The following is a 144,179-nucleotide window of genomic DNA, read 5'->3' as shown; positions in this document are numbered from 1 at the left end:
GGGGATTAAGTGGCTTTCCCAGGGTCACAAGGAGAAGCATGGGATTTGAACCCACAACCTCAGGGTGCTAAGGCTGTAGCTCTAATCACTGTGCCACCCACTCCCCCAGTGCCTTCGCCCAGTCTCTCTCTCTCTTAATCATCTGTAACATTGCCTTCATCCAGTCTCACTCATTCCTCACGCCCTGTTTTCACCCAGCTTCCCTCTCATTCTTCCACACCCTCCACTCACCCAGTCTCTCTCTCTCTCTCTTAATCTCCTTTACCCTGCCTTCATCCGGTCTCATTCATTCCTTACGCCCTGTTTTCATTCAGTTTCTCTCTCATTCCTTCACATCCTCTTGTCACCCAGTCTCTCTCTCTCTCTTATCCACTTGTACCCTGCCTTCAGCCAGGTTCTCTCATTCCTCAGACCCTATTTTCACCCAGCTTTCCTCTCATTCTTCTGGGTGACGGGGCAAAAGCGCACATGACTTCGGCGTGCCGACATTGCAGCGCAGACAATTTGGGCACAAGACCCCAGCGCGCTGCATAAAAACTTACTTTTAAAGAGTTCAAACGGGGTGGGGGGGACCACTTTACTTCATACTCTTCGTGCTGCCATTGGGGGGGGGTGCAACCCCCCACATTATAGAGAAAACTTAACTTTTTCCTAAAAAATCAGGAAAAAGCTATGTTTACTCTATAATGGAGGGTTCCAACCTCCCAACTCACCCCCCCAACAGCAGCGCGAAGAGTATGAAGTAAAATGGGGGGGGTTCCCCACTTACACCCCATGTCAGAGCTCTTTAAAAGTAACTTTTTAGGCGGCACGCTGGGGCCTTGCGCCGATTTGTCTGCGCTGCAATGTCGGCGCGCCGAAGTCCCGTGCGCGAATGACTATGAACCTTCTTCTGTACTATCCTATCATTCAGTCTCTCCTTCTCTTTCCCAAGCTACTACCAGCACACCTTCCATTCCTCAACCTCTCTGCACCTCCCAAATATTCTTTAGCTAACCAGTAACCTGTCACTCCCGTCTTCCTGGTATTCCCTCAGCCAGTTCCGAAATTATTAGCTTGACATACATTCCCTTTCTACTGCCATTGCCGTCACCAGGGCCGCCGAGAGAAAATCCGTGCCCCGGTACAAAGAAGGTGTGTGAGACCTTAGACAAAATTCTACACACATGTATGTGTCTATATTATTATGTATTTCTAACAATCGTGATGTTTCCTGGGTTTCATTGGGACCCCTTGAGCTTCATAGGCCCTGGAGCGATGTACCGGCTGCACCCCCCTCCTCAGGCCTGGCTGTCACCACTGCAGAAGAATCAAGTGCTCAGTTTAAGCCACTCAGTATAGGAAATTGAGTGCAGGTCTCAAGGCCTCATGACAAGTGCCCAGGTTACCCATTCCAGTAGAGACTTTTTTTTTTTTTTTGGCTAGACCTGGTTTTAGGATTACCTCCCAAAGCAGTGTAATATTTGTAGTCCATGAGTCTATCCATTGAAATCAGTGCTGCGGGTCCCATAATACACCAGGATGAGGTTGGCAGAAATCCAGGACTGGCACAAGGTTTCCCTTCTGGAATGGGTAACCTGGTCACCCTAACAAGAGTTCCGGTATCTCATTGCTTAAATCTAATGCGAGCAAGTGCGGAGTGAGCGTTTGCTTCTTCGGCAGTAGGTGATGGTCAAGTTAGGGGCACGAAATCTCAGGCACCAAAGTTTGGTTCTTAGGCATCATGACAGTCTAGCAGATTCTTGTAGGTTAAAACGGAAAGTCATAGGGTGGTTAGAGGACAGGCGATAAAGACTGCAAGGCAGTGGCGTGCGGTCAGAGCCTTCAGGGGATTCAGCCCACCCCCTAAAGGCCCTTAGGGCACTGTTCTGGATTGGATTGGTCGAGCAGGCAACAGGCAGATGCTGCTCAGCCAATCAAATTCAGATCAGTACTGTCAGGGCCCTCAGTGTGTTTGGAGAATCCCCAGGCCAGGAACCCTGCTTTTTATGGGGTACTTTTTGTTTGATGCAGTTTGGTTGAGCAGGCTGCCTACTCAACAAATCAAGCTGCATTTAAGCAAAAATAAAAAAGCAGGGCTGTAGAGTTGGGGGTTCACTGATTCCCCTGAAAGCTTTCACCGCACGCCACTGCTGGAAGGGCTCGCCTAGTCTGCTCAGTATGTCGAACAGAGCTGAGGCTAAGGTAACAGAAATCAGCTTTCTGCAAGAATCAATTAGACTACAGCAGGGGTGTCAAAGTCCCTCCTTGAGGGCCGCAATCCAGTCGGGTTTTCAGGATTTCCCCAATGAATATGCATGAGATCTATTGGCATACAATGAAAGCAGTGCATGCAAATAGAACTCATGCATATTCATTGGGGAAATCCTGTAAACCCGACTGGATTGTGGCCCTCGAGGAGGGACTTTGACACCCCTGGACTAGAGGGAGAGTAAAAGCAAAGAAATGCATCCATCTCAGAATTTCAGTTGCTCAGCACTTCTAAGCCACCTGCACCTTCTAAAGCCCTTTTAATACTCATAAACCCCTTGGAGGAGTGGGCAGAAGATAGTTTTCATGTTTCAGCAAAAATGCATAACTAGCCACAACAATGTGTAACACTGAACTAATAGCTAGGGTTATAGTTTGTCAGGTCAATCCTAACAGCCTGATCCAGTTCTGGTTTTGTCCTTTTGCAACTATGGGCCTAGAATTCAAGTTTCTCTAGGAAAGAAAGGATCAACGTCTGACTTAATTCTTGTTGTTTTTTCCCCATACAAAGCACAGCGGTTAAACTCATTCACAACGGTAAAAAAATATGATCATGTCACCCCCCCCCCCTACTGATTAAATCCCAGTGGCTTCCGATAAGCCATCGTATTACTTTTAAAATATTACTTTTAACTTTCAAAACCTTAATTTTCAAAGAACCACAATTTATCAACCGATTGCTTATTCCTCATAACACTTGTCGCTCTCTTCGATCGACGACGACTCAAAAGCTCCTTACAGTCCCTTCACTAAAAATCATTGGCACTAGAAGACACGATATGTTCTCAGTAATGGCTCCCCAATTGTGGAATGCTCTTCCTCATTACATCAGAGAAGAAAAAGACCTCAGTCAATTTAAGAAACTTCAAAAAAGTTGTCTTTTTAAAGACGCATTTAATCTTTAACCTCCCTCTTTAGATACAAATATTAGGGCTCGGATTTTTTTACCCCTTTCCCATTGTTTCATCCCTTATTTTCTCTCTTTTCTTAAACCGTGAAGATGTAACTTTACCCCTTATCCTTACGTTTCATGTACGTCTTAAAATTGTTAGTTCTAAGACTTGTGTTTGTTGTTTATTTACTGTAACCCGCTTTTATGAAGTTGTAAATCGCTTAGTAATTTGAATAAGCGATCCATCAAATATTAATAAAAACCTGAAACCTTCACCCCCATCTCTTCCCTGTTTCTTAATCTAGGTAAATTTAGCTCCTGCTTGATCCTTCCCACAGGAAACAGGACTTATTACTGCCTATTCCCTCCTCCCTCCTCCCTCCCTTGTCAAAGACGCTCTGGAATGTATGTACTCCTCTCTCTATCTTGGAGAAACACACTGGGCTATATTCAGCACATAAAGGTCAGCTTTGCAAGCCCACTACATTTTGTAGCAATAAACGGTAACTTTGCCTGTTTCCAAAAGCCTGCAAAATAGCCAGCTGGCTAGGTGTGTACAGATTTGTGTCTGATTAGCAGATAGCCTATATAGGGTTACCAATGTCTGGATTTCCCCGAGCATGCCCTCCTTTTGAGGACATGTCCGGGGGTCCAGACAGCTTTTGCAAAACCCGGAACTTTGTCCGAGTTTTGAAAAGCCTCCTCAAATCACGTCGGGCCGGGAGGAAGTCGGCGCATGCGCATATGCCACGCAATGACATCACGCATGTGCGTGCATGTGATGTCATCACGTGGCATCCACGCACGCGCGGACTTCCTCCCTGTCCAAAAGAGCAAGCAGTGGGGGACAGGGCTAGGGTAGGACTGGGGGCGAGATTAGGGCATTACAGGGAGAGGATGGGCAGAACTGGCGGGCCTGGGGGCAGGGGTGTCTGGATTTTCCGATTGGAAAATGTGGCAACCCTAAGCCTATATATAGGGTAACCAGATTTCTTTCTTTTTTTTTTAATAGATATTTTATTAATTTTCTGAAAAACTGAACAGTACATTATACATATTATCAATCAATCTGCCGCAATCCACCCGGGCGGAAACAGGAAGTTGCGTCATTGGCAGATGCGGAAAGCAGGAAGGGGAGCCACGGGTGACGTAGCTGAATCGCTGCCAAGGCCGGCAGTTTTTTTCAGCTTCACGGAAGGAAAAGGGCCATCGGACCGGACAGGCGAGAAGACTGGGAACTTGCTGGGCCACGGGGACTACCCAGAGCCTTGGGACCGGGCCGTGAGAAGGGAAGTTCCCGGACCATGACTCCAAGCCGGGAACACCTCCATCATGGCTTGCACCCGGGGCGCACTGCCCTCCCCCCACTCCCCTCTTGGTACGCCACTGCATGGAGTGATACAGAGGCGCTATAATATTCTTGATCTTATTTGCCATCCCTTTCCTAGCATCTTCTTTGCTTTTATGACCACTGCCATACGCTGTCTGGAAGGTTTCAGGGTATTGTCTATGATAGTATCGATATCTTTTTCTTGGGTGCTAACCCCTAAGGTGGGCCCTATCATCTGGTGACTATGATTTGGATTATTCTTCCCAATGTGGACACTCTGGAAACCAGACTCACTAAAATGTTGTCCCGAGGACTCGGATAAGAACAAGTACTCTAAGCAGTGGCGTAGTAAAGTGGAGAGGAGGCGGTCTGGCCTAGGTGCTGTCACGGCGAGGGCGCAGTCACCCATCCTCCTTTACGCCCTCCCACCTTCCCTGCCCCCAACACACATTGCTGCGTGTGAACACCCCCTCCCTTCCCCCGTACCTCTGTAACGTTCCTGGCACCAGCAGCAACCCCCCCCAACCTGCTGTCACTCCAGCATCGCCTTTTCCCCCAATGTCACTTCCTGGACCCGCGCCTAGGTTGGGGGGGGGTTGCTGCTCACGGCAGGAATGTTAGAGGTGCGGGGGAAGGGAAGTGCCGCATGTGGAGCAGGAGGGGGGGCGGGAAAGGAGCGTGTGGAGATCGGGGGTGGAGAAGAGGGCAGGGGAGGGGGCGCCTCTCACCCTTGCTACGCCACTGGCGGTTCAGAGATGAAAGCGCGTGGGACAAATGAGCTGCGACAAATGTGCGCAGGACATCAGCGCGCCGGATTAAAAGTTAAATTTAAAGCACTCGGGGGGGGGGGGTCGGGGAAATCCTCAATTTACTTGGAAGTGTTGGTGCTGCCGTGGGGGGGGGGTTTCAAGGGTAACCCCCCATTACAGAGGAAAGTGTAATTTTCCCGTTTCCTCTGTAAGTGGGGGGTTCCACCCCTCCCAAAGGCAGCACCAACACTTCCAAGAAAAAGTGGGGGGTTCCCCCAACCCCCCCCCCCCAGAGCGCTGTAAATTTAACTTTTAATCCGGCGCGCTGACGTCCTGCGTGCATTTGTCACAGCTTATTTGTCCGCGTGCGATTGTCTGGCGCGCTTTAGTCCCGTCACCCCGCCAGCTCTAAGCCATGCTCAGACATTCCTTGGAGCGGTCATGCTCAACCACATTTAGACGGCAAAGGGGGAAGGGAAGAAAGAAAAGTGTTTAGGGAGGAATGGGGATTGTTCCTTTGACCCAAACACTACATCCTCAACCCACGGAAAGCCTCCATTTATCCCCGGGGATAAATATCATTGAATCTAATTGCAGTTTGGGACTCAGCCAGGTACTTGCTACCTGTACTGGCCACTTTTACAATCAGGATATTAGACTACATGTACAACAATTCTTATGCTCTCAGTTAAAATATGTGAACTTAGTGCCCCGGCAAACTGGCTTAGACATCTGTATTTGTTCTAATCAGTGGATATATTAATAATGCTGATAGGACGCTTCGGAAAATGTCTTGAAGGCAATTCTTAGAACTTAACAATTGACCCCACAGTACATAGCTCATTTGCTACATTTGCTGAACTTCTCTGAAATAAATCTTTCACCAAAAGGTTTTGAAATGTGATCTCTTAATTATATACGTGGAGGTTTGTACAGTGGAACATAGCTTCTTCACAATTTTAACCAGCGGACTCTGAGGATACAATCTATAATAATAAAATGCTAGCCGCGCATGCGCACTTTCGCCTCGTGTTCCCTGAGATCTGATCTGTCACGCTAGGCGAGAGTGCACATGCGCAGAGTATGTCACCAGCCGACGATCGCCTCCACAAGCCGGGACTGGGGCACAAAGAGCGCCTCCTGCCCCCCCCTCCCCCGGGACGAACCGAAAAACGGAGCCGAGAGGAGTCCAGCAACTTTCCGAACCGGCTCTTGCGATGACCCCACCGCCCGGGACCCGAGTCCTTTGCCGCCCCACCCTTCCCTTCCCGCGGACCCGACTACGAACCTGGCGATTCCAGCGTGTGCAGCAGTCTTCACATGCTGCTTCGGGCCCTTCTACTGCCCTGATTTGCTCTGCCGCATCTCTGATGATGTCATCAGGGACGTGCCAGAGTAAATCAGGGCAGTAGAAGGATCCGAAGCAGCGTGTGAAGACTGCTGCACACGCTGGAATCGCCAGGTTCGTAGTCGGGTCTGCGGGAAGGGAAAGGGGGGGGGTAGAGGAAACGCTAATGCTGCTGCACAGGGAAGTGGTGTGGGGGGGAGGGAAATGGAGGGGGAAGGAATGCTGCTTTGGACAGACAGACAGACAGAGGGAGGAAGGGAGACAGAAAGAAAAGAAGAAAGACACAGGGGCAGGGAGATACACAGAAAGACAGACAGACAAGGGGGGCCAGGGACAGAGATAGACACAAAGAAAGACAGCGGGAGGAAGAGACAGACAGACAGACATATATTCTAGCACCCGTTAATGTAACGGGCTAAAATACTAGTTATAAAATAAAACAATAATAAAAATGAATTCTTGACCGCCTACTCTCTTCGTCAATCACTTTATGAGAAGCCTCCTTTTTTCTAGAGAGTCAAGAGTTTTTAGAATCAGTAAGGGTTTAGACTGGAAAATACAGCCAAGAGGAAGTCAGTTAGTAATTAAATACTATCATTTGATTGCTAGAGCATGTGAAACTCCAAAGTACTAGAGAAGAAAATGAAAGATGTTACCTTGCGAATAGTTGACGATGCCTTAACAAAGTGTCCATATCATAAGCATCCATATTGGTGCTATAAGCAACCGCTTCGTTTCACTAGTTGAGCCAGTTCTTGTCCTTTCCATTCAGCATCATAAATTGCCTCTCAGCTGGTAACAGACAAGTTTCTATAATTACTAAGGTGTGTTTGATATTTATTTATATCTCAAAAGAACTCAAGCCTCCTGCCAGCCCTCTTAAAGGGTGTTAGTGCCATTTAGCTAAATGTCGACACGTTATAGTTGTTTGGAAAGATCCACCTTGATATGAACAGCCTAGCTCCTATTTACATTTTAAATTAGAGAATCACACGGTGACAAAATTCATCGCCGTTCCCGTCCCTGCGGATAACCGCGGGAAACCATCTTCATGTCATTCTATAAGGAGAGAGGGAAGAATCAGAGTATGAATGGCCACAACCACTGACCCGCAAGCTTTGCTCTGAAGAATGCTGGTGTAGAAGGACTGAGGTTGAAACAGACACTACAGAATGACAGTCTCTGGTATCCAGAGCAGATATTGTGATGTCATAATGCCTCATTCCACCAGTGCCTAAGAGCCAATCACATCAGTGATGTCACAATGGCTTCATTATCCTTGGCTCCCATAAGAATCAGAGTATGAATGGCCACAACCACTGACCCGCAAGCTTTGCTTTGAAGAATGCTGGTGTAGAAGGACCGAGGTTGTAATAGACACTAGAAAATGACATGGGATTGTTTCCCGCGGTTATCCGTGGGGATGGAAACGGTGATGAATTTTGTCACCGTATCATTCTCTATTTTAAATATCTTCTAAATACTAATATTTCATAACAAGCAGGGAAAAAGAAAGTGTCCTTTGGGTATACTCATATAACATATTACGGTGCACAACTTAAGGCGATCAATCGATCTTCAGAAATCGTCAGAATACCAGCCAGGTAATAAAACCTCTGCTGGAGCAATCGTCATTTTTGTGAATTTTAAAAAATACATTTTGTACCATTTTCTAAGCAGCTAAACGGATGCGTATCGAACAGTTTTTCTTCTTAGCGTTAAAGATGACTTATCTTTGCCACTGCACCTCCTCCTTAGACATGCACCATGCATCAGATACTTTCTTCGGGGAATGAGGCGAACACCCCCCCCCCCTCGCTGCTTAGAAAATAGTACATAATTTATGAAAAAAAATTCACATAAATGAAGCAGAATCAATGACGATTGTCCCAGCAAACGTTTTAGAACCTGGCTGGTATTCTGACGATTCCTGAAGATCGATTCATTGCCTTGTGCACAATATGCTGTATGACTAATATATGATAGCCAGAAAATAAGAACATAAGAATAGCCTTACTGGGTCAGACCAATTGTCCATCAAGCCCAGTAGCCCGTTCTCACGGTGGCCAATCCAAGTCAGCAGGGCCAGCGCTACAAACCACGCTGCGGTTTTGTAAAAGGCAGGGTAGGGTAGGCAGTGGTAGGGCGCCTATCTTCTGGCACCACTTCCAGAATCAGGGCTTCAGGGCCTACATTTTAGTCGCCTCATATAGGCTCAGGGCCTATGTGCTATTCTACAAAGTCTGCGCACCTTCTGTAGAATGATTCTTAGCGCCAATTCCCACGCCTTACATTAGGTGCCAGACTTGGACCTACTGGAACCTGATGCAAACCTGGTGCCAGACTTGGACCTACTGGAACCTGATGCAAACCTGGTGCCAGACTTGGACCTACTGGAACCTGGCACCCACGTTAGGTGCACTTAGGGCTGTCAGATCTTACGATTGTAAAATCCTTACACCCTAGACCCGCCCATGTCCGCCCCAGTCCTGCCCTAGCTCCGCCCCCCCCCCCCCACCGCTATGGTCGGGCAGGAGGCAATCCGCGCATGATTGAGAGGAGGCTTCTCAAAACCCGGCCAAAGTGCAGGGTTTTGAAAAGCCGTCCGGACCCCTGGCCACACCCTCATTTGAGTGACATGCTGGTGCCATGCCTTACAGAATAGACCACAGCCATATGCGCATGCAACTTTTAATGCGTGCCAATGAGCCTCAATAATTGGTTGTTGGTACCTAATTATTGATGGTTAAGAGCTCTTTAGTTAATTTGTATGCAAATCTCAGCAGCACAATCAAAGTTAGGCTCCATATATAATGTCCAAGAGACGTATTATATGCACATGTACACAGAACAGCTTGGGAGCTAATATACGTGGACACAGTTTCATTGTGGCTCAAGGGACTATTGCAGCCCAGCCCCAGCCCTGTCCCTTGGTCATGCCCCCGCCCCCACCTTGCTACCAACCACTCCCCTTCTCCCTCTTTTATTAACGCGTAGCGCGGGTTTTAGCGCTGGCAGCGGCGGTAACTGCTCCGATGCTCATGGGAATTCCATGAGCATCGGAGTAGTTACCGCCGCCGGCGGCGCTATGCTTTGGTAAAGCAGGGGGTAAGTTATTCTATCCAATTGTTACAACTTTCTCTTTTGTAAACCGCATAGAGCTTCACAGTCCAGCGGTATATAAGCAGAATATTATGTTATATTATATTACTTGGATATGCTCCTTTTTGCATCTATTACACTTTGATTACTGCAGGTATAACAACAAGCAGTAATCTACAATGTATTAGCAGACACCATCTTGTCCAAGGTATCATATATCACAGGCATTATATATCAGTTCTCAAGAGCTGCAACCTAGTTAGGTCCTCAGGATTTCTCCAGTGAGTATGCATGAGTTCCATCTGCTGTATGTAAATAATCTCATGCATATTTATTGGGGAAATCCTGATAACCTGACTGTGTCGTGTCCCTCGAGGATCAAGGCTGCTCACCCCCCGATCTATCAGCTGTTAGTACTCTGATTTAATACTAAAGCAGGGCTTCTCAATTCCGGTCCTCGAGGTCCACAGGCAGGCCAGGTTTTCCAGGATATCCACAATAAATATGCATGAGAGAGATTTGCATACCAAAGAGGCTGTGTATACAAATCTCTCATATACATATTCTTTGTGAAACCCTGGCCTGCCTGTAGACCTCGAGGACCGGAATGGAGTAGCCCTTTACTACAGTATATGTGCTCTCTCATTTTAGGGTTTTTCAAAATAAATTCTTATAGAATAGTACACAAGGTGAGATAGTGTAAGACAGGGGTGTCAAAGTCCCTCCTCGAGGGCCGCAATCCAGTCAGGTTTTCAGGATTTCCCCAATCTAGCATGAGATCTAGTAGCATACAATGAAAGCAGTGCATGCAAATAGATCTCATGCATATTCATTGGGCAAATCCTGAAAACCTGACTGGATTGCGGCCCTCGAGGAGGGACTCTGACACCGCTGGTGTAAGACATGAATTTCACGCATGCAACAGCACTGCTGAATGGAAGTTTATCATGTCATTCTACATCAGGGGTGTCTAACCTCGATCCTTGGCGACTGCAATCCAGTTGTATTTTCTGGATTCCCCCAATGAATATGCATGAGATCTATTTGCAGGATATGCAAATAGATCTCACGCCTATGTATGCATTGAGGGAAATCTTTGCTTTGGCGAGGGCCAAGGTTGGACAACTCTGTTTTACCTACTGTCTTATAAATAGATACTGACACATAGAGAATAAAATCAAGAGGGATGCACAGCTATTGTAATTCAGCATATTCTGAAACTGAAAAAACAAAAGGCGAGAGAAAGAAACCCATGCAGAAAACACGAGAAAGCAAGAAACAGTGATACAAACCCGTGAATGGAATCCCTCAGCTGCTTGAACTGCCCTCGCCGCGACTAACCAGACTCCAGAGCGAATGTGACACTTTTACATGGCCGAGGTATCAGAGACATTTTTGTACAGGCTGCCCTCAGCTTGAACTTTATCAGTAAAGATGTCACAGAGTAACTTTGTACACTTGTACTTTGCTTATCCACTGTGTCAGTGATGATGTCACAAGCTATTATTTGAGTTATGCCAACATGGGAAATCAAAGTGTTTCACTTATTAAAAAAAAAAAAATTATATATATATATATACACAGCAGTTTCCTGAGAGGCTTGCATTTCTTGCAGCTGTTGTCCTTGCATCCTTGCATTTATTGCATTCAGTTTCATGTCATGGCCGTAACAGAAATGTTTGCAAACTACAAAAAGTCACTCTCCTATAAAAAAATTTTAAGCTCCTTAAAATGCTAAGAATATCTTCATATATAATAATAAAAATAATAATATAATAGTTTATTCTTATATACCGCCATACCCAGCGAGTTCAAGGCGGTTTACATCAAATTAGATTAAGATCTGCATAGACAGGCAGATTTACAATTATTTATCAGAATTACAGCTTTAATCGAACTAGACAGAGGATGTGGAAAAAAGGGAAGGCCTCATGAGGGAGGCGGAGTGGGGAGGCGGGGAGTTATTGTCGGGGGGACGGGACAATTCGGGTCTTGTTTGCTGAATAGGTAGGTTTTAAGTAATTTTCTAAAGCCGAGGTAAGTGGGGGCCTCGAGTATCATTTGTGCTAGCCATGGGTTCAGCTTAGCTGCTTGGAAGGCGAACGTTTTGTCCAGGAATCTTTTGAGGTGACAAAGTTTGAGCGAAGGGAAGGCGAACAACTGAATACGACGGGATTTCTTGTTGGTGCGATAGAGGTTGAAGTGGGGGGTTGATGTAACTTGGTGAGGAACCATTTACAGCCTTGTAGCAGAAGCATGCGAATTTAAAAAGGACTCTAGACTCGAATGGCAGCCAGTAAAGTCAAAAAAATATGCTCAGAGACATAGAGGCAAAAAAACAAGGGGCGAACCCCGAGAATATCGCCTCACCTCCCAATCATTGCATATATTTGAACAAACAAACTTCAAAAAAACGTACTTTCTTCGCGGCTCGTGCAGTCTAAATGGTGATATAGTTAATTAGTTGAATTATAGCAAAAGAACTTACTTTATCTTTTGCTACAATTCAACTAATTAAATATATCACCATTTAGACTGCACGAGCCGCGAAGAAAGTACGTTTTTTTTGAATTTTTTTGCAATGATTGGGTGGTGAGGCGATATTCTTGGGGTTCGCCCCTTGGTTTTTTTTTGGGAAATCATGTTTATTGAGGCTCCTTTTACTAAGCTGCGATAGGGTTTTTTAGCACACGGATAATTGCCGCGTGCGCTAAACCCACTCAATGCTGGCGTTAGCGTCTAGCATGCGCGACAATTTAGCGCATGCTAAGTGTGCACTATAACCGCTATAGCAGCTTAGTATAAGGAGCCCTATGTCTCTGAGCATATATATATATATTTTTTTTTTTTTTTTTACTCTATATGAAGATATTCTTAGCATTGTAAGGAGTTTAAAAATTTTTTTATAGGATAGTGATTTTTTGATACCTTTCTCTAATCACTCCCAGTGATATTTGACCAGAGGTTTTTGGTTTCCCCAGTATTGTTTTGACTTAGTCCGTAACAGAAATGTTGTCATAAAAATACAACATAAAAACCAAAACAAATAAAATCAAATTATAAATCTAGGGTAACCTGAGAGGACAGCTGTATGTATGAAAGATTGAATTAAAAAAAACAAAGTTTGGTAATGCACACCAGTTTCTGCCATCTGTAGGGCCTTTAGAATTCTCCGATAACCGAGGCCTGCTAAGAAACCAAAAGTCCCTCCATTTCTCATGCTTTATTCATTATAACTAGGCTTGTTTTGTATTATTCTGTATTTATTGACAGTTTATCCAAAAACTTCCTTGTGACAATTCAGCCAGAGGTGGACTAACTGTTGAGACAACAGGGCCTACATGAATAAGGGGCACATTAGCTTCCATCTAGTTTAAGGTGGTTAGGGGCCCAGATCACTGTTAGTTCAACCCTGTGTCCAGCTCTGTGTGGGAAGGGCAGTTTTCAAAGCCATTTACTCCAATAAATAGCTATTTATGTAGGTAAATTGGGCATACTGAAAACTGCCTTTCCCGAATGGCTAAAAGCTTGAACAATCCTTGTACTTTTATTCAGACCTGGGGTTAGGTGGGTGCAACCAAGGAAGTTGCTCTGAATTCCAGAGCAATAGGAGATCCCAAGCTGCCAGAAGCTGATTGAACTATGCATAACCTGCTGCCAGCCTTTGAGACTACTTCCCAAATGTTTGCCTTGGGCTCGGTGCAGGGTAGGGCCTAAGAGGCCCTGATTGGCCAAGGCACCTAAGGCCCCTCCCATAGGAGGAGTCCTAAGTGCCTGGGCCAATCAGAGCTTTAGGCCCCTCCCCGGTGCATCCCAGGATGCACTGAGAAGAGGAAGGCCCTGCCATTAGGCTGCTGGGGGGAGGGAGTGGGCATCCTTCTATGCAGATTGTCTTTGAAGATATGGGGTTGTAGGGGGGTGCTGGGGTAGGGTGCCAGGGGTTCGAGCGATGCCGGAGTGGGGAGCCAGGTGTTAAGGGGGGTGCTGCAGTTTAGTGTTAGAGGTTCAGGGGGTGTTGCGGCTTGGGGTAGAGTTCAATGGAGCCCGGCAGCAGGAAGGAGTAGGCATCCCTCCTGCCAATGTCAGGGACTGTCGAGTGATGTTGGGAGCAGGGTGTAGGGTAGGGGTCTCTGTGTAGGGGGCTGGGGGATAGGTGAATGTGAGGGAGGGAGGAGGGAGAGAGGAATCATATTTCCCTGCCAGTTCAGTTCCCAGAGAGCCAATGAAGGGTTGGGAGAAGATCGGAAGACTATGGAGTCCAGGGAGGACCCAGAGAAGACCCGGAGGGCAAGTGAGGGTCAGGGAGGACTCAGAGGAGACCTGATCAAATGTTTCAGTGTTTAAATAACAGTGTTTGTTGTGTTTTAGCAGAATCTAGAGAAGACTAGAAGGACTGGGGATGGTGTGAGAAGGGTGTTGATTGCTCAGCCTGATCACATGATCACACAAATCCCACCATCTTAGAAACAACACCATCAAATACCTTAATCCTTACTGCTCCACAGTCCCTCCTCTCCATCCCACCCTTAAGTCACCAATGCCTCCAATTACTTCCTACTTATTTTTTTCCTTAAATCCCAAACCCATCCTGCCATTTTATCGCCCCCCCCTTTTTTTTTCTCAACTTCCCCCTCCCCCCAATAATCCAAGGTCCCGCTCAGTATGGGCAAGCTTGACCACACTATATGCCCTCGGGTTTAACCCGAGGGACCCTTTATCTAGAATTGCTTGGTTCAAACAGGGTTCCGAGTTCAATTTAATTCTCTTCATCTATTTATCACTTTACTCATTTGTTGCCAGAGGCACACCATGGAAAACAGTTCTCACCCTGTTTCACCTTCTGCTTCTATTCCCCTAGCTAGAACCATGTCTGGTATGCCACTGGAAGGGCCGCCTGATCTATTTAAGGAACACTCCCATCAGCTGCTTGAGTAACGTCACGCTAAAGCAGGGAAATGAATACATTAAACAGCTGGTGAGCAAAGCCATAGCTCATTATATATTGCTGTTACACCCTTTCAGTGTTCAGAACAGGTCGGAGCAATTTTGATCTACATTTATACTTGCAAGGATCTGTGAGCTTTTGATAAATGATGCTGACGACGCAAACATAGAAATTGTTGATCCTTATCAAGATAATCTTCTAATCTAATCTAATCTAATCCTTAGGTTTGTATACCGCATCATCTCCACGTTTGTAGAGCTCGGCGCGGTTTACAGTGGAAGAAATAGGAAGGAACTACAACAGAGGGTTAGAGGTAGAAGTGCTATCTCCTCCTCTCCCTATTGGCTAAGGCTCTTAACATTTGCATCTCCTCTTCCTATAGGCTAAGGCTCTTTCCACCTGCATTGTGATGTCATAGAGCTTTATGGTTATAGAAAAAGAGAAACATGATGGCAGATAAAGGACAAATGGCCTATCCAGTCTGCCCATCCGCAGCATCCGCTATCTAATCTAATCTAATCTAATCCTTAGGTTTGTATACCGCATCATCTCCACGTTCGTAGAGCTCGACGCGGTTTACAGTAGGAGAAATAGGAAGGAACTACAACAGAGGGTTAGAGGTGGAAGTGTGAAGAAAATTTAGAGGACTTGGGATGCCAAGATATAAGAGTTTCCTTGATTCCTAAGTTGGAGGGAGACTTACATTTTTTTGAGAAAAGCCAGGTTTTCAGATGTTTGCGGAAAACTTGGAGGGAGCTCAAGTTCCGAAGAGGGGGAGGTAAAGTTGTTCCAGAGCTCAGTGATTTTGAAGTGGAGGGAGGTCCCTAGCTTTCCTGTGTGGGAAATGCCTTTTAGCGAGGGGAAGGATAGTTTTAATTTGTGGGAGGATCTGGTGGTATTAGGGTAACTTACAGTAATATAGGTAGCTACTGTATCTATCCTGTGGCCTCTGTATCCTAACCTGAAAACATCAAGTTAACGTGTGTAACATCAGTAGTGCCACAAACTATGTGGAACCAATTCCTGGACTTCCAAGAGTTAAAATGGTGTAGTTTATTGATATAAGATACAAATACCAAAAAAAAAGCACAATATAATAAATGCCACACACTCTGCTAAGAAATAAAGTCCTTGCTGTAGTCAGATGACCAGACTTTACACGGGCCGTGTTTTGGCAATATTTGCCTTCTTCAGGGGTCCTTCAGCCTTTAAAGAGCCCCTCACACCGCCTCATTCATGCAACGCCGCCATGACAATAAAAAATCACGCTTCTGCACAATAACCTCACTAAAATGACAAACGCTGAAGCTTTATTTACTCAGTGTATCCCACTGCATATTCTCAGACCATTGTTAGGCATCCACCTGCCCTTGGATCAGCTAAACTGCCTCCATAGTCTACCGCTTCACTCAACATGTAACCGTTCAACATACATGTACCATGTAGCTTCCCAGAATCATCCAGTGCTGTGCAACAAACCAATTGGGGGGAAAAAAAGGACTGGCACCACCCATCTCACTGTATTGTCTTTCTAGGAGGAGGGACTTCCTTTCTCCCAGGCCAGAAACTTTGTGAGGTGACCTCCTGTTTGTTGCCTATATCCACCTATCATAACACTGCTGGCTCGGGTCCTCTTGCTGCAGAACTGAGATGGTTGGATTTTCCCTAGACCCAAGTTTCCAGGTTTATTAAGTGTGTGCTATCCCACACATCAAATAGGTTATTTGAGTGGTTTACAATTCTAAAAGAAGGGGGCAAGGGGGAAAAGACAGAGTGAAGGGAAAGCAGATTATATCTTTATAGTGAAAGATACTGACACAATAAATGGGGGAAAAAGGCTGGAGACCCCTTTAATGGATTTCCAATAGTGTACAAGCACTTATTGATTTCTTTTTCTCCAGCCAGTTTTAAATACTATTCTCCAGGAGTGGACTGACCGTTCGGGCAACCGGGCAGTGCCCGAGGGCCCAGAGCAGCAGGGGGCCCAATGCCTCCCACTCTTTTCCTCACTTTCCATGATCCAGCATAAATGGTGTCTTCTATGAGGTGACCAGTAGCAAAATCAGCAATTTAGAGATGCTGCCAGAGGCCTGCTTGGAGCCTCTATTCCAACGCAAATCGCCCCCACATAATCCGGACGTTATGTCAGAGGGGAGGTTCATATCAGAAGAGATGCTCCAAGCAGGCCTCTGGCAGCATCTCTGAACTGCTTCCACTGGCAGACATCTTGTGAAAGACACCAATTAAGGGGGTGGAGGGAGAGAAAGAAGGAAAAATGATGGCCAGGGGGTGAAGAAAGAGAGAAGTTATGCACCTTGGAGCGAGGAAGGGGGAGGAAAGAGAGTGAAATGATGGACTGGGGGACTAGAGGTGAGGGATGAAAGAGAAAAGCCTTATTGGACGGACCCAGGAGCCTCTGAGGTGAGGGTGGAGTCCAGGAGCCTCATTGCCTAGAGGCCCATATTCCTCTCAGTCTGTCCCTGCTATTCTCTGAGTGGAGTCCTCCAACTGCATTGCTGTCAGTGGGGAGTGGTTTCAATGCTGTGTTTTCAGTCATTGAGGACAGGCAGGTTGCCTGGAGTCCTGCAGAGCTGGTCTGTCTTTCCCTATTGAAAGTGAGATAGTGAAATGGTGCCCCCCAGTGGTAGGACTTAGGTGGATGATTCCTGATCAGCTTAGAGCAAAGTCTCAAACTCAAACCCTTTCCAGGGCCACATTTTGGATTTGTAGGTACTTGGAGGGCCTCAGAAAAAAATAGTTAAAGTTTTATCAAAGAAATGACAATTTTGCATGAGGTAAAACTCTTTATAGTTTATAAGTCTTTCCTTTTGGCTAAGTCTTAATAATAATATTGTCATTTATAGAAATTTTTATTTTACTTTTGTGATTATGATAAACATACCAAGAGCCCCCAGGCCACAAGTTTGAGACCACTGGCTTAGAGGGCACCGTGATTTAAAACAGTTGACTTCCCTAATACTTACTTGCCATTTCTGTAGATAAATGCAGAGCTCTACAGATACATATGCAACGGAATCTTCGCCGTGGAACTTACAATCTGGTCAAGACACAGAGACAGAAAAATATGAGATTTTAGGAAATGCATTTAATAGGGCAAATCAATAAGACTATAATCAAGGACAACCAGAGTTCTAGATTTAAGAATAACTTCGATGGACAAGATTTCATTATAGCCAAAGAATGCACATTTATGTTCGGGAATGCTATTCCAGGCCCATGGTGCCCGCAAAGACAGAGTGTGGATTTCGAGGGAGAGAAGAACATGCATAAGAATGGCTTGTGAATTAACAAAAAGCCTCTAAAGAATGTTAGAGGAGGTCAGGAATCAATTGTCTACTAGCAGAGACCTGCTCGTTAATTTCGATATTGCTGTAAGCACCGCTATAGTTTCCAAATTTATATGAACCCAATGCAGGTAAATTATCAGTTTCTGGGGAACCTCCTATTAGGTGTTCACCTGGGTATGTCCCGCAGAGAACGTGCATCACAGAGCGCCACTGCGAGTACTATCCAAAATCATCGTGCACGTTCACCATCATTTTTTTGTATATTTTAAAATTATGAAAATTTTTATCAAAGTGCTAAGTGACGGCAGATAAAGACCCGAATGGTCCATCCAGTCTGCCCAACCTGATTCAATTTAAATTTTTTTAATTTTTTCTTCTTAGCTATTTCTGGGCAAGAATCCAAAGCTTTAAATAAATAATTTATATCATTCAATGTGTGTGTCACTTCATTCCCCCGTGAAAGGAGAAAAAAAAAATCAATTTTCAAAAAAGCAGCAACCACAAATTTAAAGGTGCTTAAACTTATGTTGGAATTGACCGCAGCTGTCCATATCTTGCAAAAAGAAGGGTGCCTTAACTGGATACCCTACAGAGACCCCTGTTTTGCGTTCTTCCTCAGGGGCATGCTCAGAAGTTCAACCTGCTGCCATCCGAACCACCAACTCCAATAGTGTGACAGAGGAACTAGTATAAAAAGATCGTTAACTAACCAGGAAGCTTCCCTGGTCATGCCCTCTCCAATGTATGGCGTAATGACGTCACGAAGGTGGCATATTGCCATGCTGCAGATGACGTAAAATATAACCTTTGTATCTTCATCGCTTATTTCTCCCTGCTATTAACCATTCCACTAAGTCGTTCATACCTTATGGTTTGTATGACTCCAAAGAGTAGATCCAGTATTGTTCTCTGGACAATAAAAGGTTTTTTTTTTGTCTCCATCAAAGTTAGGAGATATCTGGTCTATAATACACCAACGCATGTGATCAAAGGTATGTCCTTTTTCTTTGCTATGAGCCTCCATAGGCACATTTTATTTCTGTGTTTTTAGACAGCTACGATGTTCCGTCATCCTCACTCTTGCTGTCCGTACTACTTGCTGCCCACATACAGTAGACCACAGGGACAATATATTGTATATACCACAAACCCTTTGCAGGAAGCACAGGTGGTGGATCTCCTCAAGGTGTACTTGCATTTAGTTTGAGGATGGGTCCAAATATTCTCTTCTATGGTGGTATTACAACAAGAACAATGACCAATGGCGACAAGAGGACATACATGGAAAATCAGGGGCGGGAAATTGCACGGTGACACCAGGAAATACTTTTTCACCGAAAGAGTGGTTGATCGCTGGAATGGACTTCCACTTCAGGTGATCGAGGCGAGCAGCGTGCCTGATTTTAAGAAGAAATGGGATCGTCACGTGGGATCTCTGCACAGAGATAAATAGGGGAGGGTCATTGGGGTGGGCAGACTAGATGGGCCGCGGCCCTTATCTGCCGTCTTTTTCTATGTTTCTATGTTTCTATGTCCTCCCAGTCCTTCACTGTGTATAAGGTTCTCACTTGTTCTAGATCTCACATGTCTATCGGCCAGATTTTTTTTCCCTCTTGTGTAAGCAATACAAGAATGTTCCTTGAAAATAGGATGTAATTGTAACACTTCCCAGTGTTTCTGTATGCTCTTCGCTATTGTTTGAGCTTGTGAAGTGAATGACAGAACACGGACCTGTTTGTCTCTGTTCTCTTTGGTGGCTTTTTGTAACAGCAAATCTCTGTTTGCAAACTTTGCCCTCAAAAAGGCTTTTGTGAATAATTCTGTTAGGGTAATCCCTAGCTTGTAGTTTCAAGGTGAGTAATCTTGATTCCCTATAGAAATCCTCCATAGATGTACATATATGTCTGATTCTTAGAAACTTCCCTATAGGTAAGGCTTTTTTCAGACCAGACGGATGACAACTGGTGTATTGTAAATAATTGTTCTTTTCCGTGTCTTTATGGTGGACTTTTATGATAAGACTTTGCTCGTGTTTTACTGCTGTGTCCCCACGAAAGGGATCTTTTCAAAATCCCAGGAGTACGTGAATTGTATATGCTTGTCCAGAGTATTTAACCAGACTAGAAAAATCCTGAAGATCATCCAAAGTGCCAGCCCAAATCAAGAAAACATCAATGAAACGGGTCCATATTTTAACTTGATGGTAAAACGAAGAGGAATACAAAAACTGTTCCTCAAACTGGCTCATATACAAGTGGGCAATGCTGGGGGCCGCCACCGTACCCATGGCGACCCCCTAGCTCTGTTGGTAAAATTTTCCGTTAAACTGAATATAGTTGTTGCATAAAACTAAAATGGTGAGGGTCATGATACACTCTGTAGGGACTCTCGCTGTATCACTCCTCCGACGTAAGGTTTGTTCCACTATCTGTATTGCACGAGCCTGCGGTATACTGATGTATTAAGCAACCACATTCCATAAAAGGAGGCCACAAAGATGATCGTAGAAGGAAATAAGAGAAGAGAGCTAATAAGGACTTTATGGGCAAAATTGAGGGTAGATACTGGAAGGGGTTTAAGTGGGCAGGAGAGGTGGGTCAGTGATTTTGGTTACTCTGGCATGTCGGTTGGACCGAGCTTTGTTTTATCCCAGACCTGTCATCTGTGAACACGTACGCCACAGTGACCCCTGATGCAGGCGTTCCTCAGACGCCGAAACACAGTGCTATGTCGGGTCCACAGCTTCTGCTTGTCTCCTTTTCTGAAATAAACAAGTTGGTTTTACATCAGTGATCTTCAGTGGGGTGTTCATTGTCCGTTCCCACTTCCTTTTGTACTGTTTTATACCTGTGGGTTCTCTGTCCTGTTGGACTTTTTGGTGTTTACTTGGAATTGGGGTGAAGCCAGCAGTTACAGTTTGTGGGCTCTTGCAAATTCAGTGTTAGTGCCTGAATAGGACTACAAAAAAAAGGCTATGTAGATGCTAGCTCCTACTTGACGTATGGGTCTGTGGCTGACCTGGATACTCAATGCTGGTGCCTGGATGTAGCCTGGCATTGAGTATCAGGGTTAGATTCAGCCCACAGAAACTTTAAAACTACTGACTGCCATGGATTGAATATTGGTGGTGGTGGTGGTCAGTTTGGGTTTTGTCCAGGCTACGGTATTGAGATCATATTATCTTCTCAGTGAAATCCATAGATTCATGGATGCTGACAAGAAAGCCGTGATAGTTTCTTGGGATCTCATGCCAGCTTCTGCCGGCCTGGCTCAATAAGACTGGTCTCAGGAGCTGAGTTCTAGATTGGTTGAATTCTTTCTATGCGTTCACTGGCTTCTTCGTCGCTCCTGCCAGTCTGCTGTCTTTAGTGTACCCCAGGTCTTGGTTCTATCACCCTCTCTGTTTAATATCTTTCTTTCCACGCTGGTCAGCCTAGTTCAGGATCTCAGCATTAGCAGATTTTACTACACAGATGACACTTTGCCGATCTTTATTCTTCTGATCTTACCTCCATTAATTTGTTGCCTTACCACGGTCACGGACTCTCAGACAGAAATTGGCATGCATTTCATCATCAGTGAAACATTTATTTAATGGTCAAAAAAGACCATATTTCAGTCACAGTTTAAAAGATTAAGCAATGTGGTACGCATGAAACATAACGAGCTCAGCAGCTGACATTTATGGTGAATAATTCACACATGCATGCAGAGGCACCAGCTTTACATTGCAAAATATTTTTTTGCAAAGCCTTTGTTGACATCTGTCCAATGCACCCACATGCAGTTAATGAAGTGAAACACTGCTGAATTTTCCGTAGGGTTGGGACCACAGTATATGCCTTCCACTAAGCTTCAGGCTTTAGATAATAGCTAGGATGGGCTTAGCAAATGATACCAGTTGTACACAATCTGCTTGAATATTTACAATCTGTTTCCTTGCTACAGTGCAGAGATAACACACAATAGGATGATCACTGATTTGCCCACGGTGGCTATACTTTTCCATCTGCTCATTTTGTTTTGTATCTTTAGATAGAAGGTATTTCATCTTTCTGAAAAGCTTGTTACTGCTTGCTAGACTCAATTTGTGCGGGCTTCTTTGTTTTTCTATTTTAACATACACACCCAGAGAAGTAATTTTAATATTATTAATTACTAATGGCATGATGATTATTAGATGATCGCTGACTTTATCTGGCCCTGATATCAGTCACTCTAAGGTTTTTTTTTTTTTTTTTTTAATGGATAATCTAACTAGCTTTCTTTTAAAACTAATGTCTCAAATATTTCTGTATGTTTTGGCACGATTTTGTATTTTGCATTCTGCATTCATCCGAACATTAAAAAAAAAAAAAAATCTTTGAAATTCTCTTATAGGTCAACCTTATTTGTAACAAAAGAGCAATTGAGTTGCAGTAAATTTTGTGGATTAATGATGAGAGAGCTTGGAAGTCTCTCTCTCTCTCTTTCAACCTCATTGACAAATTCTCCGGGGTATGAACGACTATAAAAATCGCTAACAACTTGATTAATCTGTTGACTTCCGTGCACCCTGTTTCCATATTTTCTTTGCTCATTGCAATAAATCTAGTCCAGGATAACCTCTAATCAATTTAGCTGAAAATTATCCTGATTTATTTTATACATACATATTTATAACAAACTAATGAGGCCCGACCTCATAGATGCAATGAATCATCAAAAATCTGAGAGAATGGACCACATACTACACTTGTGATAAGCATGTGGGAAGTGAGCGAATATGTATTTTTTTCTTTTTCAGCTTATGTTCCAGTACAATTATAATAATATTTCATCATACTGTAGAGCAGGGATCTCAAAGTCCCTCCTTGAGGGTCGCAATCCAGTCGGGTTTTCAGGATTTTCCCAATGAATATGCATTGAAAGCAGTGCATGCACATAGATCTCATGCATATTCATTGGGGAAATCCTGAAAACCCGACAGGATTGCGGCCCTCAAGGAGGGACTTTGAGACCCCAGCTGTAGAATATCTGAAATATTTTCCCCTCTAAAGCACAGCTTTGGTCATTTGCCCAATCAAACCAGGATTTTGCGGGTGTCACCATTATTTTCATTAATGTTTTTACCATTTAGAAATCAGGAATTCAATACAATATTTCTGTAAAAAAAAAAATCAATGAAGGACTCAGATGCCAGATTTTATCTCAGTAAAATCCGGACCCCTAGACCTGCCTCCCAGTTCCACCCATCCCCGCCTCGTTATGCCCCAGATTCACCCTCAGCCCCGCCCCCGCTGCCTTTCATGCACGTGCCTTTACCGCATTGAATTCGCGCATTCACGGAGGTCTCCTCCCGACGCAATTTCTTTTCAAAAACCCGGACAAAGTGCCGGGTTTTGAAAAGCTGTCCAGAGAAATCCGGACATCTGGTAACCCTACTCGTTTGCTGAGCTGCGGCAGAGGTTTCTACCACAGCCCGGGGCGCTAAATGCTCCGACTCTTCCCTGACGCTCATAGGAGCCATTAGCGCTCCGGGCCGTAGTAGAAACCTCTACTGCGGCTTAGTATAAGAGGACCTAAATTTCATCATCTGAATATTAACCCAGGGGAAAGGCATGAACAGGGTCTGAGATAGGAAAAAAAATCAACTTTCGCTGCTTCAGTTATTACTGCCCATAACTTATTTCTAAAATGCAATCAAACAACATATGGACCACATAAAGATAGGACTGACTTTTATGGAGTCCTATTTATATGGTTAACTTGGCTGAATATATTGACTCCTGACCAGTCAGATGCCGATTCTGGCCCCCCAATAACTGGTTTGTAGTTCAACACTAACTGTTTATCTTAAGCGTCAGTAACCTTTTAAGTGTTGCTGAAAATCAGTAGCTAGTCCCAGTTGATTTAATCAGCCAGGAGCCATTGTGGGCCGGTTACAAGGTTTTGAATCTGGATCCCAGTGTGCTTTCTTTCCAGTTCTAGGCAGGAGCATTTACGTCAGCCCTATGGCTAGTAAACGTGGTTGTGGCTGTCATATACATGCAAATATTACCTGTTACACTGGTATTCTATAAAGCAGCGGTCTCAAACTCGCGGCCCGGGGGCCACATGCGGCCCGCCAGGTACTATTTTGAGGCCCTCAGTATGTTACCATTGTTCTGGAAAGTTGTAACCTCATACAAGCACTTTCCTGCGTCGGTACGCGATTGTGAGGTGGAGAGGACAATCGCGTACAGACGCAGGAAAGCGCTTCCTTGAGGTTACAGAAGTGAGGCGGGCAACGTTCCAGAACGTAAGGTAACCATCGGAGGCAGTGCAGCTCGTGCGTGTGTACGTAATCTCGCGAACTCTCGCGAAATTCGGCACCTCTCCTGGCGGTGACTGCTTGATGTAAGATGGCGGCTGTGTCCGGTGCTGGAGGAGGTGAGAGCTGAAGGCGGTTGCGGATGCGACCACCAGATGCTTAAGGCACACGTTTTCCAGCCACAAGTCGGATATTGATTCTCCCCCTCCACAAAAAAGCCTAGAGGACTACAACAAAATCTTGTCTCTTGCAGTTGATACTTTAGAATCTAAATCACAAGAAAAAGTAGACAGGGACAGATTTTTCAGATTACGGGGAACCACAAGTACAAGGGGGCACTCGGAAAAATTAAAAGGAGACAGGTTTAAAACAAATGCCAGAAAGTTCTTTTTCACCCAGAGGGTGGTGGACACATGGAACGCGCTCCCGGAGGCTGTGATAGGCCGGAGCACGTTACAAGGCTTCAAAGAAGGTTTGGATAGGTTCCTAGAGGATAAAGGAATTGAAGGGTACAGATAAGAGTAGCGGTAGGTTATAGGGATAGTCTGGGACCATTGCTCAGGCAATGGGCCTGATGGGCCGCCGCGGGAGCGGACCGCTGGGCGAGATGGACCTCTGGTCTGCCTCAGCGGAGGCAACTTCTTATGTTCTTATGTTAATTTTGCATGAGGTAAAACTCTTTATAGTTTATAAATCTTTCCTTCTGATAATTTCAGCTATACACAGCTGAAAGCAGTGCAACATCCAGAAAGTGAAAAACTATCTAAACTTCACTTTCTGTGTATAGCTGAAATTATCAGAAGGAAAGATTTATAAACAACAACGAGTTTTACCTCATGCAAAGTTGTCTTTTCTTTAATAAGATATTAACTATTTTTTCTGAGGCCCTCCAAGTACCTACAAATCCAAAATGTGGCCCTGCAAAGGGTTTGAGTTTGAGATCACTGCTATAAAGGAAATTGAAGCATATTTAATAAATGAAAGTAGGCACCTAAGAGACATTTTCTCAGGGGCAGATATTCAGACCGTAGGAGTCAGCCAGCATAAGACTCACTGTCAATGCTGGCCCTGGATATTCAATGTTCAGGCTGTTTCTAGTGTCCGGCATTGATTGAATATCCCAAGTTGTTTTGGACAGTGTTAACTAGGGTGCCAGATTTTCCAATCGAAAAATCTGGACCCCCTATACGCCGCCACCAGGCTCGCACAGTTCCACCCATCTCTGCCCTGTAATGTTCCAACACCCCCCCACCCCATGCCTGCTCATGTCGGGCAGGAGGATGTCTGCGCATGCGCGGATAGCATGGGATGACATCATTACGCGGCATCTGCACATGCGCGGGTTTCGAAAAGCCTTACGGCAAAGTTTATTTTAAACAAACAAACAGACTGTTGCATACAAAAGGACCACTTTATATAAAATATGGGACCCGACATGGTCCGTGTTTCGAATGAACCTGTCTTCTTCAGAGGTCCCAGAAAGTAGTGGTAACAAAGACCAAGCAACAAATGTCTAATCTGTGTGTTGGGTGCTAAGGCCAGAATCCAGTCGGGTTTTCAGGATTTCCCCAATGAATATACATTGAAAGCAGTGCATGCAAATAGAACTCATGCATATTCATTGGGGAAATCCTGAAAACCCAACTGGATTCTGGTCCTCGAGGACCAGAGTTGCCCATCTCTGGCTTAGGCCTTCTACCGCTTCAGTTCTTCAGCTGTAATTCATCACTACCTAAGCATGCAACACACAGATCAGGCATTTACTGCGTGGTCTTTGTTACCACTACTTTTCGGGACCCCTGAAGAAGACAGGTTTGTTCGAAACACGGACTGTATTGGGTCCCAGAGTTTGTTGCCTGGTCTTTGTTACCACTACTTTTTGGGACCCCTGAAGAAGACGGCTTTGTTCGAAACACGGACTATGTCGGGTCCCAGATTTTATTGCATGGTCTTTGTTACCACTACTTTTCGGGACCCCTGAAGAAGACGGGTTTGTTTGAAACACGGACCGTGTCGGGTTCCAGATTTTATAATAAAGTGGTCCTTTTGTACGCAACAATCTGTTTGTTTAAAATAACCTTTGCCTGCATCTTGTGCATCTGCCTGCAGTACCTTTCTTTGTCTTTTGGGCTCATACTTTTTACCATAAATGTTGTGGTTAGAATGGCTTATGGGCTCACTAGCTCACTCACCAGGCTATTTAAAACACCTGTTTGATGCTCTACTAGGCTTTCCCATAGCAGGTGCTGCTGTTCTAAAGATAGGTATGTACTGTTTCGTTCAGATTTTTGGGGGGTGGAAGGGGGGTCAGTGACCACTGAGGGAGTGTGTGGGGTCAGAACTTAATCCCTCCAGTGTTTATCTGGTCGGTTTGGGTAACTTTTTGGCACTCAGACGCTCTGAAAAAAAGGTCTGGCTCACAACGCCTAAGTTCCGTCCAGGATATCTTGGGAAAGGATCTATTATTACCGCAAGACGTCCAAGTCTACGCCCACCCAAAGGCCGTCCAGAACATGCCTCCAACACCGCTCCGACCCCCTTTTGTTTTGAACGCATAGCAACCTCACAAGATGCCCAAAAAGACAGTTTTGAAAAGTTCTGTTTTCTGCCATTTTGGGGACATCTTAGAGTTTTGAAAATGCCCCTAATAATATGCTCTTTTGGGGGTTCATCTGCACTAATTGTGAAATCAGCTTTCTAGGTTATAAAATAAGCAGTGAGGATTTTGGGGGTCTGAACATTGTCCTTTTAATATGGCAGACATAAGAAAAAAATGTGACTAATTTTTCCTAGAGTTCAGTTTTAGATTTTTCTTAAAATCTTACATCACTACATATAGCGGATATCAATATTGACTCTACTCCTATCTGTTCCAAGGACTGAGAGCTGATGGATTATTTTTTATAAAATGGTGGTTCTTAACCCTTGGATCAGGGCACGGCGGTGACTCATAAAACACCGTAATATGTTGGATGAGTAATGGGTAATGTTCCTTATCTCGTTGATTGCTGGTGAGGTATTTATGTTATGTGTCATGTATTTATATGCAACGCTCAAGATTCGAAATAACAGAGTCCTTCTTCCTGCTCTGCTGTCCAGAAATCAGAATTCTGAGGATGCAGCTATTCGTAATGGCTTTTACATTAGTTTCTCTGAAATGTCCATGAAGATGATCTGCCTAGTATTCAGTATAGTTCATGATGTTTAGGGACCCGCACTTCCTGTTAATTTCACTCCAGAGTCCCTGCTGCTGCCTGTATGGTGAAGGTTGCAATGGAGATCTGACGCTTCACTTCTTCCCAAGCCGCCTTCTGGTCTGTTTTATTTCCAATATTAAACATGGCATCATAGATCCCAGGGAAAGATTCTCCGGCATATTTGTTATGGCTACTGGGAGCAAAGATGATGTGCCTGTGAATTGAGCATGCCAAGCATTCAGAATTACATATGCATTTTTACTGATATCACCATTATACAACAAAGATCAGCTCTGAAGAAAGTATTACTTATATTCTACTACGAAGAGGTAAAGATTTGATATTAACAGGTGCGGATGTGTCCAGGGGGAAAACATTTCAGTTTGTTGCAACTTTTTTTTTTTCTTATTTTAGGATTTTTTTTTTCCCCCCCAGCTTGTTTCACACTGTTCTTGTTAAAACATTTTTAGAACATTTTAGAACTTTTTTAAGGTAGTTAGATCAACTTTACAAGCATTTAATTATATTTCATTAATTAAAATTAATTTTATGTGCACTGAATTATATAAGATGTGTACATTCTCATCACCATTAATAAGTGTTATTAGGATGTGGCAAATAACCAAATAGCCCTCCCACCCCTGTGGATTAATTAATTTGTTATTGGGGAGGGAAGAGGGTGGGGAAAGATTCAGGAGTGGGGAGGGAAGGAGAAGGATGGATTTGGAATGGTGATAGCTTCAGAACAAAAGGCCAGAACAGTTCTGATTAGACTCTTTTTTTGTGGGCAGAGCACCAATCAGCACTGAGGCAGTACGGAGGAAAGGGCGATTTTGATAGGCTGGAAATTAGAGATGTTGTCTTAGGAGCTTGCACCTTGTCTTCTCTCCCTGTTGGTACTGGGGTTATATATTTTGGAGGAGGCAGGGTAGGGGCTGTGTTTTTGTTGCAGCTATTGGTAATTATTCCTCATTGAATGGTACTCTTTGGAATTTTTGGAAAATCTGGCAACCCTACCCTAGGGGGAACTGCAGTGAACATTCCATAAAAGGTCCATAACCCCCTTACATTGTATGGTGAGCCTTCCAAAACTCATCTACTCAATTGTATATGTCTCCAATAGCCCCTATGCCTGCAGCTGTCATCTGTTTTTGGTGGGCTCACACTGTCTACCACAAGTGTACTAGTTAGAATGGGCTATGGGCCTGGATCCCCTTCTCTGCAGTCCACTGCACCAACCACTAGGACTGGCCATAATACCTGAAGCTGACATATTGGCTGGTATGTACTGTTTCATTCACATCTGTGGGGGAGTGGGAGGGGGGTCAGTGACCACTGAGGGAGTAAGGGGGGGGACCCATGCCTTCATGCCTCCAGTGGTCATCTGGTCAGTTTGGCTACCTTTTGGCACTTATTTCTTATTGAAACAGGTCTAGCTTCAAACGTCTAAGTTTTGCCCTGGATATTTTCTGCAACGTTTCCATTATTGCAGAAAAATGTCCAAATCATATGTCCAAAGGTCACATTTTGCCATTTTTGGACATTTTTTTCTTTTGAAAATGAGCCCCTTACTCTCCTATACAGTTGGGCAGACTTGATGCGCCAATTGTTCCTTATCTGCCGTCATCGACTATTCGACATATATAGCGATGAGTGAAAAAGGAAGGGCGAGTTAAGATTTTCATACCTATAGAATGGCGTCCCAGGTAAACCTAGAGGATCAATAAATGCCCTTTCCAAAAACATCAACTGATCATTGATGGATCTTATTAAGAGAGGGCTAAAAGACAAAAAGAACATATTAAAAAAAATGAAACAATTTTATAAAAGTATGCGTAAATGCTAAAACATCCTACAAATTACTGATTGATGATACAGATCAACTGCTTAGATCTGCACCAGGTGAGTGGTATATCAAGTTGTATTAAAACATAATAATAAAACATGATTAATGAATGAGGGTGGCAGGATTTCCAAGCTGTAGGGTTTATTTCAGGTAAAAGGTGCCCAAATGTGCCAAGACAATTTGACGGTAATTCTATAACAGGAGTTCCAATGCAGGCACTGGTTAAGACACCTAATTTCAATCTAAGTTATAAAGAAAAGTAGGCGACTACTTTCTTTATAAAATCTTTGCGCAAAAGACCAAGAATGAATATACATCATGTCCTATGGCTGGTGTAGATTCAAATGTGAATTCCCATGGAAGAAAACCCACATGTCGGAATATAGATCTGCTCCCAGACATGACTATGTGCCTGCATTAGGGACAGTGATAAATTCTGAGGTCTGGGGTCCTGCAGTCCCAGCACTTCCTTCAAACCCATACCAGCACACACCAGAAGCCCCCTGCCCCCAAGGAATCAGACCTGCCCTTTATGATTGTATGAAATGGGTATTCCCACTCAATGTTTTGCTGCAGGGACATCCATGCAGGCATTTAATTTAGGCGAGGATCTCCTTTGGCGTCCTTTCCAGAATGCTTTTCTTTAAACAATAAGAAACTTCTACTATTTCACATCTTTGTGTACTGAAGGGAAATTATTCTGTCTAACTGGAGGAAGTCTGAATACATCATTAATTGTAATATCAGTTTGATCTAAAAATAAACAACAATATTTCATTAAGTGAACCAAATAACTTACTTGTTCGTGTCTACGCTCTTCACTTTCTGGTCAAATGCCAGAGCAGCTTGAGAAAAATTGCTCACAGCAGAAAAAAGAGGATCTGCAAAGATTAAGATGACTTACTTCAAGATTATATGCAATGTATTGATACAGAAGAAACAATGAAATGAAATGAATGCACAATGGACCAGCGTTTCCTGAGCTTGGTACTAGAGCTTGGTGTTCAAAGTATAACCAATAAATATGCAGGGGCCAATACAGCGGGTCACCCCATGGTCTCAAGACCCCCTCAATTTTAAGCCTCCTCCCTGGTTTCAAGCCTCCTCCAGTCTTAAGTCCCCCCCTCCCCCCAGTTTCAAGACCCCCATCCAGTCTTAAGCTCCCTGGCTTCAAGACAACCCTAAGCTCCACGACTCCCACCTCCAGTAAAATTAGGGTTACTAGGTGTCTGGATTTTTTTTAGAGGATATGGTCCGGGCATCCGGATGGTTTTTCCAAACCCGGCACTTTGTCAGGAGAGCATCTGTGCACGCTTGGGTGCAATGTGGTGATGTCACGAGCATGCGTCATTGCGTTACACCTGTGCAGATGCTCTCCTGACGCCACTCTGAACAAGTGAACAGGTTGAGGGGGCGAGGCTGGGGTGTGACTTGGGTGGAATGGGGCGGGGCCCGATAGAACTGGTCGGGCTTCGGGGGTGTGGCTATGGGTCTGGATTTTACTTCCATAAAATCTGGTAACCCTAAGTAGAATGAGAGTGCCTTGTATAAGGAGAAATGACACCTAGCGGTAAAGGTGTGAGACAGCTGCTAGGGGCACCATTTTATTAGGAGGGCCAGACCAGACAGGAGCGATTGGGCCTCGCTCACGCCCAAAGATACCTTCGTAGACCACCAATGATTTTAAAGGTAGCCCATGTGGGGAGGGGGAGTGGGGCAGGGAGCTATTGAAGCCAGAAGGGGGCTTAAGACTTGAACAGCATTGATGTGTGGGGGGGGAGGGGGGCTTGAGACTGGAAGGTCTTGAAGCCAGGGAAAGAGCTTGAGACTGAAGGAGGAGGGGGAATTTAAAACCAGGGGGCACCGTGTCAGCTCAAAGTCTGAGTTTGGGGGATGAGTCTAGTGTTGAAGGAGGAACCCTACTCTGTAGGCCTGGGAATAATGGGCCACGGGAATATGTTATTATTATTTATTTTTAATATTTATTCACCGCTTGTAGCCTAAGCAGTTTACATTAGGTACTCAAGTAATTTCTCCCTATCTGTCCCGGTGGGCTCAAAATCTGAATAATGTATCTAGGGGCAAGGGAGTGTCAAGTAACTTGCCCAGGTTCACAATGAGCAGCAGTGGGCTTCAAGCTGTGACCTCAGGGTACTAAGGCTGCAGGCCTAGCCACTAGGCCACTCCACACACAGTGTCTCGCAAGCAGTTTTATTCTCTCGCCCCTGGGTTCAGCAACCCGTGGTACTAGTATACTGCAGATTGCTGTATCTTATAGAGAATCTGATAGACTCTTCCCTAACTGCCCTTAGGTGCTATTCTATAAGTTAGTGTCTAAGTGTGTTAGTGTGTAACTGCAAAGGTATCATGCATGCGGATGGGGCATTACACCTGCCTTTTAACTTGGTGTGAGTGTTGGCGCCCAAATGCCAACTTAGACTCTATTCTATAACGGAATCTGGGCACCCAGATGCTGTTATAGAATTCTATCTTGGTTCACAGATTTAGGGCACTTAATTTTTAGCATCGTCTCTAGACTTCCCTCCTATGGGACTATGGGCTCGATTCACTAACCTGCCCGATCATGACCGATCCTTGGCAGGCCAAACAATTCACTACAGGCTAATATTTAAATGGGGGCAATCAGAGGAACGCCACCCACCGACCGCACGGATCACTACTGAGCGATCCTGTCGCATGCGCAGACCATCTCTTTGCCTGTCCATGGTCTGCGCATGCTCTCTCTACGCAAGGAAGCCACTTTTGCAGACGGGGAGGGGAGGGGGGCAATCAGCCAGAACACATGAATCCTACTAGGCCTTAACCCACCCCGACTCTCCTACTCTCTGCCGCCTTCCCTGCAGTGTGAGCCCGCGGGGCTGCACTGCGGCGTGTTCTGGAACGCGCTGTAGTGCGGCCCCATTTTAAACCTGCGGGCTCGCACTGCAGGGAAGGTGGCAGAGATCCAGAGCTCGGGGCAGAGAGCAGGGCTGGAAGATAAGGGCAGAGCTCGGGGCAGAGAGCAGGGCATGATCGGGACAGAAAGCAGGGCAAGATCAGAGCAGAGAGCAGGGTTGGAAGATCAGGGCAGAGCTCAGGGCAGAGAGCAGGGCATGATCGGGACAGAGAACAGGGCAAGATTGGGGCAGAGAGCAGGGCATAATCGGGACAGAGAACATGGCAAGATCGGGGCAGAGAGCAGGGCTGGAAGATAAGGGCAGAGCTCGGGGCAGAGAGCAGGGCATGATCGGGACAGAGAACATGGCAAGATCGGGGCAGAGAGCAGGGCTGGAAGATAAGGACAGAGCTCGGGGCAAAGAGCAGGGCATAATCGAGACAGAGAACATGGCAAGGTTGGGGCAGAGTGCAGGGCTGGAAGATCGGGGCATAGAGCAGGGCATGATTGGGACAGAGAGCAGGGCAAGATCGGGGCAGAGAGCAGCGCTGGAAGATCAGGGCAGAGAGAAAGGCTGGAAGATAAGGGCAGAGCTCAGGGCAGAGAGCAGGGCATGATCGGGACAGAGAACACGGCAAGATCGGGGCAGAGAGCAGGTCTGGAAGATAAGGGCAGAGCTCAGGGCATAGAGCAGGGCATGATCGGGACAGAGAACATGGCAAGATAGGGGCATAGAGCAGGGCTGGAATGTCGAGGCATAGAGCAGGGCATGATTGGGACAGAGAGCAGGGCAAGATCGGGGCAGAGAGCAGGGTTGGAAGATCAGGGCAGAGAGAAAGGCTGGAAGATCGGGGCAGAGTGCAGGGCGGCAATGGAGCAGGAGAGTCAGCAGGGACGTGTGCAACTGGTTCTCAGCAGTCGCCTCTTCTGTTGATCGGCTAACCCAGTCAGTGTCCCATATTTGTTTAGTGAATCACGTCCCTGCCTACTTTGCATGCCGTTTCCTCTCATTTGCATGCACGGATCGGAGGAGCAGTTAGTGAATCGGGTCGGAGGGAAATCGGGTCGCAAACCGATCGGTACACGATCGGTTTGCTTAGTGAATCTAGCCCTATATCTGGACTGAGCAGAGGCATTCCCAGTGAAGAGGTTGGGGAGGGGTTTGCATTTATGTCCATATTTTTAAGAATTGTGCTAATAGAGATAAGGAAAAGAGCTTGTCATGAATGTTCAAATGTTCCTGTTTCTTGCATAGAGGAAAATCCTTTTACAAGTTCTTTTTGGTACTTCTTTTAAGTAAATATTATGACATCGCTTATGCTGTTCCTGCAAACTTCTAATGTAATTCTTGTTAACTTTGATGTAATCCGCCTTGAACCGCAAGGCATTGGCGGAATAGAAATCTCTAATGTAATGTTTAGCACTAATTAGAGAGAATTAACGAAACAGCTGAAAATACTAGAGTTGTTCCTCTGCAAAATGGTTCCCTTACTTCATCTGGGATTCATACCCAAGCCTTTTTTTTTTTTTAATTGGACTACCTACGGCAGAATGAACTGAAAATGCAAGGCCAGCTCCATGAAGTTTAGAGAATGACACGGTGACAAAATTCATCACCGTCCCCGTGGATAACCATGGGAAACCATCTTCATGTCATTCTTTAAGGAGAGAGGGAAGAATCAGAGTATGAATGGCCACAACCACTGACCCGCAAGCTTTGCTCTGAAGAATGCTGGTGTAGAAGGACTGAGGTTGAAACAGACACTACAGAATGACAGTCTCTGGTATCCAGAGCAGATATTGTGATGTCATAATGCCTCATTCCACCAGTGCCTAAGAGCCAATCACATCAGTGATGTCACAATGGCTTCATTATCCTTGGCTCACATAAGAATCAGAGTATGAATGGCCACAACCACTGACCCACAAGCTTTGCTTTGAAGAATGCTGGTGTAGAAGGACTAAGGTTGAAATAGACACTAGAAAATGACATGGGATTATTTCCCGTGGTTATCCGCGGGGACGGGAACGGTGATGAATTTTGTCACCGTGTCATTCTCTAAATATTCACAGTGAAATAAGTTGAAATGATGACTTACCAAAGGATACATTAAACATTTCAAGCCGAGCTTGGTGCTTCCGGGCCAGTGTGTAAATGGTATCGGCGTAGCACTTCAAAGCCTCAGCGTAATCTCGGCAACGGAAGGGAAGGACTACAGAGTCAGCCAGTTCAAAGACGAGTCCACCTCGTACCTGCGCAACCGCGAGGTGAGTCTTAAACGTAGGGTCATAGAACTTCTCCACTAGTTCAAAGGTTTCGTAAACGCTGTGGTAAACGGGATAGCCACTATACCTGCCTTCTTTCTAGAAAAATAATGCAAGGTAGAACAATGAAATGGCAGGTTGCCTTGAATTATTGATGTAGGAAGCACATCAAATTTAGGGGTCCTTGTGGAAAGCCGCACTAAAACATGGCTTGCACTATGATTAGCGGATGGGTTTTCCAGCGTGCCGAGGCCACTTTTAGTGCGGCTTTAAAATGCCCACATTTCCCATTTTTGCAGGAATGGCCATGCACTAATCTCTCCGTTAGCACATGGCTATTAGCGGATCAGCCCGTAACTACACTTATTTTGTAGGCATTAAGGACTGGATTCTCAAAATGGAGCTGTTCGGAAGGCACCGGGTAGGTGCCCGAATGGTGCCTAAGTGTTTTAATTGGCCATTAACAGTGCAGTATTGACTAATTTTAAAAAAAAAAAAAAAAAAAGTAGGCGCCTTGAGGCACCCACAAAAATATTTATTTATTTATAGTATTTATATACCACATATAGCCTAAGTGGTTTACCTTCAGGTACTTAAGCATTTTTCCCTGTCTGTCCTGGTGGGCTCACAATCTATCTAATGTACCTGGGGCAATGGGAAGATCAAGTGACTTGCCCAGGGTCACAAGGAGCGGGGTGGATTTGAACCCACAACCTCAGGGTGCTGAGGCTGTACCTTTAACCACTGTGCCACTCTAGAAATCAAAATATAGTGAAAGTGAGCTCCATTGGGAGAACGGTATAGAAAACTGAATGAATGAAATAGGACAATGAAGCCATTGTGACATCACTGATGAGGCTGGCTCTTAGGCACTGGTGGAATGAGACAATATGACATCACAATACCAGCTCTGGTTATCAGAGGCTGAAACCTTTGACATTATTTATTTATTCAGTTCTCTATACTGTTCTCTCAGTGGGAGCTCAGAATGGTTTACATGAATTTATTCAGGTACTCAAGCATATTTCCCTCTCTGTCCTGGTGGGCTCACACTCTTCCAAATGTACCTGGGGCAATGAGGGGATTATGTGGCTTGCCCAGGGTCACAAGGAACAGTGTGGGTTTGAACCCACAACCTCAGGGGGCCACACACTCCCAATAGGTGACCGAATTGCATCTATGTAGATGCTTACCAGTGCCGATCATCACAAGAGGTGTGGCAATGGGCAGGGTTGACGTTCGGTGCCACTAAGTCTGATTCTACATTGAAGATCACCACTGGAAATGTAGATGGCCTATATTTCTGGTGCCTTTCTTCGACCTAGGCCACGATTCTCATAATGGCGCCATTTTGAGAATTCAGCTCTAAGGGCTCATGCGCTAACCACACACTAATCAGATAGAACAGCTACAACATAGTGGGCTAACCGATTAGCGTTGGGCACCCCTACTCTCCACCCCCACCCTGCAGGCTGCCTTGATTAGGAAACTGAAGCACTCTGATGAATTTCCCGCCCCGCCCCCCTCCCCTCTCCCCCCTTGCTTAGCTCATGCAGGGGTTTACCCTGCCTACTTCTTACAAGGTGGGGTTTTTTTTTTTTTACACCATATTAACATAACTATGATGCATAGTGTTTTGAATTTGGCAAATGGTATATACAAATATTTTGGTATACAGTACTCCCCCGATATTCGCGGGGGGTTCCGTTCCAGGAGGCGGTAGATTTTTGGCTATAGCGCGTGGTAATTTTGTGCGTGCGCTAAAAACCCTAGCGCACCTTTGTAAAAGGAGCCCAAAGCGTCGTGTTAAATCTGGGCTTAGGGTATGGGAAAGCCCCACATTAAAACGTGTTAACCCAGATTTTGCCATAGTTTTGTAAAAGGGCCCCTAAATTGCACTTAATTATAGGACAAAGGGGGCCTCTAGGTTTTCAAAATAACGACCATGCATGTGTTAAATTAATTTGTATATAGTGAAAGCTGTGGCTGCACATCCATCTCATGCATATTCATGTTAGCTATCTAAGCCAGGTCTTAAGGACTGGATCTGGCCTTTTAATTGGAAGTGGTATATCTAAGATTAGTCTTCTAAAAGAAAAGCTGCCGTGTCCCTTCCTCCCACCACATTCCCCGGTGTGTTAACACTGAAACCCATAGCTGTTGGCTGCCTGTGTGTCCAAAAGAGAAGGATATTCTTGAAACTCGATTGGCTACTGAGGACACGTTACATTATATTACATTACGGATTTCTATTCCGCTTGTACCTTGCGGTTCTAAGCGGATTACATTGGAAGATAACTGGGCATTTCCAAGAAGTTACTTTACATTGGAAGATAGCTGGACATTTCCAGGAAGTTACTTTACATTGGGAGATAGCTGGACATTTCCAGGAAGTTACTTTACATTGGGAGATAGCTGGACATTTCCAGGAAGTTACTTTACATTGGAAGATAGCTGGACATTTCCAGGAAGTTACTTTACATTGGGAGATAGCTGGACATTTCCAGGAAGTTACTTTACATTGGGAGATAGCTGGACATTTCCAGGAAGTTACTTTACATTGGGAGATAGCTGGACATTTCCAGGAAGTTACTTTACATTGGGAGATAGCTGGACATTTCCAGGAAGTTACTTTACATTGGGAGATAGCTGGACATTTCCAGGAAGTTACTTTACATTGGGAGATAGCTAGACATTTCCAGGAAGTTACTTTACATTGGGAGATAGCTGGACATTTCCAGGAAGTTACTTTACATTGGAAGATAGCTGGACATTTCCAGGAAGATACATTGGAAGATAGCTGGACATTTCCATGAAATTACATTACATTAGAAGATAGTTGGTTTCAAGTTACATAGTGAGGTTTCAGGTTATTTTGTGACATAGAGAAGAAGATTCCAGCATGATGGGATTCATGTTAGGTTAGGTTAACCGAATCTGTTTTTTTGAATAGTAGTGTTTTTATTTCTTTTCGGAATGCTTTAAAGTCTGTTGTTGTAGTCAATAGGTTGGATATAGAGGGGTCAAGTTTCGCTGCTTTAGTAGCTAGGAGGCTGTCGTATAGTAGTTTTTTGCATTGGGTACCTTTGAGTGGTGGGTAGGAGAATGGTGTCTGGGTTCTTCTAATTCTGGGTGAAAGGTTTCGATTTCAAGGGGATATGTCCAAAGGTTATTAGCTTCGGTAATTGCCCCAAATAGCAGTTGTTCACGTGAATCACTTGGAGGGTAATTATTCCATGATAAATATCCTGTGTCATGATTAGTACAGGACTTACCCTATTTTTTGTGTACCGGGTTCTGCCAGACGAAATCCCAAGTCGCTGAAAAAAGACTTCAAAGTCATTGCCAGACCCCAATTTGTTTATCCTTTTGGGGGGGAAAAAAAAGTTCAACAACAGAGCAGTCTTCATTCAATTAATGAGAGCATGGGAATAAAGTCCTCCTACAACTTAAATTTGGCCTGGGGCCCCTCTACTTTGGTCTGAGGCCCCCCCGAGCAGTCATAATTACTAGTGGTGCAGCCCCACCAGCTGAGGAAATGTGGCGCCTGTCTGAATCAGCTGTGGAAACGGAGTGAAGAAACCAGCAGGCGGCAGCAGCGCTTCGAGCTGGGTGGGGTGGGGTGGGGTGGGGCGGACCGCCCCAGGCGCCGTCTTGGCGGGGGGCGCCGGTACCTCTCCTCCTCTCCGCCCCCTGCTCCTTCCCACTCCTCCTCCACCGCATGTGCGCCTTCAGTTCCCCGCCAACCTACCTCTAGCTCTTCGCCGGTGAGCAGCAGTCCCCATCCCAACTAGGAAGGGTCCCATGACTAGAAAGTGGCATCGGAGGGAGAGCCAACGCTAGAGCAGGCAGCAAGTTAAAGATGCTGCTCGCGCTGGGGAGCTAAACAGGCGTGGGGGAATGGAAGGGGAGCGTGTGCGGTGGGGGGGGGGAGTGTGGGGGGCTAACACCTCCGCCTCGGATGCCTCCCACCCTCGCTACGCCACTGAAGCCGCTGTTATTGGCATCGCAAGCACTTTCGGCACTTATGGGAGCACTTCCTGATGCCAGTCTATCAAAATCAGTATCGGGGAGTGTCAATGTGCTGACGGTATCGGTGACAGAGGCTTGAAGTGCTGCAGCCTGTTGGCTTCTTCACGGCACAACTGACTCGGGGTGAGTTCTGGATTCATTCTGCTAAAGGTGCCTGGGGATCTTTGCCAGCTAATGCAGTTTAATTAATTAATTTATTATTTTTATAAATCTTTATTGATTTTCAAACTTTGACAGTGCATAACAATTAAATACACAATTAATGCATGAAACAATCATTTCCCCCCTCCAAATTATTAATACAATAAGAACCATTATGTGAATATAATTATAATAAAGTAATTTTATACTCAAAATACCTTACCCTCCCCTGTTTAAATATTTAGTTAGGGTGTGTGTGTGGGGGAGGGAGGAGGCATGAGGGAGGGAGGAAGCAGGACCGTTGCTAGCTATGTGCAGCGGGACAGGGTGGCAAAATTGCACCCCGCCCATTGACTTCTCTTATTGGCATCACTGAGGTGGTGAACAAAAAAGACAACGAAAGGTACCGCAGACGAATGTACAAGAAGCAGGCAACGTTTATTTTAAACAAACAAGCAGATTGTTGCGTACAAATAGACCACTTTAAACCAAAATAAGGGACCCGTCACGGTCCGTGTTTCGAACAGCACGTCTTCTTCAGGGGTCCCATAAAAAGGACACGCAACAAATGCCTGCTGCTCCAGTTCGTCAGCAGGACATTATCACCGCTAAAGCACACAATACACAGATCAGGCATTTGCTGCGTGTCCTTTGTTACCACCATTTCATGGGACCCCTGAAGAAGACGCGTTGTTCGAAACACGGACCGCGTCGGGTCCCATATTTTGGTATAAAGCGGTCTATTTGTACGCAACAATCTGCTTGTTTGTTTAAAATAAACGTTGCCTGCATCTTGTACATTCGTCTGCGGTACCTTTCATTGTCTTTTTCGTTCACCGCATTTTTTTTTTTATTTTACTGCCGATTTGTTGGATTTTCTTTTTTGTCCTTCATTACTGAAGTGGGCAATGCGGGAGCACGACGGGAGCCCTTGGGCGTGAAAACAAACAAAAAAGGGGCAGTGAAAGCAAGTGGGAGCTTAGGTAGGTTTTGAACTAGAGAATGACACGGTGGTTGTTACCCGCAGCTAGCCGCAAGTAGCCGCGGGTAACCCGCCAAAACGGGAAGAGAAAATTAGTGGTCGCTGCGGGGACGGGGACAAGGCCATTCACCGCTCCTTGGAGTGGTGAATGGTCTTGTCTCCACAGTGAAGCCAGCACAGATCGCGCGGTCCAGCATCCCCATCCGATCGCCGCATCCCACGTTCTGCCATCTCCCTCCCTCCACCTCACCTTAGATGCTTGCCGAATCCGAGTTTAATTCTTCTCCCAGCCAGCACGCTTTCAATAAGTCGCGCGTGCTCAGCTGCTTGAATTGTTGAATCTCCTCTGACGCAACCGGAAACAGGAAGTTGGGTTAGAGGAGAAGATTCAACAGCTCAAGCAGCCGTGCGCGTGGCTTATCGAAAGCGTGTGGCTGGGAGAAGAATTAAAGTCAGACTCAGCAGGCACCTAAGGTGAGGTGGAGGGAGGGAGATGGCAGGACGCGGCGATTGGGTGGGAGGGTGCTTCTGGACCACGTGATCCGTGATCGTGCATGATTCCTCACATTAGGAAGGAGGGAGTGGACAGTAGTTGTGGGGACGGGACGGGCACAAATTTTTTCCCCGTGTCATTCTCCATTTTGAACCACTAGAATCCCAAGAGCCTGGGGAGAGTAACTCAAGTCAGCAAAACCTAGTGCATTACAAATACAGGTGTGCCTTACTGAAGCTCGTTCTTGGACATAACCCCTTATTACTTAACTGAAACCCATCATTAGTCTAAAACCTTATTGTCTGTACGCAATTATTATTCAGTCTTTGGCTCGTTCCTTCTTTCATTTATACGTCACCTGGGAGCATCTCTATATTCTGTCCAGTTGTCTTTTTGGTGCCAACTCTCATATAGAGATTTTCCTTCAAAAGTCTCATCAGGACTAGGTAGCTATATGTAATAAAGTATTTAGTTAGCTATTAGATTTCAGATTTGGTCTTGCTGTCCTAGATTCAGCAATTCAAGTGCCTCCATTAAGGCATTCATCACTCAGCTGTGTCATACATTTTGTTCAATTTAAAAATAATAAAACCTTAACAGATCAGGCAGTAACTGAGGCAGAGTCGTGGAATAATGCATTCCCACCTGTTCAAGAAACTAAACATAATATGAATCATATGCATATGAAAATAAAATTTCACTCCGTAAATCCATGAATTGGAAAAACAAAAAAATCACCCTGGTCATTTTTAGATTCATATGTACATTCTACTATGTAGACACTCCTGTCTTCTCCTCTCTTTAAAATTTTTTTTTTTCTTTCTTTTCTTTCTCTCTTCTTTTTTCCTCTCTCTTTCAATTTTTACTTTGTCCTATTTCACTTTCTATTGTCACACATCACCACAAACAAATCCAATACTCTGAGCTTTTCTTAATAATATGGGCCTTTATAAATAACTGTATATTAATGCAAAATGTTATACTACTTTTATGTATTTGAATTGCTCCTTGTATTTTTTAAAATACTGAATAAAAATTTATTGAACTAAAAAAAAAAAAAAAGAAACTAAACATACTTGGGTCAATATTCAAAGCCATTTAAGTTGATGGGAGATGTCCTTGCCAGCTTAAATCACTCAGGGCTGGCTAACCACCGATATTCATTGGAATTTAATTGGCCAGTTTGGAACCAGGCCACACAAGGATGTTATGAGGCAGTTAGGGAGGGGCTGGCAAATATGTGGTTGCCAAAAATGTTCGGTGCCGGCACCCACATAGATAAGCAGGCATATAGGACTGCACAGAAAGCAGTCCTAATTATGCCCTCTTAGTTCTGCGGGTGTCAACATGGAATATTACAGCCGCTTTAAGTATTGGACTAAAGTGTACCAGTATCCTCCCCCCCAGAATATCAACAAACCTCTCCTTCTAATCTCCCTCCCTTCTACCCTCCCTTCTGGATCATGAACCCCCCTCCCCCCAGACCCAGAGGATCCCCCGGGCCAATCTGACTGATCCCTGGTAGCCTAATAGAGAACAGGTCGAAGTGATTCCCATTCACTCCTGCTTCTCATGGCTGCCCCTTCAAAATGGCTGCCTCAGCCTCTAGTGTCGCAAGATGGCGGTTAGAGGCTGCAGCAGCCATTTTGAAAGGGCAACTGTGATGAGAAGAAGTACGTGGGCATCGCTCCTGCCCATTCTTTACTACGTCACCAGGGATTGGGCAGGAAGGCCCAGAGGTAATCCTGAGGGGAGGGGGAAGTATGTTGATATTCTGGAAGGATGAAAGGGAAGGAAGGAGGGGTATTCAGAATTGTGGGATATGGTTGGGACTAGAGAGTTGCACGGGGACAGAAATCCCACCCATCTCTGCCCATCCCCGCCAGGATCCTCTCCATCCCCACCTGTCCCCGTCAGGATCCTCTCCGTCCCCACCCATCCCCGCAAGGAATTACCTCCATCCCCGCCCGTCCCCATAAAAAGCAGCAATTATTTCTGACAGAATCATCAATTCCACAGTTTCTTTTGTGTTTGCGCTGCTGTTTTCCTTGTGGAATCTCTTTGGTGGAGCCCTTTTTTTGTTTTCTGTTCAGGTAATTAACTTATAAACCCCCTCTTTTACTAAGGCTGATGTGTCCATTATATTATATGGACAAACCCTGCTTCCAAAGCCTTCCATCCCTGTGGGAGTCCCGTTGGCTAGAGGGGGGTCCCCGTGGGAGTCCCGTGGGCCAGAGGGGGGTCCCAGTGGGAGTCCCGTGGGTTAGGGAGGGATTCCTTCGGGAACCCCGCAGGACCCGCGGGATTCCCGTGATCTCCATTCCCATGCAGACCTCTAGTTGGGACCTGGCCAACATTCTCGGGTGGGTCCCAGCTGACATGAACCCATACAAGGCCCGGTGGCTAGCACATGCTGAATTAGCCCCAGATATCCAATGCTGGCACCCAGAAAAGGCATGGCATTTAATATTCAGGCCTAACTTTACCCACAGTACATAGCATTTTATAAAATGCTGACCGTTGCAGGCTGAATATTGACTGGAATGTCTTCTTATGTTGTTATTTGGGGTTTTTTTTTTTTCTTCAGGGGATATGATTATACCGTCAAGACAACATTGTTCCTTGTTTATTTATTTAATTAGTTTTCTATCCCGTTCTTTCCAAAGAGCTCAGAAGGGGTTACAGGTTAAACAAACAGTTAGGTTATGATTTGTCATAATTACAGTACCAGTAATTGGTTTTAAGAAAGTTTGGACAAGTTTCTGGAGGAAAAGTCTATAGTCTGTTATTGAGAAAGACTTGGGGGAAGCCACTGCTTGCCCTGGATCGGTAGCATGGAATGTTGCTACTCTCTGGGATTCTTAATAATAATATTTTGATTTATATGATCAAGAAACTGTTTTATTTTACTTTGGTGATTATGATAAACATATCTAGGGCTTCAACATAGTACCTGGCGGGCCACATGTGGCCCCTGGGACGCAAGTTTGAGACCACCAGACTAAGTGATAAGTCAATGCAGTCACGAATGCGTATAGCAGTGTTAAAGTATCAGTACTACCATTAAATAAAAAATATTTACCTCTCTGGTCAGGTTGTATGCCAGTGAATACATCAGCGGTGTACAGTCAACTCTGAGAGTATAGTTTCCTGAAACACAATGAAAATCAGCCGAGACTACAACGAAAATCAATCATTCATTTGCTTTCTGTTTTTCTCACTTTAATTTTATCCTTACTGCTGAAAATTTGCAAAGGAAAACAAGCCATTCTGATAACTTTAAAGCTCCAATCATATTTAAGGGTTGATTCAAAAATAAAACTTGTTAAGGAAAAATTAGTATTAATTTTGACCTGTAGAACATTTTTGAAATTGGACAATTCATTGACACTTAAAATAAAAGTTAACTATTGTAATGTTCTTATGATACAACTCAATAATTAACATTAATGGGGGGGTGGAAGTTAGATGACCCCCCCAGTTATTCACCCCCATTCCAAAGGAACCCCCACATCTGTCATAACCCCTCCCACAGCAGACTCCAAATTAATGTCCTGCCATTGGAAGCCCCCTCCCCCCAATTCATGATTTCTCCCTGGGCATGCCATCATTTTGAAGGAGCCTCCTGAAATTACCTCTGGAGGTGACCAACATGGCCAAGCCCTCCGCTACCTGGACTCCATCCCTTTAAGGGCACCATTTTTCCTACAGGTCTCAAACTGGGCATGACTGAGTGGACCTATTCACGCCTTCCTGAAGATATCCCTCCCCCCAACACTACATGAAAAGGTAGCCCCTATGGGAGGTGGGAGGGGTGTCTTGATTCTGCCAGTGGAGCTGAAGGAGGTTTTGAGGATTGGGTAGGTGTCTGGAAATAGATGATAAGCATAAATCAAAGTGCAGTAAAAGAAAACATAGCCTCTTGATACTATTGGTACTTGGGTACTCAGTTTGGTCCCAGAAAGCTACAGGTCTCCAGAAACCAAATGCACCAGTGCTTCCAGATGGTTGATGGACAGCAACTGTTTCTGTTTCCATATACAGTTCAGCCTTCTCTTACACATGGATTCATTCTGTAGCTCCTCAGTATCTCTCTTTTCTTATCTCTCCCTCCACCCTGCCCTGGGTACTCTGTTCATCAGGTAATTCTCATTTATTGTTACCCTTCTCTTCCACTGCAAAACTGCAGACTCCATTCCTTTTATCTTGCTGCACCAAATGCCTGGAATAGATTTCCTGAATCGGTATGTCAAGTTCCGTCTCGGGGCCTAATGGCGTGCCTAGGGTATGTGACACCTCCCCATACACAGAAAATATTTTTAGTAATTCCCTAGGCGCCTACAATGTAGGCCAGGTTTTCAAAAGCCTACATTATTGACGCCTCAGTACTTCAGAGAATTGCGCCTAAAGGTGCCTAAATCCTTCTCTGCCCCCTAAACACACCTACTTTGGAGATAGACGCCTATATTATGTAGAACCATGCTTAAGAAGATAAGTGTCTATCACCCATATAATTTTTACTTTTTAAAAATTATGATCATATTAAGCTCATAATTGAAGCCAATATATTAAATTAGGTGTCTAACATAGGTGCCTCTTTATTTAGGTGCCATACAGGTATCTATCTTTAAGCACCTTTTATAGAATTTCCTTCTTACCTTCTACAGAAGAGTCTGCATTGATATAAGCCACCCCACGTGCCTGGAGTATTTTGACATTCTCCTACAAGAAAGCAAGATAACAAGTGAAAGGAAATAATGAAGATTCAAGTTAGAGCATCCAAAGCTACATCTTCTCTCCATTCGTAGGAGGACATCAACATTCCTTTGCAATCATGGGTAAAACGCAGTTATAAATTACTGCAATAACCATGTTTGGAAAATGTCCAAGGACAACATCAAAGCTCTATCAGAAAAAAAAAAAGTCTAACAGTATACCATAATAGCGACAATGTAATTTTCTTTTCCTTGAGTTTCAAAATGATATAAAAATAGTTGAAGCCTACCCTGACCTCCATTTCTCGATCCTGTCTCTCTAATGGACTCTGATTAGAGAATGATACGGTGACAAAATTCATCATCGTTCCCGTCCCCACATCTTCATGTCGTTCTTTAAGGAAAGAGGGAAGAATCAGAGTATGAATGGCCACAACCACTGACCTGCAAGCTTTGCTTTGAAGAATGCTGGTGTAGAAGGACTGAGGATGGAGCAGACACTACAGAATGACAGTCTCTGATATCCAGGGCAGATATTGTGATGTCATAATGCCTCATTCCACCAGTGCCTAAGAGGCAATCACATCAGTGATGTCACAATGGCTTCATTATCCTTGGCTCACATAAGAATCAGAATATGAATGGCCACAACCACTGACCCACAATTGCTTTGAAGAATGCTGGTGTAGAAGGACCGAGGTTGAAATAGACACTAGAAAATGACATGGGATTATTTCCCGCGGTTAACCGCGGGGACGGGAACGGTGATGAATTTTGTCACTGTGTCATTCTCTAACTCTGATCTCAGACATTCATTTTAGGTCCATAACCTTAGAGCTTCTTCTATCAAACTGCGCTAGCAGTTTTTACTGCAGACAGCCGTGCTGAATGGCCCACGCTGCTCCTGACGCTCATAGGAGCTCTATGAGCGTCGGAAGCAGCGCGGGCCATTCAGCACGGCTCACCACGCTACAAACTGCTAGCGCGGTTTGATAGAAGAGGCCGTTAGTGTCATCCTGGATCTAGAATTATTTTTTGTTTATCACTCCTATAAAATCTGTAAATCTTCATTCAAGCTTATTAAAATTTGATATTCCACCTTATCAAAAATTCAAAGCAGTTTTACATAAAATTTAAAGCAAAACATAGGGCTTCTTTTACTAAGGTGCGCTAGGGCTTTAACGCGCAGAATAGAGTGTACTACATTGCCGCACGTGCTAGACCTTAACGCCAGCATCGAGCTGGCGATAGGTAATTTCCTGCGTGCGCTAAAAACGCTAGCGCGCCTTAGTAAAAGGAGCCCATAGAAACGACATACAATTTAAAATAATACAGGAAAACAACAAAACTGAGATTACAAGACTAACAGGCAGACCTTGACAAGCTGGCACAAGAGGAGAGGGGAGAACTACAAAAATTTGGATAGGAAAGAACGGAGATGGGAAAGACAAGAGGGAGGGGGAATACAGGTTTTAGCTAGGAAGGCAAGACTGGCATTAACTTAAAACGTCCTTAAAAGGACGGTCATACTTCAAAAGCGTCTTTAAAAATAAATGTTTTTAGGCTGGACTTAAATTTCTATAACGATATGATCTCTCTTATATAGTGCGGCGCCAAGTTCCAAAGCGATGGGGCAGAGACGGAAAAAGTATCGTTTCTCATCGTATTAATATGTCTTAATGAGGGGATTGAAAGCAGATTTTGGTGAGCTGATCGAAGAGAGCGCTGAGAGGAGTGTGGGATCAGAAGGCTATTAATGAATTCGGGCTACTTTCTTTTTTTTTTTTTTATTACTTTATCTTTATTGAGTTTAAATTATATGATAACACAATCATAATGAAATAAACCAGTATCCACCATACAATACATAACATAAGAAAAAAATTAAACATTCTTTCTACTGTTAGTTAGTCCACAAATATTAAGGGAGAAGTATCATAAATCGGAGACTAATTAATCGGGCTAGTTTCCTGTTGAGATCACCTCGTTATGCGTTTGCAGTTCCGATACGAATTGCGGCAATTACATCTTCATTTCACCTAGTCCACTTGATTACACGCTGTAATGCAAGGTCGCTCCAACTTTGATACATATCAAATAACACAAAATGCAAACACAATAAAAAACCTGAATCATAACAGAAATAAAATACATGGTTGACTTAGGTGTTGCTAGGCGTCCGAGGTTAAACCTGGCCTAAAATACCGGCACCTACTTCTGTAATGCCTAGCGACGCATAAGCACGGTTCATAGACAACCGCGCGAAAGACAAAAGCGCGCGCTGACAATTGAGCGCAGCGCCTGCCGCCGCGCTACACTAAATTACAGTTTTTAGGGGCTCCGTCGGGGGGTTTTGTTGGGGAACCCCCCCAGTTTACTTGATAGACATCGCGCCGGCGTTATGGGAGGTTTGGGGGGTTGTAACCCTCCACATTTTACTGTAATCTGAACTTGTTCCCTAAAAACAGGGAAAAAGTTTAGTTTTCAGTAAAATGGGGGGGGTTACAACCCCCCACACCCCCCACAACGCCCCCACAACGCGGCGCGATGTCTATTAAGTAAAGTGGGGGGGTTCCCCCCTACGCCCCCCCCGTCGGAGCGCTAAAAACAGTAATTTAGAGCGGCGCGGCGGCGCACACTGCGCTCAATTGTCTGGGCGCGCCTTTGTCCCGGCGTGCTTTTGACCTGACACCCATAAGCACCACTAGATATGATTCTAGAACTGGTACCTAGCAGTTCCTTCACAATCACGCAGAGTATTACCTGCAATATAGGCACGCTTAGGCACCGTGGAATCAGACCCTTCCTGCCTACAAAATGGGTTGCTTCAACGCTCATTTCGTTTAATGGTGACCTGCTAATGGCAGCATTAGTTCTTGGCCTTTAATGCAGAAAATAGAAAGAGGGGCATAATTACTCCTCAATATAAATGACCTAAGCATATGGTAAAAACCCCTTTTTGCCACAGCTTCTAGATCAGTGTCTTGCAAACTTTCAGGCCGGCGGCACGCTAAATCCAGTGCACCAGCTGGAAGACACCCGAAAGCTGGCGGAGGCCCATCTGGCCATGACCCGCTTCGGTGGAGGGATAAGAACATAAGAATATCCTTACTGGGTCAGACCAATGGTCCATCAAGCCCAGTAGCCAATCCAGGTCACTAGTACCTGGCCAAAACCCAAGGAATAGCAACATTCCAGCATCTCAAAGAATAGTAAGATTCCAGAACCCCAATGAGAGCAACATTCCAGAGCTGAGATTGTGATGTCATAATGCCTCATTCCACAGTGTCTCAGAACCAACCTCATCAGTGATGTTACAATGGCTTGATTGTCCTATACTTGGCTCACATAAGAGTAGCCTTACTGGGTCAGACCAATGGTCCATCAAGCCCAGTAGCCCGTTCTCATGGTGGCCAATCCAGGTTACTAGTACCTGGCCAAAACCCAAGGAGTAGCAACATTCCAGCATCTCAAAGAATAGCAAGATTCCGGAACCCCAATGAGAGCAACATTCCAGAGCTCAGATTGTGATGTCATAATGCCTCATTCCACAGTGCCTCAGAGCCAACCTCATCAGTGATGTTACAATGGCTTGATTGTCCTTCACTTGGCTCACGTAAGAACATAAGAATAGCCTTATTGGGTCAGACCAATGGTCCATCAAGCCCAGTAGCCCATTCTCACGGTGGCCAATCCAGGTCACTAGTACCTGGCCAAAACCCAAGGTGTAGCAATATTCCATGCTACCAATACAGTGCGGGGAGAGGAGGAGAGACACCAGCCAGGAGGAGAGTCATCTGCGCCGGCTGACTCTCGCTGCGAGAGGCACTTCCTGTAGGCAGTCAGTTGGCACAGAGGACTCTCCTCCTCGCCAGTGTGTCGTGGCACACCTGAAATCTCAGGACGCACACTGATGTGCCTTGGCGCACAGTTTGCGAGACACTGTTCTAGATAGTGAGAGTTACTCAACAGGGGCTAACTTCCGAGGTCCTTTTTTTCTCCTACTGAAGACAAGTTTTGTTTTGCCTTTGCCTTTATTTTTTTTCCCGTTCCTCTCTGAGTTTCATGAGCGAAACTAAGCAATTTGGAGACATTGCCTCTGAGTATCGTAATGTAACAATTCTGATGGCACCAAAAGCGACCTCTTCCTGCCCATTTCCAGAAATGTAGTTTGGCTGTAAACAACCCAAGGCATTTTAAACTAATGAGGCATTCCAAAACTCTGCATTAGCTACATAAAATCAATCTCTGCGGTAGGAACGACATAGGTCAGGGAAACATGCCCTGAAATATAGACGCAGCACCTAGTGGGAGTGAAGGTAATAAAGATACTTGTGTTAGACAGAGTTACTGACTTACTTCAGCCCACTCAGTAGAACCCAAGAGCCCAAATTCTTCAGCATCCCAGCTTGCAAATATCATAGTCCTTCTGGGTCTCCATCCTGCAGCCATCAATAACAGCACAGAGACAGATCCATAAGCATTCAATCTATTTTACTGCTGAAAGATACCAAGGCATACTTTATGATAAACACACGCTTTGGTGAAAAGGTCATGAAAACCAAGAAAGCAATATTTCTACGAGTGACTCCAACTCCTTAAGGGAAAAGTGCTCTTGGTCATGCTCGATAGCTTTCAAGGAAGTACATCATTTTTAAACGGAAATATATTTGTTTCCTAATATCTGACCTTCGCAAGGTGCTGAAACTGTTATTCTTGTTAGATAGGTGAAAAGAGATTCAAAAGCAGAAATACCTAACTAGCGATACCTTTTTCAAATTTTGATGGGTAGATGAAATATGTCAATATTGGGTTCAGAATATTATTGGGAGAAAAGTTGGGTACAATTCCATTCTCAAGTAACATAAGAACAGCCTTACTAGGTCAGACCAATGGTCCATCAAGCCCAATAGCCCGTTCTCACAATGGCCAATCCAGGTCACTAGTACCTGGCCAAAACCCAAGGAGTAGCAACATCCCATTATCTCAGAGTAAGCAAGATTCCGGAACCCCAGATAGTAGCAACATTGCATACAGAATCCCCAAAGAATAGCACGATTCTAGAATCCCAGAGTAGCAACATTCCATACAGAATCCCCAAAGAGTATCAAGATTCTAGAATCCCAGAGAGTAGCAACATTCCATACAGAATCCCCAAAGAGTAGCAAGATTCTAGAATCCCAGAGAATAGCAACATTCCATACAGAATCCCCAAAGTGTAGCAAGATTCTAGAATCCCAGCGAGTTGCAACATTCCATGCTACCAATCCAGGGCAAGCAGTGACTTCCCCCATGTCTTTCTCAATAACAGACTATGGACTTTTCCTCCAGGAACTTGTCCAAACCTTTCTTAAAATCAGCTATGCAATCCGCTCTTAGCACAACCTTTGGCAATGCGTGGCAGAGCTTAACTATTCTCTGAGTGAAAAAATATTTCCTCCTATTGGTTTCAAAAGTATTTCCCTGTAACTTCATCGAGTGTCCCCCTAGTCTTTGTAATCTCCAAATCTTGGATTTTTTAGGGCTATTAAACAATGGAGGGCCGCCGTGCATGCATGGATGTCAATGTGATGAAGTCATGCATCTGCGTGATGTCCTCGAGTCATTGTCCATGCACTTCCTGATGCCCTCAAGCTGAAGCCTCCAATTTCGTATGCGTTTGGCTCGCAAAGTTTGCGAGACACTAGTATACAGTATGTGGATCTTTATTTATACAGTGGTTTTGTGCTCCCTCTAGAGTCACTACCTGTCTTCATTAGCTTCCCGGCACTCCTGACAATCTCATGAACAACTGCTGCCCCACTCTGGGGATCGATGCCGCCGAAGACCCATGAATCACGGTGACCTCCCAGGATAACATATCTGTCTGGGAAATAAAACTTTCAAGTTCATGTAAGAATAAAAAGATACAGATATTCTTATAATAGGAGCATTATCAATTGCGGTATCTCATAAAATTGTTCTATGCCAAAGATGTTGTTTTGGGTTTTTTATTTTTTACAGTGTCTGATCAGATATATCCTCCTACTGAAACAAGCCATCATAATGCAATCTCTATGGGGTTCAAACAGTCTAAAATAAATAACGATTTATATTGTTCTCTTCTAGGAATTTTGAAACAACAAAAGCAGTGCATAAGTTAGGATACAAGTCAACTGGATCTAGTTCAGTGGTCTCAAACTCAAACCCTTTGCAGGGCCACATTTTGGATTTGTCGGTACTTGGAGGACCAAAGAAAAAAAAAAAAGTTAATGTCTTATTAAAGAAAAGACAATTTTGCATAAAGTAAAACTCTTTATAGTTTATAAATCTTTCTTTTTGGCCGAGTCTTAATAATAATATTGTCATTTATAGCTAAGGAGACCTATGATCAAGAAACTATTTTATTTTACTTTTGTGATTATGATAAATATACTGATGGTCACAAAATAGTACCTGGCGGGCCGCACGTGGCCCACGGGCCGCGAGTTTGAGACCACTGATCTACATCAATGTTTAAAAGCTATTTTGCATTGAATTATCAACTCTGGTTTAAAACAATAATAATAATCATAATTTATTTTCTTGTATACCAGTAGTTCTAGGTGGTTCACAACAGCGAAGAAACCAAGACATTTCAGTTAGAAATACAATCTTGAACACACTACATTCTAATACATCAATTAATATAACATAATTAAAATTGGATTTTAAAAATACTCAGCTATGAATACATCAGTAACAAAAAAATTGCTATAATAAAAAGTTCGAAGATAAAAACTGTTAAAAACGCAACCTGATAAGAAAAGGAAACATATACTTCTCTTTTGAGGAGAAGGTAAATATCAAATGAGCACACCTGCGGGCACCCATCGCCGTGTCATTCCCTACCCTACCCTACCCTAGATCGCCAATATACCTATTACTGGGAAAACAGAACAAATGGGGTACACACACAGAAACTATATGCTAGCAGAATGCCACCCCATGGTCACACATGGAAAAACACAGACCCACACTGGGCCCACAAATTAGAAAGAAAAATTTTAAGAAAAAAAAAAAAAATAATTGGGAACCTCAAGACGTCAGACCTGTCATGCACTCCAATAGTGGAGAAGTAAAAACAGAAACCTAATTCCTGTTCTACTGAGCAAGGCTGCCTCAGTGCTAAATCTTCATTTTTCTTGTTAACAGCGCTGTTTGGTTTTTGAGTTTGGCATTGCCCTTTTCGCGGTATGGTTTTTGCAAATGACGACAACATCAATGTTTTTACAGTGATGGTGGCAACAATTTTCTTTTTGAATATTTTTTTCCTGTTGTGTTTTTGCTTCTCGCCTTAAACTTTCTGTTCACTCATGTCCTTGTTTTGCAAATTCCTATCTTTAGGGATCTCAGCCTTGGGATTAGCACCAAAATGTGGCCGACAATCTCATTTTTCTCTCTCTGGCCTCGATGCACTAAACAGGGTTGGTAAGACCGCGTGGGTCTGCTGCCAGTGGCATAGTATTGGGGGGGGGAGCTTTGCCCCAGGTGCTGTCTTGGTGAGGGCACAGGCACCCGTCCTCCTCTCTGCCCCCTGCTCCTTCACCACCCTCCACCCCACTACCACGTTTGCGCAATACTTCACTTCCCCGTGCCTCTGTAACGTTCCTGGCGTGAGCAGTATCCCCCAACCAGCTGTCGCGCCAGCTTCGGCTCTTCATCTGTTGCCACTTCCTGGACCTGCGCCTAAGAAGTGATGTCAGAGGAAGAGACGATGCTGGTTGCGACAACAGGTTGGAGGTTGCTGCTCACGCCAGGAACGTTACAGGGGAAGGAAAGCGGTGCACATGGCAGAAGGGGGCAGGGAAGAAGCGTTTAGAGGTGGGGGTTGAAGAAGAGGGTGGGGGAGGGGCACCACTGCCCTGGGTGCATCTCACCCGCACTATATCTCTGTCCGATATTTGGTCCATTCCAAAAGAACAACTGATGCTCAAACAAGCTTGCATGCAAATGATTTCAGCGGAGGTTTGTCGTAATCCCCATTCGATCCCGCTGATGAATCGCTGTGAGAGTGACTCTCACACATGCACAGAACTGGCAGGGGAAGCCCGAACAGCTGAGCTGAGCCCGAATGAGCCCCTGCACTCAGTTGTTCGGGGCAGGAGACCCTTCTAGACCCAAAAGCTCTCAATATTCTAGTTCATTCTTTGATCATTCCCATTCTAGACTACTGCAATTCCCTCTATCAAGGAATCACCCAAAAACAGATCAGGAGACTACAGATATTTCAAAATACTGCTATTAAAATCATCTTGAAGGCTAAAAAATTTGACTATGTCTCTCCTCTTCTAAAAAAAAGCTCATTGGTTGCCTATCACACATAGAATCTCATTCAAAACACTCACTAGCATTCAAAGCTCAACCTAATCACTCTCCCATGTTCATTGACAGGCTTTTAATCTCTCATGAATCCTCAAGGTCACTGGGATCCTCTAACCAACATCTCTTGAGTATTCCCTCAATTAGACAGCTATTCTACGATACAACATGAAAAACTATTTACTAAGTAGTTGCGCCCACACTTTTGAACATCCTTCCCCCTAACACTATGACAATAAACTAATTTAAACAATTTCAAAACCAATCTTAAAACTTTTCTTTTCAAAGATGCCTAGGAGATTTATGATCGATAATGGAAAAAAAAAAAGAGAAAAACGCGAAGCTGACTATTCCTGACATTCCCTCTCGCTGGTCGTATTTTTCCTGTACCCTATCTTTTTATTTTTGATATTGTACCCTTACCCTCTTCCCTTTTGTTACAACCTTTTTTTTGTCCTATCTGTCACTATTGGTTTGTTCATCTTTCTCCCGGGTTTTTAATTAATTTTTAAGATTGTAAAGTTGTAAACCACTTTGGTTTGTAAAAGTGGTATATCAAGTCTGAATAAACTTGAAACTTTTTATTTTCAATGGCCACAGATGTGGTGCTTGTTACCCATACACAATGTCTGTCCCCATTAAAAAAAGTCATTCTGGGACAATCAGGGCCTTAGGTCACCTTACTGGTGCATCCTGGGATGCACTAGGGAAGGGCCTAAGACTCTGATTGGCCTGGGTACTTAAGGCCTCTCCAAAAGGAGGGGCTTAAGGTATCCAGGCCAATCAGGGCCTTAAAATTCAAATTTGTGACCAATGGATTTTCCTTCCTCAGTCATCTCATGCCCCAGCCAATCAGGTTTGAGGACTCACTATTATAAAGACAAACTGCAGACCTCACAACGTACTCTGAAGAAAACCACAGCATGATGGCTGAAACATCGGTTCCTCCTATCCAGACACAGCCAGACCTGGATAATTGCAACAATCATGATGCCAGCTACAGAAGCCAAAGAGAATACAATGCTAACTAAGTCATCTTTTATTTTATCTTTTCAATTAAATGTTGTTTTTTAAGTTAAAATCTCAGATTTTATGAGGCAAACTAGCATTACCTTGTTCAAGTGCTCCTTTTAGAGTGCCAATCACATTGTAAATTCTTGTTACTCTATTGATGGTATGGATGTGCATTCTGACCTTCCTAAAATAATAAAGATTAGTTCATAAAACTAGGTTTTCAACACTTCAGATCACAAGTACCTGGCAAAAACCCCAAACAGTAGCAACATTCCATACAGAATCCCCAAAGAGTAGCAAGATTCTAGAATCCCCAGAGTAGCAACATTCCATGCTACCGATCCAGGGCAAGCAGGGGCTTCCCCCATGTCTTTCTCAATAACAGACTATGGACTTTTCCTCCAGGAACTTGTCCAAACCTTTTTTAAACCCATCTACGTTAACTGCTGTTACCACATGCTCTGACGAGTTCCAGAGCTTAACTATTCTTTGAGTGAAAAAAGTATTTCCTCCTTTTTTAAAAGTAAAATGGTATGGTGGCTGTATTAGTCCACTCTTCAAGGTAATATGTAGAAATGAAACAAAAACATAAAGGAAAAAAAAAAAAGAATACCTTTTTTTATTGGACTAACTTAATGTAATTTATGATTAGCTTTCGAAGGTAATCCCTTCTTGATCTGAGGAGGTTTTTATCATGCAATGCCATACTGTCACCTTTTTCGCCCACTCTGCTATACATAGTATCTTACTTATTATCCATCCCCCCCCCTTTTTTACAAAACCGCGATTGCAGTTTTTAGCGCAGGATGGTGTGCTGAATGTCTGTGCAGCTCCCGACACTCATAGAGTTCCTATGAGTGTCAGAAGCAACGCAGAGCATTCAGTGCGCTGGCCTGCGCTAAAAAATCACTATTGCGGTTTTGTAAAAGGGGGGGGGGGATATATTTGCCATATTATGTCTACCACGCTACAAATTCACATGCAATGTCCACTCCACAATACTTGGCATCCCATGTCCACCATGCTAGGCTCTACCATGTTAAATGCCATATTTTCATGTCATAATAGGTTAGCCACGCTTGCATAGTATGGGCTCTTTTTACGAAGCCGCATTAGCGGTTCAACACGCGTAATAGCGTGCGCTAATTTGCCAGCCGCGCTAGCCGCTAACGCCTCCTCTTGAGTAGGTGTTAGTTTTCTGGCTAGCGCGGGGGCTGGCGCGTGATGAAAAGTCCCGGGCGCTAAAGCCGCCAATGCGGCTTCGTGAAAAGGAGCCCTATGTTTACCATGACATGTTTGCCATGCTATGATTATATATACTGTATATAATACTAGGGGCTCCTTTTCTGAAGGCGTGTTAGGGCCTTAACGCACGGTACAGCGCGCTAAAATGCCGCACACGCTGGCCACTACCGCCTCCTCTTGAGCGGGCGATAGTTTTTCGGCTAGCGCGCGATAAATGCTAAGGCAGCCATTATATTCTATGGGTCACTTTAGCATTTACCGTGCCTTATTAAAAGGACCTCTATGGTTGCCATGCCAAGCTGCCATCCTAAGTTCATGCTATGTCATACCATACCATGTTTGTCAAATTATGTTTTACCATGCTTGTTATGTATGTAAACTTGTAACCCGTTCTGAGCTTTCCTGGAAGGAAGCGATATAAAACCCAAATCAGTACATAAAAAGTAACTAACTTACTGCGTGGAATAGTTTGCTGTAAACCCAGGCCCGATGTTATAGGACACGTTAAGATTTCCTTTCCAACTGTTTGGTGGTGCGGGTCCTCCCATGTTCCTGTTTGAAAAATCCAAGACTCCTCAAATACTAACATCCCATATTACTAATCAATCAATTACTGCAACTGCAGTGATAAATGTGTGCTGGGAGCATCAATGCTCAAAAAGTTAACCCTTATGATCTTTAAATATATATTTTTTTAATGAACTGCACAGGTACACATAGAAAGGGGGAAAACGCCTCAGAAGTTGCAGGGCAAACGTTGCTCTGGAGCTATGAAGGGGAGCTTAAGTTGCTCATTAGCTCCCCTCCAGTCACCTATCACGGGCGAAACAACCCCCTTAATTGTGACTTAAAAGGTAGTCCAAAACCAAAAATCAATAGTCAAAAGCAAGCGTCACTTATCTTGGCTTTAAAGTGGAGTGAAACGTCACGTCGCGATGCTAGCTTTGCTTCAGCTCCCTCGCTGAATTAGTGGGTAGCCAACGATGGCCAACGTTTCATGATCTGCCGATCATTTCTTCAGGGCTCTTAAGTGGTTTTGACGCTCAGAGTAGAGAATGACACGGTGACAAAATTCATCACCGTCCCCGTCCCTGCGGATAACCGCGGGAAACCATCTTCATGTTATTCTTAAAAGAGAGAGGGAAGAATCAGAGTACGAATGGCCACAACCAATGACCCTCAAGCTTTGCTTTGAAGAATGCTGGTGTAGAAGGACTGAGGTTGAAACAGACACTACAGAATGACAGTCTCTGGTATCCAGAGCAGATATTGTGATGTCATAATGCCTCATTCCACCAGTGCCTAAGAGCTAATCACATCAGTGATGTCACAATCCTCATTATCCTTGGCTCTCATAAGAATCAGAGTATTAATGGCCACAACCACTGACCTGCAAGCTTTGCTTTGAAGAATGCTGGTGTAGAAGGACCGAGGTTGAAATAGACACTAGAAAATGACATGGGATTATTTCCCGTGGTTATCCGCGGGGACGGGAACGGTGATGAATTTTGTCACCGTGTCATTCTCTAGCTCAGAGTCTACGGGGACAGTTCATTCAAAAATTATATTTAAAGGCCATAAGGTGCTCCCAGCGCACATTTATCACTGGAGTTAGAGTAATTGATTGATTTGCATATTTTTTTCTCGTTCCTGTTCAATTTTTGTTTTGTCATCCCATATTACTATACAGAAATGATAAGAAGTTAACTGTATATATTATCCCAGAAGGAAGAAACTAATTGGATTGTAATATTGAATAAACTGTTGAAAGAACAAGAAAAAATATTAGGAAAGGGCTTGAAGTTTTGCTGAAAAAAAAGATACCAAGTAATTAACATTTCATGCAGAAACATAGCTAACCCCTCCTCCCCCTCCCCCTCCCCCCCCCCCGTGCAGTTTATAGAGCCAGCCGAAGCGGTAAAAGCTCTGACGCTCATAGAATTCCTATGAGTGTCGGAGCTGTTACCGCTGTGGCTAGTGCTAAAAACCGCGCTACAATTTTGTAAAAGGGGGGAGGGCAATTTAAAATAGGAGAGATTAGAGATGCTAAATAAAAACCATGGGCTAGATTCACTCAGCAAACCGAACATGTACCGATCGGTTTGCGACCCCTTTGCGACCCGATTTCCCTCCGGCCCGATTCACTAACCTCTCCTGCGATGCGCTTCTGATCCGCGCATGCAAATGAGGGGAACAGCATGCAAAGTAGGCAGGGACCCGATCCACAAAACAAACTTCGCAATCCGACTGGGCTGGCCGATCAACCCGAGAAGCGACTGCTGGGGGCCAGTCGCAAATGTCCTTTCCGACTCTCCTGCTCCATTGCCACCCTGCTCTTTGCCCTGCTCTCTGCATGCCTTGCTCTCTGCTGCCCCGAATCTCTTCTGCCCGCCACCCTGCTCTCCCCAAATCGCCGCCCGAATCTCTCCTGCCTGCCACCCTGCTCTCCCCTAAATCGCCACCCGTCCTTCCCTGCACTGCGAGCCCGTGGTTTTAACCCGCAGGTTTAAAGGAGGTTAAAACCACGGGCTCGCTGGGTTACAAAAGTAAAATAAAAGTAAAAAACACCACCGACACAGGAGTCAGCTCTGCCGGTGCAGTGAATGCTTTGAGAAGGGAGGCAGGGTTTCAAGGGCTGGCTGTTAAAGTGTCTCTGAGTTTTTGAGTTAAAAAAAGATGGTTTCTGCCCTTCCCTAGGAGAGTAGGAGAGTTGTGGCACGAAACCACACCCCCCAAAAAAAAAAAAACGGACACAAAACACATGCACAGACCATCTGCAGGGAAAGCAGGTGGTCTGCGCATGCATCAGGATCGTACATTAGCGATCCGTGCGGGCAGAGGGGGGGCGTTCCTCTGATCGCCCTCATTTGAATTTTTTGCTGTTGTGAATCGGTCAGGCCTGCTAGAATCGGCCACGGATCGGCCACAGAAGGCAGGCTAGTGAATCTAGCCCCATATTTTTTATCACTGCAAAAATTACATTCATATTCTGTTCACCTATTGCAGTACCAGGGGATTAAATATTAGGACTTTATGATCTTAGTTAAGGACTATAAATGATAATTTTATCAGCTTTTTTTAAATACATAACAATACTCATTAAATGGCCATGGCTAAATGCTTCAAATTATTTAGTAGGATTCCAACCATCAAGATCTATAGGGACCTCAGCAGCGTCACGCCAGGGCTGAAAGACTCATTGCCTTTAAGCTTTGCACCCCACTTTCGTCATCCATCACCAATTACTTCACTTTCTTATTTTTGTTGAATTTATCACATTTCGTCTAAATTCTATCCACTATATCCTATCTGTACAGCATCCCAAATTGTATATCCACTGGAATAGCCCAATCCCATTCCCTAAACTATACTACACCATTCTTCTTGTAACTCCTCTGGAAATGTTCTTCTTCTTGTAACTCTTCTGGAAAAGTCCAGAAGTCTCTTTGTAATCATCCTGGAAATGTCCAGATGTCTCGTTTGTAATCCGCCCAGAACTGCAAGGTTGAGGCGGAATAGAAATCAGTAATGTAAATCAGTACTCATCATAATAAACTATTGTTATCTCGGGGAATGCTCTGTTTGGCCCTAGGATTGTCTCAAGGATTGTCCTCTTTGATTAGCCAGCCCCGTCACTTTGACAGATCTCATGTTCTATCAAAGAGGATTAATCATATTTCTATCGGATAATGATACTCAAGAAATCAATTGGTTGCAGGTCTAGCTTCTATCAGCACAGCTTGGGCTTACCTTAGGAGTTTCTCGGCATCATGGTAACCAATAGGGTGAACTGGGATCTTTGGAAGCCCTACGCCTTCTGTTGCACCATATCGGAAGGCGTACTCTGGAGAAATAAGACAAACACTCATTTTTTTAGTGGGGGCAGGGAGTTTGAGAAATTGAAACAGTTTGAATTAATCTCTGAAGTCCTTCACTTAAATTTTAGCAGCTTGGCTTATGCATTGTTACAAAGAACTGCAGTAATCATTAAGGACCAGATTCAATAAATGGCAACTACATTGTAGGCGTCACTCTATAATGCTATCAATCATCTTATAGAATCACGCCTAGTGGCACCTAAGCAGACTTAGGTATTGCTTGACATCTTAGAGATAGGGCTCCAGAATATTAGGCTTGGCTTTACCAGGCCTAATTTACCAGCACCTAACTTAGACGTCTAGCAATGCCTAGGTTGACCATGCCTAGTCTCTGCCCCTAATCACAACTACTTTTTAGGTAGGTGTCATTAGGTGTTAGAGGATACCTGGACTTAGGCGTCGCTAGGTGCTGCTCTGAGTTCCATGAGTTAAATCATTTTTGCAATTAACTTAAATGGTCAATTACCATGCCATTTAAGCTAATTACAACAATTTGCGTTGCACGCAGATCTTAGTTAGGTGTTGCTCAGTGTCCAGGATTAGGGCACCTAGCAGTGTCTAACCTAGGCGCCATTTATAGAATTTGGCCCAAATTTCATGCTTACTGCAAGGTAAAAAGCACTACCATGGGGCACGTTCAGGCATCCCAAGATGTGTTTGGGGACAGAGAGCAGGCATGCACAGTGGTCAGTGCAGCCACATTGGTGCACTGCAGCCGATTTGCATGAGAGTAGGGTGGGAGCCCTTACTGCCTAGAACATAGATATTGGTAAGGGCTCATGTAGAGAATGACGTGATGGCAGATAGCCGCGGATAACCTGCCGAAACGGTGTGGGGGGGGGGGGGGGAAATGTGCTCACTGCGGGCATGGGGACGAGGCCATCCTTTGCCCCGTGGAGCAGTGAATGGCCTTGTCCCCTCTTTCCCTACTTACCTATGGCCAAATCTATCTCCCTCACTCCCTCCCCCTTACTTTCGCGGCGCTTTAGTAAAGAAACTTACTGAAGCCGGCGAAGCCTGCCTGCCTGCAGTCGCGTGTGTGTGGGCAGAAGTGTCTCCTCTGACACAACTTCTGGTTGTGTCAGAGGAGAAACTTCCGCCCACACACACGCGACTGCAGGCCGTCTCCGCCGGATTCAGTAAGTTTCTTTACTAATGGGCCACGAAGGTAAGAGGGAGGGAGGGAGATTCTCGGGCCGCTGAAGGGTGGTGAGGTGGTGAGAGGGAAGGGTGGATGCTGTGGGGACGGGGCGGTGAAGGGGACGGGGACGGGGTGGTGAAGGGGACAGTGGTCTGGTGATGGGACAGTGACGGGCACAGATTTTTTTCCCTGTGTCATTCTCTAGGCTCATGGTCATGTGCTGATGGGGAAAATAGCACGTGGCCATTAATGGATGAAATAGGATATGTGGCCATTTTATAGCCACGCTAAAAGTAACCTCAGCACACGGGAAAGCCCTGTGGTAGTAATAGCGCTGGACATTGTTTAGTGCTAGGGTTACCAGATTTTACTTTAGTAAAATCCGGAACCCCTAGACCCACCTCCAGGCATGCCCAGTTACACCCCAGTCCCTCTCCAATCCCACTCTAGCCCCACCCCCCGCTGTCTGCTCTCGTCGGGTGCACATGATGTCACTGCATGGCATGCGCGCATGCGCGGATGCCTTCCTGCCCAACGCGATTTTGAGGAAGCTTTTCAAAACCCGGATGGATGCTACGGTTTTGCGAAAGAGGGGGGGGGGGGGAGATAAATTTGGCATTTTAATGCATCAATGACATTATTCACCTATTTTGTTTTCTCACTGAATTTTGATTGAGGGTTCTACGTATAATAGTTTATTTTTGTTATTTTGGCAGTGCGGTAGCAATAGCAAAACGGGGGACCTTGTCGGCATCCCAGAAGTGGTAGATTATTTGAAACTTTATTTATTACGATCTACATTCCCCTTGATTAATCTCAGGAATGTTGAAGAATTCGGATCCATTCATTCTTCAAACATTATACAACATTCTTGCATTCAAACATTATGCATTCTTCAAACAGCGTTTCTGCCACATCGGTGTGATCAAGGACTTCAATTACTGCTGGAAAGATAAGTGCACTTAGCTTTTATTTTTCTACATTGAGATATTTACACTGCTATAATTGGAAAGATAATTCATATAAGTTAAGCTGGAATATTTGTGGCACCTACTGACATTTTCTCAAATATGGGAAGGGAGGGGTTTTTTTTGACCAGTGATGTGTTCACGTCGTCTGACGATTTAATTATCAGAAGAGAGTTGCCAAGAGTGGAGATGGAATAGAATCTTCCACAGAGGCTTGTGCAACACTGAGGGTTCCTTTTACTAAGGTGCACTAGGGCTTTGATGCGCGCTAGACCTTAACGCCAGCATCGAGCTGGCGTTAGTTCTAGAAGCGTAGCGCGTGGTAATTTCCTTCGTGCGCTAAAAACACTAGCGTACCTTAGTAAAAGGAGCCCCGGGGGGGGGGGGGGTTTCTTCCTTTACAGATAGAAGTCCTTGATTATTTCTTTTTTTGTTTTCTATGTTTATTGAAAGGTTTATTTGGTAGTGTGAGGGAGTCAGGGATTCTCCCTCATAGGTGATGTTATATCAGTGGATAGCAGAGGGCGCTGGCCAATTAGTGGGGTGGGGGCGGGGGAGTCGGCAAGGCAGGAGAGAGTGGGCAATCCTCCTGCCGATTTTCACTGGCTTGGGGGGAGTACTGGTTCATTGAAACATGTTGGGGTGTCATTGGTAGTGGTGGTGGGGGGGGGGTGCATGCATAACGTGTACCCCATCTGTGCCCATTTAAAAAAGTGCCGGTAAGACAGGCAAGCGAGTGGTCTTGACCAGCCACTTTTGTTTAATCGCTTTTTTTTGTGCATCGCCGAGCGATGTTAGTGCATCAGTCGCTTGGGTAGTTCACATAGGGTTTTAATATTAAATAGCTAATTTGCATGGCCGGATTAGAAAAGGGGCGATTGAGGGAAGGAAACAGCAAGTGCTGAGCTGTTTTGTGCATAGGGTTGTCAAATGCGACGGTCACTATGGCATTCAAAACGGGTTTAGCGACAATCGCTGACTGTAGTGCATCTGGGCCTAGGTGCCTAACCTTAAGCAAGCTTTTGAGAATTATCCCCTTAAAAGAGACCCGTTTAAGAACCTTTTCTCATTTATACATCTTACCTTTTGCAGGATAGCCTGGAGTCAAAGGATCTCCTGCACCATTCAGGTTTAGCACATTACCACGTTGAACTCCATCTCCAGGAAGATTCCAGCCATGTGGATAAGGATCTACCCCGGGTGCACAGTAATCAGCTGGGTCTGAATAAAGGATAATTCCCTTGGCGCCTGCCAACTGTGCGTTCTTAACCTGCAAACAAAAGTTTTCTTTTTAAGAAGGTCGAAGTTTGACCCAGATCCTTGATGCTAACTAAATGCGCTTGAGTCGAGTCTCTTTCATTTGAAAGGAAACTCTGCAATGAGAGGGCATAGGATGAAGTTAAGAGGTGATAGGCTCCGGCGTAATCAGATGAAATACTTTTTTATAGAAAGGGTGGTAGATGTGTGGAACAGTCTCGCAGAAGAGGTGGTGGAGACAGAGACTGTGTCTGAATTCAAGAAGACCTGGGATAGACACACGTGGGATCTCTCGGAGAGAGAAAGAGATAATGGTTACTGCAGATGGGCAGCTCTATGACCTCACAATGCAGGTGCACAGAGCCTTAGCCTATAGGAAGAGGAGATGCAAATGTTAAGAACCTTAGCCAATAGGGAGAGGAGGAGATAATGGTTACTGCAGATGGGCAGATTAGATGGGCCATTTGGCCTTTATCTGCCATCATGTTCCTATGTTTTCATTCTCGTTGGAGGATAAGCAGTCCCACTCATGGACAGATGGGTATTCCTTGACCTCACTAGGATAATTCAAGAGAGGAAAGAAGAAATTTCTGGCATTCAGATACTAAGAGGTTCTTTTCAACTATGTCACCCCTGTAAAAATGTGGTGGTGATTTCTTGTACATAATATGTCTTATTGAAGCTAAACAATCATTGCATTTCATTTATTATTCTTTGTTTGAGATTGTTCAATGGAATCTTAGGTATGGGCTTTTGACAAATATTGTATCCTTTCTTTTGTACATTAGGGTGTTCTACGGTAGTATGCAAAAAACTCAACCTTGTCGAATTTTTTCCCCACAAGGCTTATTTTTGTCCACCTGGTAAGTCTTGCTCATGTGTCAAATTTGAGCTTGATTAGATAATATTCAGAGGCCACCTCAACATGCACTGTTTGTATGTTGTGAATGTAGGTGATTGCACATAATTAGTTTGTATGGTGTCGTCTAGTTTGCAATCTGCACCCAAAAACTGGCTCCTTGGGAAGTCAGTCTGTCAGCTGTCAACCGCTAGACTGTCATGTGGACAGGATGTTCTTCAACTAGTCAATTTTCATCACTATGAAGAAGGAAAACCTTTACCGGTATAAGTCAGCGATGATGGTATGGGATTGAGCCATGATACCAACACAAACTACATACATAAAACTGTTGCAAAGAAGGCGCTCACGGCCATTTCCAGATATCTATGGTTTCTGTCGAAGCACCTAGAAGAATCTCACCAGAAACAAAGATCTGAATGGTGCAAAACTTAGTGTCCACCATTGCCAGACATTCCATGACATCTCATGCATACAGATAAAATGGAACCTGTGGCCTCTGAAAGTCTTATAACACAGAGAACAGCCATTTTTGATCTCTTGATTGAAGGAGGATCAACAAAATTGAAAATATTCCTGAAGAAACATCCCACAGAATGGACTGACGATCCAGTTTTCAAAAAACGTTGGAACTGGGCATCCAAACTGACTGTTGTTAATGATGCAGCAGAATGAGGGATAAGCCTCATTGAAAAATACAACAATACTTTTGCCAAAAGATGAAGAACAGAAGCAATTTGTTCTTCGGCCAGTAGCCAGCCACCGAAAGAAGTTTCCTTCTGCATCAAAGGTGGCTCTTATGTCATAGACCGTTGACCATTTGTCGAGTGCACAAGAATTCCGATATACTGTTAAGCTTAATGATAGTTTGAAAAATGACACCCTCTTATACGAACGTAGTATGGGTTTTAGCGCCAGCAGCAGCGGTAACTGCTCTGATGCTCATAGAATTCCTATGAGCGTCGGAGCAGTTACCGCCGCTGCCGGCGCTAAAACCCACGTAAGAGGGGGTTAGTGACGTGTGGAGACCCCTAAATTTTGTTTAAGTCAAATTTTGTGTGTTTTTCATTTTTATATAAAGGAATAAAATTAGCCTAGTGGACAAATGAAATGTGTTAATTCATTTTTTTGGACCGCCCTAATGGGACTATATTTTCCTGCTGCTTCTAGGGTTGTTACTACTGGTTTCCCTTTGTTTATCTTGGGGACTGAGTGCCACATTTTGATGGACTTACATTGCTTGAATTGTTTTATTTTTGTGTTGTGTTTTTCTTTTCAAGTGTTCTTCCTATATTACCATGTAAATGCAATTTAAAAAGAAAGAAACGCAAAAGGTGTCGACCAGATACATCTAGTATGTAAGATGTGGAACTAGGAGCAAAAAGAACAAATGTATTAGGTTATGAAAGTAGTAAAAGCAGGATTACGACAAGAAAACATTTCTCCATAGCAAGTGTGGTGAATACTGCATTTAGAGCAGCAGTAGAGGTAGTATAGGGCAGGGATAGGCAATTCCGGTCCTCGCGAGCCGGAGCCAGGTCAGGTTTTCAGGATATCCACATTAAATATGCATGAGATAGATTTGCATCTCAAGGAGGCAGTGCATGCAAATCCATCTCATACATATTCATTGTGGATATCCTGAACACCTGATCTGGCTCCGGCTCTCGAGGACCGGAATTGTCTACCCCTGGTATAGGGGAAGGGACTTGTATACTGCCTTTTTGTAGTTTTACAATCACACTCAAAGAAGTTTACATACCTGTACAGGTACTTCAAACATTTTCCCTGTCTGTCCTGGTGGGCTCACAAACTATCTAATGTAACTGGGGCAGTAGAGGATTAAGTAACTTGCCCAAGGTCACAGGGAGTAGTGCAGGTTTGAACCCACAACCCCAGGGTGCTGAGACTGTAGCTTTAACCACTGTACCACTCTAGAAACCAAAATGTAGCAAAAGTGAGCCAACAAAGCCATTGTGACATCACTGATGATGCATTGGTGGAATGAGGCATTATGACATCACAATACCAGCTCTGGTTATCATTCATTTATTCAATTTTCTATACTGTTCCCCCAGGAGAAGCTCAGAATGCTTTACATTAAATTTTTTAGGTACTCATGCATTTTTCCCTGTCTGTCCCAGTGGGCTCACAATCTATCCAATGTACCTGGGGCAATGGGGGCTTCTCCCTCCCAATGCATCTTGGGATTCAGTGGGAGGGGCCAAAGGCCCTGAATGGCTCAAAATGAGTCCGGGGATGTGGGAAGGAGCTGAGGAATGGGGGGGGGGAGGGATAAGGGGGGGCATAGGTGTCAGGGGAGGTCTGGGTATGTCCAGGATGTCAGGGTATGCTGGGGATGTCAGGGAGATGTCAGAGGGGAGGGTGTAGGGTCTCCACCGCGGGCTATACACAGCCAAGTGATTTCCACTTTTATTGTTCTGTCGGAAAAATATGGAATGAAAAAAGAGAAAAATCACTGGACTATGCCCCCCTTTTATAAAACTGTAGAATGGTTTTTAGCGCTGGCTTTGGCAGTAACAGCTCTAATGCTCATAGAATTGCTATGAGTACCAGAGCTGTTGCCACCATGGCTGGCACTATAAACTGCGCTATGGTTTTGTAAGTGTATAGCCCTCAGTGGAGACTGCCTCAAATTTGTTGGTTAGGCTGAGAACTTTTCAGTGGTCCCTCGTATATATGTTCTAATATTAATTATGTTTTTGTCTATACATTTGCAAGCTGGTTTTTAATTATATATGTATATCCAGTATGGTAATTCTTATGTTCTTATATAACCTTTGTAGTTCTTGGCATTTGGATCCCTGATGCAGGCTCGGTGGAGCCGAAGCACAGACTGTGTCGGGTCTAATCAATTTGCATAAATAAAGACGCCTTTCAAGGAATAGTCCCGACTTTCAGTTTTCGCCATTTCCCCGGTTGGAATGTTTTTGTAACTCCTCTTTTTTTTTTTTTTTTTTGGGGGGGGGATTGTTCTGCTTGTCCTTGTGGAGATTTGGTTCCTTTTTTTCTTTTGACTGTCTAAGCTTGTTAAAACCATATCAAGAGTCATCATCTTTGATTTAGCTTCTTGGACCCATTAAGGGAGAGTGAAAATTTGCTAATACTGAAGCAGGGTGGTGGATCACTGGAACAAACTTCCGGTGCAGGTGATCAAGGCCACCAGCGTGCTCGACTTTAAGAATAAATGGGACAGCCACGTGGGATCCCTACGAGGGTCGAGTTAAGGAACCAGGTCACTAGCACTCAGACCTAATGAGGTGGGTCAGTAGAGTGGGCAGACTTGATGGGCTGTAGCCCTTTTCTGCCGTCATCTTTCTATGTTTCAGGGTTTTAAAACAGCATCTGCCGGAACTTTGATTCTTCTATAAAGAGACTTCTAAGTACTCTGCTTAAATGATGGTCCAAATTAGGGTTGTGCCACATTCTTTAACATATAAAGGGCAAGGTCAATGGTAACATAACTTGGTACTTGCCAAGGGTGTTACATTACCTTGTTTCCTCTGAAGATTTTGCCATATCTAGCAATGACAACTTTCCCAGTACAGTTGACGTGCAGCTCTTGTTCTAACTGTGAAAAGTCTTCTGTTCTTGCATAATTGACGTATACCAGATCCCCCTAATGGAGACAAGATGCACAATTTAAGCAAGACTGTAACTTTCCAGGGGTTCAGTGGCAGTGGCATAATAAGGGTAGGAGGTGCCCGAGGCAGTGGCGCCCCCCTATGCCTTCCTCTCTGTACCCCCACTCTATCCCACCCCCATTCCACACTTGCGCTCTCCCGCCTCCCTATATCTCTAATTCTTTGCCAGCGCGAGTGGCTTCTGTAAGCGTGCTCCTCGCGCCAGAGTTGGATTTCCCTCTGACGTCTCTTCCTGGCCCCCGTGACCTGGAAGTGATTCAGAGGGGAACCAGGCTGGCGCGAGCGACAGGCAGAAGCTGCTCGTGCTTGCGAAGATAATATAGAGGTATGGGGGTGGGGGGAGGGATGGCGTGAGCATGGCGTGATGTGGCGGAGAGGTGCCAGTGCCCCCACCGTCCCTGTGCCCAGGGCGGTCTGCACTTCCCTTACTAAGCCACTGCAGGGGGGTTGCCTCAGTAGCTCAAAATCCTTTGAACGTCAGTTGTCAAACATTCACCTTTTCTTTTTAGCAAATTATGCCACTAAATAAAGTTCATTTCAATGTACGACGAATAACACTGCACAACAAAGTTTTTGCTTCCTGAACACTGCTGGGTGTTTCTTATAGAATTTTGGGTGCTGATCATGAATATTACATCAAAAATTACCCATCACGTACCATTTCAGAGAAATCTTCAATTTTGTCATGATTTTTTTCTTATATTTGGATGCAAACAATTTTTTTCTCCCATAAGTGTCTTATCAACAACGGTTTGTGCCGCCTGGGTATGTCCATGCATAAAATCTAGCCAGGTTGGAAGCTGTTTTATGGAAGATGACATCCTGGGCATGTCTGGGCAGGTCTGAACGAGCTTGCGCTGTCTCACCATGCTATAATGGTGGCTTCCATACACCGATCCTGCTCATTTGGTTAATATAGATAGTCCGTGTGTGTATATAGTATCAGTATAGTAAAGTATAGTAGTATAGTAGCTGTAGCAATATAACAGTAAGTAAGCTTGATGCTATAGACGTTTTGGTGTCGGGCAATATGTCTCGTCGGTGTCGTAACAGCCGCGACACATTCTGCTATATCTGTGGGGAATATACCGTATTTTCGCGGATATAACGCGCACCTGTGTAAAACGCGCACAGGGGTATAGCGCGCAGAAATCACGATGATATGTACCAAAACTTTTCTATACCGCGCTCAGGCATATAACGCGCATGATGCCCGACGCTCCTTTCGCCCACCCTGACTTTCCGTGCGCTGTCCCGACTCTCCGTTCACCCCCCTGACTTCCGTGCACTGCCCTGACTTTCCGTGCGCTGTCCCGACTCTCCGTTCACCCCCCCTGACTTTCCGTGCACTGTCCCCCCTTGAAGTCCTGTCCCCCCTTGAAGGTCTGTCCCCATCCTGAAAGCCTGATGCCCCCCCCCGACGTCCGATACATCCCCCCCCCCGGCAGGACCACTCGCACCCTCACCCCAAAGAACCGCCGACTCCCCAACAATATCGGGCCAGGAGGGAGCCCAAACCCTCCTGGCCACGGCGACCCCCTAACCCCACCCCGCACTACATTAAGGGCAGGAGGGACCCCAGGCCCTCCTGCCCTCGACGCAACCCCCCTCCCCCCAACGACCGCCCCCCCCCCAAGAACCTCCGCCCGTCCCCCAGCCGACCCGCGACCCCCCTGGCCGACCCCCACGACACCCCTACCCGCCTTCCCCGTACCTTTGTGTAGTTGGGCCAGAAGGGAGCCCAAACCCTCCTGGCCACGGCGACCCCCTAACCCCACCCCGCACTACATTACGGGCAGGAGGGATCCCAGGCCCTCCTGCCCTCGACGCAAACCCCCCCCCCCCCACGACCGCCCCCCCCAAGTACCTCCGCCCGTCCCCCAGCCGACCCGCGACCCCCCTGGCCGACCCCCACGACCCCCCCACCCCCCTTCCCCGTACCTTTGGAAGTTGGCCGGACAGACGGGAGCCAAACCCGCCTGTCCGGCAGGCAGCCAACGAAGGAATGAGGCCGGATTGGCCCATCCGTCCTAAAGCTCCGCCTACTGGTGGGGCCTAAGGCGCGTGGGCCAATCAGAATAGGCCCTGGAGCCTTAGGTCCCACCTGGGGGCGCGGCCTGAGGCACATGGGCCAAACCCGACCATGTGTCTCAGGCCGCGCCCCCAGGTGGGACCTAAGGCTCCAGGGCCTATTCTGATTGGCCCACGCGCCTTAGGCCCCACCAGTAGGCGGAGCTTTAGGACGGATGGGCCAATCCGGCCTCATTTCTTCGTTGGCTGCCTGCCGGACAGGCGGGTTTGGCTCCCGTCTGTCCGGCCAACTTCCAAAGGTACGGGGAAGGGGGGTGGGGGGTCGTGGGGGTCGGCCAGGGGGGTCGCGGGTCGGCTGGGGGGGCGGTCGGAGGTTCTTGGGGGGGGCGGTCGTTGGAGGGAGGGGGGTTTGCGTCGAGGGCAGGAGGGCCTGGGATCCCTCCTGCCCGTAATGTAGTGCGGGGTGGGGTTAGGGGGTCGCCGTGGCCAGGAGGGTTTGGGCTCCCTTCTGGCCCAACTACACAAAGGTACGGGGAAGGCGGGTGGGGGTGTCGTGGGGGTCGGCCAGGGGGGTCGCGGGTCGGCTGGGGGACGGGCGGAGGTTCTTGGGGGGGGCGGTCGTTGGAGGGAGGGGGGTTTGCGTCGAGGGCAGGAGGGCCTGGGATCCCTCCTGCCCGTAATGTAGTGCGGGGTGGGGGTAGGGGGTCGCCGTGGCCAGGAGGGTTTGGGCTCCCTCCTGGCCCGATATTGTCGGGAAGTCGGCGGTCCTTCGGGGTGGGGGTGCGAGTGGTCCTGCCGGGGGGGGGATGTATCGGACGTCGGGGAGTCGGCCGGGCAAGAGGGCTTGGGCTCCCTCTTGCTCCGATCGTGGATGCGGGTGGGAGCGCGTGCGAGCGGTCGTTCGGGGTGGGGGTGCGAGCGGTCCTGCTGGGGGGGTGAATCGGGCGTCGGGCGGGGTGGGAACTATGTTTAAAAACTTTTCTATACCGCGCTCAGGCATATAACGCGCGAGGGGTATGCGCGGTACGTAAAATCACGTATAACGCGCGCGTTATATCCGCGAAAATACGGTACACTTACGCCTCAGAGACGTTCGATGACTGCCCTTGTAAAGAAAGCCTATCATCTGTATTTTGGCTGCAAAATAGGTGATCAAGACAAGCAATGGGCGCCTCACATTTGCTGTGCGACATGTGCTGTTAGTCTGAGAGCCTGGCTCAGAGGTACTCGAAAGACGATGCCATTTGCTGTTCCGATGATATGGCAAGAACAGAAAGACCATGTGACGGACTGTTATTTCTGTTTGACTAATGTGTCTGGTTTCTCTGCCAAAAACAAGAAGTCAATTGAATATCCTAATCTGCCTTCAGCAATGAGACCCATGCCACATGATGACAGTCTTCCAGTTCCGAAACCACCAGAGGATTGGACCTTAGACGAACCAGATGAAGAAACTGCAGTGCAGGGTTCTAACAGTGACATTGACCCGGATTTTGAACCATCCTCATCAGGCGATCCACATCTGATAACACAGTCCGAATTGAACGATTTGGTCAGAGATTTGGGTCTGTCAAAAGCAAAAGCTGAGCTGCTAGGTTCGAGACTGCAGGAATGGTGTTTGCTATCACCAGGTACGAAAATTTCTGTGTTTCGAGACCGGCATCATGATATAACCAAATTTTTTGCACAAGTCGACAGTCTCTGTTTCTGTTGTGACATTGAAGGATTGTTCTCGGTCTTTGGTTGTGATCACAACCCGGAAGAGTGGCGTCTTTTCATTGATTCGTCAATGTTAAGCCTGAAAGCTGTTCTGTTGCACAATGGCAACGTTTATCCTTCAGTACCTGTTGGCTATGCAGCACATATGAAAGAAACATATGAGAATATGGAAATGTTACTAAAGTATGTCCAGTATACCAGGTATAACTGGAATATCTGTGGAGACCTCAAAGTCGTTGCTCTGTTACTAGGACTGCAGCTTGGCTATACAAAGTACTGCTGTTTCATCTGCGAATGGGACAGCCGAGACAGAGAGTCGCACTATTCTAGAAAGAACTGGCCACTCCGTAAAAAGTTAGTTCCAGGACAGAAAAATGTAGCACATGAATCGCTTGTTGACCCGACAAAGATATTTTTGCCTCCTCTTCACATTAAACTGGGACTCATGAAGAATTTTGTGAAAGCAATGAACAAGGAAGGGGAAGGTTTTCGTTATTTAAGACAGATGTTCCCAAGAATAACTGATGCCAAGATCAAAGAGGGTATTTTTGTTGGCCCCCAGATCAGACATGTTATGAGTGACAAGCGATTTGAAGATCTGTTAGTTGGGCCGGAAAAAATTGGCTGGAAAGCCTTGAAAGACGTTGTTGACAATTTTCTGGGCAATTACAGAGCCCCAAACTACATTCAGCTGGTAGACAAACTTCTCAAAGCATACAAGAGAATGAAGTGCAATATGTCACTCAAGATTCATTTCCTCCATTCACACTTGGACTTCTTCCCCGCAAATCTCGGTGCTGTGAGTGACGAGCACGGTGAAAGGTTTCATCAAGACATAGCTACGATGGAGAAACGATACCAGGGCAATTGGAATCCGTCAATGCTTGCCGACTATTGTTGGATGCTACAACGTGATGCACCAGACACTGAATATAAAAGAAACTCGGGAGCAAAACACTTTTAATTCTGTTTCATTTAGTCGCTTGTGCGAAACGTAAACTTGACTATATATTTTATTGTCAGTAAACATAAAAATGTCTATTTCTCATAGTTCTTACGTGATGCAGTAAAACCAAAACCATATTTGAGCATACCAAGTTGGTACCTGTCATAATCACCAAAAACTTTTCAGGAATCAAGACTTAACCAAAAAATTGTTGTGCAGTGTAATCTCATCAAAAGCGTAAGTGAGAACATCAACCAAAATAAACATGTTAAATAATATGATATTACGTAATATATTCTTGAATCAGTATGTGGGACACACACAGGCAGATACAGTAAAGTGTATTTTTCTCTCGTTGTGAGGTTCATTTACTAAGGTTTTTTTTTAGCTTACTTCATTCTGTGTCTGTGCCATCCCCTTCCCAGAAATTCTCTAATTTGGTGTCCTATCCATACCTAATTTTTCGTCATGCTAGGGGTCTGAAAGATCCTGTCCTGAAAAATAAGATCCATTAGTTCTGTGTGGCACTTTGTTTCCCCAAACTTTACATAAGAGTTTCCACACTGGAGAGGCGGTAGGAAGTCCATCAAGCCCAGTATCCTGTTTTCAACAGTAGCCCATACAAATCACAAGTACCTAGCAAGATCCCAAAGAGAAACACAGATTTTCTGCTGCTTATGCTAGGAATAAGCAGTGGATTTCCCCAAACCATCTTAATAATGGCTTATGGACTTCTCTTTTAGGAAATTATCCATACCTTTTATAAACCCCGTTAAGCTAACTGCTTTCACTACATTTTCTGGCAACAAATTCCAGAGTTTACGAGGGGGTACTGAAAAGTTCTCAGCCCAACCAAAAATCTTCCTAAATTCTGAGCGTGATTTTGCCTCTGTAGCTGAAGTGTCATCTTATTTCATTAAGTGCCATTTTGCAGAAATAAAATTATATGGTTTGACAGTGCATTAGATCATTGATTGAACTATATCCACGCCATTCTCTTCTTGGTTGGGCTGAGAACTTTTCAGCATCCCCCTCTTGTAATAACCCATTGAGTGAAGAAATATTTTCTCTAATATACTCACATCTCCTCTTTCCACTCCACTCAGTATTTTATAGATCTTTATCATATCTCCCTTGAGCTGTCTTTTCTCCAGGCTGAAGTGCCCAGGCCACTTGGGCCTTTCCTCATAGCGAAGTTGTCCCATCCCTTTGATCATTTTCATTGCCTTTCACTGTACCTTTTCTAATTCTGCTATATCTTTTTTTATTATTTGAAATTTCAGTGTTTAATATTCAAGAAAAGCATACTATGAAAGAAGTTAAAAAGGAAAATTCCCCCGAATTTCCAAATTCTACATAATATAGATAAACATAGCCCACATCAATGGAGAAACTGGAGAAAATTTAAGCTATTAGCTACATCACGCAATTAAAAAAAGAAAAGAAAAGATAAGATAAGGATGAATTAAATCCACATTTGGTGTGTCTTAATTCATTAAGGACTAAATATCAAACCCCTATGCTTCTAAGGAATTATTGTAAGAATTTGAGGTTTCTTTTACTAAACAGTGGCAGAGGCTTCTACCACGGGCCAGCGAGGTAAATGCTCCAACGTTCATAGGAATTCGCTGATTTTCAGAGCATTTGTCTCGCTGGCCACGGTAGAAACCTCTACCGCCATTTAGTAAAACCCAGCATTTATCTTTCAAGAAATCCTCTAACTGAAGTGGGTCAAAGAAAATCTAATGTTTCCCATGCCAGGAGACCAAACATTTACAGGGGTACCTTAAAAGGAAAGAACCCCCAGCTTCCAGCTGTAGAAATAATTTCCTCCTGAACTGAGTGGAATGAGCCACATCAGGAAACATTTGAACCTTCTGATCACAAAACAAAAACTCCTTTTTCTTAAAGATTTTAATATCAGAATTTTGTCCGTCTCAGTGGTGAATGTAACTAAGAGTACAACTCGAGAAGCAATTTGATCTATAGCAGGATCCAAAAATTCAGTTAAACTGAAATGTGATACATGAAGGCATGATCTTTCTGAGACACCAGTTATCTTTGCTAAGACAGTCCCTGATGCATAGGCAGCGGAATGCTGCTTGGTTTGAGGGGGGGGGGGGTGGCAGGAGCTCTGCCGTCTGCCCTAGCCCCGCAGAATCCTACGGTGTGGACTCTCCCCACCTAACTCTTCCTGGCACTGTACTTTTAAATCTTCAGGCAGCTGCTGCGCAGCATCAGCGAGCAGTCCTGTCCCCAGAAGTAGAATGAAGTGCTCCAGAGCAGGCTTGCTCGCTGACGCTGCGCGGCAGCTGCCGGAAGATTTAAAAATTAGAACACCAAGAAGCGGGTGGGAGGGCGGGCACCAATCGAGAGATCACCAATCTTTGGCGAAGCCACGGCCCCTAAGGCCTCCCCTGTTACAATGCCTATGCCCTGAAGAACTATATGTTTGTCCATTTGACCCAACAAAGGTAATAACAGCAAGAGACACTACTTCCTGCTCCTTCATGGCACCTCTGTGGCTCCCAAGGGGTCAAATGTGCCCCTAAGGGTATGCCCCTTTGGCTACACCCTGTGTAGCAAGCTCTGGCACCTAGATGATGTCAGTGCCCTGCGATCCAGGCACTGAAACTTTCCACCTCCTCTACAATAATCCCAAACAGCCGACGCCGTTACCATGTTCTGATATTTCTCCAGACTCACTGCAGCAGGCACTGGTGGGCTCTGAAGACCCGGGTACCTAGATGACATCAGCATCCGGTGGACCATGAACTGGAACTTTCCACTGCCTCTCCAATTCTCCCAAACAGCCGATGCTGTTACCAAGTTCTCTAGACTCCCACAATATCTTTTTTGAGATGTGGCGATCAAAACTACACACAGAATTCAAGGTGCAGCCACATCATAGAGTGATGCAAAGGCATGATAATATTTTCATCTTTGTTTTCCATTCCTTTCCTGATCATTGCTAACATTCTATTTGCTTTCTTAGCTGCTGGCGTGCACTGAGCGAGGGCTTCAATGTATCCTCAACGATGACACCTAGATCCTTTTTCAGGGCAGTGACTCCTAGCATAGAACTAGTAAAGGTGGCGGCGAAAAGGGCAAACAGAATGCTAGGAATGATTAAGAAGGGGATCACAAACAGATCGGAGAAGGTTATCATGCCGCTGTACCGGGCTATGGTATGTCCCCCACCTGGAGGACTGCGTCCAACACTGGTCGCCGTATATGAAAAAGGACATAGTATTACTCAAAAGGGTCCAGAGAAGAGCAACAAAAATGGTTAAGGGGCTGGAGGAGTTGCCGTACAGCAAGAGATTAGAGAAACTGGGCCTCTTCTCCCTTGAGATGAGGAGACTGAGAGGGGACATGATTGAAACATTTAAGATATTGAAGGAAATTGACTTAATAGAGAAAGAGAGATTGTTCACCCTCTCCAAGATGAAGAGAACAAGAGGGCACTCTCTGAAGTTAAAAGGGGATAGATTCCGTACAAATGTAAGGAAGTTCTTCTTCACCCAGAGAGTGGTAGAAATCTGGAACGTTCTTCCAGAGGCTGTTATAGGGGAAAGCACCCTCCAGGGATTCAAGAAAAGGTTAGATAAGTTCCTGCTGGACCAGAACATACACAGGTAGGGCTAGACTCTAGTAGGGCACTGGTCTTTGACCTAAAGGCTGCCGCGTGAGCGAACTGCTGGGCACGATGGACCACTGGTCTGACCCAGCAGCGGCAAATCTTATGCTCTTATAATATACTGCTCATTTTTTCCTATAGGGAAATGTATGCTTGTTTTGGTCAGTACTCACACTTTACTTTGACCTGGGGAAACCCATTTTAAATGATTTACCGTATTTTCTCGCATATAACACGCATGTTATACGTGGTTTTTACAAACCGCGCATACTCTTGCGCATTATACAAAATTTTTTTTACATAGTTCCCCCCCCCCCCCGACGCCCGATTCATCACCTGGAAGGAGCGCTCGCACTCCCACCGCGAAGGACCGCTCGCACCTCCACCCGAAGGACCGCTCGCACCCCCACAGCCTCCCCCCCTCCCCCATGGAGAAGCTGTCTACCTTGTTTCCGGATGCCAGCCCAGCTGCTTCCTCTGCCGGCGGTCCTGCCCCTTCTCAGAGCCCTGTGCTGCGCTGCTTCCTCTTCAGGCGGTCCCGCCCTTTCTCTGACGTCAGAGAAAGGGCGGGACCGCCGGAAGAAAAAGCAGCGCAGCAGGGCTCAGAGAAGGGGCGGGACCGCCGGCAGAGGAAACAGCTGGGCTCGCTGGCATCCGGAAACAAGGTAGACAGCTTCTCCATGGGGGAGGGGGGGGAGGCTGTGGGGGTGCGAGCGGTCCTTCGGGGGGGGGGTGCGAGCGCTCCTTCGGGGTGGGAGTGCGAGCGCTCCTTCGGGGTGGGGGTGCGAGCGGTCCTTCAGGGTGGGGGTGCAAGCAGTCCTGCGGGGGGGTGAATCGGACGTCGGGGGGGGGGGTATCAGGCTTTCAGGGTAGGAACAGTACTTCAAGGGGGAAAGGAGAGTCAGGGCGGGCGAAAAGAGAGTCGGGGTCTCCAGAGGAGAGTCGGGGCGGGCGAAAGGAGAGTCGAGCAGCATGCGCGGTATACGGGTGTGCGCGGTATATAAAAATTTCTGTACATAAATTTGTGTTTTTCGCACGCTATACCCATGTGCGCATTTTACACGGGTGCGCGTTATCTACGTGAAAATACGGTATCTGTGTTTCCCCAGGTCAGTCATCACATGTAATGGTATACTAAACTCTACTCTACTTGTATACCTATGTAAGAGATTCCAACTGTAAATTATATCCTGTTTGTCTATGTATTATATATGTCAACCTGTAACCCATTCTGAGCTCTTTAGGACAGACAGGATATAAAACGAACCAAATTTCATGAATTCACTTATTCCCTTCACCCTTCTCAGCTTGATTCCTGGACTTATCCTCACTCTCTCTTTATCTCTCTACAGATTGTGGGAAAGATTATTATCCACAGAGGAGCCCTTTGCAAACGGCTCCCTCTGTTGGTAATCTAATAATTATATGATTTTTAATGAAACTAGATTCTCAAATCAGATAACAGCCCTTAACAAATCAGACCTGCTTTACAGAGAAGGTAAATTCAGAGGTTTTCTGGTACAGAAGAAACATTCAAGTAGAACACTTTCTTCATAGAAAAAAAAGTGATATACTGTATTTTCTATGCCCAATTCCCAAATCTGCTGACATTAATGGCTAGCATTTTTCTTTCAGGGAGCTTATTACTATTATCTCTGCGGGATGACCCTTTTAAAAACAGCGTACTGTTTACATACACATAGAATGACCTCTGACAAACTCTCTCACACATTACTGTGACTCCTCTGCTTTCTCTTCTCCACATTCCTCACACAGTGACAGTTGAAAGCTTTGAAAACTTTATTTTGTTCTTAGTTTTCTCTTGGTGTCAGGGATAAGTGATATGTAAAAAAAAAAAAAATCCTACAACACAGAGAAATAAAGACATACTCCCTAATTTGATAGAGCTCTAAAAATTAGGTGCCAGTTCAATGCGGAGACTCGGAGAAATTAAAAGGGGACAGGTTTAGAACAAATGCCAGAAAGTTCTTTTTCACCCAGAGGGTGGTGGATACATGGAACGCGCTTCCGGAGGCTGTGATAGGCCGGAGCACGTTACAAGGCTTCAAAGAAGGTTTGGATAGGTTCCTAGAGGATAAAGGAATTGAGGGGTACAGATAGGAGTAGAGGTAGGTTATAGGGATAGTCTGGGACCACTGCTCAGGCAATGGGCCTGATGGGCCGCCGCGGGAGCGGACCGCTGGGCGAGATGGACCTCTGGTCTGCCTCAGCGGAGGCAACTTTTTATGTTCTTATGACTTCCATCTGTTTCTTGGGAATCAGAGACTCCTCTGGATAATCTTTCCCACAATCTGCCTTTGAAGCTATAGACCTGGTGTTTTGCTCTTGAACTCAAATGCCTGAGGAAGATAAGACCTTTATGTTACAAGAAGCTATGGAGAGCTGATGGTATTCTTTTAAGGAATGTTTCATATGAGTCTCTCGAGGATTATAGTCAGTTTAGTTAGTTTTGTGCTACTGACTCGTACCCGAGTCCTACAGACTTGATGAATTACAGATCTGAAAAGAAATCAGTTTTGTGCTAGACCAGTAAGGTCCTCCAGCGTTAGCTGCCTCTGGAGCTGAAAGAAGCCTCTTCAGCCAAAAGAACGGCCCAACTTCCCTAAATAACACCCACCGCAGGTGTTTATCCATAGGTCCAGCAAGTTTAAGAGTAAAAGATGTAGGGACTTTAATCTTGCTTTTACATTTGCCCATGTTAGAAAAAAAGTACTCATGTCAGGAGCAATCACTATGTTTTCTCTCAGGGTTTCCACAGTTGGCTTTGTACGTGTTGCAGGTTTCCGGGTTTCGCTGCATCTTGTCAACTAGAAACCGACGTTTCAGCCATCATGTTGTGGCTTTCTTCAGGGTATACTGTAAGGTCTGCAGTTTGTCTTTGTAAATAGTGAGTTCACCGACTTGATTGGGAACAGGACAGCCCACCAAAGCATGATGGCTGAAACGTTGGTTTCTAGCTGACAACATACTGCGAGACCTGGAAACCTGCAACAACCACAATGCCAGCTGTGGAAACCCTGAGAAAGCTTCACGGGTAGAACAACTTTAAGCTCACCAGAGACTTTTCCATTCTATGGACAAAGAGACCAACTTACTTTCCCGCTAAAATTCAAATTTGGTAGACTGTCCTGTTCCCAATCAGGTCAGTGAACTCACTATTTACAAAGACAAACTGCAGACCTTACAGTATACCCTGAAGAAAGCCACAGCATGATGGCTGAAACGTCGGTTTCTACTGACAAGACGCAGCGAGACCCAGAAACCTGCAACAAGCCCAATGTCATCTGTGGAAACCCTGAGAAAACATGTAACCCAACTTCAAGGGGAGAACATCTTTAAGCTCACCAGAGACTTTTCCATTCTATGGAAAAAGAGACCAAGTGACTTTCCCGCCAAAATTCAAATTTGGTGGACTGCTGATCCCAATCAGGTCAGTGAACCCACTATTTACAAAGACAAACTGCAGACCTCACAGCATACCCTGAAGAATGCCACAGACACAGGAGAACCCACACACTATTCACAACCCGCCAACCAAAAATGTCAAACGAAAAAAAACTGTACGACAACCTACTGGCCACCAGAGCAGCGAAACTGGACAGCCAACTCACCAATCTACAGACTACAAAACCTTCAGAAAAGAAACAAAAACCCTACTTTTCAAAAAAAAAGTGCATAAAACCAATATAACACAACCAGATCTGTCCCAAGCTTCACCTGCAATACTATCTAATCTTTAGCAAATCAGAAAATGTCCAGACTATTCCTTATGTACTTCTAAATATCATGACAATTCTTATGTAATCCGCCTTGAACCGCAAGGTAATGGCGGAATAGAAATCACCAATGTAATGTAATGATGACTGAAAGGTTGTAAAGACTTTCACTTAGGAAAGTCAAACGGTATATTAAGCTTTAATAAAACTTGGTTTCTAGCTGACAAGATGCAGTGAGACCTGGAAACCTGCAAAAGCGCAATCACTATTATGATCCAATAGGAGTTGAGGGAACACAAGCACAGGTAAACTGGGGAGTTGGGAGCAGTTCCTACAAGTAGTGCTGGCTCATGGCATCAGACCTGATAGCTCCTTACCTCTGGTACTCCTGGCATTGAATAGGCATTAAATGGGGGCACTATATCAGTGATATTTTCATATCCTTCTGGGGTTGACTCAGATAGCGAAGTTTTGAAAATCTGGAAAAAGAAATAAAATTAAAACATTGTACACAAAAGAATATAAATGTGTTAATAGTTGTTGCCAAATTTTAAAAGATTCCACAATATTAGGCTCCCAGCCAGCTAATAACACTGAATATTGGCCTCCGTACGAGGATGTAGAATTTCTCCATATATATATTTCTATGCCTACGTTACCCCAGACTGATATAGAAGAGATGTAGAGGGGTGGTAGACTCAAGAGCAATGTAAGCAAATTCTTCTTTACGGAGAGGGTGGTGGATGCCTGGAATGCGCTCCCGAGAGAGGTGGTGGAGAGGAAAACAATGACGGAGTTCAAAGAAGCGTGGGATGAACACAGAGGATCTAGAATCAGAAAATAATCTCGAATTAAGGCCAGTGCTGGGCAGACTTGCACGGTCTGTGTGTCTGTATATGGCCGTTTGGGGGAGGATGGGCTGGAGAGGGCTTCAATGGCTGGGAGGGTGTAGATCAGGAGTCTCAAAGTCCCTCCTTGAGGGCCGCAATCCAGTCGGGTTTTCAGAATTTCCCCAATGAACATGCATGAGATCTATGTGCATGCGCCGCTTTCAATGCATATTCATTGGGGAAATCCTGAAAACCCGACTGGATTGCGGCCCTCAAGGAGGGACTTTGAGATCTCTGGTGTAGATGGACTGGAGTGAGCTTTGACAGAGACTTCAGTAGTTGGAACCTAAGAACAGTACCGGGCAGAGCTTTGTAATTTTGCCCAGAAATAGCTAAGGAGAAGAAGAAAACAACAACAAATTTTTAGATTGAATCAGGTTGGGCAGACTAGATGGACTATTCGGGTCTTTATCTGCCGTCATCTGCTATGTTACTATGCATTCTCCCCATTTGATTTACCTCATTCCCATGTTCATCAATGATTGAGATGTAGTTGGGGTCGCTTTCATTAGGATAAGACAAGAGGACATCGTAATGAGCCAGCTCAGCTGAATCCAGCCCAAATTCCTTCCACTGAGCTTGGATTTGCTTTGCAAGGAGAAGATTCTGTTCTGTTCCTGCTAGATGAGGCAGTCGTGTGAAGTTACTTGAAAGAAAGAACACAAACTCAGCAGTTAATAGTTCAAAGCAGGACTGAACAATCGGAATGAATTTGCCTTCCTCTGTAAACTCAGACAAACTTAAAGTGTCTTCCCAGTTTTCCTTGCGTATCATCCCAGTATTAAGAACAAGAACATAAAAACATTCCATGCTCATCTTTAAATAATATAATAATTAAAACATTGCAAAGTGGAATTTTAAAACATTGCAAATTTCCACATTGTTCCTAATTTATTATTTCTCTAGAGTCACTTAAAATTGAAGATGGATTAAGCATGCCAGGATCAACTAGTACCTGGTGCAGTTGATCTCCGTGGGGGGGCTGCGTCTTCCTTGCCATCGGAGATTGCTCATGCCCGATAGCCCTTCAAGTTCTGGACCGCTTTGGCCTTGCAGCCTGGCGCTTGTACACGCGGCCTTGAGGGCTAGGGGCTTCTCTTCTGCTGTCGTCGCCACGCTTCTTCACGGCAAGAGGAATTCAATGGGGTCGGCCTCCGCAAAAGCCTAGAAGTTTTTTCAGGCTTGGTGTGTGTGTGTGTGTGGGGGGGGGTTCAAGTGGATCCTTTGGCTCCATCGGTGGCACATATTCTGGACTTCCTGTAGGCTGGCTTCAGGAAGTGTCTGGCGGTTTCTGCTCCCTGTGTCCCCCATTGCGGGACTGTCGTGTTTGGGTAGGCGTCTCCCCCAGATGTTGTACCCTACTACTACTACTACTATTTATTATTTCTAGAGCACTGCCAGATGTGTGCAGCGCTGTACATTAAACACACAAGAGATGGTCCCTGCTCACAAGAGCTTACAATATAATTATGACAGACACACAGGACAAAAAGCAGGTAATCTATACATGTTGCTTCTGTAGGGAGTAAGAAGGTGGCTGATGGGGTGGAAGGGATAGGGGACCAACATGTGGTAGGATTAGGATTTAAATCAAAACAGTGGATTTTCAGCCTGGACTTGAAAACCGCTAGAGACGGAGCCTGATGTACCGAGTCAGGCAGGTTGTTCCTGGCATGCAGCGCAGCAAGGTAGATGGGAATTGGCAGCAGAGGAGAAGAGGATTGACAAGAGAGTCCATTACAGTATTCTACTCTCACTTTCACATGGCCCTTTGTGCCTATTTCTTGCCTTTCTGAATTGCAATGCCATTGTTATCTCTTCCAATGGGATCCTGTTTCACGCGCGTCCACTACTATAGCATCTTCCTATCATGAACCCTTGCTTTTTATAAGAATTTCTCAGTTCTGTTGACCAATACTCCCAAACAAATGTGGTTTAAAAAAAAAAAAAACACAACCTAAAATATATATACAATTGTACTAAGTAGTAGATTTAAAACAAACCAGAGAAAATATTTCTTCACACAACGTGTAATTAAACTCTGGGATTTGTTGCTGGAGAATATTAGCTTAGCGGGGTTTAAAAATGTTAGCTTAGCGGGGTTTAAAAAAGGTTTGGATAATTTCCTAAAAGAGAAGTCCATAGGCCATTATTGAGATGGCTTGGGGAAATCCACTGCTTATTCCTAGGATAAGCAGCATAGAATCTGTTTTACTACTTGAGATCTAGCTTAACTATTCTCTGAGTGAAAAAATATTTCCTCCTATTGGTTTTAAAAGTATTTCCCTGTAACTTCATCGAGTGTCCCCTAGTCTTTGTAATTTTTGATGGTGCAAAAAGTCGATCCACTTGTACCCGTTCTACTCCACTCAGGATTTTGTAGAATTCAATCATATCTCTCCCCAGCCGTCTCTTTTCCAAATTAAAGAGCCCTAACTGATTTTAGTCTTTCCTCCTACGAGAAGAGTTCCATCCCCTTTACCATCTTGGTCGCTCTTCTTTGAACCTTTTCTAGTGCCGCTATAGTTTTCTTGAGATGTAGATATTGTACATTTTGCCAAGTACTTACCGAAGAAACTCTTTGATATTTTCAGCTTTCATTTCATCCCAAAATGCCTTCCTTGCGCTTGGATAGGAATTAGGTAGTGTCACTATTGATGTGGGTTTTGAAAACCAGCCTGCAGAGTGCAAGAAATACTTTGATCACGGCAATGCATACCACAGGGAAATCTTCCAGCACAAAGCAGTTGTAATTAGCCTGACAAGATTATCTGAAGTCAACATGGATAAGTAATAGAGGAAAGGGACTGTGAAGTATTAGCTTTATGGGCATGCATTTCTAACCTTTCCTATCTTCTCTCTTTCTCCACCTCTTTTCCTCCACCCAACTGGGGAGGGACTCATGAGTCGCTCTTATGCCACAAAAACTTAAAATTCAAAAATTATTGGGATTATCATGTGCCCAGTTAATTATAAGATTTTTTGGGGAACAGTTTGGTGATTTAAAAAATTGAGTAGTGTTGCAAGCTGTTTTTTCATAACACTATGTAACATGATTTCTGTTCCTGGGCAGTAAGTGCAATTTCTTTATTGCTCATGCCTAAAACATACAGAAAACGTCTGCTATTTCCATAAAACTTTGCTTTGTGACCACGATAGTCAAATTTTGCAATTTACCTATTTAAAATGTGAAAAGGCTTTGACATTGTTTCAGATCATTGACTGAACCGTATCCACATCGTTCTCGTCTTGGTTGGGTTGAGAACTTTTCAGCATCCCCCTCGTATTTGTAGGCCACTGCTATATTAACCCAGAAGTATCAGAGCTCTCTTTAACTTAGATTTACTGATTAGGCTGAAATCATGCAAGAACCTTTCTCTCCATGAAAGCCCTGATCGAAACACAGCGCAGGAGACGGAACCAATGGAATAGATAGAAACTCTTTATTTAGTAAGACTCGACACGAGTCGCGTTTCGGCACAAAAGCCTGTGTCAGAAGTCTAAAATCAAATATAAATATCAACTTAAGAATATAAACAATATATATATATCCAAATAAAATATTAAAAGCATATCCAAATAAGAATATATTAAAAGTGATAAGCATGAAATAAAAGGGCAAACAATTTTTTTCATCAATAAAAAATATATAAAAATTGTAAGACTACAAGTATAATCATACACATAAAGCATATAAATGATAGAGCATGTATAAAAAATGTATATCAGGAACCTTTCATCATAAAAAAACAATACAGATATCACAAGTGCAAATATAATTATAATCATGATGAAGCATATATCAGACAGAAGAACATCAAAAAGATAAAATAAAACATGTTCAAATCAAAAATGTGGCTAAAAAAGAGCAGTGTTACCCAAAAACTGTATGAATTCCAAAAAATGTTCCAAAAACCTCTGGTTTCAAATATCCACCGGCATTTCACTAAAAAGGATAATTTGCAATAATTAAAATACATGGATAATACAAAAGAATAAGAAATAATAAGAAAAATATAAGAGTGTGTGGCGCAGGAGTTAGAGCTGTGACTGTGGGTTCAAATCCCTGGCTGCTCCTTGTGACCCTGGGCACGTCACGTAATCCTCTCATTGCCCCACGTACACTAGATGGAGCCTACCGGGACAGATAGGGAAATATGATAAAGTACCTGAATGTAAACCACTTAGCATATAAGTGGTATATAAGTAATAAAATAAAGTAAAAATATAAGAATAAAAATATGATAAAGATAGATATATGTGAGTGATTGAATACTATAAAAAATGAAAGAAGATGGAAGAAAAAGTGAAAAATGAAGGAAAATGAAAAAAAGGGGACAAAACAGAACAGAAGGAAAAAAGAAGAAAAAGCTTTTTACTCTCTTTTTCTTTTACTTCTTTCCTTTTTTCTTCTTTTTTCGTGTTTTTCTTCTGTTTTGTCCCCTTTTTTCATTTTTGTTTTCCTTCCTTTTTTCTTTTTTTCCATTTTCTTCTGTCCTTTCACTTTTTATAGTATTCAGTCACTCACATATATCTCTCATATTTTTATTCTTATATTTTTACTTTTTTATTATTTTTTTATTGTTTTGTTTTTTTGATGTTCTTCTGTCTGATAAATGCTTCATCATGTTTATGATTAGATTTGCACTTGTGATATCTGTATTGTTTTTTTAATGATGAAAGGCTCCTGATATACATTGTTATGCATGTTCGGTCTTTTATATGCTTTATGTGTTTGATTATACCTGTAATCTTGCAATTTCTACATATTTTTATAACCATTTGAGTCTCAAGGAGCTCCAAGGGTTTGAACCTACAACCTCAGGGTGCTGAGGCTGTAGCTTTACACTCTCCCCAATACTGATTTTTATTGCCAAAACGTGAGGCTCCTATTTGCAAAATTACTCCTGTTTGCCTTGCCACTTAAAAAGCAAATATAAGATGTAAATTAGAGAATGACACGGTGACAAAATTCATCACCGTTCCTGTCCCCGCGGATAACCGTGGGAAATAATCCCATGTCATTTTCTAGTGTCTATTTCAACCTCAGTCCTTCTACACCAGCAGTTTTCAAAGCAAAGCTTGAGGGTCAGTGGTTGTGGCCATTCATACTCTGATTCTTATGTGAGCCAAGGATAATGAAGCCATTGTGACCTCACTGATGTGATTGGCTCTTAGGCACTGGTGGAATGAGACATTATGACATCACAATATTTGCTCTGGATACCAGAGACTGTCATTCTGTAGTGTCTGTTTCAACCTCAGTCCTTCTACACCAGCATTCTTCAAAGCAAAGCTTGCGGGTCAGTGGTTGTGCCCAATTATACTCCGATTCTTTCCTCTCTCCTTAAAGAATGACATGAAGATGGTTTCCCGCGGTTATCCACGGGGACGGGAACGGTGATGAATTTTGTCACCGTGTCATTCTCTAATGTAAATAAACTTCTCCTGGCTCAGATTTAACAAACAAGAAAGATTACAGTCCTGTAAACTGAACTGAGGCTGGTTCATGGGGAATTCTGCTTCAGCACCCGTTCGAATTACATGTAAAAAGCCACAAAGCCAAACTGCAAAGCTAGATCTGGGTTTGAACCTTTTGAATTGCCCTGCCACTTGGAGACTTGCCCACAGACAACTGAGCTGAATGTTTCAGCAGGCTGGCAAGGTTTCCTACTGCCTACAAGCCAAACAACATGCTTTGCGCTGGAAAAGAGCAGTTTGAAACTTTCAGACAAGGTGTGCTCTAATTATAGAAAGCTGACCTCGGCAGGAACCAAGGAAATTCTAACCATGTGCCAGAGCAGCCGGTTCTTCATATACAGTACTAGAAAGATAAAAGTGTCAAAAAGTTGCTGATATGAACCATCCAGAACCCCATTCAAGAAAAGGTTTAAGTATTATGCCACATCACTAAGATATCGGAGTGCTAGAAATATTAATTTGTCTCTCTAAGTACTGTTACGGCTCTCTTGTTTCTCCAGGAAAGCCGAGCTCTAAAAATATGACGTCTTTAGCTGTCATATCCCCCTGCTTATACAGTACAAGGGGCCAGGCTACAGAATAATTTTGGCATACACAAGTAATTCAATCTGCCCCCAAAACCTCCTCCCTACTGCATGCTCACTTCCTCAATACACCTCACACCTTACCTAGGGCGAGATTCTCTAAGCAAACCGATCGTATACCGATCGTATACCGATCGGTTTGCGAGCCCTTTGCGACCCGATTTCCCTCCGACCCGATTCACTAACCTATATAGCGATCCAATCCCGATCCGTGCATGCAAATGAGGGGAAAAGGCATGCAAAGCAGGAAGGACGCAATTCACTAAACTTTCTTCTGACACACCGGCTGGCCGATCAATAAATAAGTGACTGGTGAGGACCAGTCGCTTGTGCTAAAACCCTGCTCTCTGCCACCCTTCCCCGCAGTGTGAGCCCGTGGCTATAACCCACGGGTTAAAAGCGGGGCTGAACTGCGGGGAAGGGCGGCAGAGAGAAGGAGAGTCGGGGCGGGTTTGTGTTCTGTTCCGTAGCTGCCCTGGACTGTTTTCCTCCACTCCCCTCCCGGCGCATGAACCAAGGCTGCAGCGAGTCCCGTTGAAGAGATCGGGCCCGGCTCAGCCCTCGATGCCTGCCTGGAGCATTTCGCCATCCCTCCTCCTTTGTTTTGACCTCGCTGGTGCAAATGCCTGTGCAGACCATCTTCAGGCAACGAAGATGGTCTGCGCATGCGCCGGGATCGCTCTTCAGCGATCCGTTCGATCAGCCTGCTTTGCATGCAGGCGCGTTCAGAATTGGTCGCCCGGCCTCGGATCGCCCACGGATCGGATCCATGGGCTTAGTGAATCTAGCCCCTAGTGGGCAAAACATGTCCGCAGCTTTTTAATTACAACTTCAATTAAACATTCAATTCAAATGCCATTCATTTATTTAATTGTTTTCTATCCCATTTTCCTCAACAAACTCAGAACAGGTAACAGGTACATTATAGAGCAATATGAACAGCATAGCAATTCAGTGGAGCTATTCGGTGTCAAACTAGCCCCGAACCCCAAATTTCCCTGATGCGGAATCCCTCCTCCGCAGTAGGACCCGTGCTATCACCAGATCTAATCTCCACCTGTGGCAGTGCCACCCACGAACAGCCAATATGACATCATCTCTCTCCACCCCACAACTGTCCTTCCCATGCTTGTAAATTTCCCATCGGATACTTTTCCGCCACAGAAAAAACTGCAACCCACTACCCCCCATCTCCTCCTGATCTACTCTGCAAACCAATCACCACCAGACCATCCCAAATAAACACGGGAGGGCTAGGGGGCAAGAAAGCTACTAACTCCCACCCAAGCACCCTTCCCGTTCTCCTACCTTCCCACCAATGCACAAATTGCGTCAACACCGCAAACCTCTCTTCCAGTCAAACTAACCCGCCAATCTCCGCTCCCCTAATTTCTGCCGTGAGACATACCCACCAATCTGCTCCTGGTGTTAACCCACTTTTCTCCAGCCCTCAGCCTGCCTAACCCTTCCAGCCTAATTCTGCCGCCTCTAGACCAATCCTTCCCTATACATGGAACGCGCTACCAGAGGAAGTGATAAGCAGGAGCACGCTACAGGGCTTCAAAGAAGGATTGGACAGGTACCTGGAGGACAAAGGGATTGAGAGGTACAGATAGGAGTAGAAGTAGGTTATAGGGACAGGATTAGAGGTAAGTTACAAAATTAGTCTGGGACCACTGTTCAGGCAATAGGCCTGATGGGCCGCTGCAGGAGCGGACCGCTGGGCAGGATAGACCTCTGGTCTGTCTCAGCGGAGGCACCTTCTTATGTTCTTATGTTCTTATCCCCTTCCATCTTCCATACCTAAACCTTAATATGCAGGCCCCTCAGTCGGCACAGCCAATGTTATCCGCACCCACCTTGAATGAGAGTTGTGACAGTCCTGAATGAGTTAGGGGTCGGTGATCATATACAGTCAGGAAGCAAAAATGCGTTCATAACAGTGCATACCTATAATGAATCCCAGAAGAAGAAGCCCGACTGCCACCAGGGCCACAGCAAAGAAACTGCGTGAACTGAAGCTTTTACTAGCCATAGTTGATTCGGGTTCTTCGCTCTGAAGGGAGCTCCACATCCTGTGTTCTTCACTTTCTTTAATGGAACAAGCGGTGCAAAGCCAAGGCAGGAGGAGTGAAAACCAGCTCATGGAATGCTTGGGATCTGCTGCCGGTCTGCACTGTACTTAAGTTTTCTGAGCCTTCTCTCTCATCTCCCGCCCTTCTTGGAAGGCAGACTGGGTCAAAGGTCGCCTTGTTTCATTCACTTATTAGGAAGCTAGGAAGCTTGTATAAGCTGTTATGAAAACAGACCTCTGGTATATCCCTTGAAACGTGCTTGTGTTAAGATATGGTGCCATTTCCCTGGGAGCAAACACAGAAGGGTAAAACCACCGCAAAAAACTAAAAAAAAAAACAACCAACCAAAAAGAAAGTGGAAGTTCCCACTCAGGTGTGTCAAAAATATTAAAAGACTTATTAAAAACTAAAATATACAAAACCAGAATACAGTAAAAGTGATGTACAACTGGACCTACAAAAAAAACGTAATGTATAGCTGGACCCCTGGGTCAATCGTGGGTTAATTTAGTAAGCTTGCATTAGACACTATGTGGGCCTGATTCTATGAGGTGCCTAGGTTAGATGCTCAAATGAGGTTCAAACACTATAAAAAAAAAAAAGTGTTTAAATGAAGGGAAAAGGATCTCAGAAATCCACGCCAAAGAACATTTCAATCTCATATGGCTCAATTGCGGATGAGGGTTTTCGTTCATCGGTCCTCATAAAAACCTTCAAACGAATCACATTTTTTTCAAATTTCTTTCTTTAATTTTTCCAACGCTCTTGTATCTCATAAACTCTGTACAAACATCTTAAGGATTGTCCTAATGCTCAATAACTAATTATTAAGTGGCTGCAGTTGAAACAAGCCATTCAGAAGGGGTTCCCTGATTGGCGAAATCTAAAAAATGATTCATCTGTTGTTCTATTGTCCTTCGATACTCAACTTCTGGAAGTCAATATGGGGACAGATTAATCAACAATTCATTTGACATATGAGGTAGTTATATGTGGTACATTATTACATACTAGTCTTGGTGCTAGAATATATGTGTGTGTGTCTGTCTTTATTTCTTTTTCTCTCTCCTTAGTCGCTTTCTGTATTTCTGTCTTTTCTTTTCTTTTTTTTCCTTGGCTGTCCACAACCACCCTTTGCCTGCTCCCCGTCCATTCTCCCTTCCTTTTACCTCCCCTGTGTCCTCCACCACCCCATCACTGCTCACCTTATCCAGCAGCAGCCCTTCTCCCTTTGTTTTACCTCCCCCTGTCCATCATCACCTCCTTCCTGCTCCCCCTGTCCAGCAGTAGGCCTCCCTTCATTTTTCTGCCCCCCCCTGTCCATTACATGGGCTCAGTTCCATAGGGAGCAATGGAGAAACCATAGCATTCAAAAGCTGCTCTTAACAGTCTGGAACACAGTCCCACTACTTTTCAGACTCTGGAGCAGCAGGGGTCATCTGCTCCTGCCCCTCCCTTCCAGACAGGAAAAGGGGCAGGGAGGCTATGAACTGGAACAAAAAAACAGTTTCTAATCCAGCCACTCTTCTTCTGCTGCTTCTGTCCCCTGGCCAAATGGCTGGCTGGCTGGCCTACTCCCCTGGATCGGCGTTCTGTGCAGGAGTTGCGGCCATTTTGAAGATCTGTCTGCCCTGCTCCTTGCCTTAGTATATTTTTAAGTTGAAAGACGCGGCGGCGGCAGCTCCTCTCAAGATCCCCGACTGCATCGGACTTTCGACGCAGGTGGGGATCCTGAGAGGAGCCGCTGCCTCGTCTTTCAACTTAAAAATATACTAAGGCAAGAAGCAGGGCAGACCGAAGAACAGCACGGCCGACAGCCTCCACGTCCGACATCCGCCTCGGGGGAGGAGAGAGAGTGTTTCGCGCGCATGCGCACTCCTATCTGCGGTGCCCTACAGCGCACGGAAAATGGAACACGCGATGGGAGTGCGCATGCGCGGCTTAGGCTATTATTATATTAGATTAACCCCCCCCATGGATCGATAAAAATGCTGGCTTTTCTTAATTATGACTGGGATAGCTATGCAGATGGTAACTCGAAACTGGAAAAATAATGAGCGCCTAAATTTTCCTTTTTGGTGGGCCAATCTATGCTCCAGCTATAGATATGAAAAAAATGAATGCTGACCTATTGAGGCATAGTAATTTATTTAAACTGGTTTGGGGTCCGTTGACGTCTTTTGTTACTTCACTGTAGTTACCTTTGGTTTTTGTTTGTTACCACACACATCCAGGGAGAGGGGGATACTTCCATCTTAATTTGGGTCCTTTGAGAATATACATTCAGGGTGGGATTAAATTACTACATATTTGAATCATTGAGAGGATGGGGGGTGGGGAAAATTGGTTGTTCACGTATATTTGTAAGACAAATGTGCTTTTCTTGATATATTACATGTTGTTATATTTGTATTTTGCACTGTTAATATGTGGAAAATCAATAAAGAATTTTTTTTAAAATTATTAAGTGGCTGAAAAGCAGCATATCAAGTTAGGCCTTTAATAAAGCACTTACGGTAACTGGCATAAGACGAGGGGCTGCTTTTATTCCTGTTGCTGGCCATCGTGTGGTGGCGCAACTCTCTGACTGTTCTGCCCTGCGTAGGAGCTTTCACAGTTTGTTTGGCTGTTCTCTGCCGATTCCAGTTGTTATCCGTCAGGTTTCCTACAATTAGGACCCCTGAGGAAGGAGTGTTCCTTCGAAACACGGACCGGGTCGGGTCGGGGTTCATCGATCCTTTTGGATACAAACTAGAGAATGACACGGGGAAAAAATCTGTCCCCGTCACTGCACCGTCCCCGGCCCACCATCCTCTGCACCGCCCCGTCACCGCCGTTCCCTTCACCGCCCCGTCACCGTCACCGCCATCCCTTTCACCGCCCCGTCACTGCCACTGCCATCCCATTCACCGCCGTGTCACCGTCCCCGCTGCATCCATATAAGCCTTAGTACTGTAATATTTAGCTTATTCCTTTCTTATAAATCAAAGTTCCTGCTGCTGAACTAGAGAAAGAGATGTTCAGCTGGCAGGGCTTTGTTTATAAATTTTTATCTACACAACTAATATACTACTTTATCCTAAAGCAAAAAATAAATAAATAGAATTTTTTTTCTACCTTTGTTGTCTGGTTTCTGCTTTCCATATCTTCTCATTCAATTCCTTCCATCCACTGTGTGTCTTCTCTCTGCGTCTTCCATTTGCTGTTATTGTGCCTCTCCCTTCAACCCCCCCAATTGGTCTAGCACCCATCTTCTTTCCTCTGCTCCCCCATAGTCTGGCATCTGTCTTCTTCCCTTCCAGCGTCTTCTCCCCACTCTGCCTTCCACATTTCCCTTCAGGGTCTGTTCCTCTCTACCCTCTTTCAATGTCTGTTCTATTCCTTTCCACCACCACCCTTCCCTCCCTCCTTTACCATCTGTTCCTTTCTACCACCCTTCTTTCATATCTTCTATCAGTCCTCCCCACCATCACTAGCAGTCTCTCTTCTCCCTTACCATGAGCAAATAGAACTTCTCAAAATTGTATTGCTGAGGCATTATTTCTAATGCCTCAGCATTAGACATCAATTTTATAATTCTTACTGTCTGCTCTGATTTCATTCATAATTTGGTTTGTGTTGTGGCTGAGGATTCCATGAGGCATTTAACCTTTTCCTGTCTCTTGAACTGTGATTTCAAGTTGATTCCTTCAATAATGGAGTCTCACAGCAGTAGCAGTTTTCTCTTTTGGGCTCTTTTGACATTGTTTAAGGGATTTCTTGTACATTTGGTGCTGGTCTTCTTTGATGAGGTCACTTCAGAATCTATTTCCAAGGAAGATAAACTTTTTCCCTTTCACTCCCTCCTTCCTTGTGTGAGCCGGGAACACTCGGTCCCCGCAGCCCCCACCCGCACGCCGGCTCGATCGTTTAACCAGCTTCCTCTCTCAACCTCACCTTAGTTTGCCGGCTTTCTTTTTCGGCGACCGGCACGCTTTCAAAAAGCCACGCACGCGCGGCTGCTCAAAGTTCAATCTTCTGCTCTGCTGCAACTTCCTGTTTCTGGTTGGGTCAGAGCAGATTGAATACTGAGCAGCCGCGCATGCGCGGCTCTTTGAAAGCGTGCCGGTCGCCAAAAAAGAAAGCCGGCAAACTAAGGTGAGGTGGAAAGAGGAAGCTGGTTAAACGATCGAGCCGGCGTGCGGGTGGGCGGGTGGGGGCTGCGGGGACCGCGCGATCCTTGATGCCTCACTGCGGTGACAAGACCATTCATCGCTCCAGGGGGCGGTGAATGGCCTTGTCCCCGTCCCCGCAGAGGCTGCTATTTTTCATTCCAAGTTTTGGTGGGTTACCCGCGGCTAAACGCGGTAGCCGCAGGTAAACCGCCACCGTGTCATTCTCTAATACATACAAACTGTTATATGATTATATTTACTATTTATTTTTTTAGGATCGTTCAATTAAAGACTTGGGGGGCTCCTTTTAGTAAGCTGCGATAGCGTTTTTAAGCGCGTGCTGAATTGCCCCACGCGGTAGACACTAATGCCGGCACCAAGCTGGCGTTAGTTCTAGCCGCGTAGTGCAGGGTTTAGCGCACGCTAAAATTCTGCACGCGCTAAAAACGCTATCGCAGCTCAGTAAAAGGGACCCTTGGTATCTTGTACATCACCACTGCAGTTTTGGCCTTTGCTTCTCTACTCGATAGTTCTGTTGGATTTTTTGTTTGTGGTATTTTATGTCAAAACCCAAATTGTCTGACGGGACCCGTTTCATCCCGCAAACTGGACTTTGTCAAGGTACGTTGTCGGTCTACCATTTAATTTATAACATTTTATTGAAGGAATCAAATAAATATACAATAATATAATACAATAAGATATTCATTACAATTATATTCACAATTCTAATTTTTCCATACATATTTCTATCATTCCTCCAAAATAAATTTCCATATAACCTATTTCATACCTCTATACACTCCCCCAGTTCTCTTCCCCTTCCCTTCCCCTCCCCCATTCTTTTTATTTCCAATTATTACATTACATTACTGATTTCTATTCCGCCTCAACCTTGCAGTTCTGGGCGGATTACAAAAGAGACAACTGGACATTTCCAGGATAATTACAGAGAGAATTCTGGTCCTTTCCAGGAGAAGTTACAAGAATAATGGAGCTGTATATTTCAAATTATAACATTGTAATAAATGAATTAAGCAAATATACAATTCAAGTATTTCCATACATATTACTATCATTCCTCCCCTCCCCCCTAGAATGGAAGGTGACACAAAATACCAGGTATTAGAATGCAACGAATGTTTCCAAAGCTTCAATATAAAACATTAAGAGGTCTTTATTATATGGTATATGTGTTATGAGATATTGAAGAGTTGGGAGGGAAAGGGATAAATTATATTTAATATGAAGAATTATAGAATTTCAAGTGACGTATTTAAGTTAAAATGATGTTACTTTTTGATGCATTTGATGTAAGTTATAAAAATAAATAAAATAATTTTTTTTAAAAAAAAGGGGTCCTTTTATCAAGCCGTGCTAGCGGGATTAGTTAGCGCATCGGACAGTTTATCACGTGCTAACCCCCACGGCCGGCTAAACAACTAACGCCTGCTCAATGCAGGCGGTTTAAAGTGTGTTAAACCCCTACCGCAGTTTGATAAAAGGACCCCAAAGAATCATACTTCGTGCTCTAAAGGAAAGATTTTGAATATATTGGTCCCAAATTTTCAAAAAGAGACGAGTTTGTCTAGGAAATGTACGCACCTCCCAAACCTCAAATAAAATTAAACGATGGAGTTGGTTCCTCCAATGCCAAAAACTAGGAGGATCCTTCTGTAACCAATATTGCTTTGTTTAAGCCAATATTGCTTTGTTTAAGCCCTCCCTCCCCTCCGACATCAGCGCTGACGTCGGGAAGACTTCCGTTCGGCTCTGTGCTGCAAGCAGAGCAGGTAGAGAGAAGAGCCGCGCGACTGAGTACATCCAGCCCCGCAGGAACCCCGCGACCCTCGGAGGCGTCCCCACGGGATCCCCGCGACCCTAGGGGGCGTCCCCACAGGATCCCCGTGACCCGAATGGGGAACCCGCGGGATTCCCGAATGGGGAACCCGCAGGATGCCCGCGGGTCCCGCGGGATTCCCGTCGTCCCCGTTCCCGTGCAGCTCTCTAGTTTAGTGTGCCAGAGCTAAAAAAAAATAAAAAAAAGTTTGAGAGACACTGCTTTAGAGAATAGGATTTGATATATGAACTCCAGTATAGTTACCGTAAACCTCTGGGTCTTAATTATTATATTGAATGCAATGTTATCATCGACACCTACATCTGGTTCTTTGTCATATGCTGTTCATTGTCTATATTTTTGTGTTTTACAACTTTAAGTCAGCTTCTATTCATCACTGCATCAGAAGATTAGATGATTTTTGCATTGGTTTGTGTTCATTCACATAAAGTTATTTGAACTTAAAATACCGTGTTTCCCCCGAAAATAAGACAGTGTCTTATATTGCTTTTGGGTCCAAAAAACACACTAGGGCTTACTTTTGGGGAAGTCTTATTTTTTTCATGTACAACAATCATCTCTCCCTTCCTCTCCTCCACCCCAATTCTTCCTCTTTTCTTTCTCCCCCCCCCCATGTGCAGCATCTTTTATCCGCTCTCATCCATCCCTTTGTGCAGTATCTTTCTATCCCTCCCTCCCTCACATCCCCCTGTGCAGCAGAACCCCACCAACCCTCCCACCGTGAGACTGACTTACCTCCGCTCCGAGGCCTCTTAAATCAGCGGCGGTGAGGGTTGCTGAATCGACGAGTCTAATTTTTTCAGCAAATCAGGCAGCAAAGTGTCAAGGATGGAGTCAGGGAGTATCAGGGACATTCGGGAGGGGAGCTTCGGAGGTTGATCTTAACTAGGGCTTATTTTTGGAGTAGGGCTTATATTAGGAGCATCATTCAAAATCATGCTAGGGCTTATTTTCTGAATAAGTCTTATTTTCGGGGAAACAGGGTATCATCACATCTTTGGAAAACCAGCATAAAAGAGTTTGAGGTTACCACTGATGAAATCACGGCGTGAATGCTGAGCTGCTATTATCAATGGTAAGATTTGGGAAACGTTGCAATGTGTGTCCATTCCTGTTTTGAGCAGCTGTGGCGTTTAAAGTAATGAATTTTCTTTTGCAGATATACAGCTCCTGACACAGTATTTAGTAAAATACAGCAGCTGTGAGAGTACCATAATGTATTGGACTGTCAAGTTATAGCAACAGCAGTAGCATGTTGAAGTAGGGCCTTTGCACATGTTCCAAGCATCATTCTACAAATAGATTGCGACACAGATAAGTCAATTCTTTTTTTTTCACATTTATAGACTTTGGCCCCGATTCTATAAATGGTGCCTAAAACTTGGTGACCTGTCTAAAGCGCACCAGAATTTGGCGCGTCGACAATACTGCAGCGACATCTGCACCCAGGACATATGCGCACCACCGCTTCTGCCACTTTTAAGCCTTTCCATTAGCGTTGTGAAGGGTGTGTGTAGGGGGGAACCCCCCACTACATTTAAAAGTCCTCGCGCTCCTGTTGGGGGTGTGGGGGAATACACTGAAAACTCCTGAACTACACTACACTGAAAACTCCCGAACACCAAAAACGGAAAGGAGAACAGGAGTCTTCAGTGTACTTGGGGGGTTCCCCCCAACCCCCCCCCAACGGGAGCATGAGGACTTGTAATTGTAGTGGGGGGATCCCCCCCCATATATCCCTTCACAGCACTAACGGAAAGGGTTAAAAGTGGCAGAAGCGGCGGTGCGCATTTGTCCTGCATGCAAATGTCGCCACGGAATTCTTGGTGTGCCAAAGTCTGGCGCGCTTTTGACAGTGTACCCTAAAACTTAGGTGCCAAGTAATGTGGCACTTAGGCACAATTCTATAAATGTTAGGTGCACTATATAGAATTACGCCTAGAGGCACTTAAAATGGGCTTAGGCATAGATATTTATGCCAGGGGTTTCTTGGCCTAAATGAATGTGCCTAAGTTATGCGCCTACTGGCACATACGTCCAAAACAGGTGCCTATATGAAAAACACACCCAGGATCCGCCCTCTAACCACACCTACTTTCTGAAAGCATATATTTTAAAACAGCACAAGATATAAATGATTTTTAAAAATATATATCTAATATAATAAAACGGTAGGCCGCGCATGCGCAGTTCCATCGCGTGGGTCCGTTTTCCGTGCGGCTGTCAACCCGTGCTGTTTTTGCTCTGCCCTGCTCCTTGCCTGAAGTCCTCTCTCCTCCCCCGAGGCGGATGTCAGACGCGGCGCCTGTCAGCCGTGCTGTTCTTCGGACTGCCCTGCTCCTTGCCTTACTATATTTCCCCACCTGTGTCGGAAGTCCGACGCAGGTGGGGATCATGAGAGGAGCCACCGCCGCGTCTTTCAACTACAAAAAAAAATAAATACTCGCTTTTAAAATCTTCAGGCGCGAGCGGCGGCTTGCCACACGCGCCCCAACTTCCCAACGCCAAGCGCCCTTTTAAAATCTTCAGGCGCGAGCGGCGGCTTGCCGCACACGCCCTGACTGCCAAACCCCCCTGCCGGCATCTATTTTTCCACCTCCTCCTCCCTCTCGCATGCTCACAGCGTTTAAATGGAAAGCGCTGCGCTGTGCTGCCACTGGCCTCACCATCTCCTCTCCACTGCGGCCCGCCCTCTCACAACTTCCTGTTTCCGCTAGGGTTGGGCGCACTGTAGAGAGGCCAGCAACAGCGCGGTGCAGCGCTTTTCTGTGAGGCAAGTAAATTTCTGTGGGGCATATGCACAAGGGGAGCAGCAAATGAATGCTGCTGGACGGGGGAGGGAAAAGGAAGGAACGGGGGGAGCAGGCAAGGGGTGGGTGCACAGGGAAGAGGGGGAATGCTGCTGCTACACAGGGAAAGGGGGGATGCTGCTGCACAGAGAAGGAGGGAATGCTGCTGCTGTACAGGGAAGTGTGGGTGAATGCTGCTGTACAGGGAAGGGGGGAATGCTGTTGCTGCTACACAGAAGGGGGAATGCTGCTGTTGCTGCACAGGAAAGTGGGGGAGGGGGGAAGGGAAAGGTGGCCAGGGAGCAATCTTGGTTTGCTTTGGGGGGAGACAAAAGGGGGCAATGGAGTGAGACAGAAAGATAGGCAGGCAGCGCATGAGAATGAAAAACAGACACACAGAAAGACAGCAGGCAGGGAGAGAAACAGAAAGAAAGAAACACAGACAGGCAAAGGGGGCCAGGAAGAGAAACAGACAGAAAGAAAGACAGACAGTGGGAGGGAAAGAGACAAAGAAAGGAAGAAAGAGACAGGGGCAGGGAGAGACACAGAAAAAAGACACATAGACATATTCTAGCACCCGTTAATGTAACGGGCTTAATGACTAGTATATATATAATTAACCATGCTAAAAAAGAAACAAACAGCTAAGAGAGAGACAATGCATTAAAAAAAACCCACCTATGGTCCATTTTAGAAAGCTGCAGCTGTGAGTACTGGCGTGGCAAATATGACGCAGCCCCTAGGAACTGAATGGGCTGCGTCACATTCGCCGCATGGGAATCAATAGCAGGGCTTTGTAAAAGGATCCCTTTGTCACTGGACAGATCAGGAAGAAATGAGGACACCTTGAGAGGATGCTGATCAGGCCAGTGGCCAGGGGTGTAGGGCAAATAGTGACCCTAGGTTGATGGCATGGGGGATGGGGAATGGGACCATAGATACAAAAGTTGATGGTGACCTGGATTGGCCATCGTGAAGATGGGCTACTGGGCTAGATGGACCAATGGTCTGACCCAGTAAGTCTGTTCTTATGTTGCCCAATCTACTAGTGCATTTGAGAAGCATTATGGGATTGTAACCATGTCCATCATGGTGGTATTGCTGGTAATGAGTGGAAATCCACATCTATAACATCTAACAGTCTTTGTAATGTATGTGTCCCAAAATGAACCATCTCAAAAGGCATATATTATGAATATAGGTAATACAGAAGCAGAGCTATGAAAGAAGAATACATCCAGGCAGAGCACCTGTTCAGGAGTAGGTCTCATGTCCATCAGTTGTGAATGCACATTTATGATCTATGAATAACGTGTTTTAACCATCTATCTTCCATCCCAGAGAGGTAATAACTACTACTGTAACCCAACAAGCCCCTACCTTATGGGGTGGGTGCAATCTGAATCAGCACATACCAGCTCTTACTGATGCCACTACCAAAGGACAAGCCCCCCGCCCCCCTTTAACCAGCAACAGATCCAGTGAAGAACCTGGATTGCAGCTATTATGCCAGTTCCTAGAACAGACTCGTCAGCAACACATCAATGCTATCTGACCACAAAGTAGAAATTAATATGTGCCAGACATGGGCAGATCCTCTTCTAACACAGATTAAGGGATCATATGATGATGGTTTTGGATGCAACCACCTTTCAAATCCTAGACTTTGTGAAAGTGAATTGAAGGAAACAGAAAAAGATGTCTTCCTTCCTCATATACAGTGCAAACTACAAGTACAGTATAGCTGGGATGTACATTTCCCACCACAGACACATTCTAGTCCCAAATATTTTTACTATCAACAGTTCCATTCTATTTTTATGGTCTAGGCATTCTGTTTCCTCTCTTGGGCCTGTTCCAGTCCACCTGTTCCACTTTCCTTGTGCCAATCTTTTCCAGGCTATCCATTTCATTCCTCCTCTCATCTTCTCTTTCGGCCTCTTTTACAAAGCTGCGCTAGCGGCTGCGCTGTGCTAATGGCCCCGAAGCCCATTCGGGTCACGGGGATCCTGTGGTGACGCCCCCTAGGGCTTCGGGGCTGTTGCCGCACGGCAGCCGCTAGCCCGGCTTTGTAACTGAGGCTGTTTGTTAGGGTTACCATTTTTTGAGCCGCAAAAAATCTGGACACATAGCCCCATCCTGTTCTGCCTCTGGTCCTGCCCTATCGGCTCTGCCCCAATCCGACCCAGCTCCTCCCAATTCCGCCTCCAACCCCTTACCCACAAACCTCCTCTCTTCTTCCCCGACAAGCTCAGGCTGCGTCTGGAGGGCCTGGAGCATGCGCGGATATGTGTGTGTGATCATCCGCACATGCTCAGATGCCCTTCAGATGAGGCTGGAGCTTGTCGGGGCTTTCCAAAACCCAAACAAATTGCCGGGTTTTGGAAAGTCTGTCCGGGACCCCGGACAGTCCTCTAAAAAAAAAAACGTCTGGATTTTCCCGGACATCTGGTAGCTCTACTCTTTGTTCTTTGAGCGTGGTTAATCCACTGAGGCACATTCAGTCCAAGAGGATGGTGAGGGTGGAGAACCGAGGGAAGGATCAAGAGTGTTGCCAGTCACTCTATTATCCCACCCGTTTGTTTCAGCCCTGACAGAGGGTTAATTATAGCAAGCAACAGAAAAGATAATGGTATTCTATACCAGTGTTTCTCAACCCCTTGCCAGTCAGGTTTTCAGGATATCCACACTGCGTTTGCACACACTGCCTCCATTATATGCAAATGTCTTTCATGCATATTCATTGTGGATATCTTGAAAACCTGATTGGCAAGGGGGTACTCCAGGACCGAGTTGAGAAACACTGTTCTATACTGTCAAGTGACCCCCTGGAAAAAAAGGGCTGCTAACACACTTCTTTGATGTACTGACTGTGCCCCTTTGTGCTGTCAGAGAAAGCATTCATGCCGTAGAAAAGAAGAAGGATTCAAAGTACAAACCGCAAAGGAACGGAAAAAAAAAAAGCACAAAGGGCCTTCAAGTTCCGGGTAATCCTGCTTTAATGATGGGCCCAACACGGGCGGTGTTTCGGCGTCTCTGCCTGTGTCAGGGGTCAGAAGGTCTTGTAATTCAGGTTAAAAGATCAAAATACTCATTGAACAAAGTTTTTGCCCAAACTAGTGAAAAAGAAACGCACTCGGACTAACGGTTAATCTGGTGCCACAAAGAACTGAGCCGCGCACGTGCAGGGGCATAAACAAAAGATACGTCTAAGTCTGATGCCTAAAGTTGGCAGTGGGAAAATATCCATTCTCAAAAATTACATCTAAAATATATATTTTTAAAATCATCTGTCTGGATGTCCAGGCTATTGTTCATTCAGATCGCCAGGTCATCTATCTATATACCACATTCTCGACCAAAATTTTGTCCAAGTTCCAAATGCCCAGAAAAAGACCATTTGGACGTGGGAGGGGCCAATCTTGTAATGGACTGGCCATGGCTACAGAGCAGTGGCATACCTTACAGGGCACTGCTGTGAACTTCACAAAAAGGGTACCACATAAACATCTCATCAGAACTCCCTTATAGGTTATGGTGAGCCCCCCAAATATTCCCAAAACCCACTACACCCACTTATCTCAACCCCAATAGCCCTTTTGGCTGCAGGTACCATCTATATGGCAGTACAGTAGGGTTCCACCTGCATGTAGTGGTTAAGAGTGGCTTATGGACCTGCGTCATCCTGTCTATGGTTCAGTAGCCCACCCCCCAGACTACTTAAGCCACCTCTGTACAGCTCTACTAGGCTTTCCTATGCCAAATGATAATGTGCTGGAGGCAGGTATGTACGTTTTTATTCTGAACTTTGGGGGGGGGGGGGTCAGTGTGTGTGGGGGGAGGGGGGTCTTTACTTTGTCCCTGCAGTGGTTATCTGGTCATTTTGGATAATTTTTGGGCACTTATACTTGGTTTTAGATCAACTAAGTCACAACGTATAAGTTCCGTCTAGGCAGCCTCATCAAACTTTCGATTATCCATGCAGTGCGACTAAGTCTAGATCATCCTACATCCCACCCTAACCACTCCTCCAGAAACACTCCTTTCAGCTCTGGGCGCACAGCAGGATTCGGAGGCCTAAAAGGTCTCTGGATACTTCTAAAAACCTGTTTTGATTATCGGCACTTGAATGACCTGACTTTTAGATCATCCAAGCGCTGACTTGGGCGGTTTTTTAGAAGTAGTTTTGTTTCGATAATGATCCCCTTAATGATGAAGTCCAGTGACCATTTTAGTAGCCATCTTCTTGACTGACTTCATCCTATTCATATCTGTCTGAAGGTGCAATTTCCAAAATATTCTAAATGAAGTCTTGTCCGAGATTTATATGGTCCCAAGGCACAGGGGACACACTCAATACGCTCAATACACTTGATCTTTTCAGGATGAATAAGACCTATCTATCAGATATAGGTCAGGATCTAACATCCAGAGAGTGGTAGAAAACTGGAACACTCTTCCGGAGTCTGTTATAGGGGAAAACACCCTCCAGGGATTCAAGACAAAGTTGGACAAGTTCCTGCTAAACTGGAACGTACGCAGGTGAGGCTGGACTCATTTAGAGCACTGGTCTTTGACTTGGGGGCCGCCACGTGAGTGGACCACTGGTCTGACCCAGCAGCGGCAATTCTTATGTTCTTATAGTGGAAAGTGTGAGACCATCAAAACTCACCCAAAACTTACTGTACTGTCATACATGTGACACCTGTAGCTATAAGGGTTAATGGGGCAGTAGGTGAGTACAGTAAGTTTTGGAGGAGTTTTGAAATGCACTATAATGGGGGTTATGGTGAACACTGTACCTGGCACCCTTTATGTGAAATTCACAGCTGTGTCTCCTAATGTGCCCCACTGCTCTATTGGCATGTCTGGGTGGTCAGTCCATTATAAATACTGACCCTTTCTATGTTCAACTGGGCTTGTTTTGGATGTTTTGCATTTAGACGTTTTGATTTTCGAAAATGGCCAATAAAGATAGATGTCATAGGTTCATAGTTTTATTTAAATTTTGATTAAATGCTTATCCAAAGGTACAAAGCGTTGTACATATTTAAAATAGCTGGGAAACAGACATTTTAAATAATTAGACATACACCAACTAATCATACATACTTATGTCCAGAGAACATTGGTCCTAAGGGCCAGAACATCTAAAGAGCCATTTAAAAAAAAAATTTTCTGGCAGCTTTGAAAATGGTCATTTTCCTGACCCCACTTTTGGACATTCTTTTTTTTAAAAAAAAATTCTGTACTGATTTTCGAAACTCCAATAGTGCAATACATAAAATGTAACATATAATAATACAATAAAAGTACATTCAACTTACACTTATTCATAACCAACCATTTACTCCCACCCACCCACCCAATGATTATTCAATAAAACACAACAACATAAATTATCGCAAAAACCTTACCCTAATCCAATTGTCTTTTGGACATCCTTGAGGAAATGTCCAAAGTCAGACTTAGGTGTCCTATTGAAAATGCCCCTCCATGTCTCATTGAATTAGATCATATTAGGAGTCAGAGAAAATAGTATTTTTACTGTACAATTTGTTTTTGACTGCTCCTTTTTTTTTCCTGTTTGTAACATTTCCTGTAAAAGATCCAGCATCACCATGTGCATGTCTCTCTCTCTCTCTCTCTTTCCCCAACATATTTCTGGCAACTAGATTTTTGGACTTGTTCTGTAACAGACTATGCATGGAATCCTCAGACATGATCAAAACATTCACCCTCTCCAAGGTAGGGAGAACGAGAGGGCACTCTCTAAAGTTAAAAGGGGATGGATTCCGTACAAACGTAAGGAAGTTCTTCTTCACCCAGAGAGTGGTGGAAAACTGGAACGCTCTTCCGGAGTCTGTCGTAGGGGAAAACACCCTCCAGGGATTCAAGACAAAGTTAGACAGCTTCCATAGGAGTCTGTCACAGGGGAAAACACCCTCCAGGGATTCAAGGGGGAAACACCCTCCAGGGATTCAAGACAAAGTTAGACAAATTCCTGCTGAACAAGAACGTACGCGGGTAGAGCTATACTCTAGTAGGGCACTGGTCTTTGACCTAAGGGCTGCCGTGGGAGCGGACTGCTGGGCATGATGGACCACTGGTCTGACCCAGCAGCAGCAATTCTTATGTTCTTACATATCATGTATGATATGGCACACCCTTCTGATGTCTTATTTGACAGGAGGTGATCTTGCCTGCTTATGTTGTATCAATATTCTCCTGAACCTTCACGCTGTAAATCTTTTTTTCTTCAGCCACAGGTATGCCTAGAATAGCTCATATAACACTGATTCAGCACAGAGTGCAATGCAAAGAATTGTCAATAGAGCATCAGGTATTGTACCATGCCTTTCCCATTATACCGCAGGGGGTTGTTTGAAATCTATCGCCCCCGAAGAAGTTTGTGGTCTGAAACAAGTATGAAACTAAATTCCAGTAAGAACAGGTCAATTACACATGCTAGGAAAGAGGATGCTATGTTGTCTGTAGGGGGTGTGAAACTTTGGAATACTTTGACTGGAGCCTTGCGGTTATGTGTATCTACATCAGGCTTTAAGAAATTATTGAGGAAGCAATTGTTTGTGAATGCATTTATGTAATGCAATATATGTGAAAGTACTGTGTTTTCTCAAAAATAAGATCGGGTCTTATATTAATTTTGTCTCAAAAAACACATTAGGGCTTATTTTCAGGGGATGTCTTGTTTTTTTCCATGTACAACAATCATCTCTCCCTTCCTCTCCTCCACCCCAATTCTTCCTTTTTCCCTTGTCCCCCTCCCCCCACATGTAGCATCTTTCCTCCCCTCTCACCCATCCCCTTGTGCAGCATCTTTCTATTCCTCCCTCCTATCCCTCTATGCAGCAGGACCCCACCAACCCTCCCACCATAAGACTGAGGCCTCCAAAAACAGCGGCAGTGGCAGTATTCTGAAGTAGGGCCTGATTAATCAATAGGCCCAGTAGGCAAGTGCCTAGGGCCTGAAACTGTGAGGGGGGGGGGCCCCGCTGGAGGACAACTCACCTTGCCATTTTTTTTAAACAGCAACGGTCCCCTCCCGGCATCAATAGTAACGGGCCTCGCCCCCACATCAACGGCAACACAGCCGGATCTGTTACAGGAAGATCCTGCGATGAATGCGTCTGCCGGTCCATCCCTCTCCGACGTCACTTACTTGCTCCGGAAGAAGTGACATTGGAGAGGGATGGACCAGCAGATGCAGTCATTGCGGGACCTTCCTGTAACAGATCCGGCCACATTGCTGGTGATGCGGTGGGGAGGCCCGTTGACATTGATGCGGGGGGGGGGGCATTGCTGTTGATGCAGGGGGAGGCCTGTTGCTGTTGATGCGGGGGGGGGGGGGTAACCCGTTGCCGTCAGCTGTTCTAATTCTGCTTTCGGGCTCAGAGGGCAGAGCCGGCAGCTGTAATGTTTGGAGGTGGAGAGAGAAAGGAGCATGGAAGGGTGGTGGAGGAAGAGAAAGGGGGAAGGGTGGTATGGAAGGGTTGTGAGAAGGATGGCATGGAAGGGTGGTGGAGGGAGAGAAAGGGTGCAGATGCTGATGGAATTGGTGTGTAGGGAAAGGAGAGCGAAACATAAGGGAGAAGGATACTGGATGCAATTGGGTTGGAGGGAAAGAAAGGTGCAGATGCTGATGGAAATGGAGGGGAGGGAGAAGAGAGAGTGAAATGCCAGACCACGGGGTTGTGGGAGAGGGAAGGGAAGGAGAGGTGAGAGATGCCAGACCATTGGAGGAGGGAAGGGAAGAAGATGGATGCCACACCAATGGGGAGGGGGGAGGGAGAAAGAGATGGAAGGGAGAGGCAGACAATTTCTAGAAGAGGCATAGAAAGAAGGCAGATGCCATATGGAAGAGGCAGAGAGAGGGCAGACAGTAGATGGAAGGAAGAGAATGATGAGAAGATGAGGAAAGCAGAAACTAGACAACAAAGGTAGAAAAAAATTTATATTTGTTTTATTTATTTAGGATAAAGGTATTATTGTAGCTGTATTGATAATCGTTTATTAATAGAAAATGGAAATAAGATGATACTGTTTATTGAACTAATTTTAATACATTTTTTTTTTTACTAATTCAGAGACCATAACTCCTTTCCTCAGGTCAGGACAGGGATACTGTAACAGCAGCATAGTTTTCTGACCTGAAGAAAGAGGTTTTAACCTTTGAAAGCTAAGTGAAAAATGTATTAGTTCAATAAAATGATGGGCACTAAATTTTCTTCCCGCCATGCCCCCATGTCTTCTACCCATATGCAAAATATAAATTGGTGGGCTTCCCAAAGCCCTGCCAGCTGAAGATCTTTTCCTCTAGGAAGGAAGGGGGGATTTGTTCAGAGATGTTTGGAGGTTGCATAGAAGAAAAACTACACTGGCGCTGGTACGGTAATCTTTGTTGTTTGTTTTGAATTTTAAAATAAAAGAAATAAAGTGGAAATAAAGAAGTAAATAAGAAAATGGATAAATACATGGGGGCGGGACATGGTGGGGTGGGGGCCCAGTGTACTTGTGTGCCTAGGGGCCCTCGATGAATTAATCCTGCCCTGTTCTGAAGGGGCTGCTTCACAGCCTTCCCTGCCGGGGCCTTCCTTCTGCTGCATCACTGACGATATCATCAGTGCCGCGGCATAGGAAAGGCCATGAAGCAGCCCGTTCAGAGCGCCGCCACCGCTGCCGCTGTAGGAGGCCTCGCAGCAGAGGTATGTCAGGTCGCACCGGGGTGGGGGTCGCTGAATTGACGAGTCCAATTTTTTTCGGCGAATCGGGCAGCACTAGTGTCCGGGATGGAGTCGGGGCTTCGGGGGACGATCTTAACCAGAGCTTATTTTTGGGGTAGGGCTTATATTAGGAGCAACTTTAAAAATCATGCTAGGGCTTATTTTCGGGATCGGTCTTATTTTCAGGGAAACACGATATTATGTGAAGCTTTGTGATAATTTAGTGATTCAGATTTAGAAAGAAAGATGATGAAACATGAAACATAGAAAGATGACGGCAGAAAAGGGCTACAGCCCATCAAGTCTGCCCACTCTACTGACCCATCCCCTTAAGTCTATGCCCTAATGACCCAATTCCTTAACTCAACCCTCATAGGGATCCCACATAGGTATCCCATTTATTCTTAAAATCTGGGATGCTGCTGGCCTCGACCACCTGCACTGGAAGCTTGTTCCAATGATCTATCACTCTTTCCGTGAAGAAGTACTTCCTGGCGTCACCATGAAATTTCCCTCCCTTGAGTTTGAGCGGATGCCCTCTTGTGGCTGAGGGTCCTTTGAGAAAGAAAATATAATCTTCCACCTCAACATGTCCCGTGATGTTCTTAAATGTCTCAATCATGTCTCCCCTCTCCCTACGTTCTTCGAGAGTGTAGAGCTGCAATTTGTTCAGTCTTTCTTCGTATGAGAGACCCCTGAGCCCCGAGACCATCCTGGTGGCCATCCGTTGAATCGATTCAATTCTGAGCACATCTTTACGGTAATGTGGCCTCCAGAATTGCACACAGTATTCCAGATGAGTTCTCACCATGGCTCTGTATAGCGGCATTATGACTTCAGACTTCCGGCTGACGAAACTTCTCTTGATACAACCTATTATCTGCCTTGCCTTAGATGAAGCCTTCTCCACTGATGCATTCTGATGTTATTATAATGATATGTAGAACTAGATTTTATGATAATTATGTTTGTATTGTCAAACTTTTATGTATGTTTCTATGCAAACCGTGTAGGTTGTATGCGGTATATAAATTTTTTAAATAAATACATTTTGGCGCAGTCAATAGTAACAGCAGCAGATGATATATTACCGTGTTTGCCTCGAGAGGCTAAGAAGAAAAGGAACATGCTATTTCTACTGCATTCATTTTGCATATACAAGGTTTAAATTGCCACAAAACAAATTTGCAACGCACAGGATTGTTTCTGCACCGAATGTTATTGTCTCCTGTCAACTCCGACGACCCATGGAAATAATACACAATAAAATAAATGAAAGCCGCGAGCTACAGCAAACTAGTAATTTTCTGGATTTCAGGCACTGTAGGGCTTAGTGGGGGCTTGATGACACGTCTTGTGCTCCCAGGGTTCGTGTTTCACGGTGCATTACACGTGTTTGCTTTCTTTTTACTAAACAGCAGCCGACTCTTCCAGATTCAGGACTTAGAGGGAGATATGCAGAACTCTGGTGCTGTTCTCTGCAGCGCTGGGAAAAAAATGGATGCAGCAGTGTGTGTGTGTGTGTGTGTGTGGGGGGGGGGTGTTTAGGGACCAGTGCTCAACATTAACAGCATTCACATTATATGCATGCTGTTAGTGTTGATCAGTAAAGGACTCCGAACATCCTGGCGCATGCCCACAAGAGCTGTACAGTAGGCACAGGTCATGTGTGCATGTCCAATGAAGAGGTGAGGGGGGGGGGAGGGCAAGAAAACCTTTATGTGATAGCTAGAAGTAGGAAGCAATGGGGTAAGTGTATGGGAGTGGGAGAGATTCAGGGGTTTCCCTCACTAAGACTACAGTTGTGCCATTGGGCAGCAGGGTGCATCAGACAAATCAGGGGAAACTACCTGTCCCAGAATGCCCCGAGCTTTGCAGCGCAGTGCTGAGGTCCATTAGGAAAGGGATACAGCCCTGCTGAGTCAGAAGGGCGGGACTCAGGCAGGGAGAAAGATATATGCCTGGCTCAGAATTATTCAGGAGAAATCTCACAGTAGAGATGCGAGGAAGTTCCTGAGGGAGAGAGAGACTTCAACCTTTCTTAGCTGTAGAGTGAGAGGGAGCCTAGGAAAGGACCGGAGATTGTATGAGAATATCCAGGGGATGATTGGTTTCTGCTGGGTTATGGTAAAGCCAACCTCATATATTGTAGAACTCATTGGGATTGAGTAGAGTCCTATGATAAATGAAGACTGAAGCGTGGAACTCTACAAATTAAGAAATTGTTTTGCCTTCTCTGAGCCTGTGAGGATACAGGCTCAGATCTGGAAAAGAATAAATGTTTTAGTGCACATTTTAAAGTGGTTTGAATGAATGTTTGAGTGAACGTGCATAGAGTTCCCGGAAAACCCAGACTGGAAGACCCTACTGGACTAGCACAAAATCAATTTCTTTGTAGATCTGTAAATTCATCAAGTTGCTAGGACTCGAGCACGAGTCGGCACCTAACCGACTAACTATGCATCAGCACGAGTGAATACAAATAAATGCACGCTGTCTAGAAAAAGAAAATCCAAGAGACCTAAATTATTTTAAAAATAGCAAATAAGCCTCCATTGCACAAGTATTAGGCCGGCCTCTGCTCTAACACATGTAAAACATTAGCTCTTATAATATGAACTAGGCTCATTAGCCATTGTAGGATATGCCAAGTCATTCTCCTGAAGCCAGCAGCATCTGGAACTGCATGCAGGAGATACATCAGCAACTTGAACAGATGTCGGCTCAAACTGAAAGCAAGAAACCATACATGCTTTAGTAACCAGGCTGCTTCATTTAATCCAGGGATCTCAAAGACCCTCCTTGAGGGCCTCAATCCAGTCGGGTGTTCAGGATTTCCCCAATGAATATGCATGAGATCTATGTGCATGCACTGCTTTCAATGCAAATCCTGAAAACCCGACTGGATTGTGGCCCTCAAGGAGGGACTTTGAGATCCCTGGATTAATCTATGCTCAAAACCACTGCAAGCTATGAAGGAAATGGACAAAAAAATAAAACTTTCATTACAGGTCATAAATTATGTTAAGTAGAAAGTATGTGTGGTGCAAATATGAGTATTTTGAGGTATGGGAACAAGAGAGAAAGTAAAATTGTGAAAACATGAAACATTAGAATTCAGTGGGACCAGCAGAGATGATATACAAGTATAGATAAGACTAGTATTTAAGCCCGTTACATTAACGGGTGCTAGAACAGATGTGTAGACTTTTAGCACAATGGGTCGCTGAGGCGTTTCTTTCTTTCTTACTTTATTTTTTTTATCTCTCTTCCTGCCCCCCTTTCTTTCTGTCTCTGTCCCCCTTTGTGTCTCTGTCTCTTCCCTGGCCCCCTGTCTTACTGTCTCTCTCCATGGCTGTCTGTCAGTCTTTCTTTGTTTCTGTATCTTCTCCCTTCGCGAGTGTGGGGCAGTTGTAGGCGCGCAAGCGCACTCCTTCCGGCCACGGACATACGGAACACGCAGGTAGGAGTGCGCATGCACCACTTAGGGTTTTATTATGTAGTCATTAAGCCCGTTACATTAATGGTGCTAGAATATATGTCTGTCTGTCTCCCTCCCGCTGACTCTCTCTCTCTCCCTAGCCCCCTTTCTCTGTCTGTCTTTCTGTCCCTCTCCCTGCCCCTGTGTCATTCTTTCTTTCTGTCTCCCTCCCTCCTGCTGTCTGTCATTTTCCCCCATTTCTCTATGCAGCAGCATTTCCATCCCACTTCCCTATGCAGTATTTCCATCCCACTTCCCTCCTATCCACCCCCCCCCCCTTTCCTGTGCAGAAGCAGCAGCGGTATTTCCTTTCCCCTCCAAGTTCCTGTAGAGCAGTAGCAGCATTTTCCCCCATCCCCCTTTCCCTTCTCTTACCACAATCTGCTCTTCTCTTACCTGTTCCGTTCGGCCCCTCCCCCTTCTTTTACTGCCATTGTTCTGCTGATCTGGCCTGCTCCTGACCCTCCCACCGCCGACAAACCTCCGGGCTCCAGCCGCGTAGGCAGCACTTTAAACACGCTGCTTCGCGGCCTTCTACTGCCGATTTCCTCTCCCGCATTTGTCTCAGATGATGTCATCAGAGACGCAGCAGAGGAAATCAGCAGTAGAAGGGCGCGAAGCAGCGTGTTTATAGTGCTGCCTACGCCGCTGGAGCCGGGAGGTTTGTGGAGGGTCAACGGGCAGAGCGGGGCTGCTCTCCACCACTCGGTTGCTGCCACTGCCCCACAGGACCGCAAGTGTGGGGCAGTTGTAGTCGCACATGCGCACTTCTTCAGGCCACTGACATACGGAACACGCAAGTGGAAGTGCGCATGCGCGGCTTAGGGTTTTATTATAGAGATTCCAACTGTTCAATTATGCCCTATCAAGTATTAATGGAGCAGACACATCTCTGGTATGAAAAACATTATAACATAGTAACATAGTAGATGACGGCAGATAAAGACCTGAATGGTCCATCCAGTCTGCCCAACCTGATTCAATTTCAATTTTTTTTATTTTTTCTTCTTAGCTATTTCTGGGCAAGAATCCAAAGCTTTACCCGGTACTGTGCTTGGGTTCCTACTGCCAAAATCTCCGTTAAAACCACTCCAGCCCATCTCCACCCTCCCAGCCATTGAAGCCCTCCCCAGCCCATCCTCCCCCAAACGGCCATATACAGACACAGACCGTGCAAGTCTGCCCAGTAACTGGCCTAGTTCAATATTTAATCTTATTTTCTGATTCTAGATCCTCTGTGTTCATCACACGCTTCTTTGAACTCAGTCACAGTAAGAATAGCCTTACTGGGTCAGACCAATGGTCCATCTAGCCCAGTATCCCGTGTTCACGGAGGCCAATCCAAGTCACAAAACCCCAATGGAGCCATGCCGGTCAGGTGGTACAGACAGAAGGTGCAGAAGGAGAGAGAGGGAACTGGAAATGTAACAGGTTAAACCGCTTATACAATGGGTCGCCATAATTTAGGTGTCAAATTTCTGCAGGCTGAGAGGCTATTCTGTCAGAATACTGAGGCATTATGGAGTGCAGGTTTATGCCAGGTCTATGACTGGCATAAAAGGACATGCATGTGCATAACTTCTATTATTCTGTAAGCTGCCTGCAAAAAGGTGGCCCGTAGTAGTTTTCAGATCAGCACGTGCTTTCCCGTGTGCTAAAAAAAAAATGAAAAATATTTTTTAGCACTGTGGGCGTGTATGGGGTGGAGAGTAGATGTGCCCGGCACTAATTGGCACACGCCAACCAATTAGCACAGGAATAGTACGGGAGCCCTTATCAACTAGAAAATAGGTGTCAATAAGGGTTCACACGCTAAGGGCCATACACCGATGGGGGAACTGCTGCGGGGCAGTGTCTCGCAAACTTATTGAAGCTGCAGCACACTAAACTCGGGGCCGCTTCTGGAGGGCGTGAACGTCGACACGCTAACGTCACGTGTGACGTCATCACACTGACATCTGCGCCATGTGTGGAGGCCCTCCATATGAGGCCTTGAGCTTGTTATTACCCTTCTCCCTCCGTATTTGCGGTTTCAGTAACCGCGGTTTTGATTATTCACGGTTTTTAGCTTGCTGGCTCCTCCCCCCCCCCCCCAATTACGTCAGCTCGCATAGAGAAATCACCGATTCCAAGTGTTTACAGAGAAAATCGCTGATTCCCAGCACTTTCTTCACCGTGTTTTGCCTCTCCTTCAGGAACAGGCCAGGTCTCCCGCCATGTTATTCGCGGTTTCACCATATTCGCAATGGATTTTAATAGAACACAGCAAATAACATATGAAAAAAGTTATTTGTGGTTTTTCTGTATTTGCGGATCTGTTAATCCCCTATCACAGCGAATACAAAATAATAATAATTTTATTCTTATATACCGCCAAAGCCATGGTAGTTCGAGGTGGTTTACAACAAGAAGCGCTGGACAATCAGCGAAGAGGTCACAAATCAAAGTCATCAATACAATCTTACATAAAGAAAGAAGTGGAAAGCTATATAGATCTAAGGTTACTGGTTGAATTAGCAGAGCTGTAAAAAATTCTTAGTTTACAAATCGATTGAACAAACTCGTTTTTACCAATTGAGCGTGATAACGTGATAATGTGACTCAGCCAATCGTTCCATTTGCCTGCCTGGAAGGCAAGAGTTCTGTCCAAGAATCTTTTGTAGTGGCAGGCTTTTATTGTCGGATAGGTGAACAGATGTATTCTTCGTGTGGGCCTAATAGAACTTGCCAGATTAAATTGGGAAACTAGGTAAGTGGGGGCCAGACCAAATATTGATTTATAACACAGACAAGAGAACTTGAACAGAATTCGCGCCTCCAGGGGCCGCCAATGGAGTTTTTGATAATAGGGGCTTATGTGTTAACCATTTCTTCAGCCCAAAAATCAGTCGAACTGCCGAATTTTGAATGACTCCGAGTCTTAGAATAGTTTTTTTTGAAGGATCCCAAGTAAATGATGTTGCAATAATCGAGCAAGCGTAAGATGGAAGATTGAATTGAGCAAGCGTAAGATGGAAGATTGAACCAGTAAGCGGAAGGATGATGCATCAAAGTATTTTCTGATGGTTCTGAGTTTCCATAGTAACGAGAAGCATTTTTTAACCAATAAATCTGTGTGAGCATAGGGAGAAGTGTACTACGCCAGTAGTGGTAGGGAGGAGGGGATGCGCCGGCTGACCGTCTACAGGGTGTGCCTCTCGCTTTGGGCAGTTAGCCGGCGTTAGCGTCCCGCAGCACACCCGGAATCTCATCGAGGGTAGTCGCAGCACACAGCTTGAGATACACTGCCGCAGTGCATGACTATTAATGGAAGAAACAGGAAATGTAGCCATGTTACAGCTGTGTTAAAAGTGGCCTCAGCGCACAGAAAAGCCCTCCCCCCCCCACTGGAAATAGCACTGGCCACTTTGTGGCGCAGCTTAGTGAACGGGCGCCGATATTTGTACGCTTTTTTTAATGTCATTTCAAATGGCGTGCAGCAGAAAACAAAACAGAATCCTCACTGGTGCTTTCACGCTGCCTTTAAAAAGAGCCATACTTTTAGGCTTGAAGGTCATTCTTTCTCTTTGGGTTAAACCATTGCATCCTACTTATAGTCACTGGCGTTCCAATATGCTGCATCTTTTAATTATGGAAAGTAGGTCTATTTCTGAATGGGAAACTAAGAAGGGACGAGTGTTGTTCACGATTTGCTAACCTTTTTCAAACACGTTATCTCCAACAGCAAGAAGTCGAGTTTTGATTGATAGTTATTGATTTTTTTAAAAAAATTTTAAGCAGTTCTGGGAGACGGGAGGGAAGACGATGTAGGAAGGGGGTAGATTATACTTTAGTATTGTATTGTTACAATGTTTATATTATTGTAATGTATGTTTTGTTGCATTGATATATTATCACAAAAAACAGGGAGGAATGCAGGGAAATGTAATACAAAAATAAAAAAAATATCACTCCAAGACAAAAGCACCACACAAGCCAAGAAAGCTAGCTTATTACTTAAGCGAAAGAAAAGCCTCAGATAAACGGAAAGGCGTGCCTACACTCTTCCACCCAACCATCATAGGCAAAAAAACTTTTGCACAAGTTTAAAGTTAGCAGGTGGGAGCAAAAAATAAAATAAAATAAGGAAGAATGATTAATGGTAAAAACCACTGAACACAGGCCAGGCCGATGATCGTTTCGTGGCCGGTAACCACTGCTTCAGGGCCTTGGCGCCAAATCCAAGCAATCAGTACGCAGATCCTAACTGCTGCTTTCGACCACAGCTTTCAAAGCACTGTTGTGGGGCTTAGAACCACATCCAGAGAAAAATCACGTGACAGGTCAGCTGAACGCGAACCAGCCAATCCGGGCAGACCATGTCGGCTCATTCACAAAACAGAATGATTGCAATCCCATGAGCTAAAAACAGCTGGAGTACAAAAGAGAGCATACTAGAGCATTTTCATTTCCCTATTGGGTTTGAGTTTTGTGTTATAGGATAGCCTGGATTTGGCACTAAGGCCCTGAAGCAGTGGTTACCGGCCACAAAATGAGCATCAGCATGGCCTGTTTGTGTTCAGTGGTTTTTACCATTAATCATTCTCAGCTATTTCTTTTTTTTTTGCTCCCACTTGCTAACTTTAAACTTGTGCGAAAGTTTTTTGCCTATGATGGTTGGGTGGAAGAGTGCGGGTACACCTCTCCATTGGTCTGAGGCTTTTCTTTCGCTTAAGGAATAAGCTAGCTTTCTTGGCTTTTGTGGTGCTTTTGTCTTGAAGTGATATTTTTGGATTTTTGCATTGATATATTATACATTGACATTTGAACTATCACTCCTGGCTAAGTCCGATGATTGTTCAATCTAATTCTTACTTCACATTTAGGAAATCATTAAAGACCTATTTATTTGACAAATAAGAATATTAATTTTGATATATTTAAATGAGGTCTTTTTCTTATTGTCATAGTTCAGTGTTTTTCAACCTTTTTATACCTATGGACCGGCAGAAATAAAAGAATTATTCTGTGTGGACTGGCATCGGTCCATGAACCGGTAGTTGAAAAACACTGGGCTAAGTCGTGGGCCAGACCCAACCCCCAGAATAGTACTAATTGCACCTTGCACGTCCCGTGCCTCATCTGGAAGCTTTTCCTCTGACGTTGCAACGTCAGAGAGAAGGCTTCCGGTTCAGGCGCAGGATGCCCGTAGGAGCCACTGCCCGTGGCTTTGTGCACTGAATCAGTTAGGAAGAGGGAGCTGGCTCGAAGATAACGCCGCATTGATCGCACCATGGACCAGCGGTTGAAGAACACTGTTTTGGGCCTGATGCACGTGCTGGCCCTGTGGACCGGCAGGAAATTTCTGTGGATCGGCACTGGTCCATGGACCGGTGGTTGAAGAACACTGTCATAGTTTGTTTTAAGTTTTTTTAAATAATTTTTAATATTGTACTTGAATGTTTTTAACAATTGTATTACTTTTATTATATAATTTTAGATTGTATGTAGATAGTGTGTTCTATGAAACTGTACCATGTGCTGTGTCTCAGTATTCTCCAGTTGTGAACCGCCCAGAACTACTGGTTGGACGGTATACAAGAAAATAAATTATTATTATTATCGTTATAATGTTTGTAGTTACATTTGAAAACTAATCAATATAAATTATAATAAAATGACTGCATATCCCTAATACGAATGCTGAGGAGGTAAAAAAACAAAAAAAGGGAATGCATTCAATACACAAATGACAAAGGATCCATGGATTAATCAATTTATTTTATGGGGTTGTTTACACCATATCGTAGCATTTCCTTTCTACGGGGGGAGAGGGTGGAGAGAGAAGCCTAGGGACTTTATATTTATTTATTTATTTTGTTTCCCATCCCGTCCTTTCCAAAGACCTCAGAACGGGTTACAGGTTAACTATAGATAATATACAGTTAAGATGTAACAAATTACCATAGTTAGTTTATATAATAAGCTGCAGTGGCGTAGGAAGAGGGGCAGGGGGTGCCAGCCGCCTGGGGCGTGAGCAGCATCTCCTGCTTGCACCAGAATAGATAAACTTTAAGATGTACAAAACCACGATAATACACTATTATCACAAAACAGGAAGCTTTTGACAGGAAGCTTCTGAAATCACTTCCTGGTTGCAGGACCAAGATGTGACATCAGAGGGATATCTGAGGCCAATGCGAGCGGCAGGTGGAAGATGCAGCTCGCTGCTTGTGAAGATTCAAGGGGCATGTGGGGGATAGGGGGGGGGACACACGGCAGGGAAGGAGTGTAGGAGAGGCAGATGTGGCAGGGAGGAGTACTCACTCACTTCCGGATGCCCTCGAGCCGCAATCCCCAATTTAGTGTGCTGCCGGCTCGCAAAGTTTGTGAGACCCTGGCCTAACCGATCATATTCAGTGGCACTTAACCAGCTAGTGTCAACCTAATATTATCTGGTTAGTGTTCAACTAGAAACTAGCTATTTGGGGGGCATTCCAGGGCAGAGTCAGCACTTGGCTGGTTAAGTGCCAATTTTCAGCACTTAAGCAGCCAAAGAAATAGGACTGCCTGAAACTTGGTCCTCTGTTTATGTGGTTCGCCATAACCAATTAAATGTGTCTGTCCACCACACCGCTTCCTTTGTTCAAAAGGGTTCATAGACAAAATCGCGCGAGACAACGGCACGCCGACAACTGAGCGCAGACAACTGAGCGCAAGGTTGACGGCGCGCCGAAGAAAAGCACTATTTTACAGGGTTCCGACGGGGGGTGTTAGTGGGGAACCCCCCTATTTTACTTAACAGACATCGCGCTGGCGTTGTGGGGGGTTTGGGGGGTTGTAACCCCCCCTCATTATACTTGAAACCGAACTTTTTGCCTGTTTTTTTGGAAAAAAGTTCAGTTTTAAGTATAATGTGGGGGGTTACAACCCCCCAGACCCCCCACAACGGCAGCGCAATGTCTGTTAAGTGAAGTGGGGGGGTTCCCCCCCCACACCCCCCGTCGGAGCCCTTTAAAATAGTGCTTTTCTTCAGCCTTGCGCTCAGTTGTCTGCACTGAGTTATCGGCGCGCCGTTGCCTTGCACGATTTAGTCCCATCACCGTTCAAAAGTAGGCTGAAAACCCACCTTTTTGAGACAGCCTTCAACTCATAACCCTACTCCCCTCTGCTCACCACCCTTGCCAGCAGTTTAACCATCCCCTCTAACTGTGACCCTGGCATCCTGTTTATCTGTCTTGATTGTGTAGATTGTAAACTCATTCGAGCAGGGACTGTCTCCTTTGTGACCAACTCAATGCGTTTTATGAGGAGCTTTCGATAACCTTGCGAAATTATCAAGAAAGAGACCTAAAACAGTGAAGGGCAACTGACGCATGGATTTACGAAAACAGCATTTGAACCTCAATGCTTAAGGTCGACATATAGAAATTCAGGAAGGAAGGTTATTAGATTAAAAAAAAAAACACATTAGCGGAAAGCTGGGGCCTTCAAGCGACAAAATAGAGGGCAGAGAGGAGACTGGAGAACCATCTGGCTGTCATAACATCATTAGCCAAATGTCTTAAATTTTGCCTTCTGAAATACGAGATGATCCCCAGCCTGGTATGTCCTGAGAAATATTCAGAAAATGATTCCATGGTCTATTTCACTTCATGCTCTGTTATCCCTGCAGTCTCACTGAGAATGAAAATGTTGCTTAGGATAAATTAAATCTGAAGTTTGATCGCCCAGTACTAGCCCGGAGATTCTCAGGAAAATTTCTTTCCTGCTTGTCTTTGGAGGAGTTATTTTTATCCTTTTGTGGGTGCAAATCATTGATCTATCTGATTCTTATAGTCTGCAATATCTGTTATGTTCAATGTCAATTTCGTGGTATAGTAACGGGGGGGTGGCCATACCAGGTGCCATCTTAGGGAGGTTTCAGGCACACCCCTTTGTCCCCCACTGCCGTATGTTCATGTGGAAGTGTTGGCAGTTCCACATGGAGACGGTGATTTTGCTATTTCTACATGCAGCCTGCTCAGTTACCACAATCTAGGGCAGACATGGGCAACTCCGGTCCTCGACGGCCGGAATCCAATCGGGTTTTCAGGATTTCCCCAATGAATATGCATTGAAAGCAGTGCATGCAAATAGATCTCGTGCATATTCATAAAAAAGTCTAATGCAGCTTCATAAAAGGGGGAGTTAGTCTTTAGGGGGGAAATTCTATAAGAAGCGGCTAAAGTTGGTTCATAGACAACCCCGCGAAAGACAAAGGCGCGCGTCGACAACTGAGTGCAAGACGGAGGCGCACGCCGAAGAAAATTACAGTTTTTAGGGGATCCAGTTTGTTGGGGAGCCCCCCCAGTTTACTTAATAGAGATCGCGCTGGAGTTATGGGGGGTTTGGGGGGTTGTAACCGTCCACATTTTACTGTAAACTTAACTTTTTCCTGAAAAAGAGGGGAAAAGTGAAGTTTTCAGTAAAATGTGGGGGGTTACAACCCCTCACAACGCCCCCACAATGCGGCGCGATCTCTATTAAGTAAATTGGGGGGGCTCCCCTCCACACACCCCCGTCGTATCCCTAAAAACAGTAATTTTCAGCGGCGCTCAATTGTCTGCGCGCGCCTTTGTCCCGGCACACTTTTGACCTGACACCCCTAAAGTTAGGTGTCTGACTTAACCTCCCGCCCCTTTTACTAAGCCAAGGTAGAGATTTCTACCTTGGCCTGGAGCGCTATGTGCTCCAACACTGCTCCGACTTCTACCGTGGCATAGTGCAACTAATTAGGTGACAGGCGCCTATCTTCTTAGGCGTGATTCTACAAAGGCTAGGCGCCTATCGCGTGGCACCTAACTGTGCCCAACTTCAAAGTAGGTGTGTTTAGGGGCAGAGAAGGACTTAGGCGTCACTAGGTGTGATTCTCTAAAGGACGTAGGCATCTATAATGTTCCCCCACCCCCTTTTTTCCCGAAGCCACGTTGGGCTTTTTTAATCGATGGCCGCGGCGGTATTAGTTCCGACACTCATAGGAATTCTATGAGTGTCGGAGCTAATTCCACTGTGGCCGTTGATAAAAAAGCCTAAGGACGCTTTGCTAAAGGGTGGGGGGGGGGAAGTGAATTTGTCATTTATCCGTGCATGTTACATACAAGTGTAAATGCCTCTATTTATATCTGGAGACTTAAAAATAAAGGCTATCAAATCAATTCCGTATAACTTACATAAAACTAAGTAATAAACTCTTTATCCTCCTTATTTTTAATTCTTCATTTCCCTATATATTGGTTATATGAAGGAAAGAGGCGCGCACCATACACAAGAGAGAGGACATCCTGAACATAAAAATCACTCACGGACATTTATTTAAGATGAATCTCTCAAGAGAAAAGAAAAAGGACATTTTCCACTCAGTTAATTTTCTCTAGGTTCAGTCAATTGTTGAAGGCTAGTTTTCTACAAATATCTTAGGACTATAATAATTGTGTGTGTGTGTGTTTGGGGGGGGAAGCAGGAATAAAATCTGCCGTATTAGGTCATAAGAACATAAGAATTGCCGCTGCTGGGTCAAACCAGTGGTCCATCATGCCCAGCAGTCCGCTCACGCGGCGGCCCTCTGGTCAAAGACCAGCACCCTAACTGAGACTAGCCCTACCTACATACGTTCTGGTTCAGCAGGAACTTGTCTAACTTCGTCTTGAATCCCTGGAGGGTGTTTTCCCCTATGACAGACTCCGGAAGAGCGTTCCAGATTTCTACCACTCTCTGGGGTGAAGAAGAACTTCCTTACGTTTATACGGAATCTATCCCCTTTTAACTTTAGAGAGTGCCCTCTCGTTCTCTCTACCTTGGAGAGGGTGAACAACCTCTCCTTATCTACTAAGTCTATTCCCTTCAGTATTTTGAATGTTTCGATCATGTCCCCTCTCAATCTCCTCTTTTCAAGGGAGAAGAGGCCCAGTTTCTCTAATATCTCACTGTATGACACCCTCCAGCCGTTGCTCTCAAAGACTGAAGGTGGACAAAGTGATGGGACCAGATGGGATCCATCCCAGGATACTAAGGGAGCTCAGAGAGGTTCTGGCGAGTCCTATTAAAGACTTGTTCAACAAATCTCTGGAGACGGGAGTGATTCCTGGGGATTGGAGGAGAGCGGATGTGGTCCCTATTCATAAAAGTGGTCACAGGGATGAAGCAGGAAACTACAGGCCGGTGAGCCTCACTTCAGTTGTTGGAAAAATAATGGAAGTGTTGCTGAAAGAAAGGATAGTGTATTTCCTTGAATCTAATGGGTTACAGGATCCGAGGCAACATGGCTTTACAAAAGGTAAATCGTGCCAAACGAACCTGATTGAATTTTTTGATTGGGTGACCAGAGAGCTGGATCGAGGACATATGCTAGATGTAATTTACTTGGATTTCAGCAAAGCCTTTGATACAGTTCCTCATAGGAGGCTGTTGAACAAACTTGAAGGGCTGAAGTTAGGACCCAAAGTGGTGAACTGGGTCAGAAACTGGCTGTCGGACAGACGCCAGAGGGTGGTGGTTAATGGAAGTCGCTCAAAGGAAGGAAAGGTGACTAGTGGAGTCCCTCAGGGTTCGGTGCTGGGGCCAATCCTGTTCAATATGTATGTAAGTGACATTGCTGAAGGGTTAGAAGGAAAAGTGTGCCTTTTTGCAGATGATACCAAGATTTGTAACAGAGTAGACACCGAAGAGGGAGTGGAAAATATGAAAAAGGATCTGCAAAAGTTAGAGGAATGGTCTAATGCCTGGCAACTAAAATTCAATGCAAAGAAATGCAGAGTAATGCATTTGGGGATTAATAATAGGAAGGAACCATATATGCTGGGAGGAGAGAAGCTGATATGCACGGACGGGGAGAGGGACCTTGGGGTGATAGTGTCCGAAGATCTAAAGGCGAAAAAACAGTGTGACAAGGCAGTGGCTGCTGCCAGAAGGATTCTGGGCTGTATAAAGAGAGGCGTAGTCAGTAGAAGGAAGAAGGTGTTGATGCCCCTGTACAGGTCATTGGTGAGGCCCCACTTGGAATATTGTGTTCAGTTTTGGAGACCGTATCTGGCGAAAGACGTAAGAAGACTTGAGGCGGTCCAGAGGAGGGTGACGAAAATGATAGGAGGCTTGCGCCAGAAGACGTATGAGGAGAGACTGGAAGCCCTGAATATGTATACCCTAGAGGAAAGGAGAGACAGGGGAGATATGATTCAGACGTTCAAATACTTAAAGGGTATTAATGTAGAACAAAATCTTTTCCAGAGAAAGGAAAATGGTAAAACCAGAGGACATAATTTGAGGTTGAGGGGTGGTAGATTCAGGAGCAATTTTAGGAATTCTACTTTACGGAGAGGGTGGTGGATGCCTGGAATGCGCTCCCGAGAGAGGTGGTGGAGAGTAAAACTGTGACTGAGTTCAAAGAAGCGTGGGATGAACACAGAAGATTTAGAATCAGAAAATAATATTAAATATTGAACTAGGCCAGTTACTGGGCAGATTTGTACGGTCTGTGTCTGTGTATGGCCGTTTGGTGGAGGATGGGCAGGGGACGGCTTCAATGGCTGGGAGGGTGTAGATGGGCTGGAGTAAGTATTAACAGAGATTTCGGCAGTTGGAACCCAAGCATAGTACCGGGTAAAGCTTTGGATTCTAGCCCAGAAATAGCTAAGAAGAAAAAAAATTAAAAAAAATTTTAATTGAATCAGGTTGGGCAGACTGGATGGACCATTCGGGACTTTATCTGCCGTCATCTACTATGTTACTATGTTACTCCCTAATAAGAAAAACAGAATGAAAAACTAAGATACTGTCTGCACTGATTTATCCTTTAGAAAACGATCTAACTGGACTGGGTCCGAGAAGACATATTTATCACTTGCATATGAGATAAGGCATTTACAAGGAAATTTTTTTTTTTTAAAAAAAGGTTCCACCCACCGCTAAAGCTCTAGGCCTAAGCGCTAGGAATTGCTTCCTTTTGAATTGAGTCTGTTTAGAGACATCGGGGAAAATCATCACTCGCTGGCCCCAAAACAGAGCTTGTTTTTTTAGTAAAATATAACTTCAAAATAGCTCTGTTTTGAAAACTACCAACAGAGTAGCCCGTTTTGTAATTGTGTCTTTAGATGACCCTATAAATTGAGATAAATCCAAACCATCAGGTGAAACTAATTTATCAATTTTCCCCTCATCTACCTCTTCCTTGGAAGCCCTCGGAATGTAATAGAGGTGATCAGGTTCAAATGTGTCCGCATTAGCATATTGCAAAATCTCCCTCATATACATTCTTAATGGCTCCAATGGAGATAGGTAGTGTGCAATAGGAAAATTGAGGAAACGAAGATTCCTGACTCTTGTATAATTCCAAAAAAATCTGCCGTATATCAAAGAGAAAACTCAAAAAGAGTCGGCAAAAATATGAGGAGAAGAGGACTTAAAGAAAGAGGGAAAAGATGAATGAGTAGATAAAAATAAAAAATACACAAATACTCAAAAGAACTATAAATATAAGGTCTAGAGGAAAAACTGTAAATGCAAAATCTATGAAGAAGAAACTTGAGAGACTTCAATATCGGGGAACTGTAACATAATATAATGCTCTTAGACAGTATCCCCCGGGCTGACAGCTTCGTGAGGGCTATTGAAGGCCAAATGAATTCGCCCGATACATCATATTGTCTCTTAAGTGCTGAAATGTGCTTGAAAAAAATATGTGGCAACAAAACAAAGGAGAAAGTCCAACTTTGTCTGCAGAAAAAACCAAGCAGGAGAAACAAACAAAACTGCAGACTGTGTACAAGATGCAAGCAAAAATTTATTGTACCAAAATTAAAATGCAAATAAGTAAAATAAAACCCTTTTATCAATCAAGGGACCCGACACGGTCAGTGTTTCAGACAAATCTTCGTCAGGGGTCCTAATAAATACAAATACAATACAAAAAACATTAAAAACTCTTGTAAACTCTTATAAAAAGCGAAAAATAACAAGATGGTGTTATTATGCCATGCTACTAAGGCTTGTGGTCAAGTGACGTGAATGACAAGAAAGAGGGTATGTGAAATAGTAAGGAGACATGCAAAGTAAGATAAACATCAAGGTAAGTTCAAAAACAATATAAGGAAAATGATAACATTAAACAATAAAACACTATAAAAAATTAGTGAAAAAAGAACGTGACACAAAATGGAAAAGTGAGAAATTAAAGGAATAAGTACCCATAGGAGTTTGGTAAAAAAGAGGCACCTACCATGGTGAAAAAGGTTGGGACATAATATAAAAAATGAAGATAAGTAACTATATTGAAAAACATAAAGATACAACATGATGTAAACTTATGACCAAAAACCAATAATAAAACCAGTAATAGACCATATATAATATTGACATATGAAATGAGAACCTAACAACCAATAAAAAGATAAAATATAAAATGGTTGCTGATAGTATGACATTAAACAGGATCATATAAATAAACAAAGCATATGCAATACTACATAATAATAAAATATGTTAAAAGCAACATAAAAATTAAAATGAAGAATAAAAGTAAAACATAGTAAAAAAAAAAAAAAAAAAGGGGGGGGGAATGTGCTATGTTATTGCAGAGACCTGGATTCCCTAAACCAGGCATATAATATAAAAGGAAGTGTCTGATAAAAGAATATAGAACCATGAGCACCAAACCTATAAGCAAGAAACTTAACTGAGGAGCCATCCAGTACTATGTCATGAACTGGATCAATATTTAAAGGCACATAAGTAGAGAAAGGGGGCAACCTCAATGGTTAACAAATCATATGTCCTTACAAAATGAGTATGATATAGCCTTAGAGATCTGAACAAGTGTTATGGGCACATAAAATTGTGATGATGCGGCTTTAAAAATCTTTCCAACCGAATATATAGCCCACTGAATACATATGTGACAATTAACTCATTCATCTCCCTCTTTCAACATATCCTCAAAGTTCAAAATATATAGATAATATGAAAAAAGTGCCAAAATCACAAGTAGCAATAAATATCATGAGTTATGAGCAGAGGTGTCCTCCTCTCCTCATATTTTTGCCGATTCTTGTTGACTCTTATATAATTCTCCATTCTTTCCATCTTAGCATGAAACAATATGCTATCCTGCCTTAGTCCGTAGCGAGCTCATGCTTCGGGGCTCTAAGGTGTGCGTGCCGGCTTCCCTTCTCTTCCCCAACCCCCCCCCCCCCCCCGGGATGTAACTTCCGGTTTCGGAGGGAAGAGAAGGGAAGCCGACACGCGCACCTTAGAGCCCCGAAGCATGAGTTCGCTACGGGCTAAGGCAGCTGCCTGTGAAACAAATACAAATCACTGCCGCATCTCCAATAAATACAAATCACTGAGTTCACGACTCCAAGCCGGTAAGAGGTGGTTTTTTTTGGTTTTTTTTTATGTTGAGCGGTGGCGGCAGCAGCAGGATTTGTGATAGATGACAGCCGGGCGGTCATCTAAATTAGCCGGGCGTAGCGCCCAGCTGAAAGGCCCTGGGGAGAACACTGCTATCTTTAAGAACATAAGCAGTGCCTCCGCCGGGTCAGACCATAGGTCCATCCTGCCCAGCAGTCCGCTCCCGCGGCGGCCCAAACAGATCACGACCCGTCTGAATCACCAGAAGGGGCTCCCTTGCCACCTTGGTTTCTCATTGAAGTCCTGACTTCCTATCGAAGTCCTAACCCTCCGGTCTTGCACGACCTGGTAAGCTTTCTATACTTGTGTTACATCCCAGCACCTCCCTCAGTATCCCACGATCCCTTTATCCCTCAGGAATCCATCCAATCCCTGTTTGAATCCCTGTACCGTACTCTGCCTGATCACTTCCTCCGGTAGCGCATTCCAAGTATCCACGACCCTTTGGGTGAAAAAAAACTTCCTTGCATTTGTTTTGAACCTATCTCCCTTCAGTTTCTCCGAATGCCCCCTCATACTTGTTGTCCCCTTCAGTCTGAAGAATCTGTCCTTATCCACCCTCTCTATGCCCCTCATGATCTTGAAGGTCTCTATCATATCTCCCCTGAGCCTCCTTTTTTCCAGGGAGAAGAGCCCCAGCCTATCCAACCTCTCGGCGTATGGGCAGTGTTCCAGCCCTCTTACCATATTCATTGCTCTCCTTTGGACTCTCTCAAGTACCGCCATGTCCTTCTTGAGGTGCGGCGATCAATACTGAACGCAGTATTCCAGATGTGGACGCACCATCGCTTGATACAATGGCATGATGACTTCCCGCGTTCTGGTTGTTATGCCCCTCTTTATGATGCCCAACATCCTGTTGGCTTTTTTCGAGGCTGCTGCGCACTGTGCAGATGGCTTCAGTGATGCATCCACCAGCACACCCAAGTCTCTCTCAAGTCTGCTGTCTCCCAACAATACCCCCCCCCCAATTTGTAGTTGAACAACGGGTTCTTTTTCCCTATATGCATGACCTTGCATTTTTCCACGTTAAAGCGCATTTGCCATTTGTTTGCCCAGTCTTCCAGCTTGTCCAGGTCCCTTTGTAGGTCCTCACACTCCTCCCTGGTCCTAACTCTGCCGCACAGTTTGGTATCGTCTGCAAATTTTATAACCTCGCACTTTGCCTCCTTTTCCAGGTCATTGATAAATATGTTGAAGAGTAACGGCCCCAGCACCGATCCCTGTGGCACACCGCTTGTGACTCCCCACCAGTCAGAATATTGACCCTTTACTCCGACCCTCTGCAGTCTACCCGACAACCAGTGCTTGATCCATCTGTGCACATCCCCTCCCACCCCGTGGTTCCACAGCTTCCTAAGCAGCCTTTCATGTGGCACCTTGTCGAAAGCCTTTTGAAAATCGAGGTAAATGATGTCTATGGGTTCCCCATTGTCCACCCGACTGCTTATTCCCTCAAAGAAGTACAGAAGGTTCGTTAGGCACGACCTTCCCTTACAGAATCCGTGCTGGCTTGTTCTCAGTAGGCCATTCCTCTCGATGTGCTCACAAATGCTGTCCTTGATCATAGCTTCCACCATCTTCCCTATAATTGAAGTCAGGCTCACCGGCCTGTAGTTCCCGGGGGTCACCCCTCGATCCCTTCTTGAAGATAGGTGTGACATTTGCCAATTTCCAGTCCTCTGGTACCTCATCAGTTTTCAAGGATAGGTTGCAAACATGCTGGATTGTGCCCGCTATTTCTTGTCTTAGTTCCTTCAGAACCCTTGGGTGGATCCCGTCCGGGCCCGGTGATTTGCCGCATTTTAACCTGTCTATCTGTTTGAGGACATCCTCCTTACTTACCTCTATGTGCTCCAATTTTTCAGCCTGTTCCCCACTCATGAGCTCCTCTGAGTCCGGTATATTAGATGTGTCTTCGCTCGTGAAAACCGACGAGAAGAACGTGTTCAACCTCTCAGCTACCTCTTTATCCTCCTTAATCACTCCCTTCCTATCCCCATCGTCCAACGGCCCCACCTCCTCTCTCGCTGATCGCTTCCCCTTTACGTAACTGAAGAATGCCTTGAAGTTTTTCGCCTCCCTGGCCAGCCCCTCTTCGTATTCCCCCTTTGCTTTTCTAACCTCCTGGTGGCATTCCTTTTGGCATTTCCTGTGCGCCTAGTGATTTTCCTCCGTTGAGTCCTTTTTCCATCTCCGGAAGGATACTCTGTAAATTACCCACAGATTGATTCAATTTATCGAGTTTATTTCCTAGCTCTGTTATTTGATTTTCATGCTCATTTACTTTAACTGAGGTATCTGTGGAGAACTGACACAATTTCAAAACTGTATTCTACAATGAAAATTCAATTCTATCACAGTATGCCATATATCATTTAAAGAGATAACTTTGTCCTTGGGGAGAACATCATGGGTTAACTCCGTAACCATTTGGACAGGAGTCAATCCTTTTGTTCTCAGATAATAAGTTTTAAAAGATAAACATTATGAATAGGAGAGAAGTATTATTAAATATAATTTCATCATGTGTGCACAGAGCAATGTGCTAAATTTCCAGCTGGTGAATATAAAATTTGCAAACAAGATATTGGCAACTGGTAAAATTGTTGTCCATGGTTTCCTGAATAAAGTAGTCTGTCCTAACCTGAGAAAGGGGGAATAATTTCGGAAAGCTAATCAAAAATGTATTTGGTCAAATAAATAAGGTATCACCACCTTATATTCTTCTCTTGCTTTAGTGCTGTTTATTAGGCTGTGGGTTTCTGTCATACTTATATTAGCCATTAGATGGCACCATTAAACCATTTCTTATTTTTAAAAGTCTAGTTAAATAGTAACAAAGTAAATGACAGCAGATAAAGACCTGAACAGTCCATTCAGTCTGCCCAATAATTGCATGCATTATAAATTAATGATTTAGATTAAATCATCTACGTTTCCAAGTTTATTTAACACCTGATATACCGCAATGGAAGAACATCTATATGGTTTACATAAAAAGCTAAGAAAAATAAGAAAATAGAACTACAATATCAATACTAAAAGCAATAAAGTAGAGATTAAAGGTTAAGAAATAATTTTACACTTCTTGTTTCAGACTGGTCTCTGATGGATCTGTTATTTCATTTTCCAAATGCATCTGTAAACAGAAAGGTTTTTAATAATGTTGCAAAACGGTCAAGATTGTGTTCTGTTCGAATGTAATTTGGAAAGGTTTCCTAAAGTTGAGGACCAATGACTGCAAATGAACGATCTCTAGTGGATGAATGATCTCTAGTGGATGAATATACTATTTGCCTAATCGATGGAATCACTAAGAGGTTTTGCTGTAAAGAGCGAAGTGTATGTACTGATGATAAAACAAAACTTTTATGCCTAGGCCTCAAATTGGACTGTCTTCCTCCAACTGTAACTTTGGATTCCGGGGTCTCCCAGCAGATTGAGTTCTCTTCCAAGATATTGGGAGTTCTCATAGACTCTTCTCTTACCTTTAAGGATCAAATAAATTCTCTTGTCAAGAAATGTTTTTTTTAACCTTCGAATGTTGAGAAAGGTCAGAAACCTTTTCCACCAACAACACTTCTCTGTTCTGGTCCAATCTATCATATTATCCCGGCTGGATTACTGTAACGCTATCTATCTTGGTATAATAAAAACCTGCCTTCAAAGACTCCTACTGATACAAAATATCGCTACGAAATTAATTTTTGGAAAAGTAAATTTGACCATGTGTCTCCTTTGCTTTTAAACCTTCATTGGCTTCCAGTCTATCTCAGAATTCACTTTAAATGTGCATGTATTACTTTTAAAATTGTATATGGTATCTTCATCCCTCTTGTCCCTTTATTATGGAATGCTTATAGATTCTCCTATGCAATAGAAACATAGAAACATAGAATATGACGGCAGAAAAGGGCCATCGGCCCAACAAGTCTGCCCACTCGAAGAACCCTCCCCCTAAGCACTTCCTCGAAGTGAACCCACATGTTTATCCCATTTTTTCTTAAAATCGACCACATTGCTGGCCACAACTACCTGAAGTGGAATATCATTCCAACGATCAACCACCCTTTCGGCGAAGAAATACTTCCTAATGTCACCGTGAAATCTCCCACCCTTGATTTTTAATGGATGCCCTCTTGTTGCCGTGGGTCCTGTAAGGAAAAAGATATCTTCTTCCACCTCAATTCGGCCAATAACATATTTGAATATCTCTATCATGTCTCCCCTCTCTCTGCATTTCTCGACGGTCTTCATATGGGAGATCCTTGAGTCCTGAGACCATCCTAGTGGCCATTCGCTGTACCGACTCCATTCTCAGCACATCCTTTTGATAATGTGGCCTCCAAAATTGAACACAATATTCCAGATGAAGTCTCACCATGGACCTGTACAACGGCATTACAATTTCAGGTTTTGCTGGGCACGATGGACCTCAGGTCTGACCCAGTGGAGGCATTGCTTATGTTCTTATGTTCTTATGGATGCAACCCAGCATTTGTCTAGCCTTGGATGAGGCTTTCTCCACCTGATTGGCAGTCTTCATATCTTCACTAATGATTACTCCTAGATCCCTTTCTGCCACAGTTCTTGTTAAAGTCTCTCCATTCAGGGTGTAAGTTCTGCATGGGTTTCCACTGCCAAGGTACATAACCTTACAGTTTTTGGCATTAAAATTCAGTTGCCAAATTGTGGACCATTGTTCCAGTAAAAGTAGATCCTGCGTCATAGTGTCGGGCACTGTGTCCTTGCCCACTATGTTGCACAGTTTAGCATCATCTGCAAATAATGCAATTTTACCACAAAGCCCCTGAGGCAGGTCCCGTACAAAGATATTAAATGGGATTGGACTCAGGACCGATCCTGCGGCACTCCACTGATCACTTCCGATGCTTCGGAGGGAGTACCATTTAGCACCACCCTCTGAAGTCTGCCACTGAGCCAGTCTCTAACCCATGCAGTCAATGTTTCTCCAAGTCCCAACGAACTCATCTTATTCAGTAATCTACGGTGTGGGACACTATCAAAAGCCTTACTGAAGTCCAAATACACGACATCCAGGGACTCTCCCATATCTAGCTTTTTTGTTACCCAGTCAAAGAAGCCGATTAGATTGGATTGGCAGGACCTTCCCTTTGTAAATCCATGCTGGTGGGGATCCCTCAGCCTCAGGCACCCAACAATTCAAACTCTCCCTTCCTTCACTGAAAGGAATCAAAGGAGTCAAGAATTTCAGTCAATCCTTGGTTTTCACATTTTCTCAACTATGGAACGAACTTCCTCTCATTTTAAGGGGTTCTGGCCCTTTTCAACTTTTTCGTAAATCTTTAAAAACTATTTTATTTGCCAAACACTTTGGAATCTAGTCATATTAATATTTTCTGATTGTTACTTTAAGTATTTTTTTTAGCTACTATTAACCGAATCGAGCTCCTTTTTGGCTGAAGACCCGGTATATAAAGCTTAGTTTGATGAGTAAGGTATTAAATAATTATCCAGATGTGATGACCGATTGTAACATGTTTTGAAAACCAGAAGTATAATTTTGTATGTTAAATGATATTTTAATTGGTAGCCAGTGTGCCGATTTTAACAGTGGAGTTACATGGTCAAATTTCTTTTTCCCTGTTATTAATTTTATTGCAATATTTTGAGCGAGTTGAAGATGATGAAGATCTTCATCCTTGCTCCATAATTTAGTGAATTACAGTAATCCAACGTACTGGTTACTAAAGAGTGAACGAGTATATTAATGGCTAATGGAAGTAAAAGATGAAATATTGAGCTTATAAAGGTGAAGTTTATAATAACTATGGGCTCCTTTTATCAAGCCGCGCTGGCGGGGTTAACGCGCGCGATGTTTCATCATGCGTTAACCCCTGCGCTGGCCGGAAAATTACTGCCTGCTCACGGGAGGTGGCAGCAGCTAGCGCGGCTGGCAGTTTGGCGTGCGGTATTACGCGTGTTAAAACCACTAGCGCGGCTTGATAAAAGGAGCCCTACGTTGTAGCACTATAGAAATTTTGTTTTCAAAAAAGTCAACTTTGGATCGAAAGTGACCTTTGAAGTCTGCCCGATACGGTCCTTAGATTCCAACTAGAGAATGACATGGTGACAAAATTCATCACCGTTCCCGTCCCCGCGGATAACCACGGGAAATAATCCCATGTCATTTTCTAGTGTCTATTTCAACCTCAGTCCTTCTACACCAGCATTCTTCAATGCAAGGCTTGAGGGTCAGTGGTTGTGGCCATTCATACTCTGATTCTTATGTGAGCCAAGGATAATGAAGCCATTGTGACATCACTGATGTGATTGGCTCTTAGGCACTGGTGGAATGAGGCATTATGACATCACAATATCTGCTCTGGATACCAGAGACTGTCATTCTGTAGTGTCTGTTTCAACCTCAGTCCTTCTACACCAGCATTCTTCAAAGCAAAGCTTGCGGGTCAGTGGCTGAGCCCATTCATATTCTGATTCTTCCCTCTCTCCTTAAAGAATGACATGAAGATGGTTTCCCGCGGTTATCCTCGGGGACGGGAACGGTGATGAATTTTGTCACCGTGTCATTCTCTAATTCTAACTACTGGAGTTGCCATCAAAGCTCACTCCAGCCTATTCCAACCATCTCATCATTTGCGGGATACAGACAGTAAAAGTCTGTCCAGCGCGGTCCTCATGTTCCAAATTACTGGAGTTCCCGTTGAAGTCCTCCCCAGCCCATCCTAAACCAAATTGCCATTTATGGGACACAGACCGTGTAAGTCTGCCCCGTACCATGTATAGAATTAAGGGGTATGTGTAGGGTTACTACATTTAATGACATAAAAACCCAGACAAGGGGTCCCAACCCATTCCTCCCCCCCAGTCTGCCTTGTTCTGCCCCCAGCCCCACCCCCACAAAGCCTTATTTCTTCTTCCCCAAACTCCGGCTGCGTCTTGTCGCACAGCTACACCCTGCTCTGACCGGCAGGCGGCTTAGCTGTGCTGAATCCTGACCCGTTGGCGTGGCTTCCCCAGGAAAGAGGAAGGCTTTTCAGGTAAAACAGACCCGGGCACCTACCTAGTCTGCCAGGCCACACTGAGATACTTTGCCAAAAAAGGAGACACAATCCAGGTATGTTCAAATTCTCATACTTAAGCTTTATTGAACAAGGTTGTCTGAATACTTTCAGCCACCCCTCATAGATTGCAAAAATTAAGCATCAAACAAAAACAGCATAGAGTTGTCAGAATGGCCTGAGAACCAAGTATGGCATACAGTTCCAATTTCCTGGACTTTCTCTACTTTAAAGCTAGTCCTCTTCACCAGGGTTCACATAAACAGAAATGCCATGAAAATAAACTTCCAAACAATGAAAACAAACTGCATAACAGAGCAGATAAATGAAGTAGCAACCTTTAGAAATAAAGTTCCAGGCTTCCCAGCTAACCTAGCTGGATAACTTGTATAGTTTTCAGAGCAGACTCCTAGGCTCATTAGCATCAGCTGAGCTTCCCAGCCAAAGGAGCACAGCAGGGTATTAGATAAGCTGTGAGCTTTACTGAGGCTTTATCACAGAGGCTTCACACTATCAACAATACAGTTCTTTAAGCAAACACTGACCTCTGGGCAATCCCAAAGTAAAATGGAGAGGTTTGCCTTCTCTCCTAATCAGTGACACCTGGGCTCTGGTTGCAGAGAGCCAGCACTCAAACCTTAGTGAGACAGATACTCGGCTTCCCTTCAGCTTATGGACTAACCTCCATTCCCTCTGGGTGATAGTCAGCTTCTGGACACACTTCAGCAGTGTCCATTGCCTCCTCTTTTCCAGAAGCTGGGCTCAAGCTTGGGAAGTCCTCTGCCATCTCCACGTCCTCACTACTGTAGGGTTGAGGAGGGAGACTTCTCTCCTCATCTTGCCTTTGCCTTGGTTCCTCAGCTTCACCTCCGTCCCTGCTCTCCTCTCTGTGATTCAGGGCTCTACTTTTGCGTCATAGCCCCACCCCTCTCTCCTAGGAACAGGGGTGTTGGGCAGGAAATCCCTAGGGAAATAACTCTGGTTCCTCCTAGACTGATAATGTGCATACCTTGCAAGACTAGGTCTCCACTTCTCAGTAAAAGTCCTATCAGGCTTTCTGATGAACTTATTCTGATATGGCATTCTCTGCTGTATATTCTTAGGCTCATACCTTTCCTGCTCTACCTCACTGTCTGAGGGGTAATCAGCCATTTCCATATCCTTACTTTTAACCTGGTCAGCTCTCCTGACCAGGGACCGTGCTCTGCTTTTATCCATTACAGGGACAAAGCTGGCTACAGGTTTGTCACAGTCTGGAGAGCTTCCAAGCATGTGACATCATCCGCGCATGCTCGGAGGCTTTCCAAAACCCAGACAAACTGCCAGGTTTTGGAAAGTCCATCTGAGCACCCAGACTGTCCTCTAAAAAGAGGACACTTCCGGGTTTTTCCGGACATCTGGTAACCCTAGGGAAGTAACTGTATACCTCTTTTACATCTTGGCAATTTTATAAGATCTCAACTGAGCTTGGATTTTAGGCTGTTTTATTTTTAGCTGTTATCACAAAGCTAGATAGGAGCCCTCCACTCACAGTCCTACCAGTAGGGGGTGTTGTTTCACTATCAAACATTTTCAATACTGAGGGCTGGGGATGCTCTGCAGGACTCCAGGGAACCTGCCTGGCCCAAGTGATTGAAAACACAATATTGAAGCAGCGCCTCCCAGTGGCAGCAATGCATCTGGAGGACTCTGCTCACCTTAGAGGGAACAGTTGCTGTTATATTGCCATTTGCTTGTAATTTTTGTCCTTATGTTTTATACTGTGCACGGCAATTGTTAAAATGTATTCTTTATAAAAAGATTGAAACAATTACAATTAGTATGGTTGGGTTCAATTGTAATTGTTTCAATCTTTTTCGCAGCCCAAACTGACAGACCCCTGAAGAAGCCATAATTGGCGAAACGGGTCCTGTTTATGGGCTCTGCGTTTGTGCCAAGCCTCAAGCGACCAGTTAAAAGATAAGTGCTGCTGGTCATATTTATTTATATATTTTTGCTGCACATATTTTTGTGTGGGTATTGGAAGAATGTTATTAGAGTGTTGAAGAGATCACCTGCTTAAAAAGTATATGAAACCCCAATGAAAGAGAAACTGCACACCTGCCGCTAGCCGTTTCAATGTTCTTATTGAACAGTGCAGGCTTCTGAGGGTTTCATATAAGAAACGTACACTCTATACCGATTGTTTCAGCCAAGTGTAACAAGTTCGTGTTTGGTTTTTTCACTTGCACAGGTCCTGACAGTGCTGGCTCAAAAGACTGTGGTATCTTGAGCTATATGTTGCTCCGACCCCACCACCCATCTGTATTGGTGAAACACGTTTTGTTCTCATCACTGTGCTCTCCTGCCTGCTCAGCTGCTGGCCCTTCATCACATTTAAACACAAGTACAGAAAGTACATATTCTTGAGTTTTAAACCTGTGGCAGTGCTGGTGGTCCTGCAGAAAAGAGAGCAGAGCGGTACGAGCAAAACGTGCTCTTGCCAATAAGATAGGCTTTTGGAGCCCTTGGGGTCTTGCACCCTGAGCTAGCCCTGGGTCCCAGCCAATATTCAGCTAGATACCCACATAAGACACTTAGGTGGGTCCCAGAACCTGCATAAGTATTTCTGGCCTGGTTCCCCTAACCTGTCCCCGAATCCAATCACCCTCCCTCTCCAAAAGCCAAGGCTCAGCCCTAATCAGATCTACCTTGTTGCCCCTCCACCAGACCTTTCTATCTCCCAGAGCCTTCTAGTCCCCAACATGCCCCCAACACTCTGTAAGTCTCCCCAGACCTACCTTTGAGATCTGTGGTGGTCTAGGGGTCATTGGAGCAGAAGCAATCCCCACTCACTCCAGATGATTCTGGCTCTGTATGCTAAATGGCTGCTCTGATGCTGCTGTTAGAAGCTGTGGCAGCCATTTTGTAATGGAGTCACAATGGGCAGAAATAAGTGGGGATGGCTCTTCCCTCAACAATCCTTGGACCACCATAGATTTCAAAGGCAAGCTCCTTGTAAGTATGTGTGTGATTGGGGGTGGGGGCATGTTGACAGGAATCTCTGGGGAGGGGGAGGGATTAGACCAAGTTGGGCCTTTCCTATCGGTAGGGAAGGAGGAGAGAGGGAGATCAGATTGGGTGTAGGCCTTTTGGCTTCGGCACGAAGTGGAAATGGGGGACTGCAGGAGTGGGGGAGGGAGATGTTGTTGTGGAGGATGCAAGAGGGTGGTTGAGTCCCAATGGAGGAGGTTGAGAGAGAGGGGGAGACCATTGCAGGCTAAAAGCCATTACCTGGAAATTATGCAGGTGCCAGATGATATTTGGTGCTGGTTCCCGCATTTAAGCTTTTCCAGAGATAAGTCATTTACGCTGGCTTTTAGTAAACCGCAGTAGAGCTTCTTACGTGAGCCATCAAAGTAAATTCTCTGATTCTCATAGGAATTGAAAGAGGGTCAGCGCATTTACCTCACTGGTCTGCGGTTAAAAGCTCTGCCGCAGTTAAGTAATGTAATGTAATTTATTTCTTATATACCGCTACATCCGTTAGGTTCTAAGCGGTTTACAGAAAATATACATTAAGATTAGAAATAAGAAAGGTACTTGAAAAATTCCCTTACTTTATTTATTTATTTATTTTATTTATTTATTTATTTATTTATTTTTTATTATTTATTTATTATTATTATTATTATTATTATTATTCATTATTGATAGCATTAGTGAATATGAGTTTTAAGTGCTATGATTATGAATTTGTTTTGAGCACTGACACTCCTTATTCTGTGACAGTCTCTTAGTTATGAACACTTTTTATTTTTACTTAAGGAATATACTAGCTGTGGGTTTATGATGACGTCATCAGCCCTGGCGCATCTCTCCTTTTGCCTCCCAGGGGATAACGAATCAGTGACGTAAAAGTTGCCTATGTGGTTTCAGTTGCATCTCCAGCCTCCGCTCCCTCAGGGAGTGTGTGGTGCAGTGGTTGGAGCTACAGCCTCAGCACCCTGAGGGCGTGGGTTCAAATCCCATGCTGCTCCTTGTGACTCTGGGCAAGTCACTTAATCCCCCATTGCCCCAGGTACGTTAGATAGAGTGTGAGCCCACTGGGACAGATAGGAAAAAATGCTTGAGTACCTGAATGGAAAAGAGACAGCTGCGAGGAGATATGATTGAAGTCTACAAAATCTTGAGTGGAATAGAACAGGTACAAGTGGATCGATTTTTCGCTCCGTCAAAAATTACAAAGACTAGGGGACACTCGAAACTACAGGGAAATACTTTTAAAACCAACAGGAGGAAAAATTTTTTCACTCAGAGAATAGTTAAGCTCTGGAACGCGTTGCCAGAGGATTTGGTAAGAGCGGATAGCGTAGCTGGTTTTAAGAAAGGATTGGACAAGTTCCTGGAGGAAAAGTCCATAGTCTGTTATTGAGAAAGACATGGGGGAAGCCACTGCTTGCTCTTTACCGGTAGCATGGAATATTACTACTCCTTGGGTTTTGGCCAGGTACTAGTGACCTGGATTGGCCACCGTGAGAACGGGCTACTGGGCTTGATAGACCATTGGTATGAGCCAGTAAGGCTATTCTTATGTCCTTAATGTAAACCACGTGAGGCTATAAGTGGTATATAAATACTTAAATAAATTTTTTTTTAAATAAATGTGACCCCCTAGGAACTTCACTCTGGCCAAATAAGAGCACGTGCTGTCTTCCAGGTCCCATAGATTATAATTGTGCTGAATACAGGATCCACGCCTATGCAGTTCCTTTGAAAGTATAATAACAAAAATAGTCTTGTTAATCACATTTTGCATTTTAACTGAAGTTATATCCTTACAGCTCATTACTGGAAGCTACTAGACTGGAAATCAACATTATTTCTGTTGACTAAGCATGGACATGTTTTTTGTTTGTTTTTGGTATTTTTTTTAGTGGATCTGGCAGTGTAAGACTCAGTAGTAATTATCTGGAACACTAATTTCTAGCTTTTACTGAGAAATCATATCCACATTTATTACATATTTTTTGGTCCTGTATGCTTTCCATCTTCCCAGCATCTTTGGTTCCTGTGCATCTCCTTAGAGGCCTTGCAGAAGACTGGCGAAGAGATTGGAAGAGACGGTTTCTCTTATCTAATTCTTGAATTATTATTCTTTAGTGAGTTATGCATCTGTTGATTACTTTCTTGAAAGATATTTACTACGAATAGGTCTTGGTGACATAAATTCATATGAGAACATTGTGTTTTATCTTTTATATGTCATGTATTTTATTGGTTTTTTTCGATTCTAGTTCACTATAGTGGTTTAAGCTTTGATGTAAAAGCCTTTTAACCTATGGCAACCAATGTTCCCTCTAATTTTTCATAGGCTGTGTGCGCAGAAAATTTCATCTGTTTGCATTTTAAAGAAAAACTAAATTTGTGTGCGCTATAAAAATGATTGCCAGAGGGCCCGGAGTTCAGTTATGGGCATTTATGGGCAGGTCTTTGAGTTTAGTCTGAATTAACGAAAACACAATGTAATTTTAGTTACACTTTATGTTAGTTACACTTTATGTAACATAAAGTCTCATTTCAATAAAATAAATTATGTTTCATTGAAATGTTTCATTGAGCGCTACCTATAAATAAGGTATCATTGTACTTTATACTTAAAATTTAGAAAATAACAGCAATTTAATTTTCAAAGTTTTTCCCTGCGATATTTCATATTTATCTAGTCCGAATAAATTCTGTCAAGATCTGTTGAGCCTCCATCTTGAAGGCGACTCTTAACACGCATCAGCATTTCCAAATGCTCTAAATGTAAATGATTCCTTTGTTTAGTCTTCAAATTGTTCATTAGACTATAACCACGCTCACAATCTGAACTAGATGCTAAGAATGTGGCACCAATGTCCATCAATTTTGCTAAATCTGCAAATTGATCATTCTGAAATGCAATTTTGTCATATCTGGAAAGCTGTTTATCAGATTGCTTTTGATTTTTTTTTTTGCAACAAGGAATTTAAAGTCATTGTATTGCTGAATAACAACACTTTCCTCCGGAAGAAATTGTTTATACTTTAAACATTGAGATCTGATATGTCCATTTCTGAAGTCAAAGTCGCATTGTGATATTGCTGTACAGTCAAAAGCAGACCATTCCTCAACTTCATTTTCAGGAAATCTTTCACTCAGATGCAAACATAGGATGTTGATGAAGGTTAATATGGAATTAGTATCCACTGAAACTTTTTCTCCAGACCTCATCCTGTTGTCAAGAAGACTGTTGACTTTATCACTCCACTTAACCTTGTCGCCTAAGTATTGCATTTGAAGTTTGTTCAATTCACCCTGTGCAAGATGATAAGCTTCCAATGGTGTCAAACCACGTTTTTGAAATGCCATGATTAAGGAAGCCATTTCTGATAAGACATCATTCAAAACTTCAAGTGTAATATGAAATTGTTCACTGTTCAGCTTCTTATAGCAGTACTTTGCAATAGGATCTTTATCTTTGTCTTCTTCAAAATATTTTAACAGGGGATCATAATTTTGAATAATTGCTTTAAGTGCAAAGTGTCTAGATAACCAGCGCACTTCATTCAGAGGTCTGAAAGCAATTGATTCACATTCAGATGCATCTGCTATTTCTTGAAATTTGCATCGTTTAGTAAAAGACCGACAGAACACCGTGTACACAGTTCTCATCAATTTTACTTCTTTCCATGAATCAGAAAGTCCCAAATCTATCCGATATGCAACACAATGTTGCTGCACTAAATGTGGAATGTCTTTTCTCAGCTGTGCTGCAACACCATCTATTTTGCCCAACATAACAGAGGCACCATCAGAGGTGAACATAACCATTTTATTCAGGTCAAGTTCATGTTTCCTATAGAATTCCCTAATTGCTGTTACTATTGATGTAGCATCACATGCTTTCAACTGTAGCATCCCATCAAATGATGTCCTATACTCATTTAAATTGACTGGCTGATACTTAAAGTACAGTATTAAGTACTTGTTGACAGAAATGTCTGTGCTTTCATCAACAGTTAACGTATGATACGTTGCTAATTTAATGTCTGCCATACGATCATCTTGCACGAATGTCCATTGATAATTCCAAGAAATTCAAACGCATAGTTTTTGCTTCTCCAGCTATCAGGTATACTAACATACTTCGCCATGTGCTCATTGATATCTTGAACAGAGAGCATTGAGATATTCATCTTAATGGCCAGCACAACACTGTCGACAAGAACCTTAATTTCATCAGGACTGGAACGCTTCTGTTCATTACTAATTTGCCTGTTTTCTTTTTTGGTTGGGCTTTCAAGCAACATGTTAACCAGTCCCCCTCTTAAATTCGGATTTTTACTTCTGAGTTTCCTAATACTGTCGGTATGAGATTTACTTGATAGACGGCGTTTCAGAAAGTCCAGTTTCCAAACATCATCCCATATTTTTCCAGTAGAGAATTTTCCAGTTGCTTTGGCATCTTGACAATAACAACACACAACTCTATCGTCTTCGTCATAGGTAAATATTTCACACAGTCGAACACTCATTGTATTTCGAGATTCCGGTGTCTCCGTTTCAACAATTTCTTCAAGCCATTCAGACCTAAAAGCTGTTGCAGCTCTCTTGCGTTTTACATTTTTCACCATTCGCGGTTTAGACATTTTAAGAGTTATATCTGGTTGCAATTTAATAAACGAATACAGTTGTACAACCGCAGTACCACGCTGCACACTACGATTCCACGAAATAAAAAATATGGCAGAACTTCAGGAAGTCAAAGAATCGGAAGTGTTTCATATCCTATGGGCCATAGGCTATAGCCCTATGGGGCACATGACTTGTCAAGTTCAACTGCCAAAGAGAACGGAATCACGTGAATGACTTAAAATTTATATTATAGCGCTTCAATAAATGTGATAAATGGGAAATCAGAACAACTGGCCTTCTGTAAAATTTCATTTTAGCAGTGAAAATCATTTTATGCAAAAATTTATTTTTTTGTGCACGCTATTTTAATTTGTGTGCGCGAGTTCGGCAAATTGTGTGCGTGCGCACAAGCGCACAGCTTAGAGGGAACAGTGATGGCAACATCTTCATGTAGTTGAGTTGTTGGGATGTTTTGGGGGTTTTTTAAAACATTTTTTTATCTCATACCTATAATGCCATTTTTTTTTTTTTTTACAACAAACTTCTTTTTCCTTTTATTTGTTTTTAACTCTTTTTCTTATAGTTGGGCATTTTTAGAACTCATTCTGCTTACACTTCTCCCTCCGAATCCGTGGTTTCAGTATCTGCGGATTCGGTTATTCGCAATTTCTTTTTTTTTTTTTTAGGAAACAATTTCCTTTTTTGGGCTACTTTTTAGCCGTCTGAGCCTCCCCGGAACCTTACCTGGTGGTCTAGCAGTGAAGCGGGGCAGGAGCGATCTTCCTATGCTCCTGCCCCGTGCAGAGCCGTCACCAAAATGGCTGCCGTGAGTTCCCGTTGTAGTCTCGAGCCACTGCATTCTACTAATTTTGTAAACTGCCTTGACCTCCGTGCTCATACAGGGCATTAAATGCTAAAAATTAATACCAATATTGATAGGGTAGGATAAATCTTTGGAGGTTGGGAACTATATCAAGAGGAGTGAAAAGCAGAAACTTGGATCGGAGAGTGGGGGACTTGGTCGGGGAGGGGGAGGGGTTAGGGTTGCATCGCAGATGAGGGTGGGAACTTAGATCGTAAGACGAGGGCTTGACAGGGTGTTGGAGCTTGCATTGGAGGAGTGGCAACTTGGATCAGAGAGGAAGGGTCTGGAAATCATGGCTGGAAGCACTGGTCAACGGCTTGGCAGCTCGATTCTTGAGCCAATGGAATAGCCTTGTTTGGGGGATTGTTAACACAAGCAACATTGTTCTTTTGCCATGGCAACGTACGGAACTGTGGTAAACCAAGGTGCCATAAAAGCTCGCCTTTTCCTGTCTCTAGATAACATCCTTCCACCCTCAATGCCGCTGAAAACTGATCCCCTTGCTTATTAGCCCTTCTGTGCTGATACACTTGATAAATGATGCAGTTATCTGCTAGCGTGATTTCCGTTTTGAAATCAAAACCCAAATTAGTTTAGGTTTCTGTAATATTATTTTGCCAGTTTCAACACCGTCGTCAGTGAACTTCTGAAAGATGGCTAAAAGGGCTCCATATATTAAAATTAAATAGAAACACGGTCGTATTACCAATCCGGCCATACTGCATTCAAGTGCTGAATTTCACAAAGTAGCATAGAAGGATAATTCTGTCCTTGCGACACCAACCAACCGCAGGCCCCCTCCGCCAGAAATGCAAATGGCAAGAAAAATAACAGCTGCTGCGCATTATACGACAGCTCTGACAGAGGTTTTATTCATTCTGTTCCTAAACTTGTTTGCTGCTAACTATTAAATCCTGAATGATCTCTTTATTGACCAGGGCCCCTGGAAATGTCGTCCTCCTTAACCACGAGAAATAATAAATCATAAACTGGTTCATATTTTTAACGATGCCCATAACTTTATTTTGGTTCATTCTCGTTTCATATTGTTAATTCCATCTGCCTCCAGTCTATTGCACAAAATGCAGCCTCTATTCCTATCTTCTCATTCCACACAAATGAATTCACTTGTTACCTGTTTACCACAAATCCTTGAAGTCAATCAGCTGCCCAAATATGCTTTTTTTTTTTTTTTTCACCCCCCCCCCCCCTTATCCCTGATTTTTCCATTTGCACTTGGCATAAAATGTAGCACAGCCTCAGACACCTTGAGGTCGTCCAGATTGACGGGGCTATATCTTTCCCGTCGCCTAGCAATTCTGTGAGTTTTGCAAAAGGAAATCAACTGATTTGGGCTGCCGTGACCATTCCTTGCTAAATCTGAAACACCAGCTGTTTTCATAAAATGGCGGAAAAAGTTGGAACCACGCTACTGCATTAAATTTTGTGCAGAGATTCAGCGTATGGCCACCAGGATGGTCTCGGGGCTCAAGGATCTCGCAGACGATGAGAGGCTGAATAAATTGCGGCTGTACTCTCTCGAGGAACGTAGGGAGAGGGGAGACATGATTGAGACGTTTAAGTAGATCACCGGTCGTATCGAGGAGGAAGATGATATTTTCTTTCTTAAAGGACCCTCGGCCACAAGGGGGCATCCGCTAAAAATCAGGGGCGGGAAATTTCATGGCGACCTCAGGAAGTATTTCTTCACCAAAAGAGTGGTTGATCATTGGAATAGACTTCCTGTGCAGGTTGTCAAGGCCATCAGCGTGCCAGATTTTAAGAATAAATGGGAATGCGCATGTGGGATCTCCAAGAGGTTAATAGTGGGGGGAGAGTCATCGGAATAGACAGACTCGATGACATATAGGATATCTGGGAGAATAAATTTAGGGAAGGGGATCTTTAGTGTGGGCAGACTAGATGGGCTATGGCCCTTTTCTGCCGTCATCTTTCTATGTTTCTATTCCCAAGTGGAGACGATCCGCAAGATTCAACAGGCCTTCAACAGGGATGAATCGATGGGCACCGCTTCGGAGTTGGCCGCCCATCAGTGAAGCACGCTTTGTCTCACTTCATTTTGTTTTCTCTCTAATGGTATTATTCTCCACTATCTACAACACATGCACTGATCACACCGTATTCTGTTTTCATGGGCTCCTCGTGTACCATTATTATATGGTCTGGCATTTCCCAGCTTCTCATTTTTCATTATTCTCCAGACAATAATTTAAGGATTAATTTGAATGGCAAGGCATGTTCTGTTAGTTTACTTAATAATCATAGCTCTAACTTAACTGATTCCTATACCACACCTATATAAAACCGGCATTTTCCATTTCACAATGAATGCCTTTAGTTAAAAAAACAACAACAACTGGTTTGCTATCTATAAATTACAACAGAGCTACATATAGAAAGGATATCTAATTCAGTGTGTCATATATTGATGTCTATTTCCCATGTATTTGAGAACAGGATATACGAGGGGCCACGGAAAAGTTCTCAGCCCATCCAACAAAGTTGGGGCAGCCTCCATCTAGGGCAGGGGTCTCAAAGTCCCTCCTTGAGGGCCGCAATCCAGTCGGGTTTTCAGGATTTCCCCAATGAACATGCATGAGATCTGTGTGCATGCACTGCTTTCAATGCATATTCATTGGGGAAATCCTGAAAACCCGACTGGATTGCGGCCCTCGAGGACTGGAGTTGCCCACCCCTGAGCTAGACAAATGATGTGTCAGATTAAACCAGGGGTCTCAAAGTCCCTCCTTGAGGGCCGCAATCCAGTCGGATTTTCAGGATTTCCCCAATGAATATGCATGAGATCTATGTGCATGCACTGCTTTCAATGCATATTCATTGGGGAAATGCTCAAAACCCGACTGGATTGCGGCCCTCAAGGAGGGACTTTGAGATCTCTGATCTAGGGCTAGATGCACAAAACACAGTCACTATGACCGTGTGGGTCGCTGTGGGCCGATTTCTAAACAGCGACCGATGTTCAAACTTGCAGAGGGCAGTTGTAATCCCGTCCAATCGCTCGCTTAGAAACCGGCTCTCACACATGCGCAGAGAATCCCAAACAGAGAAGCCCAGACAGCTGAGCGGCAGGGGAAGCCACAAAGCAGTCTCCTGCCACTCAGCTGTTGGGGGCTTTTTCTTTTGTTTTAATGGCACACATATTGTGCGTATGTTACACACACACAATATCTGCCCCATAAAAAAAAAAAAAGTGAGTCAAGCAGCTCCCCCCCCCTTGATGTCCCTCCCCCTTACCGATAACCCCTGGAAGAAAAATAAAGAGAAGCAGGAAGATTGCCCACTCCCTCCTGCCTCTGTGACTCCCCCACCCCCACCCACCAAGCCAAGTCGAGTTGGCCCCCCTCTCCAGGGATACAGAGGGAGGAGCCTGAGGCCCTGATTAGCTCAGATGCCTAAGGCCCCCCACATTTTACAAATTGTGAATGGGATATGGCTGCTGTGTTGCACCATAAGGATGTCCATATCATAAAATCTCTAAAACACTTCAATCATATACCATATTTTTTGCTCCATATGACACACTTTTTTTCCACCCAAAAGTGGGTGGAAATCTTGGTGCGTCTTATGTAGCGAAGGTACAAAAAAATTACACCCCCTGTACCGTTTAAAAACTCCCCTCCTGCCACCAAACCTTTTAAAAACACCCCGCCCGCTGCCCCACCGCACACCCGCTACACCTCTGTAAAACACCCCACCCCCCTGCATGCCAACCGCCGTCCATCGCACCTTTTTAAAACACCGCCTGCCGCTGTCCGACCGCCGCCGTCTGTCTGACTGCTTACAAATTACCTGGTGGTCCAGCGTGATCCTCTCCCTCCCTAGCTGTCTTCTCTTCTTATTTCCCAGCCAGCGGCATGGAGGTCAGAAGAACGCGGCGGCCAGGAGCAAAGCTTTCCGTGCTCCCGCTTGGGCCCGTGCTGTTTTCTGAATGGCTGCGATCAGTTCTTGCCCGAAATGTAAACTGTCCTTTCCATCTTTAAAAGGAATAAAATCTATTGTTTGTGTGTTTATTTATTTATTTATATCCCGGGTTACAAAATTCCATACAAAATCGACAATAAATTGCATAATTACAAAATGCCATACAAAAATACTGTACATGCAAAATTGACAATAAATGCACACACAATACAAGACACTAATAACAACACAAAGCAAAAATGCAAACAATAAAATACATAGGCAACCAGCGCCTTACTGTCATCATCTCTTCCATATAAACAACACAGCCTCTTACCCTGCATTTCATCTGGCAAAAAAGATGCCGTTTAAGCAATTCTGCTGCTGACGAATGTACTCAGGAAGATTGTTCCATTGCCTAGGCTCTATACAATAGAATATACTAACCCTAGGCAATGTTCGCCTTGGTAATATTACTTGATCTTTCTCATATTCTTTTACAATGATTTGGAATGGGATTCCCTCTTGTGTTAGAACTCTTCTCTCCTTCCAGATTGTCCGTAAATCTATGAAAACACTGTCATTTCGACGGTTCTAAGGAAACTGAATTATCTTCTCTCTAGGATGTCGGATGAGGAGGGTCTTCATTAATAAGTTATTTTCTCTCTAATCTAACTACTTTCACTTTGATTATCAATCTTTATGTGAACCGAGTCGAGCTCCTTGTGGGGAGATGACACAGTATATAAATCCAAGATTTAGATTAGATTAGATCAGATTTCATTGAAGCTAGACTGAAAATACCCCATTGTTAAAATAGAAACATAGAAAAGTGACGGCAGAAAAGGGCCAAGGCCCATCAAGTCTGCCCACTCTATTGACCCACCCACCATCCTAACTACCCTGTGAGAGATCACACTCTGATGTCCCATTCCCTCTTAGAGATCCAACATGAGCATCC

General features: G+C 44.4%; 1 protein-coding gene across 3 annotated transcripts; it reads right to left on the bottom strand.

The window, feature by feature from the left end:
• Positions 1-26,797: 26,797 nt before the first annotated feature.
• Positions 26,798-131,571, bottom strand: FOLH1B (folate hydrolase 1B). 3 transcript variants are annotated; one of them, XM_033950123.1, is made up of 19 exons: positions 131,453-131,571; positions 82,683-82,791; positions 80,573-80,759; positions 79,601-79,702; positions 67,000-67,125; positions 62,453-62,639; positions 59,133-59,226; positions 55,839-55,934; positions 54,236-54,321; positions 50,530-50,649; positions 49,143-49,225; positions 44,727-44,790; positions 43,151-43,218; positions 40,427-40,518; positions 37,696-37,786; positions 34,255-34,519; positions 30,059-30,140; positions 29,101-29,193; positions 26,798-27,627 (listed from the first exon to the last, which is right to left on the bottom strand). In XM_033950123.1, exons 2-19 carry the CDS (start codon positions 82,712-82,714, stop codon positions 27,447-27,449), a joined length of 2,049 nt encoding a protein of 682 aa, XP_033806014.1. In that variant the 5' UTR covers positions 82,715-82,791; positions 131,453-131,571; the 3' UTR covers positions 26,798-27,446. The 3 variants fall into 3 exon arrangements, with proteins under 3 accessions (XP_033806014.1, XP_033806013.1, XP_033806012.1); XM_033950122.1 differs by lacking the exon at positions 131,453-131,571 and adding an exon at positions 104,090-104,194; XM_033950121.1 differs by lacking the exon at positions 131,453-131,571 and adding an exon at positions 88,129-88,351.
• Between the last annotated feature and the right edge of the window lie 12,608 nt (positions 131,572-144,179).

Source organism: Geotrypetes seraphini, chromosome 6, assembly GCF_902459505.1.
Source record: "Geotrypetes seraphini chromosome 6, aGeoSer1.1, whole genome shotgun sequence".
NCBI classification, from domain to species: Eukaryota; Metazoa; Chordata; class Amphibia; order Gymnophiona; family Dermophiidae; genus Geotrypetes; species Geotrypetes seraphini.
The sequence above is the reverse complement of the archived record's forward strand: the minus strand, read 5'-3'. Positions and strand labels throughout refer to the sequence as shown.

Bases quoted from the DNA above. Each gene is read 5' to 3' on its own strand.
- FOLH1B (XM_033950121.1), bottom strand. From the start codon at position 88,324: ATGAGCTGGTTTTCACTCCTCCTGCCTTGGCTTTGCACCGCTTGTTCC. The intron at 49,226-50,529 runs GTAGTGACTCTA...TGATGGCTGCAG, and splicing joins CGGGAAGCTAATGAAGACAG to GATGGAGACCCAGAAGGACT. The intron at 43,219-44,726 runs GTAAGAAGGAAA...ATTGTGTTTCAG, and splicing joins TGCAGACTCTTCTGTAGAAG to GAAACTATACTCTCAGAGTT.